At 45.2% G+C, this 121,896-nt stretch overlaps 1 protein-coding gene across 6 annotated transcripts; it reads right to left on the bottom strand.

Moving 5' to 3' along the window:
• Positions 1-3,215: 3,215 nt before the first annotated feature.
• On the bottom strand, positions 3,216-85,158 carry LOC139228971 (tumor necrosis factor receptor superfamily member 14-like). 6 transcript variants are annotated; one of them, XM_070860585.1, is made up of 14 exons: positions 84,774-84,930; positions 81,556-81,689; positions 79,047-79,137; positions 76,241-76,389; positions 63,783-63,808; positions 55,356-55,458; positions 34,386-34,511; positions 31,245-31,391; positions 28,677-28,770; positions 20,245-20,411; positions 18,841-18,866; positions 11,850-11,970; positions 10,256-11,760; positions 3,216-4,609 (listed from the first exon to the last, which is right to left on the bottom strand). In XM_070860585.1, the coding sequence occupies exons 2-13, from the start codon at positions 81,566-81,568 to the stop codon at positions 11,606-11,608; spliced, it is 1,218 nt and encodes a 405-aa protein (XP_070716686.1). In that variant the 5' UTR covers positions 81,569-81,689; positions 84,774-84,930; the 3' UTR covers positions 3,216-4,609; positions 10,256-11,605. The 6 variants fall into 6 exon arrangements, with proteins under 6 accessions (XP_070716686.1, XP_070716685.1, XP_070716687.1 ...); XM_070860584.1 differs by lacking the exon at positions 84,774-84,930 and adding an exon at positions 85,029-85,158 and having other exon boundaries at positions 3,217-4,609; positions 10,292-11,760; XM_070860586.1 differs by lacking the exons at positions 10,256-11,760; positions 84,774-84,930 and adding exons at positions 8,491-8,708; positions 85,029-85,158 and having other exon boundaries at positions 3,467-4,609; positions 11,845-11,970.
• Positions 85,159-121,896: the final 36,738 nt, after the last annotated feature.

Raw genomic sequence — 121,896 nt, 5'->3', positions numbered from 1 at the left:
TGGATAGGAAGCAGGGTAAGGGACGGCAGTCGAGGCATTTGCCTGACTTCGGATTGGCTACGGTTTGATTGCTATGACTAGTCACCGCGTGACCCTCTGAGGCTTGGCAATGGTTGGACCAAGACTCCTGCCCGACATGATACCTCCAGCTGTTGCTGCCAAGCCGACCAGCCGAGCCCTATGCTCCCGGCCGTCTCCTTACACTCAAAAGAGTTTAAACTTAAAGTCATTATCAGTTCACCCGTCCATGTCTATGTGCTCAGAGTGGCTGCACTATTGGTCTATATGTGTGTATATGGAGAAATGCTGAAAATACTTCTCATCCTTTGGGACCTTATAAACAGTTGCGTAGTGGGAATGCTAGAAGTGGGTACACTGGCTATATGGGATTTATTTTCTTGGGTGGAAGTTGAGGGGCATGCTTCCACCAGAAAAGTTGGAATTTAAAAAAATCTAAGTTGGTACACTTTTTCCATTTTATTAAAAATACACATGAAACTATATCCCTCTATGCTGGAGAGAGAGAACAAGTTTGAAGTTGAATTGTAGCATCCATTATTAACAGTCGTCACAGCCCGCTCGCTCCCGGCTCACCCCCTCCTGACATCTCTCCCGGTCCATTCCCTCCTGACATCTTTCCCGCTCCCTCCCGACATTTTTGAAGCAGCCCGCTCCCTCTATTTAAATTTTTCTCTTGTCTCCTGCAAAGCCATTATAATTTAATGAGTCTGGACTGACTACTGACAATACTAGGACACAAATGCTAAATTAATTTCTATGAAATTAACATATTCTTGGGTTACGTAATGGCCCAAAATTGCAGTCGGAGGAGTCCGATGAAATCTTTTTTTTACGAAAGTATCTGGTGGTCCCAGCAAGGCCTCAGACCGGATTTTTAAATATAAAAATAGGTAATAACATTTTTCTTTATCTATTGAAAGAAAATCATACTTGCTTTTACCAGCGTAAGAGTTTGAAAGACATTTGCTGGGCAGGAGTTGGGAAAATAGAAACATAGAAAATAGGTGCAGGAGTAGGCCATCCGGCCCTTCGAGCCTGCACCGCCATTCAATAGCCCAATCTCCACCCACGAAGGCCCTTCTCCCGGGAGCGCATCACGTGCCTAAACCCGGAACTTGCGGGGCCTCTTCGGGCGCGTGCAACATTGTACGCACCCAGAGAGGCCGCAATTTCAGGGCCAATATGTTGTTTTTGTGGGAGTTGGTTAACTTTTTATAATATGGGAGGGGGGGCCTCAAAAGCAAAAAGGTAAAGAACTGTGACCTGTTAGTGATTACATAAGCCACTTATGAGGTTTATAAACCAACTGTTAATCTATATTGCTTAATGTTTGAATAAAATAGCAACTCATGATTTTTAAGAGTTGGTCTCTTGATTTATGAGACGGTGGGGTTGGCAGGTCTGCATTTGTTTTGATAATCCTCTCGTCATCCCATGCTGACTGCAAATTTTGGTTTGACAAATCACATGCAATCTCCCTTCTCTCTTAGGCAGTCCCTCGGAGTCGAGGATGACTTGCTTTCTCATTAACATGAGTTCTGAGGTGGTTGATGAGTCCAATGCGGGATCTACAGACTCTGTCACATTAATGATTTAGACGAGGGGATTAAATGTAGTATCTCCAAATTTGCGGATGACACTAAGTTGGGTGCCAGTGTGAGCTGCAAGGAGGATTCTATGAGGCTGCAGAGCGACTTGGATAGGTTAGGTGAGTGGGCAAATGCATGGCAGATGAAGTATAATGTGGATAAATGTGAGGTTATCCACTTTGGTGGTAAAAACAGAGAGACAGACTATTATCTGAATGGTGACAGATTAGGAAAAGGGCAGGTGCAAAGAGACCTGGGTGTCATGGTACATCAGTCATTGAAGGTTGGCATGCAGGTACAGCAGGCGGTTAAGAAAGCAAATGGCATGTTGGCCTTCATAGCGAGGGGATTTGAGTACAAGGGCAGGGAGGTGTTGCTACAATTGTACAGGGCCTTGGTGAGGCCACACCTGGAGTATTGTGTACAGTTTTGGTCTCCTAACCTGAGGAAGGACATTCTTGCTATTGAGGGAGTGCAGCGAAGGTTCACCAGACTGATTCCCGGGATGGCGAGACTGACCTATCAAGAAAGACTGGATAAACTGGGCTTGTATTCACTGGAGTTCAGAAGAATGAGAGGGGACCTCATAGAAACGTTTAAAATTCTGACGGGGTTAGACAGGTTAGATGCAGGAAGAATGTTCCCAATGTTGGGGAAGTCCAGAACCAGGGGACACAGTCTAAGGATAAGGGGGAAGCCATTTAGGACCGAGATGAGGAGGAATTTCTTCACCCAGAGAGTAGTGAACCTGTGGAATTCTCTACCACAGAAAGTTGTTGAGGCCAATTCACTAAATATATTCAAAAAGGAGTTAGATGAAGTCCTTACTACTAGGGGAATCAAGGGGTATGGTGAGAAAGCAGGAATGGGGTACTGAAGTTGCATGTTCAGCCATGAACTCATTGAATGGCGGTGCAGGCTAGAAGGGCCGAATGGCCTACTCCTGCACCTATTTTCTATGTTTCTATGTTTCTATGTCACAGGTGGGGTGGGTGGTGGTTGAAGGGACGGGTGGGTGGAGTGCTTGGTTTATCGTACGCTCCTTCCGCTGTTTGTACTTGGCTTCCACGTACTCCTGACGAAGAGACTCAGCATCGACACTTTCCCGAATGCTTCTTCTCCACTATGAGCGGTCTTGGGCCATCGATTCTCCAAGAGTCGCAATACACACGCAATACAGCCAAAACAAACATAGGCCGAAGTGGTCGCCTATTTCTGGTATCGGTATTATCTTCGCCAGGTGGTGAATTAATTTCTGATTAACTTTCGCTCACTACTGAATCAGTGTTCTCTAAAAAAGAAAAATACAGAAATGTCATTTTAGAATGACTGTTCATCTTTGTGAAATGGTCATACAGACTAAGTGAAGAGTCTGAAGACCAATACGTGCAGAAAAGAAAAATAATGAAGTAGTGAAATGGGACAAATTTGGACGTGGCTGGACAGGCATGAAGCTATTGGTCATGTGACAAACCCACACGTACAATTGAAATGATAACACTTGAGTCATTCCAGGTGATTGGCAGCTGCACTTATGTTAATTCCTGGATTCTTTTACCTCAATCTGGTTCAGTAAAATTACTGAGTCGAATACCTCTTGTGCTTTGAACAAAGCAGTCTTTATTACCGGCCAGTAAGACCTATCAGACAGAAGATATACTCTCTGGATAGAGCGTACACACTCCCTACGGATAGGTGAAGTTACATCGTAAAGCGTTAACAGTTATACAGTTTTGAAATCAGATAACAAAATACAAATGGATTGACAGTCTAACTCAGTCACTCATTAGTCAATCTATATGAGATGTTCTTCTTGAAAGCTTAAGTATTGCCTCCAAATGTTTCAATCTAATGGTGTGACTATTTATTTACTGAGACCTTGCAATTCTGCAGATGTATTTCATGTTACAATTATATATTATTGGCAGGATTAGTGACTTGAAACCTTGAGACAGACTGTTAGCTAAGCTGATGTTGCACTATTTGCAATCTGACATTCTCCCAGCTATTCTTCCATGGCTTATACATTTTCATATATCCCGTTTACTTTACTGTCCTTAATTCCATATATTCCGTTCAGATATCCACATCCCCCCTTTTATCATTCTATGATAACATTTAGGATCATTCTATGAGTATTGCATTGTTGAGTAGTTCTCTAGTTTGTTGGATCATAACCCGGGAACCCTTGACCACAAGAGGGTCTGCTAACCTTGTCATTGCTTTACAGCAGAGGTTAAGGCAACCAACAATCAAACAGCAGGTAATTATTATGATGAGAACAATTGCGCCATGTATTAGATAGGATCTCCAAGATCCACCCAGAAACCAATCAAACCTGCTAAGTTCTTTTGCTGGTGTGGATAACTTTTTCACCTCCCTCCTTATGTGATCGGCAAGGTGGGTTATGTTTTCTGAACTATCAGGAATGTAAGTGCAACATTCAGATCCTATCAGGGCACACGTTCCCCCTTTCTCAGCTAACAGGTAATCGAGGGCCATTCGGTTTTGTAATGCTACGGTCCTTATCGCTACCATTTCAGCTGTGATGCCCTCCAGAGCCTCAGCAGTGCGGTGAGCTACCTGTTCCAATATCGTTTCTTTGAATCCATCTAACAGTCTCAGTTAGGGTCAGGGGAACGGTGCGCAAAGGAATTCCCCCTTTGGAATGTATAGGGATATGTGAACACACCCAGCATCTAGTGAAGTGCCCTTTTTCCGCATAAACGTAAGACATATACAAAAAGGTGTTTACATGGAGCTCTCGCCTTTGTCTTCCTTCCCGTGCACCAAAACTGTCATATATCAACACTATTATGCAGACAGTAGCATACAGACACAATCTCATCTTATAAATAGTCCAATTATTTAGCTGATAAAAAGAGTTCTGTTTTCACGTTTCCCTTCAGGTTTCCGTCAGTGTATTTGGCTGTCTGACAGGTAAGAGTTCAAACTGATCCTCCTTCAACTGCATTGTTCAGCTATAGGGAGGAGGAGATCTGGAACAGAAACAGGAATTAGACTAACCAGCAAGATTTGTTTAAATGGTGATGAGCTTGCAGTGGTGCAGGTGAACCCAGGCACTTTTCCCCTCAACCTTGGCTGCAGTGGGGGTAGTGAGTGACACCTAAAAAGGCCCCTCCTATTGTGGCTCTAATCCCTTCCGAATCCATACTTCCCTGGTGCCACGAGGGACTATTCGGGTAAGCATCTTGAACCTGGTTGTGAACTAGTCGCAGAGCCTGAGTCAGAGAAAGAACATAGGTGGTCATCAGTCTAGCTGAGATCTCATATCTAGGAACAATTTCCCTCATTAACACCTTAACAACAGTCTGAGTCTTATTGTCCAGGTTAGGGTAGGCTTCAATCCATCTGCTAAACACATCTACTATTACTAACACATATCTGTAACACTGAACTTTTTGCAACTCAATGTAGTCCAACTAAAATGTCTCAAAGGGACCTTCGGGTAGGGGCGTTTTACCCCAATCACAGGGGACTCCCTTCCCTGGATTATGTTGCTGGCCAACCAGGCAACGACTACTGATGTTCTGGGTGAGCGCCTGGAGTTTAGGGTGCCACCAAGTAGCCAAAAGTGTATCACTTGTTGCCTTGCTCCACAATGAGTAGCAAAATGCAGACATTCTATAACCCATGAGGCCAACTCGTCAGACATGCAAGTCTGTTCCGCGGGAGTGGTCCAGAGTTTAGAAACATTGTCATAAGTACATGCATAATATTTCCACAACAGTTTATCTTTTTCAGGAGCGTCCCCCTGTGCTTTTATAACATCTTGGATGGTTGGCATTGGTTTTTCCGAGGCTAACTTATCCTTCGCAGGATTTTTAGTCTGACTCATAATTTTGGACACTACCATCTGTTGGTCACGAGAGGCCTGTTTGGCCTCTTGGTCAGGACAACGATTCCCTATATCAACCAGAGAATTTCCCGTAGGTTGGGCGGTACATTTGACAATGGCAATGCGTTTGGGGAACATGAGGGCTTGCAACAAATCAGATACTAACTGTTTATGAGATATCTCATTCCCCTGTGAGGTTAGGAATCCCCTATTTTTCCATAATTGTCCGAAATCATGCGCCACCCCAAAGGCATACCTAGAGTCGGTATAGATATTGACTTTGAGATCTTTGGCCAAGATATAGGCTTGGGTGAGGGCGAATAGTTCAGCTTGTTGAGCAGAATAGGCGGTTTCAAAGCAGCAGATTCCAAGACCTGATTCTCCTGGTTTACTATGGCGTATCCTGAGATTTGTGTATCTTCTGGATTAATAGAAGTACTTCCGTCAACAAACATAAACAATCATGACTGGGTTCTTCCTCATCTTGGGGTGGCTCAGTAAGAAAACAGGCGGATTAATTGCAGTACTGTGCCGAAAAGTCAGTTTAGGATTGCCTGTGATTTCAGTGGGTTCTGTCGGATAGAGGGCCAGTCCACATTGCCCTGCACTGGGATCTCAATTAATGGGAGTATAACCCACTTGGGAGGGGTTCTCTGCCCACACATGAGGATCCACATAGTCAGGTATGCCGGAGCCAGTATGATGCTGTAGAGTCGTTAAGACCTTCTCGGGGTCCCCATGAAATTGGACTGTTCGGCCATGTTTTACAATTTGCACATCCCGGCTGGTAGGGTCAGCCTCATCTATGGCCTTGCGTACCATAACTCCCAAATCTTTAGCATGGTGAGGGGCTAATACTTCACGAGCAGTATGCGGTGCCATTGTTAGGGGCTGTTTCCACAGATTCTTATCCACTTCCACAAAATCTGCCTCTCTTTCCAGTCCAGTCACTCTAGCCCTTAATAGAATTCCCTTCACTTCCCCTTCGTGATCCTGATAAAAGTTCTGCAGGTCCTGATTCTTTCCACTGGGATCGTATGCTAGGGTCACGTGATTGGACCTGCCGCAGGCACCCTGAGACCACCACTGAGGGGTTCTAGTGGTATAATACTGCCGCTTAAGGGTTTCCTGTTTTACAATAATCTCCATACTCCAAATGCAACTGGAATTTGCAAAGGAGGTCTCTAGCCATCAAGTTACAGTCCAGATTGGTAGTGATGACAAATCGATGTTCTACCAATTCTTCTTGGTAACCCACTTTAACTAGTTCTGACACCAGGAATGTCGAGATTTGTCCCAGGAATCCTGAAAGTTCCTGTGTTTCAGTAGAAGCAGGGAGTTTAAGCTTTGATTGTACAGAAGACATGAAGGCTCCCGTATCTATCAAAAAGGGTTGCCACTCATTCAGAATGGGTTCGTCGTCCGGGGAGGATCCCTGCACAATCAAGCTGCGTAGTCAATCGGGGGACAATTGACCAAAGGGGTTGTTCTGGGAGAAGTTAGTGTAAGATCCTCCTCTCCCCCCGTGCCCCCCTCCTCTTCCTCCTCTTCCTTTTCCATGCTGACGGTAGGGGCAATTTTTATTCCAATGTCCTTCCTGCCCACAATTAAAACAGTCAATTCCTCTTACCCAGTCCCGGCCTCTTCCCATACCATGCCGGGGACAATAGGGAGGTTTATTAGCAGGGCTCGGGCCGTTTGGTTATTTAGTATAACCGTATCCTTGCTTATCCATCCAATCCTGTATGCAACACTGCGGTTCTATTGATCCTTCCTCCCGAGATGGCTCTTCCTTTCTAGTCACGTATTCAGTCTTGACCCGGGTTGGGGGCGCACCTCCCCCCTCCCCTTTCTTTTTCTGCCAATAATATCTAACTGCCCTTTCCATCTGTCCGGATAGCGTGAGCAATCAAATAGTTGTTTGAAGATCACAGACACCTATAGAGAGGTGGTCTGCAGCTTGTTGTGCATCAGGGTTTGGCATTGGTCTGACAGGGAATTGGTGTCGGGACTTTGGGATCTTGGAAATCATTTCTAGGCCGGTGGATGTTTCAGAGCTGTCTGACTGCTTGACAGTTCTGCGTCTCGATCGGCGGGGGTGTTTGCTATGTCTTTCACAACTTGGACTGGTAGGTTGACTAGAAGATTTACGGGACTGTTTGTGATGTTGAGATATAGTTCTGCCCTTTCGAGTGTGAGATCTGGTCCTTTCGGCTGTATTGCTTGTAAACTGGGGATCCGAATCGCTATCAGAGGATGAGGAGTCAGTTTGGGTTTGTTGCTTTGGTGATATGTGGTTGTTCCTAACTCTTTTTACCGGAGTGTTAGGTGGAGGGTGTTGGGAAGAGGACTGGAGCAAGAGGCCAGGGGGTGCGGGAGGCGCCGTTGGGCGCTGAGTCAGTGGCCACTCATCAATTTCATCATCAGCCTCGGTTAACACAAAGCCAGCCATTTTAACTTGTAGTTGATCAATACCTTTCTCAGAGGTCCCAGAGGATCTCTTAGCAAGTTTCTCGTGCACACATTCATTCTTCTTTTTTTTTAAAGACGTCTACAGTTTTAACATGTGTTCCCTCTGTCAATGCAAGTCCTAATTTAATAGCATTTGTTTGCCAACTCGATAGAAGTGATGCATCTTTTAATTTCTGACAATAATGTCGCCAGGTTGCAATTAAATTTTTTTATCCCCTTTTCCTCGTCCCCTTCTCCAAATTAATCCCTGTGCTTTTTTTTTACCTCTACGCTTCTAGTGTCACTTAGAGGCCACTGGTCATCCCCTAATAATTTGTTCAGGGCTCCTGATAATTTTCTAAAGTCTTCAGCTCTTTCAGGGAATTCCTCACATAACTTTTGTAGCGGACTATCCGCATCCGTGGTTTTATCTAACTGATTTCCCATTTTCACACTGCCCCTCGTATTACTGTGTCGCTACGCGTTCGTGTCGTCGTGCAATTTAAACAAATAGACACAGACTTTACAGAACTAACACGGACTTTAACTAACTCCAAATCTAACACTTACCCGCATCACCGCACGGTCCGCGTCGCCGCACGATCTTAATACTAAACTACCACGTTGCCTCGCAGTTCACGTCGCCGCGCAATCCGCGTTGCCTCGCAGTTCACGTCGCCGCGCAATCCGCGTCGACCCGTGGCTCGCGTCGCCGCGCGAGTTAAGATACTTTAACTTTACTTCAAACACTTACCCGCATCGCCGCACGGTCCGCATAGCCGCGCGATCTACAAAATAGACAAAGACTTCTAACACTTACCCGCATCACCGCACGGTCCGCATAGCCGCACGATCTACAAAATTACCCGCATCACCGCACGGTCCGCATAGCCGCGCGATCTTAATACTAAACTTAAAACTCTAAACACTTTAAGACTTACAGACTTACTGCCATTAGCACTGACTTTCGCGATTCGCGTTGCTGCGCCTCTGCGTCACTACGCGTCGGCGTCACTGCGCGTTTACGTCACCGCGCGTCTACGTCACTGCGCGTTGACGTCACTGCGCGTTCGCTTCACTGCGCGTTTACGTCGCTGCGCGTTCGCTTCGGCCCTTCTCTCGGCCGCGCGTTCGCGTCGGCCCTACCTTCCGAGTTGCTGCGGGGGTTTTTTTTTTAATTCAATCAGAGCCTAGACGGGCCAAGTGATATTCAAGGTCCCTTCGTCGTACCTGAGTTGAACACCTATCCTCTATTTAAATCCCCATTTTATTCCCTGTGAGCCTAATTTTCTAATTTTGATTTCTTATGAGCCTCAATTAATTTCTTTTAGTCTCCAAATTTCTCTATCCTTTCGCGTCACTGCGCAGTTTAAATTCAATCAGTCAATGAAAGCCCTAATTTAATGGAGTTTTTCTGCCAACTGGACAGGAGTGATTTTATATTTTTCATAATTTAAAATCTCAGAACATTTTTTTTTTCTTTCGGCACCTATTTAGTACGTTACTTTTTTTTTATAACTAGAGAGAAGTCTGGCACGTAGGCTGTGGACTGCTTTTCGTTATCTCAATTGTTCCAGCCTCAAGGTCGTGTTATTTAATATAATTTTTTTTAAATCCTTTTGAATCCATCTCAGTTGTTTTGCTGTGCCTTCTCTGAATGTTTTCTTTCAACAAATTTTTCTTTTTTTTTAAACCACCGGGACCATGTAATTTTTTCTCTTTTTAACAAATCTATCCTTTGGGCATTTCCTGGCTCCGCAACTTATCATCCGAATATACGTAATTCAATAAGGTTCACACTCTTAAACTTCCCACATACAGGACAACACTACGAAGGGTTAAAACAAACTTTCATTCTGTTTGAGATAAAACAAACCACAACTCCCCGGCTTTTTTTTTACAGTAAAAGTCACAGAAGCATTTCTCATTTAAACAGACATTCACAAGAGTCTCTTTTCTTTCCTATTAATTTTTTTTTTGGATCCATGATTGATCATCTATCCCTATCTAGCTCTAACTATCTTTCCAAGTCGCCGCTTGGTTTGCGTCATCGCGCAATTTCCCTATCTCTATCCCTATTCTAAGTTTGAAAGGTATTCACCAGATTGTCCTGGATCTCGTTCAGACACTACCTGAGAACCAGCGAGTGGCTAAACTTTCCTCAGACTTTTGAAACCGGGGGAAACTGGAGCAGTATTGAAATCATACTCACTCCAGTGGCCATTTTCCCCTCGTCTCGTCCAAGGCTAGTCTGGCTCTTAATTCGCAAGTTTTCGGCAGTCGTCCGTTGAGATCCCACTTCTGACACCAAATGTTAATTCCTGGATTCTTTTACCTCAATCTGGTTCAGTAAAATTACTGAGTCGAATACCTCTTGTGCTTTGAACAAAGCAGTCTTTATTACCGGCCAGTAAGACCTATCAGACAGAAGATATACTCTCTGGATAGAGCGTACACACTCCCTACGGATAGGTGAAGTTACATCGTAAAGCGTTAACAGTTATACAGTTTTGAAATCAGATAACAAAATACAAATGGATTGACAGTCTAACTCAGTCACTCATTAGTCAATCTATATGAGATGTTCTTCTTGAAAGCTTAAGTATTGCCTCCAAATGTTTCAATCTAATGGTGTGACTATTTATTTACTGAGACCTTGCAATTCTGCAGATGTATTTCATGTTACAATTATATATTATTGGCAGGATTAGTGACTTGAAACCTTGAGACAGACTGTTAGCTAAGCTGATGTTGCACTATTTGCAATCTGACATTCTCCCAGCTATTCTTCCATGGCTTATACATTTTCATATATCCCGTTTACTTTACTGTCCTTAATTCCATATATTCCGTTCAGATATCCACACTTATTGATCAATGAGTTGATCGTATTTCAGAGTCAACACAACCTTAAAATAAATTCTGTTAATATCTAATCATGATCGTTGGAGATAAAATATAATTTAAACGTTTTTATATTAACCTGTAAGTTGTTCTTGAGGACATGTAATATTGCTTGAAGGGGAAAGTGCACTGTTCTACTAACATACCATGCTGTTTAATGATGGGTAAGGGGCTCTGCCCCATGATTCCCAGTGAGGGAAGCCCCCAACTGAGGAAAAATGATGAACAGAGCTAGAGGATAGAGAGAGGAGAGCTGGAGGCACAATAAAACGTATGTCTCCACGTTTTCATGCAGAGGCCGAGGAATAGGACTGGGAAAGGTGCCATTGCATGGAGTGGGAGGGGAGGATAATGCAGGCAAGAAAAGTAACTTACTGAAACAGGCAAAATTTGCTGATTTTAAAATGTGAAGACATTTCAGTGTAAAAAAATAAGAATCATGTACCCAAGCAGAACACTGTGAATTCAACTAATTGTAAATATTCTAAAGAAAAGGTAAAGAATACAGGCCAACATATATTATTCCACCTCAGTGCCTATTATCTGAGTCATATCATCATAGGCAGTCCCTCGAAATCGAGGAAGACTTGCTTCCACCCTAAAATTAAGTTATCAGGTGGGAATTACAGTCTCTGTCACAGGTGGGGCAGACAGTGGTTGAAGGAAAGGGTGGGTGGGGAGCCTGGTTTGCCGCACGCTCCTTCCGCTGTCAGCGCTTGATTTCTGCATGCTCTCGTTGACGAAACTTGAGGTGCTCAACACCCTCCCGGATGTTCTTCCTTCAGTTTGGGCGGTCTCTGACCAGGGATTCCCAGGTGCCAGTGGGGATGTTGCACTTTATCAGGGAGGCTTTGAGGGCGTCCTTGAAACGTTTCCTCTGCCCACCTGGGGCTTGCTTGCCGTGTCGGAGTTCCGAGTAGAGCGCTTGCTTATGGTCTACGTAAGCAGAGAGGAGAGCAGAAAAGGAGGAAAGCTTGAGGGAAAACACAGAAATAGTACAAATATTGGTGAGAAATGTACCTTACCTGCTGTCAGAAATGGTTTGGTTGCACTGTTCTTCCCCTCTGCACTGGAAAAGCCTGCAGTTTCTGGCGTAGGTTTGTTTACAACACGTGGGTTATTTTGGTTTTTCTCATGTCGGAGACTCTACAGAGAAAAACAAGTTATTAAATTTGCAAGTTTAGGAAGTCACATTTTGAAAGTAACAGTTCCCTTGTCCTAGTTTGATATTGTGACTGTGACAATGAACATAACAGGATATTTGCTCTCCGATGCTCTGTATTGACCATCATTGTTAGCTTAGGTGTAAACACATGTAGCCATGAGAACTCTGATGTTTTCAGTATGGGCAGCACTCTCTCTGATCATTTCATCATCTTTCTCCTACATAGCAGCTGACTGGTAACCCCATTGCCGTTAATTTTCCCCGTAAGCTGTCGCATACATGACAAATGTTTGGCTAGCCATTGCCAAAAAAGACTTTATCAAGTCAAAAGTTTACCATTGCTCCATTAGCACAGTCAAGTCCTCTTATTACTTCTGGACAGTAAAAGAAAGACGGATTTATATAGCGCCTTTCACGACCACCGGACATCTCAAAGCGCTTTACAGCCAATGAAGTACTTTTGGAGTGTAGTCACTGTTGCAATGCAGGAACAACACCAACATCAGCAGAAACAACTTCAAGTTGCTCTTCTTCATAACAAGTTGTCTTCTCTAATCACCTTCCATGGCGGCCTCCATCCTCATCTAGACACCAAATGTTGCCCCAAAACTTTCACCATTCATATCAGGGTCTTAACACACCCACAACACCAAAACTATACTGGTAAATGTCACAAATGATGTCTTACATGAATGCAACCATGGCTTACTGTCCAAACTCTTCCTCATCGACCCCTCCACTGCTTCCACACCGTGGAATACTGCATCCTCCTCGAACTCCTCTCCCCCACAGTTCACCTCTGCGATACTGCTTTCTCCTGGTCCCACTCCTACCCATCACACCGTCTCAAATTGTTTCCCCTCCCGTTCCTTCAAGGTCACCTCTGGGATCTATCCTTGGCCTCTTCATTGTTTGCATCCTACCCCTTGTTGATGTTACCCTGAAGCACAGGGCCAACTTGTACATGTGTGCTGATAACACCCAGCTCTATCTGGTCACCCCTGCCATAGATTGCACTTGGCTGATAGGCATTGCCTATCTGATGCAAAACCCAGATGAGCCAAAATTCCTCCAGCTTTATGCCAGCAAAAGCAAAGCCATTTCCTTCAGTTCGCACAAGCATGTACCTCATTCTTTGACTCCACCTCCCTTCCCAGCTCCTACTTCATGCTTAACTCAGGGTGTGGAACTGCCATATTGTATCATATAGCCATATAGCTCAGCTTCCATCCCCACATCCAATCTTGTCACCAATTTCATTTCCTTTCATTTATGCGCACTGCCTGTCATTGCCTCTACTTCTCTTCTTGGCTGTTGAGATTTTAACCTACGCTTTTATTATTTTACACCTTGATTTCTCCAACATTCTCTTTACCGTCTCCCTGCTTTTACCATTCATACTTCAAGTCATCCAGAATACCATGACACCTACAACGAGTCCTGTCCTCACTGAGCTCCACTAGATTCCAGTGTCCCTGAGAATCAACTTTTGAAATTTTCATCCTCACCTGCAACTCCCTCCAAGATCTTATCCCTCATTCCCTCCGATTTTCAGCCCTATTTCCTGCGTGTGCCCTATGGTCCTTCCAACATCAGGCCTCACTCACTTCCTTTAATCATTAGCCACCTTCCCCCACTCTGTGGAACTCCCTCCCTCAGCATCGCCTTATGTCTGCTTTCAAAAATGATCTAAAACCCTTGATTGTGCTTTTACCCATTCGTGACCTCTCTGTCTTCCTTTTTCCTCCACTGCCTCTGCTTGATGCCCACTTGCTAACCACCGCCCTGTAAAGTGCTGTGAAAGATCTCGATATGTAATGAGTGTTATAGCAATGTAGGTTATTTTGATATATTGACTGGGAATAAAAGACAGCTCCATCGTTCCCACTTTCAAAATGAAATTGCAGTCTAATGAAAGGGAGTCGGTTAATTGATAATTTGATACATTATAGCCTCTGCATCTGTGAAAGAAAGTCACAGGGCAAGTTTGAGGAGATTTTGTTAAATTAGTCACAAAATGATGTCATCGCTATGAATGTATGTACAGATGGTAAGTTGAAATAAGTTATTCTGATCTTGTGTTGATCAATGGTAAAACCACAATTGGAATATTGTGCGAATTTTGGACACTTCACCCTCAAAAAGATATGAACATACTGGAGAAGGTTCATAGAATAGCAACCAGTGATTCTTGGACCTATAATTCTGAATGATGAAAGATTTCCTGGGGTCATTTTAAATTTTATTGCCAGGTGGACAATATCAGCCCGCTTGGTATAGCCCACTTGATTGGATGAGATGTAAAACAGGGAGCCGATTGCTATTGCCCATACACCACCACCACCCCCCCCCCCCTCCCCCCGAGTCATACGTATTTCTTTGGGGAAAAAACAGTTTGAGGGTGGTGACAGGTGTGGAAAATGGATATCTAAGCAGGCTATTTGATTCGGACAATGAGCACAGGAAACTAATATGTATCAAGCAAGATTATAAGTTAGAAGAAATTTATTTTTCTTCCCTGGTAACAGAAATGTGAAAAACCCCCATGAGAAGTAATTGATGATGTTAATGGAGTCTTTTAAAAAAAACAAAGAGCTGCACAAATATCTGAGTGGGACTGGATAGACTGGCGAGTGATATTTAAAGGGTTGACAGTGGATAGGCAATGGCAGACATTTAAAGATCACATGGATGAACTATAACAATTGTACATCCCTGTCTGGCGTAAAGATAAAAAGGGGAAGGTGGCTCAACCGTGGCTAACAAGGGAAATTAGGGATAATGTTAAATCCAAGGAAGAGGCATATAAATTGGCCAGAAAAAGCAGTAAACCCGAGGATTGGGGGAAATTTAGAATCCAGCAGAGGAGGACTAAGGTTTAATTAGGAGGGGGAAAATAGAGCACGAGAGTAAGCTTGTAGGGAATCTAAAAACTGACTGATGGCAGACCAATTGAACAAATACTTTGGTTCTGTCTTCACTAAGGAAGACATAAATAACCTCCTGAAAATAATAGGGCACGAGGGTCTAGCGAGAAGGAGGAACTGAAGGAAATCCTTATGAGTCAGGAAATTGTGTTAGGGAAATTGATGGGATTGAAGGCCAATAAATCCCCAGGACCTGATAGTCTGCATCCCAGAGTACTTAAGGAAGTGGCCTAGAAATAGTGGATGCACTGGTGGTCATTTTCCAACATTCTATAGACTCTGGATCAGTTCCTATGGATTGGAGGGTAACTAATGTAACCCCACTTTTTAAAAAAGGAGGGAGAGAAAACAGGGAATTATCTGACATCGGTAGTGGGGAAAATGTTGGAATCAATTATTAAAGATGTAATAGCAGCACATTTGGAAAGCAGTGACAGGACCGGTCCAAGTTTATGAAAGGGAGATCATATTTGACAAATCTTCTAGAATTTTTTTGAGGATGTAACTAGTAGAGTGGACAAGGGAGAACCAGTGGATGTGGTGTATTTGGACTTTCAAAAGGCTTTTGACAAGGTCCCACACAAGAGATTAGTGTGCAAAATTAAGGCACATGTTATTTGGGGTAATGCATTGACGTGGATAGAGAACTGGTTGGCAGACAGGAAGCAAAGAGTAGAAATAAACGGGTCCTTTTCAGAATGGCAGGCAGTGACTAGTGGGTACCGCAAGGTTCAGTGCTGGGACCCCAGCTATTTACAATATACATTAATGATTTAGACGAAGGAATTGAATGTAATATCTCCAAGTTTGCAGATGACACTAAGCTGCGTGGCAGTGTGAGCTGTGAGGAAGATGCTAAGAGGCTGCAGGTTAGGTGAGTGGGCAAATGCATGGCAGATGCAGTATAATGTAGTTAAATGTGAGGTTATCCACTTTGGTGGCAAAAACAGGAAGGCAGAATATTATCTGAATGGTGACAGATTAGGAAAAGGGGAGTTGTAACGAGACCTGGGTGTCATGGTACATCAGTCATTGAAAGTTGGCATGCAGGTACAGCAGGCGGTGAAGACGGCAAATGGCATGTTGGCCTGAATAGCGAGAGGATTTGAGTATAGGAGCAGGGAGGTCTTACTGCAGTTGTACAGGGCCTTGGTGAGGCCTCACCTTGAATATGGTGTACAGTTTTGGTCTCCTTACCTGAGGAAGGACATTCTTGCTATTGAGGGAGTGCAGTGAAGGTTCACCAGACTGATTCCTGGGGATAACAGGACTGACATATGAAGAAAGACTGGATTGACTCGCTTATATTCACTGCAATTTAGAAGAATAAGGGGGTGATCTCATAGAAGCAGATAAAATTCTGACGGGATTGGACAGGTTAGATGCAGGAAGAATGTTCCCAATATTGGGGAAGTCCAGAACCAGGGGTCACAGTCTAAGGATAAGGGGTAAGCCATTTAGGACCGAGATGAGGAGAAACTTCTTCACTCAGAAAATTGTGAACCTGTGGAATTCTCTAGTTCGTTAGATATATTCAAAAGGATGTTAGATGTGACCCTTACCGCTAAAGGGATCAAGGGGTATGGAGAGAAAACAGGAATGGGGTACTGAAGTTGCATGATCAGCCATGATCATATTGAATGGTGGCGCAGACTCGAAGGGCCGAATGGCCTACTCCTGCATCTATTTTCTATGTTTCTATGTTTACAGGTGGCGATAGGGACAGGAAGATGGTCAAATACTCCATGTGATACAATGGTTCTTGTGATGTGTGGTAAGTTGGGGGAATATTGTCCACAGTAGTAATGGAGATTAAAGACAATTCTGGAGATGTGTTTGATTATCGTTGAACATCTTACTTATGTAAGACTTTCACTTGAAATTAAAAATATGGCATTGAGTCCAACATAGGGTGGACTGTATATCGTCAATGAAGTGAGCAGGCTCATTGGACTGGTGGTCTTTTTTCTGTTATGTTTTTTGCCGATGTAACAAGTTCAGAATTTATCACAGGAGTAATATTTTTCGTTCTTTAAATGTTTTTCATATGACATGCTGATGAGTCTGAAGCCTGAAAACCCTTCAGGTTTTTTTTCCATGCTCTGCAATTCCACCTACAATGTCCTTTTCCTCTGCCTTAAACCCACACTGTCTCCCATCACCTCATTACTTCTAATACAGCCCAACTGCTGGTAAAAAAACCCCCAATGTTTTTAAATGAAACATGATTTCAACATTCTGTCTCACCTTCAATGTTGCTGAACTAGTCGGGGATTCTATGGATTCTTATTGATCTGGATTCCCTGACCAGAAATCACGCACATATAACGATCACGAGCCAGATGGCATTTGACAAGGTGCCACATAAAAGGTTACTGCACAAGATAAAAGTTCAAGGGGATGGGGTAATATATTAGCATGGATAGAGGATTGGCTAACGAACAGAAACCAGAGAGTTGGGATAAATGGTTCATTCTCGGGTTGGCAATCAGTAACTAGTGGGGTGCCGCAGGGATCAGTGCTGGGACCCCAACTATTTACAATCTACATTAACGACTCAGAAGACAGGACCGAGTGTAACGTAGCCAAGTTTGCGGACGATACAAAGATGGGAGGAAAAGCAATGTGTGAGGAGGACACAAAATCTGCAAAAGGACATAGACAGGCTAAGCAAGTGGGCAAACATTTGACAGATGGAGTATGTTGGAAAGTGTGAGGTCATGCACTTTGGCAGAAAAAAAATCAAAAAGCAAGTTATTATTTAAATGGAGAAAGATTGCAAAGTGCTGCAGTACAGCAGGACCTGGGGGTACTTGTGCATGAAACACAGAAGGATAGCGTGCAGGTACAGCAAGTGATCAGGAAGGCCAATGGAATCTTGGCTTTTATTGCAAAGGGGATGGAGTATAAAAGCAGGGAAGTTTTGCTACAGTTATACAGGGTATTGGTGAGGCCACACCTGGAATACTGCGTGCAGTTTTGGTTTCCATGTTTACGAAAGGATATACTTGCTTTGGAGGCAGTTCAGAGAAGGTTCACTAGGTTGATTCAGGAGATGAGAGGGTTGATTTATGAGGAAAGGTTGAGTAGATTGGGGCTCTACTCATTGGAATTCAGAAGAATGAGAGGTGATCTTATCGAAATGTACAATATTATGAGGGGGCTTGACAAGGTGGATGCAGAGAGAATGTTTCCACTGATGGGGGAGACTAGAACTAGAGGGCATAATCTTAGAATAAGGGGCCGCCCATTTAAAACTAAGATGAGGAGGAATTTCTTCTCTCAGAGGGTTGTAAATCTGTGGAATTCGCTGCCTCAGAAAGCTGTGGAAGCTGGGACATTGAATAAATTTAAGACAGAGATAGACAGTTTCTTAACCGATAAGGGATTAAGGGGTATGGGGAGCGGGCAGGAAAGTGGACCCGAGTCCATGATCGGATTAGCCAAGATCGTACTAAATGGCAGAGCAGACTTGAGGGGCCATACAGCCTATTCCTGCTCCTATTTCTTATGTTCTTATGTCTTATGAGACAAATATCAGATGCAGACTAATGAACAAATGAGGATCAGATTTATATTTCCCCTAATACCCAGCACTGGACATCAGTGACTGCACACTGTATAAGGTCCTCCTCTGTAAGAAAGATTATTTACGAGGGTTGCACCTGAAATACTTAAGGGATTTGCCACGCCTAGCTGTCGGGCTTTTGTCAGCTGTTTTCATCCTTTGTTTGTAACTGGTGAAATAATGCGTCAATGCAGGATAAAAAGAACCAGGATAAAAAATTATGATATAATGCTAAGTTTTTAATTATATTGCAATGTGTTTGTGGAATGTTTTGAACGGTTAAGTTTGCAGAAAATACAATTTTACACACATAACTGCATAACAACGGTGAAATATATATATATATATATATTTACCTCTGCATCGCTTGCTTTCACAGTGCCTGTCAATAAAAGAAAAATCTAAGTAAATTAATAGAAGATTTAAACTAGATTTACTCATGTTTTTGCTTTTAGGAAGGAAAATTAGTGGGACTCCCGCACTGTCTGCTGCCCGACAGCAGAACCACAGCGGGAGGCACAACTGGCCAAAAGAGGCTAAGGTAAGTTTAAAAAAAAATACGTTGTCAGAATTCTTTGTGTGTCAGGAGGATCAGGAGTGCTTCCCCAAGGGTCCGCAAAGAGTCCTTGGGCCTCCTAGGCCTGGCATCCCCCGATCGAAAGCTCACCCTCTTCTACACCCCACCCCGATCGCATCTGCACCCCCCGATCATATCTGCACCCACTGATCCTTGATCATATCTGCACTCCACCGATCCTCGATTGTATCTGCAACCCCCCCCCCGATCCCTGATCCTATCTGGTCCCCCCCCCCGATCCCTGATCCTATCTGGTCCCCCCCGATCCCCAATCGCACCAACAACCCTCGATCTCATCTGCACCTTTCAATCCCCAATCGCACCTACACCCCCCGATCCCCAATAGTACCTGCATCCCTCCGATGTCATCTGCACCCACCAATCCCTGATTGCACCTGCACGACCCCGATCTCCAATCTCATCTGCACCCCCTGATCCCTGATCCTATCTGCACCCCGCCAGATCATTGATCGCACCTGCACTCCTCCGATCACCGTCGTATCTGGACCTCCCCAAACCCCAATTGCGTCTGTAGCCCTCTGATCCCCGATTGCACCTGCAGCCCCCCATCACACCTGCATTCCCGATCCACAATCGTATCAGCACTGCCCCCCTGATCCTCGATCACACCGCCGCCCCCCCACCTTTTTCCAATTGCATCAGCGCTCCCACTAGCTGCTGGGTACTGTTCCCATGGTTTCCCTCTTGTGGCCTCCTGCCGCCAAATTTCCACTGCAGTCTGCTGGCCAGGTACTGGATCTCGCTGGGTATCGGGTGGGACTCCGGGAACTTTTATGTTAATGAGGCCCTACTGCCAAGATCGGCAGGCCCTCCACATCCTCGGACTCTCTGGGTGCGCTGCCCGCTTTGGGGCTCATGCTCACCATTGCCCCGTCCCTTTTAAAATGGGGGCCACTACTTCCATCTGCACTTTAAGTTGAACCCAATTAAACAGAACAACAATCGGACTGAGACCTCATGTACAGACAGGGCAATGGTCACATAACGCGCATGGCCCAAGTTTAATACAAGATTCTTAAAGCAACAGTGTCACAGTGGTTTGACAGCAGTAAACTGTTGGGAAAAAAAGGAAGATTATATGCAATCTGACTGAAAAAACACGAATATGGAAAACCATACTGGAGCAGAAAGATGCACGCAGTAAATCCAACGAATCACATACCTACACGTGTCCTACAATATTTCCACCAAATGAAAACACCAGCTCCAGCTATAATGATCACAAGCAATATAGGCACAAGTACAACTGCCACATTAGCCTTTTTTTCACACACCACATCAGAAGTAGGGCTCCCAGGTTTAACCTTGTTTTGTTTTTGTTTATCACATCTGGGCAAAATGCAGAAAAAATAATCAGCACAAACACTACAATAATTGCTACAAGTATAATTATAACAAATCTGTTACAATGTTATTGAAATCTTATTCTAAGCCCAGCAGAGTTTGCGTTAAACCCACTGTTAGTATTACAGGACATGAATGATAGCCGATCCATTTTATTTAACCAAAATAAATATTGGCTAGGACACTGGAAAGAACTCCCCTGCACCTCTTTGAAAGAGTGCCATGGGATCTTTACTTCCACCTCAGTTTAACAGCTCTCCCTCAGCACTTCACTGACGTGTCAGCCTAAATTTTTGTACTCAAGTTTCTGGAGTGGGACTTGAACCACAACCTTCTGACTCAGGTGAGAGATGCTTCCACGGAGCCACAGCTAACACTATTTTAAATAAACAATTTTTGTTTTCAAGTAGCTTCAGAAGGGATGAGGATAAGTTATTATTGAAACAAAACCGTAGAAATGAGCTCTGCTGAAAGATCAGACTGAAATGTTAACATTTCTTTTCCTCTCTGCTGATCAATCTGTTGTGCACTTCAGATATTTTCTGTTTCTAAACCTTAAAATACACGAGGTCAGAAATGCCTGCTGGTGATAATATCAGACAAGCACTAAATGATTTTGTATGGTATTCCTGTATCACCAGGATACAGGAATTTCTATTCCATAGAAAGAGATATCAGGAGAGATAACCAAAAGCTTGGTCAAAGCAGTAGGTTTTATGGAGTATCTTAAAAGGGAGAGAGAGAAACAGTGAGGCAGAGAAGCTTAGGGAGTGAATGCCAGCATTGGGGCCTAGGCAGCTGAAAATACGGCCATCAATGGTGGAATGATTAAAATCAGGGATGCGCAAGAGGCCAGCACTGGAGAAGCGCAGAGATCGCAAAGGCTTGTAAGACTGGAGGAAGTTACAGAGACAGGAAGGGGCAAGGCCATGGAGGGGTTTGAAAACAAGGATGAGAATTTTAAAATTGAGGTGTTGCTGGACTGGGAGCCAATGTAGATCAGCAAGCACAAGGGTGATGGGTGAACGGGACTTGGTGCGAATTCAGATACAGGCAGCAGAGTTTTGGATGAGCACAAGTTTATGGAGGCTGGAAGATGGAAGCCTGGCCAGAAGAGCATTGGAACAGTCAAGTCTAGAGCAACCAAAGACATTGATAAGGGTTTCAGCAGCAGATGAGCCCAGGCAGGGACTGAACCGGGCAATGTTACAGGGGTAGAAAGCAGGCAGTCTTGGTGATGGAGCGGATATGTGGTGTGAAACTCATCTCGGAGTCAAACACAACACCTAAGTTGTGAGCAGTCTGGACTCAGACAGTTGCCAGGGAGAGAGATGGAATCGGTGGCCAAGGAAAGGAGTTTGTGATGGGGACCGATGACAATGGCTTGAGAGGGGTGATAATGGCAGATTTGAATGGGAGGGGGACAGTACCTGAGGAGAGGGAAACCATTATCAGCTAACATGGGAGGAAGGAAAGTTGGATGATCAGCAGCTTAGTGGGATATGGTCGAGGGAGGAGGAGGAGGTGGGTCTCATGTACAAGATGAGCTCGGAGAGGGCATGAGGAGATTAGGAGAGAAACTAGAGAAAGATGCAAGTTCAGGGCTAGGGCAGGGGAAACCTTAGAGGAAACTTTGACCAGGTGGACTAAGGAAAGTGAGGGAAGCTGAATTTGGGATATAGGGCCCAAATTTCCCCGTGATTTGCACTGTTTTTTTGGGTGTAATTTGATTTTTCTGGTTTATCTTTTTAGTTGCAAAAATGGCCATTTAATTTGCGCTAGTGTAAGTGAGTTAGTTAGGTTTTTTGTTAGGTCAGTTTTTTTTTCCCCAAAAGGGGGCGTTCCCAGCCACTTACACCATTTATGCCAAGTTGGCCAGAAAAAAGTTTTACTAAACTTGTCATGTATCCTACATGGCTAATGTTTGTACTATCACAAGGCACAGAGGGCACAGTGGGAGACTTGTAGGTTACCTGTACAGGTGTGCCTGGCCTAGTATAAAGGCAGGCCACCAGGTGTGATCCTCACTCTGGAGTTATCAATAAAGGACTAAGGTCACTACAGTTCAAGTACAACACATGTACTTGTCTCATGGAGTCATTATCAGAGCATTCAAGGACATAACAATTGGCAACGAGATTACGGACTTTCACGCGAAAATGGCTACCCTTGGTATGTTGCAGCAGTTCGCCGATGATGATGATTGGGACGCCTTTGTGGAGAGGCTCGATCATTTCTTCACAGCAAACGACCTGGCAGGAGACAACCCGGCCACACTGGTTGGCAAGTGCAGAGCTATCCGGCTAACCAGTTGTGGGCCCACCGTCTAGGGCCTCATCAGGGACTTGCTGGCACCAGTGAAGAAACGACCAAAACATACGAGGAGCTCTTAACACTGATCCATGAGCAACTCAAGCCCAAGGAGAGCATCCTCACAGCCAGATACTGGTTCTACATCCACCGACGGCCCGAAGGCCATGAACTCATTGAATGGCGGTGCAGGCTCGAAGGGCCGAATGGCCTACTCCTGCACGAATTTTCTAAATCGGGAAATACGCTGCAGACCTCAGGAGGCTGGCGGCACCGTGTGATTTCGGCGACCATCTCACCAAAGCGCTGCGGGACATTTTTGTCATTGGAATTGGCCATGAAGGCCTTTTTCATAAGCTACTGTCGGCGGATACCACAGTCACACTGCAGAAGGCCACCTCTGGGAGCCAGGCATTCATGACCTCGATCTGCGGCTCTAGGCAGATGACTCACCCTTAGGACTCAAACCCGGCAAGTATTGTGCACAGAATGCCGCCTTTTAAAGGCTGGTCTGTAGAATGCGAACCTTCTCAGGGAAGAGAGAACAGGCCCCCTGAGTCCCTTAACTCAGAGTCCGCTGAGGGGGGCTAATCGAGTAGCTCCATGCTGGCGTTGTGGAGGGAATTACAGGGCTCACAAGTGCCATTTTAAAGACTATGTATGCAAAGGCTGCAGCACAAAGGGCCACCTCCAGCGAATGTGTAAGAGAAATATGACTCACTGTGTCGATGAAGAGTCTGCAGATGGCCATGAATCCAGTGCGGATTATGAAACGATAGGCAGAGAGGCAGCTCAGCCCCACTACGAGGTATATAGCATGTTTACCTGCACCACAGAGTGTTCCCCGTTGAGGATGGAAGTTGAGATAGATGGCATTCCAGTCTTCATGGAAGTGGACATGGCGGCGAGCCAGTCAGTAATGAATCAAGAAGCCTTTGAGAGGCTATGGGACAATCAAGCTGAATGACCCAAGTTGGTCATGGATCAGGCAAAGCTGCGTACCTACACCGATTAACTTATCCCAGTCGTTGGTAGTGCGGATGTTAAGGTACTCCATGATGGTGCGGTGCACAAGTTACCTCTGTGGATTGTTGCAGGTGATGGACCAACGCTACTCGGAAGTGGTGGATGGAGAAGATCCATTGGAAGGAGGAAGACGTCACCCTCCAGCAATCGACGTCCTTTGCGCTCAGAGGCAAAACAAGCCCTCACCTGAGGTTGGATCCGGCACCTGAGAGCAAACCAGCACAGCACCCGAGGCACAGATTGCCCAGCACGACTGCGAGGAGATGATCCAGCTGGGACGACCCAAGCGTACCTTCCAAGCTCCAGTGGCAGGACTCCTGAGAAAGAAAATCGGATCCAGAGGCGACTTCCCAGCTTCGGAGGTAGAACCCAGGGAGAAGAGGATCATAGCAGTTGACATCGTGGATGGAGAAAAGATGGCGCCCGAACCACGAGGTGATGCGCTGAAGAAAAAGATGGCGGCGGCCAGACCACGAGGTGCAGCGCTGATGGAGCAACACGTGGCATCAAACAGAGAAGAGGATTGGGGTAAAGAAAGCCAGGCTCTCTTAAAAGGAGGCCTGCAATCCACCACACTTAAAAAAGGGACAGTTCCACACACTCAAGCAATGTAATAGCAACTGTGAGTTAGAGATAAAATGTGTAACTGATGATCAGAATTGTGTACATGCAACAAGCAAGGAAAAATCGCGCGAGGGAGCTACAGGGTATTCACAATAAGTAATGAAACATTGTGCGATGTAGGATTTCAACTGCACACAGTCAATGCAGCGGGCAAACACCCATCGGGAGCACACAGGTCCAGCAAGCTACACAACGCTGTAGCCTGCGTCCCTGGGACCAGAGTTATGCACCATGGAGTGTGGCCACAAGCAGCCAATACATACGAGCTTCAGAGCAAGCGATCTCAGGAGGGCAAAGGCACCAGTATTGATACCCTGCCCCTGATCGGCTCCGCCTCTCAGGCACCCGATGTCACCAACAGTCGCAAACCTGAAAGAGCAAACTGCGCTAAGGCGCAGCCCCCATCGCCACCAAGGCTATATCCGGGAACGAAGGTTCACCCACAACAGTCCTCCCAAAGGGGACCGGGACCAGCCAGGATCCCAAACCAAACAATGCCCAGGCTAACGAGTCAGCAGTTCCCTGTGCACTGCTAGACGACAGCTCATCAGGGAGCAGTAGTGACTCAAGGCGCAAAGAAAGGACAGGGAGGTCACAGGCATCTGTGAACGTGCCTGACGCGAGGAGCAACGGCAACAGCCCCAAGAGCAGGCAACTTGAGCCAACCAGGTTCCCACTGCCAGCACTGGGCACCACGCTGCCACCAGACTGCCTGGACACCATCCAGCAGTTCTGGAACTAGCTTGTCCTTACGCACCGGTTATCGATCCCCAGTACGTATCGATAATGTATTTATGTACCTCACCAGTCTAACATACTTGTCTCACAACTGAACCACAAATGTAATGCAAATTTGTTTTTCTGGACTTGAATGTATATGAATACAATGAGCCTCCGGCATAATCTATATGTGGGGGTGGGGGGTGGAGAATGGAGTGGTCAGGGACACACACAAACAGCAACCACCAGCACTCTACTGCCAATAAAACACCAACCACTTACCCAAGATTAAAACATTGAAACAACCTGCCAAGGGTCAACCAGATAGAGCTAAGCCCAGAGCAGAGTCAATGCAGAGGCGATTTGCACTAAAGGCTTGGGGGAGAGTGATGTCATGTATCCAACATGGCTACTGTTTGTACTATCACAAGGTGTGCCACCAGAGGGCACAGCAGTGGGAGACTTGTAGGTTACCTCTACAGGTGTGCCTGGCCTAGTATAAAAGGCAGGCCACCAGGTGTGATCCTCACTCTGGAGTTATCAATAAAGGACTAAGGTCACTACAGTTCAAGTACAGCACATTGCCTTGTGGAGTCATTATCAGAGCATCCAAGGACATAACAAAACTAACTTAGGGCAGCGTATGTGTCCACTTTTGTCAGCATAGAAAGACCTTACTTACAGTTAAGGAATCGGTGCAAGTAACAACATTTCAAGCACCATCCAAGCATCAAACAAAGCACAAGCAGTAATAACCATTCAAGAATAAAGAAGTGAAGTAAAGAATTAAATTAACAAATAAAAGTACTGAATCAAATCCTATCTTAAACTGAACTATGCAGCAGCTGGCCGTGTGGGAGTCCGTTCAGCCAGGGCAAGGTGCGGGACACCGGCAAGTCCTTCGGCGAGGGCAAGAATCGGGAGGAGAACGCGGCATACTGGGGCTGCAGGAGGGAGGAGTATCAACGGAGAACGTGGTAGGCTGGTGGCGGGGGGGGAGGAGTATCAATGGAGAATGCGGCAGGCTGGTGGGGGTCACATGACTGAAGGGGCGAGGGGGAGAGAACAAAAGACCTTTGGGTTTCTTACTTTGTTTGGGGAGTGAGGAGAGCTGGGCTGTGCCAATTGCCAATGTTATTGCCCCACTGAGCATGCGCGAATGCTGCAACGCGCATGCGTGTGCTGCCGGCACTCCCACAGGCACTCGGATCAGACACCCCCACCCCCGTCGGCTCTTCGTGGCCAGCACGGACCTAGCTCCGCTTCCTCTCTGTGTTCTGTGCCACGCCACCTCGACAGACGGCGCGAGAATCGGCCATAATTGCAAGTCTTTTTTTTGGCGCGGCCTTTGCTGTACAATGTGGGCAGGGGCCCGGAGGTGCGCAGTTTGTGAGGAAATTTGGGCCCATAGGGAGGAAGTTTCAGAGGATAGGTCTCATGCTACTGAAAGCTCTGCCACCAAGGGCGAGGTAAAAGGAGGGAGATACTTTATGGACATACGAGTTGTCAGCATTCCCATTCCACCTGCGTTAAAACCAGAAGTGGGTGGGTTGGAGTCGGGAATCAGATTTTTAACACTTTAACCTCCCACGCAACCCTAACCCGTCCATTTTTGGGGGTTCAAAATTCCCCCCCAATTTAAACTGACATTTTTTCAAAATGTATACAAAATTGTTATGCAAGAAAAGTTGGTTAGTTATTCCTGCTACGCAGAGTGTGAATTACAGGAAGAACTTGGTGACGGCACCTCCTATACTGTGAAGACATAGAAACATAGAAATTAGGTGTAGGAGCAGGCCATTCAACCCTTCAAGCCTGCACCGCCATTCAATAAGATCATGGCTGATCATTCAACCTCGGTACCCCTTTCCTGCTTTCTCTCCATACCTCCTGATCCCTTTGGCCGTAACGACCATATCTAACTCCCTTTTGAATATATCTAACAAACTGGCCACAACAACTTTCTGCGGTAGAGAATTCCACAGGTTAACCACTCTGAGTGAAGAAGTTACTCTTCACCTCAGTCCTAAATGGCTTATACCTTATTCTTAGATTGTGACCCCTGGTTCTGGAACACCCCAGCAACGGGAACATTCTTCCTGCTTCTAACCTGTCCAATCCCGTCAGAATTTTATATGTTTCTATGAGATCCCCTTTCATTCTTCTAAACTCCAGTGGATACAAGCCCAGTTAATCCAGTCTCTCCTCATATGTCAGTCCTGCCATCCCGAGAATCAATCTAGTGAACCTTCGCTGTACTCCCTCAATAGCAAGAACGTCCTTGCTCAGATTAGGAGACCAAAACTGAACACAATATTCCAGGTATGGCCTCACCAAGGCTCTGTACAACTGCAGTAAGACCTCCCTGCTTCTATACTCAAATCTTCTAGCTATGAAGGCCAACATGCCATTTGCCTTCTTCACCGCCTGCTGTACCTGCATGCCAAACTTCAATGACTGATGTACCATGACACCCAGGTCTCGTTGCACCTCCCCTTTTCCTAATCTGTCATCATTCAGATAATATTCTGTCTTCCTGTTTTTGCCACCAAAGTGGATAACCTCACATTTAACTACATTATACTGCATCTGCCATGTATTTGCCCACTCACCTAACCTGTCCAAGTCACCCTGCAGCCTCTTAGCATCCTCCTCATAGCTCACACCGCCACCCAGTTTAGTGTCATCTGCAAACTTGGAGATATAACATTCAATTCCTTCATCTAAATCATTGATGTATATTGTAAATAGCTGGGATCCCAGCACTGAACCCTGTGGCACCCCATTGGTCACTGTGTCATTCTGAAAAGGATCTGTTTATTTCGACTCTCTGCTTCCTGTCTGCCAACCAGTTCTCTATCCACGTCAATACATTACCCCCAATACCATGTGCTTTAATTCTGCACACTAATCTCTTGTGTGGGACCTTGTCAAAAGCCTTTTGAAAGTCCAAATACACCACATCCACTGGTTCTCCCTTGTCCACGCTACTGGTTACATCCTCAAAAAATTCTAGAAGATTTGTCAAGCATGATTTCCCTTTCATAAATCCATGCTGATTTGGACTGATCCTGTCACTGCTTTCAAAATGCGCTGCTATTTCATCTTTAATAATTGATTCCAACATTTTCCCACCACCGATGTCAGGCTAACCGGTCTATAATTACCCGTTTTCTCTCTCCCTCCTTTCTTAAAAAGTGATGTTACATTAGCTACCCTCCAGTCCATAGGAACTGATCCAGAGTCAATAGAATGTTGGAAAATGACCACCATTGCATCCACTATTTCTAGGGCCGCTTCCTTAAGTGCTCTGGGATGCAGCCTATCAGGCTCTGGGGATTTATCGGCCTTCAATCCCATCAATTTCCCTAACACAATTTCCCCTGACTAATAAGGATTTCCTCCAGTTCCTCTTTTTCACTTAACAAGACATGCAGTTGATCAAAATTGATATAAGTCACTGTGCTACAACTCATTTAGATAAATAAGTTACAGTATGTTTGCCAATTATAGCATCTATTGACTGATAATTGCAAGTTGAAAATTCTGGATTGCTTTTGAGGTACTTACCTAGTCCAGTTCTTACATGATTCAGTTAATGAAGCCGTGCTTGAATATGTTCCAGAAGGACACACCTCACACACAGTATCTTTGAAACCTGTTCCTGAAAAAAATGCATCAATGTTAATACCAGATCATTGGAATTGAGTTTGCATTAATAAGGGGTGATTGAAACATTGCCACTGTTACTGTTTTATGCACTACAGTCTACTCCCTATAATGTTATTCTTTTGCACTAAAACCGTTCCTGTTTAAAATACGATAAAATAAGGTAACTATTTTGTATTCATAGGCGGTCCCTCGAAACGAGGATGACTTGCTTGCACGCCAAAAAAGGATGAGTTCACAGGTGTTTCAATGAAGGACCCGAACTACATGTTGAAGGGTGGAAGATGCCTGTGCGTGGATTTTTTTAACATGTGGTGGCCGTTGCACACCAGCCACCACATGGGCTTGACAGAGCTAGGTCTTGATCCAATGGCAAGGATATCCAAGACGACTGGAGACCAGCTCTACTGCATGGACGTAGTGCGCACACATATCCCACGTAGGCTGGCCCGTGCCGTCCCTGGCCCTGAACTCACGTCTCCCCTGGGCCCCGATCACGTCCCTCGACAGTCTCTCGCCGCTCCTACTGTATCTGCCATGCTCCAATCACCGACCTGGACCTTGATGATGTCACTCTTTGCTGCCGTCGCCCTCCTGCACCAGCTCGCGCTGCTTCCTGAAGTAGTATACCTCCACGCTGCTCCCGGGCCTCCGCTGCACCTCCGCTCCTTTTATGGCTCCGACCTACCGCTGGTGTTCTCACGCAGGTCGGGGCCTCCACGCTTCTCTCCAGATATTTTGTATTACCATTATTGTCAATTATAAAGTTGCCACTTGCAGCATGTTAAGCACCTGTGTTTTGGGAAGAAACAGGTGTTCACTCAGTAGTTCATACATTGTTTAGGTGCAATTACTTTGTATATGTCATTACCTCTAACCAGTGGTGGTTTACAGCTTGCACTACTCAGTAATGACTTAATAAGTAAATAGCATCTCATTGAAGTCCAATTAATCATCTCTAAGTTATGTGGACTTGCAGTTTGCACTGTTCAGCCCACCATGAGAGGTGGAGACTCTGAGGGGGGAAAATTGGCTTCCTTTGTGCCTCCTGTTAGCACCTAAGGACTTACCGACCGGGCGCGGTGAAATTACTGACACTTGCGAACTTCCATGGTGGGTTAGCGCTGGCGCTAAAACTTACCGCCTCGATCTCTTGTGCCCTGGAGATCGTGACGTCATCCGGTGCGCAGCGGCCCGTTATCGCCCCGGATATAAAATTCGTTTCCGCCCCCTGCAGCATCGCTGGGCGTTAATAACGGCAGCTGCAGGAGGCGTTATCATCTCGGCTGGCCGCATGGGGAGCGTTAATTAAAGGCAGTGGTGGTCAAGCAGGCCAAAATTTAATAATATTTCCAGTGTGCTATATTTTGATTTTTTTCCAGTCCGCAATTGATTAGCCCTGCACTCTCCGAGTGCTTGGTGCTGCTATGTGCTTATCGCAGGTGCCATTCCCAGCCTTAGCCTTCAATGATCGCAACATTGGCCCTTCCCTTTAAGGGAGAGAAGGAGCCTGTAAAACCGGCAGTGCTGCACAGAACATTGTGCAGCGCTCTGGTGCTACCGTCCCTTTAGCGCTCTAAGGGAAGTGGTAGCCCTTGATTTAGCACTCCATTATGCATTATGCAGTGCCTGCCGATACTTTTGCACTCCCACAAATGTTATCACCCCAAGTGGGGCGCTACACAATTTCTAGCCCTATTACTCCTACTATTATTACTGGAGAAATTTGGAATCTAGGAAGAGATATCCAGGCAGTAGGGCTGAGGCTACTAATGCCCTGCCATCGATAGCAGGGCACAAGGAGAGATGCCCAGTAGCCTAGAGTCGGACGATTGTTGGGTACAGGAGAGGATCTGTGGCTAGAGGAGGTTGCAGAAGTAGGAAAGTGTAAAGTCATGGAGGGATTTGAAGATAAGGCCAATGATTTTAAATTGGATGCATTATGTAACAGGGAACGAGTGTAGGTCAGTGAGCAGAGGAGATTATGGGACTTGGTGTGGACAGGAATGCGGGCAGCCATGCTTTGGCAAATTGGAGCTTTGGGCAATAAAAAGCAAACAATGAATTAGGCAATCGGAGGCAAAATGGTTGCCAGGATTAAATAGCGTGCTTGAAGAGAGAAGCCCAAAGCCCGTCTTAAATATGACCACAGACCTCATTGGAAAATATCCGGTGAGCTGCAGGTGCCATTTGGATAGCTTGCCGGTCCGGGAGCAACCTCACTCTAATCTTACCAAATTTGTTCACTTCCCTAGCCCTGCCCACAATTAAATATAGCAGGCCAGTCAAGGGTCAAGTGGCGCTTTAGGGGTGAGCATTTGGCAATCGGCCTTCGTGTCCCATTTTCCATCCTCTGCTGCTGGTACCCCGCCCAATTTTGAGGGGCATGGCAATGGAGAGTCAAGCCCATTATCTTTCCACTATAAGGAAGTATTTAGCTATGAAACGCATGGTAATCCAACACCATACCTTTTTCTTTAACCCCTTGACCTGGAAGGCACGTTTTGTGTTTTCTGCCCAAGTCACAGCTTCGGTCTCTGCAGTAATATCCATCTAGGGACTCACATATTGTATTTCGTATATTGGTACATTCATCTTTAATTTGAAGTCCCAGCTCTATAAGTAGAAAACATTAATGAGGTTTAACTTGAATCAATACGAACTACTTCCTATTTCACTTTATACATCCTTAAGAGGTAGAGGAAGAACACAAAACATGAAATAGCAGAGGCTTCTCTTTTAAGATTAGAATCTAGGCGGTTGATTTTGACCTTTGGGTGACGAACTGGTGAAGCGCACCAGCTGATCGTCCGTTCCCGTGAAGTACAGGCGGCTGCGATTTGGAGGTCCCGAACACATTCACATCGGGCAAGTTGTGATTGTGAAGGGGCGGGTCCCAGAGTGGCAAAGTTTTTTGTCCTTGTTTTTTCAATAACTAGTTCTCATTTATTCATGGTTTATTTTCATGTTTCATTTTCCCTTTTCCTTTCAAACTACTTTTCTTTCTTTCTCACAGTGATTCTCTGAATGGTTATTTCCTGGCTCACATTTTTCAGTTTATATTCTTAATGTTTCCCTCAGATTCTTGTGTGCTTTTACATTATTCATTTTTTAAATCATTTGTTCTGAGTGGCTTAGCTTTCACTTACAGAAGTAGAATACAAAAAGAATGGGAAAAATTCAATGTTCTAAAATTCGTTCCTGGGATGTGGGCATCGTTGGTAAGGCCATCCCTAATTGCCCTCGAGAAGGTGGTGGTGAGCCGCCTTCTTGAACCGCTGCAGTCCGTGTAGTGAAGGTGCTCCCACAGTGCTGTTAGGGAGGGAGTTCCAGGATTTTAACCCAGCAACGATGAAAGAACGGCGATATAGTTCCAAGTCAGGATGGTGTGTGACTTGGAGGGGAATTTGGAGGTGGTGGTGTTCCCGGGCGCCTGCTGCCTTTGTGCTTCTAGGTGGTAGAGGTTGCGGGTTTGGGAGGTGCTGCCGAAGAAGCCTTGGCGAGTTGCTGCGGTGCATCTTGTAGATGGTACACACTGCAGCTACAGAGGCGCAGGAAGTGAATGCTGAAGGTGGTGGATAGGGGGCCAATCAAGTGGGCTGCTTTGTCCTGGATGGTGTCGAGCTTCGAGTGTTGTTGGAGCTGCACTCATCCAAGCAAGTGGAGAGTTTTCCTGACTTGTGCCTTGTAGATGGCGGAAAGGCTTTGGGGAGTCAGGAGATGAGACACTTGCCGCAGAAGACACAGCCTCTGACCTGCTCTTGTAGCCACAATATTTATTTGGTTGGTCCAGTTAAGTTTCTGGTCAATGGTGACCCCCAGGATGATGGTAATGTTGTTGAATGTCAAGGGGCAGTGGTTAGACTCTCGCTTGTTGGGGATGGTCATTGTCATTTGGCTCATCTGTTGGCGTGCTTAACTCCTTTCATTTCTTGTTGGCATTTCTTCCTGACAAATTTGTTGACAACAACTGAAAATCTTACCCAGTTCTGAAGGAAGATAGAAACTGGAGTAGGCCAGTCTGCCCTTGAGCCTGTTCAATTAGATCATGGCTTATCTGTTTCTTCACACCATTTTCCCACCTTTGCTCCATATCCCTTGATACCCTGAGCCAACAAAAATCTATCAAATGCAATCTTGAAAATTTTCATTAACCCAGTTTCCACAGCATTTTGGGGGGACAGTTCCATATTTCCACCAGCCTTTATGTGAAAAAGTGCTTCCTGATTTCACTCTTAAATAGCTTAGCTCTAATTTTAAGATTATGCCCCTTGTTCTGGATTTCACCCATCAGATTACATTTACTCTATTAAATCCCTTTAACATTTTAAAGACCTTGATTAGTTCAGTCCACAACCTCTAAACTCAAGGGAATACTAACCAAATTTATGCAACTTGTGCTGCTAATTTAAGCCTTTAATCCCCGGTCTAATTCTGGTGAGTCTGCGCTGTACTCCCTCCAAGGACAATGTCCAAGGTCAACAACCTGAAATGTTAACCCTGCCTCTACTTCTCTCCATAAATGCTGCCTGACCTGCTGAGTGCTTCCAGCACTTTATATGTTTATATTAAATATACAGGTAGGTGTTTTTCATCCTCAATAGCTCAGTGAGTACATGCCCCAGGTGGTCTGGTACTGAGCCACAGATGTCCCAGGCACAATCTCTGGTTTATGTTGAATTAGCTCATCTCAACCAGAGTAGCTGTAGTGCTACTATAATGTCTTCAGCCAGAAGGCTCAACCATATACCAGCTGAAGTCAGCACCCGTGGGAAAGGAGGGGGGAGAAAAAATATTTTTGTTGTATCAAGAAATGTGATATCATCACTGACATTTAATTTGATCACACCCAACACCAAAACAAGATTTTGATGACAGGAAGTTCCATATCAGATTTGAATCTGACGTGCACGATTTCACCATTAATGCAGTCACAACATCATGGATCTGTAGCTCACCACCAAGGGGCACAAATATTACTTAGTAAATACTGTATGCTCAAGAGCAATAGAAGCAAACATATTTAAGGAAAACTTTCAACTATGATGTTTTGTTAAATCGGGGGGGCCAAAATTGCCCCCTACCCAAAACAGGGCGCACGCAATCCGTTTTGAGTGTTTTTACTGGGGGAGGGCACTGTACCCCAAGAGGTTGACCCGGCTGAACCCGGGTACATAATTGTCGGGCTGACATGGCAGTCGGCTGACAAAAAAAAAGCTTGTTTTGGCACCGCCGGGCTGGCCTAAGATTTTCATGGCGGGATTTCCCAGTCGGGGGGAAGGTGGAGGGGCTAGAATGGCGCCGTGCACTGTGATGATGCATTTAGCACAGATTGGCAGCAGCAGAGCGGTATGGGGGGAGGGCGGGTGTAGAGAGAGCGGGTCACCCCTGGGATAACATGGGAGCGGAATTTTGATAATGGCTGCCGTTACACGAAAAGTCGGCGGCCAATGCACTCCGCGACGTGGCCGTCGCTTTCCGATGTTAAGAGGCTTTCAGGAAAGGGACAATTTCAGCCCCAGTACAATTTCAAATAACGCTAACTGTTCCCGAGAAAATACTCGGGTCTCTAAAAAAAACAATTAAAATAAATATTACTGTGATACTTACCTTGATCACAAGCTTTACACTTCAGGCATTTGTCTAAACCATTGGGATGTTCAATATATTCTCCAGCTGTACATGGTTTACACGTTGTGCCAACTTCTCTAGTACAATGTTTATAAACGATACTGCCTGCGAGAAAATAAAATGTGTTTTGCAAAAGTCAGTCACTTGTGCTGCTCTTCGAAAACTGGTGTCAGACAGCATTTTACTGCAAAAAATCTATTGAAAATTAAAACTGGAACTCACATGAGAACCGTTATTATTCTTAGACAGGAATAACAGCAGTTCAGAAAGAATAGGAAGGCGTTATCAAGGAGCTTCCTCATCAGAAATCAGACTAAATATAGATCAGTTAGTAACAATCCTGGGAACGGTAGCACAATGGTTATGGTACTCAACCAATAATCCAGTAGGCCCGGACTAATAAGTTAGCGACATGAGTTTAAATCCCACCACAGCAGCTGGAGAATTTAAATTCAGTCAATTAAATAAATCTGGAATAAAAAGCTAGTATCAGTAATGGTGACCATGTAAATACCAGATTGCTGCAAAACTCCATCTGGCTCACTAATGTCCTTACCTGGCAGATGATTCCAGACCCAGAGCAATGTAGTAATGTAGTTGCCTGCACTCTGAAATGGCCGAGCAAGCCACTCAGTTATACCAACCAATGTATAATAACATGGACTGCAGAGGTTCAAGAAGACGGCACACCACTATTTTCTCAAGCGCAATTAGGGATGGCCATTAAATGCTGACCTTGCCAGCAACACACACATCCCATGAATAATAAAAAATGAAGCCTCAGATTGGACTGAAAATGCTATATTAGTGCTTGGTATCATATGTTTTCAATTAATAAATAACTTAGGGCTGGAATTTCATGAATTACCGCCCATTTCTCAGCGGTAAATGCGGATCGCATTTTAGTCCCGACAGAATACCGTTAAGACCGAAGGCCGCTAGTTTCATCAAAAATTGGCCGGCAGTGGCGGTATTCTTCGTCGTGGAAAACTGGAGTCCGGGAAAATGGGCCTTCTGCACATGCGCGCTTCCCCCCCACCAAAGTAATTTTTTGCCGCGATTCGGGGTCAAGGGTCGCCCGCACATGTGTAGAAGGTCCGTTTTCAGCGAGACAGTGAGAGGGAGGGAAAGAGAAAGAGAGAGGAAAAGAGAGAGAGGAAAGGATGTTGAAATCAAATGAACATAAAGAATAATAGAAGTCGCAGAAAGATGAATTTATATTTACATTGCTGTTTTGATTAGCAAAAAGGAAAAGGTAATGCAGAGTGAAGGAGAGGTGGAGCGAGAGGTAGGGGAGAGGAGATTTACCCTGGATGCCCACAAGGCACTGGTGCATGAAGTGGAGGCCAGATGGGGTCAATTGACCATGGGTGGGCGTGAGAAACCTGCCCCGGCCATTTATCAGGGGATCTGGAGAGAGATTTCGGAGGCAGTGTCCTCAGTGGCACAGATCCATTGGGGGGGGGGGGAGCCAACCTGTGCCGAAAACGATGGAACGACATCGTTTCAGCCGCGAAAGTAATATTTTTAATCATGCACTCCCTCATTACTTAAAATGTAAATCTGACACATGTTAATGTAGGTAAGCTTAGTGTCACGCCTTATTTGCCATGAATGATCTTATTACGCTAGTTTTGTGAGATCTTGTACTTATATGTGTTCATCAATGGACTACGTGCAGCTTAATGGTACATTAATGGGACATTGAAGAAAGGATTGGGGATGGCTAATTGGGGATGCTTATCTGTGTGTGCCGTAAGAGCAGATAGGCAATTCGGTTAAACATTGCTATTATCATCTTTGCAGAAGAAGATATCGAACAATTGAACTGAGCAGCGGCTCACGGGTGGAGGTCCACCAAACATTTTAGCGTTGACGGACCTGGAGGAGCGCGCCACAGCCCTGGTGGGTGCCCATGACTGGACAGCTACCCTTGGTGGTGCTAATCAGGTGACAGCAGAGTGTAAGTCCTGCATAATCCCCGGGCTGTGTTGCATTCATGTAACGCTATGCCAATATAATGTAATATAATGCTGGGGTCATATAATGTAATGTCATGCAATTTCTGTCCATTTGGGTTAGGTTAATTCATGTAGTGTCTCTCGGCGACATATAATGCAGTAGTGGTGGTTCTCTAAATAAGCCTGTGCTACGTGAGCATACTCATGTCACCCTGACCCCTCCCATGCTGCTCATATTTTGTTTTCTAGTTGCAGATGAGGAGTCGCATGCAGTCCTGCTCACCATGGGAGCCTCCGCCTCCATCAGGCACCATTGGATATCAGAGGACGAGGAGCTAGAGGAAGAGGGGCGCCCGGAGGACCCTGTCCAAGCTGTTGTGGCGGGGGGGAGTTTTCAGAAGAAGTTCAGGAGGTGGTGGAGAAGGGGGAGGATGTTATTTTTGGGTCTGAAATTTAACCTGCGGCCACCTCTTCCTTGGCGGGATCCATTTTTCTTGGTTTCCTCCTGGAGGAAGTAGCGGGACCAAACGGAAGCACACCTCGAGTGTTCAAGCCCATATGCCGAATCCGCGGAGATTGATCCGGCAGAGCAGGTATGCTCCAAGACAGGCAGGCGTCGACCTGGACATGGTGGGACTGTCTAGGGCGAGCGTCGACGTAGGTCGAGAGCTCCTCCAGGAACATCGCCGCACAATCCTCATGTCAATCAGAAGACATGGTGGAGCTGATTGCGGCGGTGCGGCAAAACACCGAGTCCATCAATGCCATGCGGTAATTGATGGTCTCGGCAGTTGGCACTGCACCCCACTGTGTCATACCACTCAGGCAGACAGCACCTCAGGGTTCAGGAGGAACATCTAACTTCCGACTCTGAAGCCAGGTCTTCCACACTCCAAGCCTCTCCAGTACCCCCACATATGGCGCTGCCATTGTCGATCCACCAACAGCAGGTGGCCTGCTGCACAACGTCCTGGTCCCAATGCGGGTAGGAGTAACGGGATGAAGTGGGGGTAAAGACTGGGGGCGGTGGGAGTGGTGGCTGCAGGTAAAATTGGTGCTGGGTGTATTGGTTGATTTTACTGTTTCTATTGTTATATTTATATCAAAAATTGGTGCTGGATGGGGCAGTTGGGTCTGTTAGTTATTTAGTTATTGATCTAGTTACTGTTGTCACTGTCAGTTATCTTTATTGTTTAAAAAATTTACTTTATACATTTTATTTTAAAAATATTTCTTATTTAATTTTACAAAGTTTCACAAAATATCAAATTTTATAAAAATCTTTTATTCAACTTCACCATTCTTGTGCAGTGTCTCGCTCATTTTATAAAATGAAGGGTAACAATCATTATAAGGGTTGCATACAATGGCCAGGCAAAGGTGAAACGTAACTCTCACCGATCAAGCAAAACATTAATTTATGAGCTGCTGACGTAGCAGTTTGTCAGTCGCGAAAGCTCCACGAGGCTTCCTCTGTGGTGTTGGGGGGGAGGGATGGTGGCATGGGTTCATCGCCAGGCTCCTCGTCCTCGTCCTCCTCCCCTCTTTCCTGAGGTGGTCCCACAGTCCCCTGTGGCAATTCCTGTCCCCTCATGATGGCTAAGTTGTGCAACATGCAACATTCCACAATGAATTCAGCAACCTGCTCAGGGTGATATTGCAGACTGCCACCAGAGTGGTCCAGGCTATTTGAGTACTCTAATTGTCTTTTCAACGATGTTGCGTGTGGCTTTATAGCTGTTATTGTCTGGATACTTGGCATCTGTCTGAGGGTTTCGGAGGGGGGTTATGAGCCAGATGGCGAGGCCATATTCCTTGTGCCAAGGCATCCAGCTGTGACCTTGTGGCTGAGTCTTAAATAGGTCAGAGACAGTGCTCTCATGCAAGATGTAAGCATCATCGATGCTCCCTGGAAGATTGGCATTTACTGCCATGGTGTGCTGTGTGTGGTCGACGACGAACTGCACTTTCAGGGAGTGGAATCCCTTACGGTTTCGGTACACCTCTGCCTCCTGTAAAGGTGCTCGCAGGATGATGTGCGTACAGTTTATAGCACCCTGAACCTTGGGGAAGTCCACAATTCTTGCAAATCCCAAAGCCCTCTCACTGTGACTCCCTGGTCATTGGGAAGTTTATAAAGTCCATCCTGCGTGCGTAAAGCACATCAGTTACCTGGTGAATGCAGCTATGTGTGGTGTGCTGAGAGATGCAGCATATATCTCCAGCTGATGCCTGAAAGGAGCCGGATGCATAGAAGGCAAGTGCCACAGTCACCTTCACCTTGACGGGCAGTGCGGTCCCGTTGTTGTTGGTTGGCTGCAGGTCTGCCTTTATGAGCTGGCATATCTCACTGATCACCTCTTTTCAGAAGCGCAGCCTTCTAACGCTCTGTGTATCGGATAGGTGCAGGTATGAGCGCTTCTCCCTGAAAATTCGTTGGGGGTAAGGCCTCCTCCTGCTCATAAATCTGTGACCTCATCGATTGGGCTCATAATGCTCTTCAATCAACCTTCTTCCAGCTCTATTCCGCTTCATATAAGTAGTCAGCAATATTGGCAAATAAATTACAAGCCCCATTCCTTTTAATGTCCTCAAGAATCCTCAACTGTCCTCAAATAACCACAAATGTCCTTTAAATTAACTATAACGTGCTCAGATTCTCTCAAATATCTTCAAACACCCTTTAAATCCTACTCAGAAAGAACTTTTAAGCTCTCACTAACTTCAAAAAGTCTTCCTTCAAGATCCTTCGATTTTCAAAATGGCGTCCCTATTGCTGGGTTACAATCAGGTAAGACCCGAGTTTTCTGGGCGGTATTTTAGTTCGGTGGTAACAATGGTGGATTTGATTAATTTACCGCAGGTGATATTTTGGGGCGGTATTTGGGCGTTGCACGGTGAATGACGTCAAAATAACGATGAAAAAAATGGGCAGGCGGTATCGTTTACTGCCGGCGGTAAATGACTAATGAATTTATCGCCGGTGATATTTGGGTGGTAATTTCTAGGGCTCAATTTTGCTCAAGCCCATTTTCTGGCGTATTGCCAGAGTTACACCCATTTTTCTTGGCCAGAAATGCGGCAGAAATATTTTGCCAAAGTTTCCCCGATGTATAATTCAAATTTTGCGCCGCGCAGCGGGAGATGGAGCCTGCTGTCTGCGCTGAAAATGATGCCGTGCCTTCTGTGCATGCGCAACAAAAAAAGTGACGTTTTTGACATTATTTCAATGGACATGCATGCACAGTACAGCCCTGGGTTGGCAATCGGACATTTTTAAAGAGCCAGTTGTGTGAGAAGGAGTGCTGCGTGAGAGCATTGCAAAAATTGGAGCTGCAGCAATACAAGATGCAACGCGGTGCAAGGACTAAGAATTTCTTACAGGATGACGTGGAGGCACTAGTTACTGTAATTGAGACCAGATGGCAGGAACTGGATACCAGCAAAGGTCACATAAATGTTCCATCCAAAGAAATGAAGAAACGGTAGAACCAACTTGCAGAAGATGTTTCCACTGATAAGGGAGACTGGAACTAGGGGACATAATCTTAGAATAAGGGGCCACCCCTTTAAAACTGAGATGAGGAGAAATTTCTTCTCTGAGGGTTGTAAATCTGTGGAATTCGCTGCCTCAGAGAGCTGTGGAAGCTGGGACATTGAATAAATTTAAGACAGAAATAGACAGTTTCTTAAATGATAATGGGATAAGGGGATAGAAACATAGAAAATAGGTGCAGGAGTAGGCCATTCGGCCCTTCTAGCCTGCACCGCCATTCAATGAGTTCATGGCTGAACATGCAACTTCAGTACCACATTCCTGCTTTCTCGCCATACCCCTTGATCCCCCTACTAGTAAGGACTACATCTAACTCCTTTTTGAATATATTTAGTGAATTGGCCTCAACAACTTTCTGTGGCAGAGAATTCCACAGGTTCACCACTCTCTGGGTGAAGAAGTTCCTCCTCATCTCGGTCCTAAATGGCTTACCCCTTATCCTTAGACTGTGTCCCCTGGTTCTGGACTTCCCCAACATTGGGAACATTCTTCCTGCATCCAACCTGTCTAACCCCGTCAGAATCTTAAACGTTTCTATGAGGTCCCCTCTCATTCTTCTGAACTCCAGTGAATACAAGCCCAGTTGATCCAGTCTTTCTTGATAGGTCAGTCCCGCCATCCCGGGAATCAGTCTGGTGAACCTACGCTGCACTCCCTCAATAGCAAGAATGTCCTTCCTCAGGTTAGGAGACCAAAACTGTACACAATACTCCAGGTGTGGCCTCACCAAGGCCCTGTACAACTGTAGCAACACGTCCCTGCCCCTGTACTCAAATCCCCTCGCTATGAAGGCCAACATGCCATTTGCTCTCTTAACCGCCTGCTGTACCTGCATGCCAACCTTCAATGACTGATGTACCATGACACCCAGGTCTCTTTGCACCTCCCCTTTTCCTAATCTGTCACCATTCAGATAATAGTCTGTCTCTCTGTTTTTACCACCAAAGTGGATAACCTCACATTTATCCACATTATACTTCATCTGCCATGCCTTTGCCCACTCACCTAGCCTATCCAAGTCGTTCTGCAGCCTCATAGCATCCTCCTCGCAGCTCACACTGCCACCCAACTTAGTGTCATCCGCAAATTTGGAGATACTACATTTAATCCCCTCGTCTAAATCATTAATGTACAGTGTAAACAGCTGGGGCCCCAGCACAGAACCTTGCGGTACCCCACTAGTCACTGCCTGCCATTCTGAAAAGTACCCATTTACTCCTACTCTTTGCTTCCTGTCTGACAACCAGTTCTCAATCCATGTCAGCATACTACCCCCAATCCCATGTGCTTTAACTTTGCACATCAATCTCTTGTGTGGGACCTTGTCGAAAGCCTTTTGAAAGTCCAAATATACCACATCAACTGGTTCTCCCTTGTCCACTCTACTGGAAACATCCTCAAAAAATTCCAAAAGATTTGTCAAGCATGATTTCCCTTTCACAAATCCATGCTGACTTGGACCTATCATGTCACCTCTTTCCAAATGCACTGCTATGACATCCTTAATAATTGATTCCATCATTTTACCCACTTCCAATGTCAGGCTGACCGGTCTATAATTCCCTGTTTTCTCTCTCCCTCCTTTTTTAAAAAGTGGGGTTACATTGGCTACCCTCCACTCCATAGGAACTGATCCAGAGTCAATGAAATGTTGGAAAATGACTGTCAATGCATCCACTATTTCCAAGGCCACCTCCTTAATGGGGAGCGGGCAGGGAAGTGGATCTGAGTCCATGATCGGATCAGCCACGATCGTATTAAATGGCGGAGCAGGCTCGAGGGGTCGTTAGACCTACTCCTGCTCCTATTTCTTATATTCTTATGTAAAATTACTGTGCAATGGTGACCACCCAGAGGTCTAGAGGCCAGTGTAAAAAGAAGTGGCAGGACATTGGTCAAGTAGTTAGTGTAAATAATATTTTCATTTATTCACTGGAATTGAAATTGCAAACGTGACCAACTGTATATGTCCCACCCAGCAGAAAGACACCCTCTCGAAAAAGTTGCATTTTCATCTTTGCAGAGAAAGGTAGCACATAATAAAAGGGAAAGAACTCGAACAGGAGGAGACCCGGCAAATCTGCAACCACTGGCACCCTTGGAAGAGAGGGTTGCTGCTTTGATGGGCCCTGCCTGGAGAAAAGCAACCACCACTGCACAAGAGCAAATCCTGCAAATTCCAGTCTGGCTTTGCTAAATGTTAAGTACTGCGCGGGCTAGCTATGCTTTGGTTCATGGGGATGTCTGTCAGCTACTTTTCGGTTGATGCAATTCATCCTGGTCCTTCAAATCAACCTGTTGCCTGTGCTGTGTGAGCCTACTCATGCCACACACTCTGCCCACTCCTCTGCTGCTAACCATTTGTCTGTGTTCTGTTATATTTTGCAGAACTTGAGGCCAACTCTGACGATGCAGAAGATTTAGACGAGGACAAGCCTGAAGAGGAGAATATCTTCCAATCCCACCCTCCAGACCAAGAGTATGGGGGTGAGGGGGAGGGGATGGAGATGGCTGAAGCCCCCACTGTTTTACTGACTTTGGTGGAGGTGCAGGTGCCGCCCATTGAGGTGCCAGCCCCTTCCGTGACTAGTGGTTTGAGTGTTGGTGGGACATTCCCTGGTTTCCTAACGTCCGAGGCTACGGGTCCCAGTGGTGGGGTGGTGCAGCGAGGCACAGCCAGAGCCCCACCTTCCAAGGCTGCTGGTTCCAGTGGTGTGGTGCAGCAAGGCACATCCAGGGCTCCACCTTCTGAGGCTGCGGGTCCCAGTGATGGGATGCGAGCCACACCCGTGAGGAGGAGGGAAAGGAGAGTTCGACCACGCTCTCCTGCGGTGCAGGATGCAACAGATATGGTTCAGATATGGCAAGAGTGGGGAGAGCATTGACCATACGCGATCACTCCTCCACGCCATCAGTGGGGTGGGTGATGAGGTAGCGGGACTGTCGGGAGAAGTAACAGCAATCTCACGAGAAGTGGGAACGATGTCTGGTACCATGAGTGAGGGAATATCTCAGTCAGTTGAAACCATGTCAGTGAACATCAGGGAGGGAATGTCAGGGATGGTGCAAACACTATCACTGAACATGAGGGAGTGAATGTCACAGGTCGTTGGGACAGTTTTGCTCCCATGAGGGTGGGAATGTTGCAGGTCGTTGAGATATTGTCAGGGCACATGAGGGACGGTATGTTGGAGTTAGCTGCTGCAATAAGGGAACCCGCCCAGACCCTGCGCCCATTGACAGAATCAACTGCCACTCCCACTCCAATCCCCACACCAGCCTCTGAAGAGCGCCAAGCCAGGCCCTCCACATTGCCGCCCCCCAACAGGTTCCGCACTACCTGAGATCTTAGAAAGAATAAGCTTGGTACCAACCCCAGAAATACTGCGCCACCACCTGCGGGCAGGGGTGGTCGAGTCACCAAGACCAAGCGCCGCGGGCGGTCTTAGAATAAGGTGGAGGAGAGATGGGTGCAGCCTTTCTTTGCTGCTGCTGCTGTTACTGTTGTACAAGATTTTTGTAAGTTACATAAATTTACAAGTTTAAAGGTTAGTAAGTGATCTTAAAGTTTGTAAGTGATCGTAATTATGCCCCCTAGTTCTAGTCTCCGCCATCAGAGGAAACATTTTCTCTGCATCCACCTTGTCAAGCCCCCTCATAATCTTATACGTTTCGATAAGATCACCTCTGAGTCTTCTGAATTCCAATGAGTAGATGCCCAACCTACTCAACCTTTCCTCATAAGTCAACCCAGCGAACCTTCTCTGAACTGCCTCCAAAGCAAGTATATCCTTTCGTAAATATGGAAACCAAAACTGCACGCAGTATTTCAGATGTGGCATCACCAATACCCTGTATAACTGTAGCAAGACTTCCCTGTTTTTATACTCCATTCCCTTTGCAATAAAGGCCAAAATTCCATTGGCCTTCCTGGTCACTTGCTGTACCTGCATACTAACCTTTTAGAACATAAGAAATAGGAGCAGGAGGCAGCCATACGGCCTCTCGAGCCTGCTCCGCCATTTAATACGATCATGGCTGATCTGATCATGGACTCAGGTCCACTTTACTGCCCGCGTTCCGTAACCCCTTATTCCCCTATTGTTCAAGAAACTGTCTATTTCGGTCTTAAATTCATTCAATGTCCCAACTTCCACAGCACTCTGAGGCAGCGAATTCCATAGATCCACAACCGTCAGAGAAGACATTTCTCATCTCAGTTTTAAATGGGCGGCCCCTTATTCTAAGATTATGTCCTCTAGTTCTAGTCTCCCCTATCAGTGGAAACATCCTCTCTGCATCCATCTGGTCAAGGCCCCTCATAATCTTATACGTTTCGATAAGATCACCTCACCTTTGTGTTTCATGCACAAGTACCCCCAGGTCCTGCTGTACTGCAGCACTTTGCAATTTTTCTCCATTCAAATAATAACTTGTTCTTAGATTTTTTTCTGCCAAAGTGCATGACCTCACACTTTCCAACATTATACTCCAGCTGCCAATTTTTGCCCACTCACTTAATCCTTTTGCAGATTTGTTGTGTCCTCCGCACACATTGCTTTCCCTCCCATCTTTGTATCGTCAGCAAACTTGGCTACATTACACTCAGTCCCTTCTTCCAAGTCGTTAATATAGATTGTAAATAGTTGGGGTCCCAGCACTGATCCCTGCGGCACCCCACTAGTTACTAATTGCCAACCAGAGAATTAACCATTTATCCCGACTCTCAGTTCTCTTTTGGTTAGCCAATCCTCGATAATATATTACCCCCAAACCCGTGAACTTTTATCTTGTGCAGTAACTTTTTATGTGGCACCTTGTCAAATGCCTTCTGGAAGTTCAAATACACCACATCCACGGGTTCCCCTTTATCCACCCTGTTCGTTACATCCTCAAAGAATTCCAGCAAATTTGTCAAACATGACTTCCCCTTCATAAATCCATGCTGACTCTGCCTGACTGAATTATGCTTTTCCAAATGTTCTGCTGTTTCTTTAATAATGGACTTCAACATTTTCCCAACCACAGATGTTTGGCTAACTGGTCTATAGTTTCTGCTTTTTGTCTGCCTCCTTTTTTAAATAGGGGCGTTACATTTGCAGTTTTCCAATCTGCTGGGACCTCCCCAGAATCCAGGGAATTTTGGTAAATTACAACCAATATGTCCACTATCCCTGCCGCTACTTCTCTTAAGACCCTAGGATGCAAGCCATCAGGTCCAGGGGATTTATCCGCCTTTAGTCCCATTATCTTACTGAGTACCACTTCCTTAATGATTATGATTGAAACATAGAAAATAGGTGCAGGAGTAGGCCATTCGGCCCTTCGAGCCTGCACCACCATTCTATAAGATCATGGCTGATCATTCACCTCAGTACCCCTTTCCTGCTTTCTCTCCATACCCCTTGATCCCTTTAGCTGTAAGGGCCATATCCAACTCCCTCTTGAATATATCCAATGAACTGGCATCAACAACTCTCTGCGGTAGGGAATTCCACAGGTTAACAACTCTCTAGAGTGAAGAAGTTTCTCCTCATCTCAGTCCTAAATGGCTTACCCCTTATCCTTAGACTATGTCCCCTGGTTCTGGACTTCCCAAACATTGGGAACATTCTTCCTGCATCTAACCTGTCCAGTCCCGTCAGAATTTTATATGTTTCTATGAGATCCCTTCTCATCCTTCTAAACTCCTGTGAATTCCCGCCTAATAAGGATTTCCTTCAGTTTCTTCTTCTCACTAGATCCTCGGTCCCCTAGTATTTCCAGAAGGATATTTGTGTCTTCCTTCGTGAAGACAGAACCAAAGTATTTGTTTAACTGGTCCACCATTTCTTTGTTCCCCATTATAAATTCACCTGAATCTGACTGCAAGGGACCTACGTTTGTCTTCACTAATCTTTTTTTCTTCACATAGCTATAGAAACTTTTGCAGTCAGTTTTTATGTTCCCAGCAAGCTTCCTCTCATACTCTATTTTCCCCCTCCTAATTAAACCCTTTGTCCTCCTCTGCTGTATTATAAAATTCTCCCAGTCCTCAGGTTTGCTGCTTTTTCTGGCCAATTTATATGCCTCTTCCTTGGATTTAACACTATCCTTAATTTCTCTTGTTAGCCACGGTTGAGACACCTTCCCCGTTTTATTTTTACTGCAGACAGGGATGTATAATTGTTGAAGTTCATCCATATGATCTTTAAATGTTTGCCATTGCCTATCCACCTTTAAGTATCACTCGCCAGTCTATTCTAGCCAATTCACTTCTCATTCCATCGAAGTTACCTTTCCTTAAGTTCAGGACCCTAGTCTCTGAATTAACTGTGTCACTCTCCATCTTAATAAAGAATTCTACCATGTGATGGTCACCCTTCCCCAAGGGGCCTCGTACAACAAGATTGGTAATTAGTCCTTTCTCATTACACATCACCCAGTCTAGGATGGCCAGCCCTTTAGTTGGTTCCTCGACATATTGGTCGAGAAAACCATCCCTAATACACTCCAGGAAATCCTCCTCCACCGCATTGCTACCAGTTTGGTCAGCCCAATCAATATATAGATTAAAGTCGCCCATGCTAACTGCTGTACCTTTATTGCACGCATCCCTAATTTCTTGTTTGATGCTGTCCCCAACCTCACTACTACTGTTTGGTAGTCTGTACACAACTCCCTCTAGCGATTTCTGCCTTTTGGTATTCCGTAGCTCCACCCATAGCGATTCCACATTATCCAAGCTAATGTCCTTCCTTACTATTGCGTTAATTTCCTCTTTAACCAGCAACTTGTATTAAGTTCCTCCCCCCCTGCAGCCCCTTGACTGTCCACTGTTGGTATATTGTTTGTATCCTCTACCGTAAAGACTGATACAAAATATTTGTTCAGAGTTTCTGCCATCTCCATGTTCCCCATTACTAATTCCCCAGTCTCATACGCTAAGGGATCAACATTTACTTTAGCCACTCTTTTCCTTTTTATAGAAACTCTTGCTATCTGTTTTTATATTTCGTGCTAGTTACTTTCATAGTCTATCTTCCCTTTCTTAATCATTTTTTTTAGGCATTCTTTGCTGGCTTTTAAAAGCTTCCCAATCTTCTGTCCTCCCACTAGTTTTGGCCACTTTGTATGCCCTTGCTTTTAATTGGATACCGTATTTTTATTTCTTTAGTTAGCCACGGATGGCTGCCTTTTCTTTTGCACCCTTTTCTCCTCACTGGAATATATTTTTCTTGAGAGTTGTGAAATATCTCCTTAAATGTACACCACTGTTCATCAACCATCCTACACTTCAATCTATTTTCCCAGTCCACTTTAGCCAACTCTGTCCTCATACCTTTATAGTCTCCTTTATTTAAGCTTAATACGCTGGTTTGAGAACCAACTTTCTCACCCTCAATCTCAATTTGAAATTCAACCATGCTATGATCACTCATTCCAAGGAGATTGTTTACTAGGAGATTGTTTATTAATCCTGTCTCATTACACAGGACCAGATCTAAGGAACCCATCCCTTATGCACTCTATGAACTCTTCCTCAAGGCTACCCTGACCAATTTGATTTGGCCAATGAATATGAAGGTTAAAATCACCCATGATTATTGCTGTTCCCTTTTTACAAGCCCTCACTATTTCCTGGTTTATACTCCGACCAACAGAGTTGCTACTGTTAGGGGGCCTATAGACTACACATACACCTCCTTTTCCTTTCTATCTGTCCTTCCGGATTGTCAAATACCCATAATATTTAATTCCCAGTCCTGGTCACCTTGAAACCATTTCTCTGTAATGGCTATCAGACCTTACCCATTTGTATCTATTTGTGCCATCAACTCATCTATTTTGTTACGAATGCTATGTGCATTTAGACAAAGTTTGATGCAAGAATAATTTTATTAAAGTTAAGTAAAAGGAATTGTTTGTTAAACTTTTGAATAAAAGATATTTTACATTAAATCTGAATCATTTTCATTATTTATTCCATTATTAACACAGCAGGCAGGACAGGTTCTTTGTTCTCTCTCCCCAAGGTCTGTATGGATGGACCTCACCGGATCTTGTGACTTCTTCCCTTCTCCACCCCCTCCCAACTCATTGCAGCTTGTGACTTCTCCCCTCTTCCCCCAAACTCATTGCAGTCTTGTGCTTAGTGCAACAGCCTTCCAATCGCCACCTCCTTCCCCGGACTCAGTGCAGCAGGCTTCCAATTGCCACCTACCTCCCCGGGCTCAGTGCAGAAGCCTTCTAATCGTCACCTCTCTTTGCGCCCCCCCCCCCACCCCGTCACCTCTCTTCGCGCCCCCCCCCCCCCGGGCTTGTTTTCCAGCAGAGCCCCAAGCCCATGTCCAGGCGCAGGGCCGATTCTGATGGCCGACGCTATGACCCCCCCTCTCCAGCCCTGCTTGAAGTTCGGTGGTGGCATGAGTAAAAAAAAATGACAACTTCAGAAATCCAAGAAACTTCCATGTACTCCGTTGAAAGGTAAAAAAAGTTGAACTTTATTATGGATATTTCAACTGTTAGAGACTCCCTCCAAAATCTTCAATAAAAAACAATGGTGTCCTTCAGCGCCAATATTTAAACGTACGCTACTTTTTGCCTCGGAAAAACCAATGCCAACCATCCAAGATGTTATTAAAGCACAGGAGGACGCTCCTGAAAAAGATAAACTGTTGTGGAAAGATGTCTCTAAACTCTGGACCACTCCCGCGGAACAGACTTGCATGTCTGACGAGTTGGCCTCATGGGTTATTGAATGTATGCATTTTGCTACTCATTGTGGAGCAAGGGCAACAAGTGATACGCTTTTGGCTACTTGGTGGTACTCTAGACTCCAGGCGTTGACCCAGAACATCAGTAGTCTTTGCCTTGTTTGCCAACAGTATAATCCAGGGAAGGGAGTCCCCTGTGATTGGGGTAAGACGCCCCTACCAGAAGGTCCCTTTGAGACCGTGCAGTTGGACTACATTGAGTTGCAAAGAGTTCAGTGTTACAAATATGTGTTAGTAATAGTAGATGTGTTTAGCAAATGGATTGAAGCCTACCCTACCCTGGACAATGGATTCGGAAGGGATTAGAGCCACGATGGGAGGGGCCTTTTCAGGTGTTACTCACTACCCCCACTACAGCCAAGGTTGAGGGGAAAAGTGCCTGTGTTCACCTGCACCACTGCAAGCTCACCACCCTCTAACAAATCTATTTTACTGGTTATTCTAATTCCTATTTCTGTTCCAGATTTCCTCTTCTCCATAGCTGAACAAGGCTATCTCTAGCGGCGTCCTGATTAAAAGAGTGGATCCCGAGGAGACCAGTTTGAACTTTTACCCGTAGTGATAGACAGCCAGCTACACCGACGGTGACCTAAGAAGAGAGACGGGAAAACTGAACTCTTTTAATCAGCAAAATAATTGGACTATTTATCTGAATCCTGAGCCGTAAGATGAAACCATGTCTGATTGTTGGTTGCCTTAACCTCTGCTGTAAAGTAATGATGGCAAGGTTAACAAACCCTCTTGTGGTCAAGGGCTCCCGGGTTATGATCCAACGAACTAAAGAACTACTCGACAATAACAACAATATGATTCAGGAAATAGAGTGTGAACGGATGAATGCAATACTCCTAGAATGATCCTAAATGTTATCATAGAATGATAAAAGGAGGGAATGTGGATATGTGAACGGGATATATGGAATTAAAGACAGTAAAGTGAACTGGATATATGAAAATGTATAAGCCATGGAAAAATAACTAAGAGAATGTCAGATTGCAAATAATACAACATCAGCACAATTAACAGGCTTTCTCAAGGTTTTAAGTTACTAATCCTGCCAATATAAATTGTAACATGAAATGGATATTAGCAGAATTGCAAGGTTTCAGTTAGTAGTCACGCCAGTAAAATTGTAACATTTAGAGGCAATGCCTGAGCTTTCGTAAAAACAGCCCATATAGAGTGGCTAATGAGTGGACAAAGGAAAGGAAGAATCAAAAGGGATAAGCTGAATTAGAATGTCAATCTAATTGTATCTTGTTATCTATTTTCAAAAATGTATAACTGTCGTCGCTTTACGATGTAACTTCGCTTATCCGTAGGAAGTGTGTACGCTCTATTGAGAGAGTATACCTTCTGTCTGATAAGTCTCGCCGGCCGGTGAATAAAGACTGCTTTGTTGAAAGCACAATCGGTATTCGACTCAGTAATTTCACTGAACCAGATTGAGAGAAAAGAACTCAGAAATCAACAAACTCACCAGAAGATTTTTCGGGAGTGGCCAGACACGCCGACCTAGGATAAAAATATTTGGGGCAAACTGCAAAAAATAGCGCATACATAACGTAGAAAAATCGCAACTAAAGCAGTGACCCCAGCGCAGATTCCAGGGGGAAACTTTCAATTAAATAATTACGCCAGAAAAAACAGCGCAACTGACCCGGGAAAATTGAGCCCCTAGTTTGGGCGGCATTTCAGGACTAAACTGTTTTCGGGCGGCAAATGGGCGGAATGGTGATGAATTTCCAGTCCTTAGATTTTTTCAAGTTAAAAATAAATGTATTTCCTTTTACTACTCTGCAGTTCAGTTTCCAGGATTAGGTAGAAGTTCTTTCTAACTATCCCCAGTGTTCATCAAAACAAAACTTACTTGAGATCAGCAAAAACATTTCTCTCTCCGATAATGCTAACAGGTAGCCTATTCCTGGGGAGACATTCAGCAGAGGGTGTTAGAAGTGAGGAAGTCAGAGGGTAGATGCCAACTGTAGGTTTGTTATGACATTCGGTGTCTCTGCTATCTTATGTTTTAGGACTAAAGGTAACCCATCAGCAAGCTATATCAGAAACCTTCATGTTATTCCTTCTACTAGAAGGCACATAACCAAATTTGCCGATGACAAAGATAGGTGGCATTGTAGACAATGTAAATTAAAGCATAAAATTACAAAGAGATAGCAATAGATTAAATGGATTTCAATTTAAGCAAATGTGAAATCATCCACTTTGGATCTAAAAAGAATGGAGCAAGATAGTTTCTTAATGGTGAAAAGCTAAAAACAGTGGAGTTCCAAAGAGACTTGGGGAGGATTCAGGTACATAGATCATTAAAATGTCATGAACAGGTACAGAAAATAATCAAAAAGGCTAAGAAAATGCTGACCTTTACATCTAGAGCACTAGAGTACAAGGGGGTAGAAGTTATGTTGCAGCTACACAAAGCCCTGGTTAGACCACACCTAGAGTACTATGAGCAGTTCTGGGCACCACACCTTAGGAAGAATATACTGACTTTGGAGGAAGGGTAGGTTTACCTCAATGATACCTGGACTCCAGGGGCTAAATTACGAGGAGAGATTACACAAATTAGGGTTTGTATTCCATGGAATTCAAAAGGTTAAGGGGTGATTTGATAAAGTTTTCAAGGGGAACAGATAGGATAGATAGAGAGAAACTATTTCCTCAGAAGAGAGGGCATAAACTAAAAATTGGAGCCAGAGCTTTCAGGAGTGAAATTAGGAAACACTTCTACACACAAGGGGTGGAAGACGTTTGGAACTCGCTTCTGCAAACGGCAATTGATATTAGATCAATTGCTAATTTTAAATCTGAGATTGATTGATTTTTGTTAGCCAAAGGTATTAAGGGATATGGGGCAAAGGCAGGTATATGGAGTTAGGTAGTAGATCAGCCATGATCCAATGGAATGGCGAAACAGACTAGACAGGCTAAATGGCCTACTCCTGTTCCTATATTCCTAAAAGTACTAACAGAATCTGAATTTTCAATTTTAACCTCTCCCCCTCTAGATAGTATAGAAGATCAGAGAAGAAAATTTGCCAGGCCATTCCACTTCAGTACCACACCGGACATGCCAATCAGTCATGACAAGAGACATAGAAACAGGTTGTTAAAAGCTTCTATAGGTATGTAATAAGGAAGAGAATAGCAAAAGTAAACGTGGGTCTCTTACAGGCAGAGCCAGGAGAAATTATAATGGGGAAGAAGCGAATGGCAGAGACATTAAATACTTTGTACAGGTTGAACCTCCCTTATCCAGAATTCTCTTATCCGGAACCACCCCTCGTCCAGAACCATTCCCGGCCACCAGGTGGTTCATGCGCAGAACTCCGACATGAACAAATTGAAGTCCTTCCTCGCTGCTGACTCCCGCAATCACAGACCTGACCCCGCGATCCACCGCACCCGCACCACCCATGATCTCCCTGCTGCACTCCCAGTCCCAATATCCCCTTGCTCAGTACTTGTACCATCCAATTTAACGTGATCACCCCTCGTCCGGAAAAATCCCTTATCCAGAACAGGCCAGGCCCCGAGGGTTCTGGATAAGGGAGTTTCACCCTGTATCTGTCTTCATGGAAGACACAAAAAACATTCTGGAAATAATGGGGAACCAAGGGTCTAGTGAGAATAAGGAACTTAAAGAAATTAGTATTAGTAAAGAAATAGTACTGGAGAAATTAATGGCACTAAAAGCCGACAAATTTCCTGGACTCGACGGCCTACATCCTAGGGTTTTAAAAGAGGTGGCTACAGAGATAGCGGATGCATTGGTTTTGATCTTCCAGAATTCTCTAGATTCTAGAACGGTCCCCGTCGATTGGAAGATAACCTTACTATTCAAGAAAGGAGAAAGAGAGAGAACAAGGAACTATAGACCAGTTAGCCTGACATCAATAGTAAGGAAAATTCTAGAATCCATTAATAGGGACGTGGGGCCCAAGTTTCCACATGATAAAAAATGGGCGCCCCTCCGAGCTGGGCGCCCGTTGTTTTTCGTGCCTAAAACGGCGCCGGAAAAAAAACGAGCGATTCTGGAGCGCTTTGCAGCTCCTTGTCTGCTTGGCGCGACGGCCAGGGGGGCGGAGCCTACACACGCGCCGATTTTGTAAGTGGGAGGGGGCGGGTACTATTTAAATTAGTTTTTTTCCTGCCGGCAACGCTGCACGTGCGCGTTGGAGCGTTCGCACATGCTCAGTGTGAAAAAAACATTGCCACTCGGCCATTTTTGTAGTTCTTTGTAGCCGTTTAGTTTTTTAACATTTTTTAATAAAAGTACATTGCCATCAGCACAGAGGCTTCTTGTAGCAGTGAGAAGGGTGCAGGAAGCCTCAGAAAGTTGAGGCAGCCGTTTCCCGACGACCTCCCCCTTTTGCCGTCGGGAAATGGCTCCTTAATTTCTGAGGCTTCCTGCAGCCTTCTCTCTTTCCCGCCAGCCGTCTGGAACAGCTCCATTCCCCCCCCTCCCCGCGTTCGGTCGGCTCCCCCCCCCCCGCGTTCGGTCGGCTCCCTCCTCTCCCGGCCCGCGTTCGGTCGGCTCCCTCGTTTTGTGAGGCTTGCTGCACCATTCTTCCTGGCTGAAGCACTTTCACACAGGTAGGAAGATGGTTTATTTAATCTTTTCTTTGCTTATAAATGTTTATTCATGTTGGATTTATTTGTATAATATTTGTATAAGTATAAATAAGGATTGATTGTAGAATTTAATGAGTTCCCTTCCCCCCCCCCCTCACCTCGTTCTGGACGCCTAATTTGTAACCTGTGCCTGATTTTTTAATGTGTAGAACAGGTTTTTTCAGTTCTACAAAAATCTTCACTTGCTCCATTCTACTTTAGTTTGGAGTACGTTTTCACTGTGGAAACTTTCAAATCAGGCGTCAGTGGCCGGACATGCCCCCTTTTGAAGAAAATATTCTGTTCGGTGCACTTAGAAAATTATAATGTGATTGGGCAGAGTCAACAGGGACTTATGAAAGGGAAATCACGTTTGACAAATCTAATAATTTTTTGAGGTTGTAACTACAGGGTAGATAAAGCAGGAACCAGTGGATATGGTGCATTTGGAATTTTAGAAAGTACTCTGTAAGGTGCCACGCAAAGGTTATTACACAAAATGAGGGCTAATGGGGTAATATATTGGCATCGATTGATGACTGGTTAACGGCCAGAAAACAGAGAGTAGGATTAAATGGCATACTGTAACTAGTGGGGTGTGGAAAGGATCAGTGCTCGGGCCTCAGCTATTTCCAATCTATATCAATGACTGAGATGAGGAGACTGAATGAATGTATCCAAGTTTGCTGACAACATAAAGCTAGGTGGAAAGGTAATGCCTAGCTAGTGCTACGTATTCCATCAGTTGCTTGCTGTGTCTCAGGCGTACCCATGACACAAAACACATTCATGATAATAACCACTTAAACAGCCTGCATGTTCACAAAGAACATTCAAATGATCCTAGCCCAGGGGTGTTATCCCACGTTGTACACAACTTCCCACCATTCATAATGACCTAGGGTGGATAGATTCTGCTCTAATCTAGCATTTTGTGTGCATGTGGACTAAATGTTTCTGAAAAGTACTAGAACGATGTATTACGGACTTTAAACTCAGTGACAAGGATGGTATAGGGTGTCCAGAATTAACTACAGCTGAGTGCTTGTAAGTCTCAATAAAACTGATAGACACATATTTGCTATTTTTTTCTCCACCCAGATACTTGCATATTGCTATGTTTGTGAGCCACGTGGTGACATTGGATGCTGCCCAAAAAGCAATTGACTTTCTATTTTTTCATGCATATTGTTGGACTGGCCTTATATCTCTACTGTGCTGATTTGTAGTGCAAGCTAGGCATTAGGAGGGAGTGAAACCTATTTCACACATGTTTCAAATGTAATTGATAATACAATTAATATGTTTCAGGATTTGATCCACCTTTACTTTCATTTTTTCATTTTCAGCCTGTTCAATCTCTGCAGCTTTTGTTGTAGAATCTACTCGCTCATGTTTTTGTAATATTACTTTGATAACATTATGGACCTTTACAGGTACCAAAATGTTATCCCCAAATTTAGCTATTTCAATTGGTGTAAAGCAAAATGTGCATTGCTGAATCAGACACTTGATTTTGCACTGGTCTTCATCTTTTCAGATACCTCACTTTAGTTTCCTTTGAGTTCCATCAATCAACCTGGGTTGAGGGTAATATATTAGCATGGATAGAGGATTGGCTAACCAACCGAAAACAGAGTCGGGATAAATGGTTCATTCTCTGGTTGGCAACCAGTAACTAGTGGGGTGCCGCAGGGATCAATGCTGGGACCCCAACTATTTACAATCTATATTAACGACTTGGAAGAAGGGACTGAGTGTAATGTAGCCAAGTTTGCTGACGATACAAAGATGGGAGGAAAAGCAATGTGTGAGGACACAAAAAAATCTGCAAAAGGACATAGACAGGCTTAGACCTTAAATAATACTAATGGAGAAGGGAGTCACACATCTCACACGAGAAGGCAACTGGAACTAATAAAAGAACATTCATGGTGCATTTTTTGTGAAGAAAAGCGCAATATTAGCACTTTTGAAAGTTAAAGAAAATGATTACATGTTTGTGTGGTGGTGACAATCATTCAAAATAGAATCCATTACTTACCTGATAGACAGAATGAGCAGCACTCTCCTTCATGCATATACTCTCCCAGGCCACAACAGGTCACAGCTTGTAGTTGAAAAACCAACAAGATGATGAAACAAATCTATATTGAAATAAGAGAACTGTCATGCACTTTCATGGTTATATTTTACTTCGTGTCCTATTTTCCCCTCCTAGCCAACTGTGCAACTCCATTCTGGCCTCTTTCAATAGAATGGGATATCCTGAACTGTGGAATTCTCTACCCCCAAAGCTGGCCGTCAGTCAGAACAACACACCCAGTCGCAGCATTCGGCACAGCTGATTTTTATAACAGGATTTATGTTTTACTTAGAACTTATAAATATGAAAGTGCACACTTAGTTCAAATAATCCTTAAATAAAATACTTTGTTTTCAAATATTACAGTACTGAAATATTAAGTGCTTGGAAGAAAAGCCTCATAGAAGATTCTACAATAAGAACATAAGAACTAGGAGCAGGAGTAGGCCATTTGGCCCCTCGATCCCTGATCCGCCATTCAATAAGATCATGGCTGATCTGATCATGGACTCAGCTCCACTTCCCTGCCCACTCCCTTATCGCTCAAAAATCGGTCTATCGCCACCTTAAATATATTCAATCACCCAGCCTCCACAGCTCTCTGGGGCAGAGAATTCCACAGATTTACAACCCTCTGGGAAGAAATTCCTCCTCATCTCAGTTTTAAATGGGCGGCCCCTTATTCTGAGACTATGCCCCCGAGTTTTAGTTACCCCTATGAGTGGAAGTATCCTCTGTGCATCCACCTTGTCATAGAAACATAGCAAATAGGTGCAGGAGTAGTCCATTTGACACTTCGAGCCTGCACCACCATTCAATATGGTCATGGTTGATCATTTTTGTAACTTTAGTACCCCATTCCTGCTTTCTCTCCATACCCCTTGAACCCTTTAGCCGTAAGGCCCACATCTAACTCCCTTTTGAATATATCTAACGAACTGGCCTCAACAACTTTCTGTGGTAGAGAATTCCACAGGTTCACAATTCTCTTGAGTGAAGAAGTTTCTCCTCATCTCGGTCCTAAATGGCTTACCCCTTACCCTTAGACTGTGACCCCTGGTTCTGAACTTCCCCAACATCGGGAACATTCTTTCTGCATCTAACCTGTCCAATCCCGTCAGAATTTTATATGTTTCGATGAGATCCCCTCTCATTCTTCTAAACTCCAATGAATATAAGCCTAGTCGATCCAGTCTTTCTTCATTGGTCAGTCCTGCCATCCCGGGAATCAGTCTGGTGAACCTTCGCTGCACTCCCTCAATAGCAAGAATGTCCTTCCTCAGATTAGGAGACCAAAACTGTACACAATACTCAAGGTGGGGCCTCATCAAGGTCCTGTACAACTGCAGTAAGACCTCCCTGACCATACACTCAAATTCTCTCGCTATGAAGGCCAACATGCCATTTGCCTTCTTCACCGCCCGCTGTACCTGCATGCCAACTTTCAATGACTAATGTATCATGACACCCAGGTCTCGTTGCACCTCCCCTTTTCCTAATCAGCCACCTTTCAGATAATATACTGCCTTCATGTTTTTGCCATCAAAGTGGAATAAACTCACATTTATCCACATTATACTGCATCTGCCATGCATTTGCCTACTGTCCAAGTCACCCTACAGCCTCTTAGCATCCTCCTCACAGCTCACACCGCCATCCAGCTTAGTGTCATCTGCAAACTTGGAGATATTACACTCAATTCCTTCATCTAAATCATTGATGTATATTGTAAACAGCTGGGGTCCCAGCACTGAACCCTGTGGCACCCCACTAGTCACTGCCTGCCATTCTGAAAAGGACCCGTTGATCCCAACACTCTACTTCCTGTCTGCCAACCAGTTCTCTATCCACGTCAATACATTACCCCCAATATCACATGCGTTAATGTTGCATGCCAATCTCTTGTGTGGGACCTTGTCAAAAGCCTTTTGAAAGTCCAAATACACCAACATCCACTGGTTCTCCCTTGTCCACTCTACTAGTTACATCCTCAAAAAATTCTAGAACCATAGAAACATAGAAAATAGGTGCAGGAGTAGGCCATTCGGCCCTTTTAGCCTGCACCGCCATTCAAATGAGTTCATGGCTGAACATGCAACTTCAGTACCCCATTCCTGCTTTCTCGCCATATCCCTTGACCCCCTAGTAGTAAGGACTTCATCTAACTCCTTTTTGAATATATTTAGTGAATTGGCCTCAACAACGTTCTGTGGTAGAGAACTCCACAGGTTCACCACTCTCTGGGTGAAGAAGTTTCTCCTTATCTCGGTCCTAAATGGCTTACCCCCTTATCCTTAGACTGTGACCCCTGGTTCTGGATTTCCCCAACATTGGGAACATTCTTCCTGCATCTAACCTGTCTAAACCCATCAGAATTTTAAACGTTTCTATGAGGTCCCCTCTCATTCTTCTGAACTCCAGTGAATACAAGCCCAGTTGATCCAGTCTTTCTTGATAGGTCAGTCCCGCCATCCCGGGAATCAGTCTGGTGAACCTTCGCTGCACTCCCTCAATAGCAAGAATGTCCTTCCTCAGGTTAGGAGACCAAAACTGTACACAATACTCCAGGTGTGGCCTCACCAAGGCCCTGTACAACTGTAGCAACACCTCTCTGCCCCTGTACTCAAATCCCCTCGCTATGAAGGCCAACATGCCATTTGCCTTCTTAACCGCCTGCTGTACCTGCATGCCAACCTTCAATAACTGATGAACCATGACACTCAGGTCTCGTTGCACCTCCCCTTTTCCTAATCTGTCACCATTCAGATAATAGTCTGTCTCTCTGTTTTTACCACCAAAGTGGATAACCTCACATTTATCCACATTATACTTCATCTGCCATGCATTTGCCCACTCACTTGTCGCTCTGCAACCTCATAGCATCCTCCTCGCAGCTCACTCTGCCACCCAACTTAGTGTCATCCGCAAATTTGGAGATACTACATTTAATCCCCTCGTCTAAATCATTAATGTACAGTGTAAACAGCTGGGGCCCCAGCACAGAACCTTGCGGTACCCCACTAGTCACTGCCTGCCATTCTGAAAAGTACCCATTTACTCCTACTCTTTGCTTCCTGTCTGACAACCAGTTCTCAATCCATGTCAGCACACTACCCCCAATCCCATGTGCTTTAACTTTGCACTTGTGTGGGACCTTGTCGAAAGCCTTCTGAAAGTCCAAATATACCACATCAACTGGTTCTCCCTTGTCCACTCTACTGGAAACATCCTCAAAAAATTCCAGAAGATTTGTCAAGCATGATTTCCCTTTCACAAATCCATGCTGACTTGGACCTATCATGTCACCTCTTTCCAAATGCGCTGCTATGACATCCTTAATAATTGATTCCATCATTTTACCCACTACTGATGTCAGGCTGACCGGTCTATAATTCCATGTTTTATCTCTCCCTCCTTTTTTAAAAAGTGGTGTTACATTAGCTACCCTCCAGTCCATAGGGACTGATCCAGAGTCAATAGACTGTTGGAAAATGACCACCAATGCATCCACTATTTCCAAGGCCACCTCCTTAAGTACTCTGGGATGCAGTCCATCAGGCCCTGGGGATTTATCGGCCTTCAATCCCATCAATTTCCCCAACACAATTTCCCAACTAATAAGGATTTCCCTCAGTTCCTCCTCCTTACTAGACCCTCTGACCCCTCGTATTTCCGTAAAGTTATTTGTGTCTTCCTTCGTGAAGACAGAACCAAAGTATTTGTTCAATTGGTCTGCCATTTCTTTGTTCCCCATTATAAATTCACCTGATTCTGACTGCACGGGACCTACGTTTGTTTTTACTAATCTTTTTCTCTTCGCATATCTATAGAAGCTTTTGCAGTCAGTTTTTATGTTCCCGGCAAGCTTACTCCCATACTGTATTTTCCCCCTCTTAATTCAACCCTTTGTCCTCCTTTGCAGAATTCTAAATTTCTCCCAGTCCTCAGGTTTGCTGCTTTTTCTGGCCAATTTATATGCCTCTTCCTTGGATTTAACACTATCCCTAATTTCCCTTGTTAGCCGTGGTTGAGCCACCTTCCCCCATTTTATTTTGACTCCAGACAGGGATGTACACTTGTTGAAGTTCATCCATGTGATCTTTAAATGTTTGCCATTGCCTATCCACTGTCAACCTTTTAAGTATCATTCACCAGTCTATTCTAGCCAATTCACGTCTCATACCATCGAAGTTACCTTTCTTTAAGTTCAGGATCCTTGTCTCTGAATTGTGTGTGTCACTCTCCATCTTAATGAAAAATTCTACCATATTATGGTCACTCTTCCCCAAGGGGCCTCGCACAAGATTGCTAATTAGTTCTTTCTTATTACACATCACCCAGTCTAGGATGGCCAGCCCTCTAGTTGGTTCCTTGACATATTGGTCTAGAAAATCATCCCTTTTGGACTTTCAAAAGGCTTTTGACAAGGTCCCACATAAGGGATTGGTGTGGAAAATTAAAGCACATGGTATTGGCGTAATGTACTGACGTGGATAGAGAACTGGTTGGCAGACAGGAAGCAGAGAGTCAGGATAAACGTGTGCTTTTCAGAATGGCAGGCAGTGACTAATGGGGTGCCGCAGGGCTCAGTGCTGGGATCTCAGCTATTTACAATATACATCAATGATTTAGATGAAGGAATTGAGTGTAATAACTCCAAGTTTGCAGATGACACTAAGCTGGGTGGCGGTGTGAGCTGTGAGGAGGACGCTAAGAGGCTGCAGGGTGACTTGGACAGGTTAGGTGAGTGGGTAAACGCATGGCAGATGCTGTATAATGTGGATAAATGTGAGGTTATCCACTCTGGTGGCAAAAACACAAAGGCAGATTATCTGAATGGCGGTAGATTAGGAAAAGGGGAGGTGCAATGAGACCTGGGTGTCATGGTACATCAGTCATTGAAAGTTGGCATGCAGGTACAGCAGGCGGTGAAGGTGGCAAATGGTATGTTGGCCTTCATTGCTAGGGGATTTGAGTATAGGAGCATGGAGGTCTTAGTGCATTTGTACAGGGCCTTAGTGAGGCCTCACCTGGAATAGTGTGTTCAGTTTTGGTCTCCTAATCTGAGGAAGGACCTTCTTGCTATTGAGGGAGTGCAGCGAAGGTTCACCAGACTGATTCCCGAGATGGCATATGAGGAGAGACTGGATCGACTGGGCCTGTTTTCACTGGACTTTAGAAAGATGAGGGGGGATCTCATACAAAAATTCTGACGGGACTGGACAGGTTAGATGCAGGAAAAATGTTCCCGATGTTGGGGAAGTCCAGACCCAGGGAACATAGTCTAAGGATAAGGGGTAAGCCATTTAGGACTGAGATGAGGATAAACTTCTTCACTCAGAATTGTTAACCTGTGGAATTCCCTACCGCAGAGAGTTGTTGATGCCAGTTCATTGGATATATTCAAGAGGGAGTTAGATATGGCCCTTACAGCTAAAGAGATCAAGGGGTATGGAGAGAAAGCAGGAAAGGGGAACTGAAGTGAATGATCAGCCATGATCTTATTGAATGGTAGTGCAGGTTCGAAGGGCCAAATGGCCTACTCCTGCACCTATTTTCTATGTTTCTATGTTTCTACACTCCAGGAAATCCTCCTCCAACATATTGCTACCAGTTTGGTTAGCCCAATCTATATGCAGATTAAAGTCGCCCATGATAACTGCTGTACCTTTATTATCGGCAATATTTACATACAATTAAAAAGTTTTATAAATTGAGGGTATAAGGTAACAATTATCTTGATAAGTAATGAAAATGCATTCCTGCAACTGGAAAAAGCTTTTTTAAAACAGTATCACTTGGCAGACAGCACTGCGTCGATTTTAAAAAAAACTTGTTTTACTTTGCTATGGTAGCTCTGTGCAGCCAGTTAAAAGGAGGCACAAGTTCAGGATTACAATTAAAAGAACAAAGATGGACAGCAAAACTTACTGCACAGATTTTCAACAGGATCTGGACTATTATATAAATATTTTTTCTGATTAATGCACTTTTGTGTTTGGTTATAAGTTGTATTTTCTAAGTGCACAGACTATTCTTGTTAATTCAAAGTAACTTTATTCAAATTAGTGTTTCTTTGAATTTTTTAAGCCCTAAATCAACTTTGAATTAACAGTAGACTTTATATAAATTGAATAATTTTAGGCATAAAAATTGGTTTGCTGAGAAAACATGAGCACTGAAAAATAAAAAATAAATGTTTGAGCGATTGTTTTGAAGAAAAAAAGTTAAGCAATTTGATTTGTGTGGCTACTAGTTCACGACTGGTAGGTTTTCCTTACTATATATACATATGCGAGTGAACCCGCATGGCTAATTTAACAGGTAGTGGTTACTTGAGACAGATATTTGTGGTTTGTACTTAGCATGTGTGATACTTTAAAGTGACTTTACCAGTGAATATAGCCATTGGCTATGGACATTTCTAGATGCTTATATTTTAATGATGAAGCTAGATATGACCTGAGTGTGTCCCTAGTCATCATCATCATCATCATCATAGGCAGTCCCTCGGAATCGAGGAAGACTTGCTTCCACTCTTAACATGAGTTCTTAGGTGGCTGTACAGTCCAATACAAGAACCACAGTCTGTCACGGTTGGGACAGAGAGTCATTGAGGGAAGGGGTGGGTGGGACTGGTTTGCCGCTGCTCTTTCCGCTGCCTGCGCTTGATTGCTAAATGCTCTCGGCGATGAGACCCGGTGGTCAGCGTCCTCCCGGATGCACTTCCTCCACTTAGGGCAGTCCTTGGCCAGAGACTCCCAAGTGTCAGTGGGGATGTTGCACTTTACCAGGGAGGCTTTGAGGGTGCCCTTGTAATGTTTCCGCTGCCCACCTTTGGCTCGTTTGCCGTGAAGGAGTTCCAAGTAGTGCACTTGCTTTGGGAGTCTCGTGTCTGGCATGCGAACTATGTGGCCTGCGGAGCTGATCAAGTGTGGTCAGTGCTTCAATGCTAGGGATGTTGGCCTGGTCGAGGACGCCAACGTTGGTGAGTCTGTCCTCCCAGGGGATTTGTAGGATTTGCGGAGACATCGTTGGTGGTATTTCTAAAGTGACTTGAGGTGTCTACTGTACATGATCCATGTTTCTGAGCCATACAGGAGGGCGGGTATTACTACATCCCTGTGGACCATAAGCTTGGTGACAGTTTTGAGGGCCTGGCCTTCAAACACTCTTTTTCTCAGGCGGCCGAAGACTACACTGGTACTGGAAGCGGTGTTGGATCTCATTGTCAATGCCTGCTCTTGTTGATAAGAAACTCCCGAGGTATGGGAAGTGGGCCACGGTGTCCAGGGTCGCGCCGTGGATCTTGATGACTGGAAGGCAATGCTGTGCGGCGAGGACAGGCTGGTGGAGGACCTTTGTCTTACTGATGTTTAGCCTAAGTTCCACGCTTTCGTACACCTCAGTAAATACGTCGACTATGTTCTGGAGTTCAGCCTCTTCATTGTTCCAATGAAGCTCAACACAAGCTCGAGGAACAGCACTTCCTCGTTCGTTTAGGCACTTTACAGCCTCCCGGATTTGACATCGAGTTCAACAATTTTAGACCATAACCTCTGCCCACATTGTGTTCCCTTTCCTCCCCTTTTTTTAAAAAAAAACAAAAACTACCCACCGTTTTTATTTTTTATCTTGTTTCTGTCTGTTTCCCATGGCAGCTGGTAATTATTCTGCCATTCACACCCTATCTAGATTCATCTTTTGTTTCCTAACTTATTACCATTTTAATTCGGCCCATCATCCCCTTTCTCTCAAATATCTTCTTCCTTCCACCCTATCACAGACCTTCCCTTTTGTTCTTTCCACGTCCTCTCCCCCTTTCAGGGACCCAATACTTCTTTAAAAATCTGTTACATTTCGAATTGTCAGTTCTGACGAAGGGTCATCGACTGAAACGTTAACTCGGTTTCTCTCTGCAGATGCTGCCTGACCCGCTGAGATTTCCAGCATTTCCTGTTTTTATTATAGGCCTAGGCTTTCTACCTCCCCCTACCCTGTAGAATTAGGTTGATCTGCAAAGGCTTCAATTTCCCTTTATTATGGAGCAGAGCTTTCTCTTCGTCTCTTTTGTCAATGAAGTATAGGCTGTCACCTGACTTTTCAGACACAAGATGGATCTGGGGGTGGGGGTTTAATTTGCACATAAAATTTTAAGGGAAATAACCTGATCTTAGTAATTGAAAGGATGTAAAACTCACCACCAGGGAGCTTTTGTCTGTTGACTAAATCTAGTCCTTTCATTTAATAAGAAGGAAAAAATTTTTAATAACAGAACAGGATCTTGTGGGGTATTATTGTCTGTTAACTTGAATTATTTGAACCATGGGTATAATGCTATATTCACTGGTAATGCAATGGTGATGAAGTATAATGCACTCTTACCTTGTTGATGTCTCCTTTTCGAGTACCTGATAATATAAGAAGAATATTAATACATTTCTGGAAGGAATCTGCAGGATTTATATACATGTGTTAATTTTTACTGATATTAGCTTTAAATTTGCTCCTTTTCCGTTTTGCCTACTCCTTCTAAAAGTTATGTATCCTGGAATATTTAGTTCCCAACTTTGGTCACTTTGCAACCGTGTTCCCCCCTCCCCCCCCCACCGCCAATTTAAGTGGAGTCTGTCCCAATGGAACAGCTTTCTTTCCCCAGTACCGATGCCAGTGCCCCACAAAGCAAAACTCCTGCCTCCCACATCACTCTGTGAGCCATGCATTTAATCATCTAATCTGCTTGCCCCTATGCCAATTGGCGTGTAACTCAGGTAACAATCCAGAGATTATTACCGTTGAGGATCTGATTTTTAATTTGGACCCCAACTCCTCAAACTCTCTCAGCAGAACCTCATTCCTAGTTCTACCTAGGTCGTTGGTTCCTACGTGGACCATGGCAACCAGATCCTCCCCTTCCCAGTCCACGTTCTTCTCCAGCCGCGGCGAGATGTCTTTAACCTTGGCACCATGCAGGTAGCACAACATTCGGAACTCCTGGTCGTGGCTGTAGAGAACAGTATCTATCCCTCTGACTATACTGCTCCCTACCACAACTACATTCCCTTTCACTCTCCCCACTTGAATGGCCTCCTACACCATGGTCAGCTTGTTCATCCATCCTGCAGGTTTTTCCCTTATCCACAGAGGCAGCAAGAACCTCACTTGGATAAAGACAATTGCCGAGGCTCCTCCAGTACTCTGCACCTGGGTCCCCTTACCTGTCTGAGATGCAGTCACACACCCCTGTCCCTGCCCATTAACCAGACCTGTACCACCTAAGGGGTATGACTGCCTCCTGGTTCAAAGTGTCCAGGTAACTCTCCCCCTCCCCAATGCCCCGCAATGTCTGCACCTCAGACTCCAAGCTCATCAACTCAGTGCTGTAGTTCCTCAGGATGCAGGCACTCACTGCAAACGTGGCTGTCCGGGATCACAATGCTCTCCACAAACTCCCACATGCTGCAGTTGCAGCACACCATCTATATGACCTTAATGACTGGGGGGGGGGGGGACAGTGCTATGTGGCGAGGACAGGCTGGTGACAGTGTCAAAGGCCTTTGTAAGGTCGAAGAAGGCCATGTATAAGAACTGGTGCTGCTCCCCGCATTTTTCCTGCAGCTATCGCGCTGCAAAGATCATGTCTGTTGTGCCCCATGGGGGATGAAATCTGCACTGTGACTCCGGGAGGAGCTCCTCCGCCACAGGGAGAAGATGGTGGATGAGGACTCTAGCGATAAGGAAAAGGAGGTGGGATAGCGTTACTGGTTAAAGAGGAAATTAACGCAATAGTAAGAAAGGACATTAGCTTGGATGAGGTGGAATCTGTATGGGTAGGGCTGCGGAATACCAAAGGGTAGAAAACGCTAGTGGGAGTTGTGTACAGACCACCAAACAGTAATAGTGAGGTTGGGGATGGCATCAAACAAGAAATTAGGGATGCGTGCAATAAAGGTACAGCAGTTATCATGGGCGACTTTAATCTACATATAGATTGGGCTAACCAAGCTGGTAGCAATGTGGTAGAGGAGGATTTCCTGGAATGTATTAGGGATGGCTTTCCAGACCAATATGTCGAGGAACCAACTAGAGAGCTGGCCATCCTAAACTGGGTATTGTGTAATGAGAGAGGACTAATTAGCAATCTTGTTGTGCGAGGCCCCCTAGGAAAGAGTGACCATAATATGGTAGAATTCTTTATTAAGATGGAGAGTGACAGTGTTCATTCAGAGACTAGGGTCCTGAACTTAAGAACGGTAACTTCAATGGTATGAGATGTGAATGGGCTAGGATAGAATGGCAAATGATACTTAAAGGGTTGACAGTGGATAGGCAATGGCAGACATTTATAGATCACATTGATGAACTTCAACAATTATACATCCCTGTCTGGAGTAAAAATAAAACGGGGAAGGTAGCTCAACCGTGGCTAACAAGGGAAATTAGGGACTCTGTTAAATCCAAGGAAGAGGCATATAAATTGGCATAAAAAAGCAGCAAACCTGAGGACGGGGAGAAATTTAGAATTCAGCAGGACAACGACAAAGGGTCTAATTAGGAGGGGGAACATAGAGTATGAGAGGAAGCTTGCAGAGAACATTAAAAAAGTGACTGCAAAAGCTTCTATAGATATGTGAAGACCAACGTAGGTCCCTTGCAGTCAGAATCAGGTGAATTTATAATGGGGAACAAAGAAATGGCAGACCAATTGAACAAATACTTTGGATTTGTCTTCACTAAGGAATACACAAATAACCTTCCGGAAATACTAGGGGTTCAAAGGTCTAGTGAAAAGTAGGAACTGAAGGAAATCCTTATTAGTCAGGAAATTGTGTTAGGGAAATTGATGGGATTGAAGGCCAATAAATCCCCAGGGCCTGATAGGCTACATCCCAGAGTATTTAAGGAAGTGGCCCTCGAAATAGTGGATGATTTGGTCATCATTTTCCAACATTCTATTGACTCTGGATCAGTTCCTATGGACTAGAGAGTAGCTAAGGTAATACCACTTTTTTTTTTTAAAAAAGGAGAGAGAAAACGGGGAATTATAGACTGGTTAGCCTGACTTCAGTAGTGGGGAAAATGTTGGAATCAATTCTTAAAGATAAATAGCAGCGCATTTGAAAAGCAGTGGCAGGATCGGTCCAAGTCAGCATGGATTTATGAAAGGGAAATCATGCTTGACAAATCTTCTAGAATTTTGTGAGGATGTAACTAGTAGAGTGGACAAGGGAGAACCAGTGGATGTGGTATATTTGGACTTTCAAAAGGCTTTTGACAAGGTCCCACACAAAAGATTAGTGTGCAAAATTAAAGCACATGGTATTGGGGGTAGTGTGCTGACGTGGATTGAAAACTGGTTGGCAGACAGGAAGCAGAGTCGGAATAAACGGGTCCTTTTCAGAATGGCAGGCAGTGACCAGCGGGATGCTGCAGGGTTCAGTGCTGGGACCCCAGCTATTTACAATATACATCAATGATTTATATGAAGGAATTGCATGTAATATCACCAAGTTTGCAGATGACACTAAGCTGGGTGGCGGTGTGAGCTGTGAGGAGGATGCTAAGAGGCTGCAGGGTGACTTGGAAAGGTTAGGTGAGTGGGCAAATGCATGGCAGATGCAGTATAATGTGGATAAATGTGAGGTTATCCACTTTGGTGACAAAAACAGGAAGACAGATTATCTGAATGGTGACAGATTAGGAAAAGGGAGGTGCAATGAGACCTGGGTGTCATGGTACATCAGTCATTGAAGGTTGGCATGCAGGTACAGCAGGTGGTAAAGGAGGCAAATGGCATGTTGGTCGTCATAGCTAGAGGATTTAAGTATAGGAGCAGGGAGATCTTACTGCAGTTGCACAGAGCCTTAGTGAGGACACACTTAGAATATTGTGTACAGTTTTGGTCTCCTAATCTGAGGAAGGACGTTCTTGCTATTGAGGGACTACAGCGAAGGTTCACCAGACTGATTCCCGGGATGGCAGGACTGACATATGAGGAGAGACTGTATCAACTGGGCTTGTATCCACTGGAGTTTAGAAGAACGAGAGGGGATCTCATAAAAACATATACAATTCTGACGGGATTGGACAGGTTAGAGGCAGGAAGAATATTCCCATTGCTGGGGAGTTCCAGAACCAGGGGTCACAGTCTAAGAATCAGGGGTAAGCTATTTAGGACCAAGATGAGGAGAAACTTCTTCACTCAGAGAGTGGTTAACCTGTGGAATTCTCTATCGCAGAAAGTTGTTGAGGCCAGTTCGTTAGATATATTCAAAAGGGAGCTAGATATGGCCCTTACGGCCAAAGGGATCAAGGGGTATGGAGAGAAAGCAGGAATAGAGTACTGAGGTTGAATGATCAGCCATGATCTCATTGAATGGCGGTGCAGGCTCGAAGGGCCAAATGCCTGCTCCTGCACCTAATTTCTATGTTTCTATGATAACTTTCCCAGTGGCTGATAGCAGGGAGATTCCTCTGTAGTTGCTGCAGTCGGACTTGTCCCCTTTTTTAAAGATGGTCATGATCACTGCATCTCAGATCTCCCGGCATGCTCTCCTCCCTCTAGATGAGAGAGATGAGGTCATGCATCCGCGCCAACAGCGCCTCTCCGCCATACTTTAGTGCCTCAGCAAGGATTCCATCCGCTCCCGTAGCCTTGTTGTTCTTGAGCTGCCTTATGGCCCTGGACAAATGAACCATTTCCCACACCTCGGGAGCCTTTTATCAACAAAAGCAGACAATGATGAGATTCAAAACCGCCTCCTGTGCTCCAGCGCAGCCTTTGGCCGCCTGAGAAAAAGTGTGTTCGAAGACCAGGCCCTCAAATCTACCACCAAGCTCATGGTCTACAGGGCTGTAGTAATACCTGCCTTCCTGTATGGCTCAGAGACATGCACCATGTACAGTAGACACCTCAAGTCGCTGGAGAAATACCACCAACGATGCCTCCGCAAGATTCTGCCAATCCCCTGGGAGGACAGACACACCAACGTCAGTGTCCTCGTCCAGGCCAACATCCTCAGCATTGAAGCACTGACCATCATCATAGGCAGTCCCTTGGAATCGAGGAAGACTTGCTTCCACTCCTAAAGTGAGTCCTTTGGTGGCTGATCAGCACTGACCACACTCGATCAGCTCCGCTGGGCAGGCCACATTGTCCGCATGCCAGACACGAGACTCCCAAAGCAAGCGCTCTACTCGGAACTCCTTCATGGCAAACGAGCCAAAGGTGGGCAGAGGAAACGTTACAAGGACACCCTCAAAGCCTCCCTGATAAAGTGCAATATCCCCACCAATACCTGGGAGTCCCTGGCCAAAGACCGTCTCAAGTGGAGGAAATGCATCGAGGAGGGCGCTGAGCACCTCGAATCTCATCGCCGATTGCATGCAGAAGACAAGCGCAGGCAGCGGAAAGAATGTGTGGAAAACCTGTCCCACCCACCCTTACCCTCAACAACTGTCTGTCCCACCTGTGGCAGGGACTGTGGCTCTCATACTGGACTGTTCAGTCACCAAAGGACTCATTCTAAGAGTGAAAGCAAGTCTTCCTCGATTCCGAGGGACTGCCTATGATGATGACCTTGTTTTATTTAATTAAATGTGTATTTAAATAACGTGGTTTACAGTTTATTTTCTTGACTAGTTAATGGATCTAGATTAAATTATGGGTAATGAAATTAAATATCTACCTGTAACACAAAGCACTACAAGTTGTGTAGGCGAAAGGCTGCAACTCCTTCCCCCTCTTCTCTGAATTCCCACTCTTTCCAAATTCCCTAATAAAACACTCTGTTTAAGTGCAGTCCGTTTAATGCCCCTCTGTGCAGACGTCACAACATAAGGACCCCTTTAATGATGAAACTTATGTTCCTGCAATGTCGCTCAACCTCTCCGGCCCAAACAGGGAACAATTGAAACTGGAGTCTCATTCCTGTAAGTAGTAAATTGTTCTTGGAGGTTTTTAGAATTTTTTTTCTTACTTTACCTTCCTGTCTCTTTTTCTCTCTCTCTCTCTTAATCCAATCTATCTTTCCCTCTCTTTATTCCACTTTCTGTATCTAATTTGAATAATTCATCCTTTTTCCTTCTATGTCATTCCTGTTTCTTTATCGATCCTTAAATCTCATTGGTTAAGGAGATAGACTGTTGGTTCTGTCGTTCACCAAGGCCCCAGGTGCCCCGTTGGCCTCACTGCACCGTTATCAGTTTGTATTTTTAAGCAAATTGCAGCAAAAACATTTTCCAAGCTGAAGGGTGAGGAGAAAATCTAACAGGGCATGCCACAAGGAGCCCTGCTCCAGCAAATTCCAAGGCATTATTTCTGTTGATCCCCAATGGAATTCATTCAAAAAGCCTTGTTTCCTCCTTCATGAGAAATATTTCTTTCCCCTGCAACAACCTGTAAACCTCAAGCGCACCAAGACTTGAATTATGCTCCCATCTGCACTGCAGCAACTAAGCTTGCTACGACAGCACTTTCCAACCCTGTGACCTCTCTCTTGACCTCAAGAAACGCAAGACCATCAATTCGAAGTTTCCCTCCAAGTTACATATTGTCTAGAACTGTACATATATTGACATTCCTTCATTATTGCTAGGTCAAAATCTTGGAATTTCATACCAAACATCATATTCCTCATTTAATAACAGCACCTAAAAAAATAGAAATCTACAAGACACATTCAACAAAAAATGAAATTACCCCATCATTAAAAAAAGTTCATGAAAGGAACAGAGTATAATAACTGCTCTTTCAGCCACACGATGACAACACTGGAAAAAAATGTTTCTGCTTTGCAGCAGGTATTTAACAGAATCTATAGATTGATATTTACCTGCTCATTGCTGACCTTTGCAAAGCAAAAACAGAAACATTTTGCTGAAAAACTCCATCATCATTAATTATGAGAAATATTTTAGAAATTTCTGGTATCTATTTTACTGGTCAGCAAAGCTGGGGGTGAATGCAACATTTTTCAAATCATTTAGCATCAGCTCCAATTTCAACTTAGGGCAGGAATCAGACGGCAGGGGGCCGAGGTGGGTGGTAAACCGTCCTGACCTCAGCAGCGTATGGCTCATCTACATGCCTCTGGACAGGTTCTTGCCTGAAACCAGTAGGGCTAGCATGCAGGGTGCAATGTCAGGAGGCTGGGGACCGAGGGAATGGTTCTTAGCAGTGAGTGAAGTCGAAGGGAAGGGGTTCGGAAGTGCCTCGCATTCAGGGGTGGGGAAGGAGGGAGAGGGAAGAGAAGCCCGGGGCAGGGAAGGCCTAAAATTTCCTTGTGGCGCCCAAAGGAGCACTTCTTTCCATCTGGCCCCACGAAGAAAGTTTAAAAAACGTAACTCTTTGGGCCTCAGTTACACTTCCCTTTAGGTCGATCTGACAGGAAAATCACAACCACTTCCATCTCAGGCCTATGGTTAAAATATTAGTGGGGCCCCGATGACATCATTTACATTTTTAAAGCAGGACCCCACCGGTTTCCAGTGGATGCCCTCTTGCCTGCTCAGAAGAGCAATTTAAACCTGAAGCCTGCGGGAGACAGCGGATCATCAGCGGGCAAGTTCCCCTGGACGATGGTGACTGCCTGCCCACCAGGTTTCTCTTTGGCGGGCAGGGTTAAAGTCATTCCAATGCATTGTGAAGCATGCCTTTTGCTAATTAAAATGGTTCTATGACAGCCTAACAGCCATATACCTTTCTATAATGAACATTGTACAAAATGAATTGTTAGTAAAGATGTCCATTATCATAAGCAGTCCCTCGAAATCAAGGAAAACTTGCTTCCACTCTAAAAGTGAGTTCTTAGGTGACTGTACAGTCCAATACGGGAATTACCGTCTCTGTCACAGTTGGGATAGTCATTGAAGGAAAGGGAGGGTGGGACTGGTTTGCCGGATGCTCCTTCTGCTGCCTGCACTTGTTTTCTGCATGCTCTCAGCGACGAGACTTGAGGTGCTCAGCGCCCTCCCGGAGGCTCTTCCTCCACTTAGGGCGGTCTTTGACCAGGGACTCCCAGGTGTCGGTGGGGATGTTGCATTTTTATCAAGGAGGCTTTGAGGGTGTCCTTGAAATGTTTCCTCTGCCCACCTGAGGCTCGCTTACCGTGTAGGAATTCAGAGTACAGCGCTTGCTTTGGGAGTCTTGTGTCAGGCATGCGACCAATGTGGCCCGCCCAATGGAGCTGGTCGAGTGTAGTCAGTGCTCCAAACATCTTCATGACCACACACTGTGTGTATAAGATTGTAATAGCATATAATGTTCTGAATTTATTTCAATTAGATACAACTTTCAACTTGTAATTAAATTCTTCAGTAAATACTTGAAAGATGTTATTTCTAATTTGATTGAAGTTCAAAAGTTTTATTGAAGTACAGCTACTAAATTCCCGTCCGTTAGTTCAGCAGTGACGGTAGGGCTGAATGAATTCTCTATTGTTGTTGGTTTTCAACTATCCTGGCCGCTTCAGTCATCTGTATCACTTTCTGTGACAAGTCACTCTTGAAATTATCCATCCAGTGCTTCCTTGATCTTCCTTGGCTTCTTATTCCGTGGACCTCTGTATGCAGGGTCGTGAAAGCTACTCCATGTAAGATACAGCCCTTGTGTTCCTTTTCTTTTGGCGTCAGCTTCGCTTTTTTTTTTTTTTACACAGGTTGTATATCCATTTGTTCTAGTCTCTTTTGGCTTTAAGTTTTATTTCATGTTGTATTCTGTCCTCATATTGGCATCTGCTTCACTGCTAACCTTAAGCTTTCTGAATTTCTTTTTGCTAAAAGTGAGTTTCACTATGATGCTTTTAGTGTCTGGTAGGGAAGATGGTATGCATCAGGAGGAAGTAGCGTTAGTGCTAAAACCAGCTGCAAGTCAAACATTTGTCTTTCGGTCCCCACATATGTTAAAAGCCAGGTTCAGTACTAAAACTGGAGTATTCACAATGGTTCAGGTATATAAGATCATAAGAAATAGGAGCAGGAGTAGGCCATACAGCCCCTCGAGCCTGCTTTGCCATTCAATAAGATCATGGCTGATCTGGTCATGGACTCAGCTCCACTTCCCCGCCCGCTCCCCAAAACCCTTTATTCCCATATCATTTAAGAAACTATCTATTTCTGTCTTAAATTTATTCAATGTCCCAGCTTCCACAGCTCTGAGGCAGCAAATTCCACAGATTTACAACCCTGAGAGAAGAAATTTCTCCTTGTCTCTTATCTCTCAATATGTCGAGGAACCAACTAGAGGGCTGGCCATCCTAGACTGGGTGATGTGTAATGAGAAAGGACTAATTAGCAATCTTTTTGTGCGAGGCCCCTTGGGGAAGAGTGACCATAATATGGTAGAATTCTTTATTAAGATGGAGTGTGACAGTTAATTCAGAGACTAGGGTCCTGAACTTAAGGAAAGGTAACTTCGATGGTATGAGACGTGAATTGGCTTGAATAGACTGGCAAATGATACTTAAAGGGTTGATGGTGGATAGGCAATGGCAAACATTTAAAGATCACATCGATGAACTTCAACAATTATACATCCCTGTCTGGAGTAAAAATAAAACGGGGAAGGTGGCTCAACCGTGGCTAACAAGGGAAATTAAGGACAGTGTTAAATCGAAGGAAGAGGCATATAAATTGGCCAGAAAAAGCAGCAAACCCGAGGACTGGGAGAAATTTAGAATTCAGCAGAGGAGGACAAAGGGTAAGAGGGGGGAAATAAACTATGAGAGGAAGCTTGCCAGGAACATAAAAACTGACTGCAAAAGTTTCTATAGATATGTGAAGAGAAAAAGATTAGTGAAGACGAACGTAGGTCCCTTGCAGTCAGATTCAAGTCAATTTATAATGGGGAACAAAGAAATGGCAGACCAGTTGAACAAATACTTTGGTTGTGTCTTCACGAAGGAGGACACAAATAACCTTCCGGAAGTACTCGGGCACTGAGGGTCTACTGAGAAGGAGGAACTGAAGGATATCCTTATTCGGCGGGAAATTTGTTAGGGAAATTGATGGTATTGAAGGCCGATAAATCCTCAGGGCCTAATCATCTGCATCCCAGAGTACTTAAGGAAGTGGCCCTAGAAATAGAAGATGCATTGGTGATCATTTTCCAACAGTCTATCGACTCTGGATCAGTTCCTATGGACTGGAGGGTAGCTAATCTAACACCACTTTTTAAAAAAGGAGGGAGAGAGAAAAAGGGTAATTATACACCGGTTAGCCTGACATCAGTAGTGGGGAAAATGTTGGAATGAATTATTAAAGATGAAATAATAGCGCATTTGGAAAGCAGTGACAGGATCGGTCCAAGTCAGCATGGATTTATGAAAGGGAAATCATGCTTGACAAATCTTCTGGAATTTTCTGAGGCTGCAACTAATAGAGTGGACAAGGGAGAACCAGTGGATGTGGTGTATTTGGACTTTCAAAAGGCTTTTGACAAGGTTCCACACAAGAGATTGGTGTGCAAAATTAAAGCACATGGTATTGGAGGTAATGTAGTGACATGGATCGAGAACTGGTTGGCAGACAGGAAGCAGAGAGTCAGGATAAACAGGTCCTTTTCAGAATGACAGGCAGTGACTAGTGGGGTGCCGCAGGACTCACTGCTGGGACCCCAGCTCTTTACAATATACATTAATGACTTGGATGAAGGAATTGAGTGTAATATCTCCAAGTTTGCAGATGACACTAAACTGGGTGGCGGTGAGTTGTGAGGAGGACACTAAGAAGTTGCAGAGTGACTTGGACAGGTTAGGTGAATGTGCAAATGCATGGCAAATGCAGTATAATGTGGATTATTGTGAGGTTATCCACTTTGGGGGCAAAAACACAAAGGCAGAATATTATCTGAATGGCAGTGGATTAGGAAAAGGGGAGGTGCAACGAGACCTGGGTGTCATGGTACATCAGTCATTGAAAGTTGGCATGCAGGTACAGCAGGCGGTGAAGGCGGCAAATGGTATGTTGGCCTTCATAGCTAGGAGATTTGAGCATAGGAGCAGGGAGGTCTTACTGTAGTTGTACAGGGCCTTGGTGAGGCCTCACCTGGAATATTGTGTTCAGTTTTGGTCTCCTAATCTGAGGAAGGACATTCTTGCTATTGAGGGAGTGCAGCGAAGGTTCACCAGACTGATTCCTGGGATGGCTGGACTGACATATGAGGAGAGACTGGATCGACTGGGCCTTTATTCACTGGAGTGTAGAAGAATGAGAGGGGATCTCATAGAAACATATAAAATGCTGACGGGACTGAACAGGTTAGATGCAGGAAGAATGTTTCCGATGTTGGGGAAGTCCAGAACCAGGGGACATAGTCTAAGGATAAGGGATAAGCCATTTAGGACTGAGATGAGGAGAAACTTCTTCACTCAGAGTTGTTAACCTGTGGAATTCCCTACTGCAGAAAGTTGTTGATGCCAGTTCATTGGATATATTCAAGAGGGAGTTAGATATGGCCCTTACGGCTAAAGGGATCAAGGGGTATGGAGAGAAAGCAGGAAAGGGGTACTGAGGTGGATGATCAGCCATGATCTTATTGAATGGTGCTGCAGGCCCGAAGGGCCGAATGGCCTACTCCTGCACCTATTTTCTATGTTTTCTATGTTTTAAATGGACAGCCCCTTATTCTAAGATTATGCCCCCTAGTTCTAGTCTCCCCTATCAATGGAAACATCCTCTCTGCAGCCACCTTGTCAAGCGCCCTCAATCTTATATGTTACGATAACATCACCTCTCAATCTTCTGAATTCCAATGAGTAGAGGCCCAACCTCCTCAACCTTTCCTCATCGGTAAACCCCCCTCATCTCTGGAATGAACCTAGTGAACCTTCTCTGATCTGCCTCCAAAGTATATCCTTTCGTAAATATGGAAACCAAAACTGCACGCATTATTCCAGGTATGGCCTCACCAATACCTTGTATAACTGTAGCAAGACTTCCCTGCTTTTATACTTCATCTCTTTGCAATAAAGGCCAAGATTCCATTGGCCTTCCTGATCACTTGCTACCTGCATGCTAACATACCACATGACTTCCCCTTCATAAATCCATGCTGACTCTGCCTGACTGAATTTTGCTTTTCCAAATGTCCTGCTACTGCTTCTTTAATAATGGACTCCAACATTTTCCCAACCATAGATGTTAGGCTAACTGGTCTATAGTTTCCTGCTTTTTGTCTGCCTCCTTTTTTTAAATACACCAACAGCAGTGTCTGATGAAGAGATAGATGACTTCTATAAAGTCCTCCAAATGGTAGCAGAAGAAGCTCCCAAGACATGTTGCTGATAATGGGAGACTTCAATGTGAAAGTGGGATCTAAGTGGAATGTATTGGATGGAGATATAGTAAAGTTTGGATTTGATGCGGAAAACGAAAGAGGAGAACAGTTACTTTCCTTCTGTCTAAATAACAATCTGATTGTGGCGAACACATTTTTCTATCAAAGAAAGCTACAACAGAAGTGACTTGGTTATCACCTGATGGGCAGACAAGAGATATGATTGATTTCATCATTGCAGATAGAAGATGGAAACCAGTGTTTTGCCGTGATATCAGTTCTGACCATGAATTAGTTTAGGCATTGGTAAGGTGGACAGTGAAAGCTGCTGGAAAGGCATTTAAAACAAAAATCTGGGATCTGGAGACATTGAAAGAACCTGGTGTCAGAAACAAGTACAAAGCCATTGTAGAGAGACACATCAGACCTGCAATAACTGACAAAATGTAGGAGGAACAGCATCAAAAATGGATTATTAATTTTATTCAACACATATATGCAAACACAACAGTGTAAAAACAGACTGGTCTAGCAAAATCTTTCTGAATGTACTGAATAAATGGCATACCTGAAAATGACAGTGTGCATTTTTCACAAAAACCCAATTTCCATCCTATAGAAATGCCAATCAATATTGTCACAAATGAAACTTGTTGCATTACAGCCACTGTATTCCCTTTTTCTGTACTGATTGGAACTTGGACCAACTCTTGATACCTGGGAAAAGTGATTAATACAAGAGAGTTACATAGGTCTACTACTCAGTCAGATACTCCAATGTTTACTGTGCAATCATAGAATCATAGAATAGTATAGCACAGGAAATGGCCATTTGGCCCATCAAGTCTGCACCGGCTCTTTCGAAGAACAATCCAGTTAGTCCCACTACACCACTCTTTCCCAACATCCCTGCAATTTATTCTCCTTCAAGTATTTATCCAATTCCCTTTTGAAAGTTATTATTGAATATGCTTCCACCGCCCTTTCAAACAGTGCATTCCAGTTCATAACAACTCACTGTGTAAAAAAAAAAATGTCCTCATATCGCCTCTGGTTCTTTTGCCAATCACCCTAAATCTGTCCCATGACCCTTCAGCCATTGGAAACAGTTTCTCTTTATTTACTCTATCTAAATCATTCATGATTTTGAACACCTCAATCAAATCTCTTCTTAGCTTTCTCTGCTCTAATGAGAAGAACCCCAACTTCTCCAGTTTATCTATGTAACTATAATCTGTCATCCCTGGAACCATTGTAGTAAATCTCTTCTGTACCCTCTCCAAAGCCTTTACGTCCTTCCTGAAGTGTGGTGCCCAAAATTGGACACAATGGGCCCAAGTTTCCACACGTAAAAAAACGGGCGCCCCTCCGAGCTGGGCGCCCGTTTTTCGTGCCTAAAACGGCGCCTAAAAAAAAAATCGCGATTCTGGAGCGTTCTGCAGCTCCTTGTCTGCCTGACGCGGCGTGCAGGGGGACGGAGCCTACACTCGCGCTGATTTTGTACGTGGGAGGGGGCGGGTACTATTTAAATTAGTTTTTTTCCTGCCAGCAACGCTGCGCGTGCGCGTTGGAGCGTTCGTGCATGCTCAGTGTGAAAAAAAACATTGGCACTTGGCCATTTTTGTAGTTCTTTGTAGCTGTTTAATTTTTGAACATTTTTTAATAAAACCACATTGCCATCAGCACATCAGCACTGAGGCTTCCCTTCTCACTGTCTCCTCCCCCTCCCCTCCCTCCACAGCAACAAGCCGCTGTCTCCTTCCCCTCCCTCCCCTCCACGGCAACAAGTCGCTGTCTCCTTCCCCTCCCTCCCCTCCACAACAACAAACGGCTGTCTCCTTCCCCTCCCTCCCCTGCAGGGCAACAAGCCGCTGTCTCCTTCCCCTCCCTCCCCTGCAGGGCAACAAGCCGCTGTCTCCTTCCCCTCCCTCCCCTGCACGGCAACAAGCCGCTGTCTCCTTCCCCTCCCTCCCCTGCACGGCAACAAGCCGCTGTCTCCTTCCCCTCCCTCCCCTCTCTCCACGGCAACAAGCCGCTGTCTCCTTCCCCTCCCACCACGGCAACAAGCCGCTGTCTCCTTCCCCTCCCTCCCCTGCGCGGCAACAAGCCGCTTTCTCCTTCCCCTCCCTCCCCTGCGCGGCAACAAGCCGCTGTCTCCTTCCCCTCCCTCCCCTCCCTCCACGGCAACAAGCCGCTGTCTCCTTCCCCTCCCTCCACGGCAACAAGCCGCTGTCTCCATCCCCTCCCTCCCCTGCGCGGCAACAAACGGCGGTTTCCTTCGAACGATGGCTGAAGCACTTTCACACAGGTAGGAAGATGGTTTATTTAATCTTTTCTTTGCTTATAAATGTTTATTCAGGTTGGATTTATTTGTATAATATTTGTAGAATTTTAAATAAGGATTGATTGTAGAATTTAATGACTTCCCTTTCTCCCCCCCCCCCTCGTTCTGGACGCCTAATTTGTAAGCTGCGCCTAATTTTTAATGTGTTCAGTTCTACAAAAATCTTCACTTGCTCCATTCTACTTTAGTTGGAGTATGTTTTCGCTGTGGAAACTTTGAAATCAGGCGTCAGTGGCCGGACACGCCCCCTTTTGAAGAAAAAATTCTGTTCTAAACTAGAACTGTTCTACCTGACTAGAACTGCAGAAAAAAAAATGTGGAGAATTGCGATTTCTAAGATAGTCCGTTCTCCACCAGTTGCTCCTAAAAATCAGGCGCAAATCATGTGGAAACTTGGGCCCATAACTCCAGCTGGGGCCGAACTAGTGATTTATATAGGTTTAGTATAACTTCCTGGCTTTTGTACTCCATGCCTCTATTTATAAAGCTCAGGATCCCATATGCTTTTTTAACTGCTTTGTTAACCTGCCCTGCTATCTTCAAAGATTTCTGCACAAACACCCCCAGGTCTCTGTTTGTGTACCCGCTTTAAAATTGTACCATTTACCTTGTATTGATTCTCCTCATTCTTCCTACCAAAATGTTATCACCTCACACTTTTCTGTATTGAATTTCATCTGCCATGTGTCCACCTGTTCCACCTGCACATGTCCTCTTGAAATCTATTGCTATCTTGCTCACTGTTTACTACACTTCTAAGTTTCGTGTCATCTGAAAATTTTGAAATCCCTGTATCAAGTTATAATCAGCGTTGTTAGCATCACAGAAAGTTTCGTTTTGAAAATTAGATTTGTGCGTTGCACTGTACACAGATACATTGTGATAACATATTTTCCACAAATTTTGATTCGAAATGCTTTTCAGAGGGGAAAAAATAAACTCGGTATTGCATTAGAACTTGGGCAACTCAGTTATTTAGTTAGCACTTAAAAACATCAGCCAATTGCAGAGTAACTTTTGAAGTACTTACTTAATGCTTTGTCTCGGCACTGCTGTATGCGAGTAAATGCTGGAATCTGATCCATGCCATCTCCCCTTCAAAACAGGAGTTTTGAGATTTGCTGCAGGGAAATAACAGAGACAAGAACAAGAAAATGCCATTTGGCCCACTGAAACTTCCTGCTCTGATATCCTTTATAGCATTTAGCGGAGAATGTTTCTAATATTTTTACCGTACTACCCTACCTGGCAAATTATTCAAAGTGTACAAATTTTGTTTGATATCACTCCTGTGAAGTGTCTTTGGACATTGTACCATGTTAAAGGTGCTATGTAAATGCAAGTTGTTGTTGATATTATTTAACACTATGAATTTAAAAAATGGGAGTGATTATTTGCACCGCGGTCTTTGACTCCCTCTGCGCATGCGCATCTTTCGCGTACTGCGCATGCGCACTCGATCTGGTTGTGCATGCGAAGTATGATAAAATGAGGGAGTCATAAGAGGGGCCGAAACCCATTGCTGAGCCTGGAGCTGCTGCCATTGCTGCTCGAACCAGAGCCTGCTACTAGAGCTTTTGGGTTATGTTTCGAAAATCAATGATTGTACTAAAGGAGCCTACAGGACTTTTGCCTAGAATGTCACTTATTATCCACACGGACATTTTTATGGCGTGCGGGGTGGGGGGGGAGCTGGGATGGAGAGAGAGGGGGAAGAGGGGGAGAGAGAGGGAGGAGGGAGGGGTGGTCAGGAACTTGCGGGGGTGGTGGTAGTAAAGAGCACGGAGGACAGAGTGGGAATGGGGATGGGAGATCTTTGGGGGTGGGGGGGGGCGGGGTGCAGGGATGGGAGTGAGAACTTGGGCAGGGAAGATCAGGAATCCGAGGGAGGTCAGGAACCTGGGGGTAAGGGAAGGTCAGGAGCTTGGGCAGGGGGAGAAGGGAGGTCAGAACGCGAGGGTGAGCCCTGTCTGTTCCAAGTGAGCTCTGTTCTGTCTGGAGTAGGCAGTCAGGGTTACTTTGCAAAGTAATTGATTTTGTAGACCGGGATGATCTAATTACACATTCCAAAGAAACTGTTGGGTGTGTCTTGACCTCCAAAGAGACCAATCAGCAATCGGGTCTTGTCATCCAAGGGGGCTCATCAGAACTTTGGTGTTACGAATAGACACATCCTTTTAAAAAAAGGTCTCCCTCATATCAATTTTAAATTCAGTTTTCATGTCCTCTTGTGTTCCTTTATCTTTAAATTACTTTCAAATATTTTGGGATTATGTAGTCTGTACCATTAGTATTCTATTCGTGGGCCGCTCCGACCTGTGTGAGAACACCACCGCAGGTCGGGGCTATAAATAGAGCTGTAGCGCCGGGCCCTGGAACATCGTGGGTGAAAGTGGGTATGGGGCCCAGAAGAGCAGAAGGTCCAGAGGCAGCATGGGTCTGCCCACACTGCGATATGTGTGCACACTAGATCTGTGCAGCAGAGCAGGTCTCTAGTCGTCCTGGTTCAACCCTTGCCACTGGATAAAGGCCTAGCTCTGTCAAGCCTGTGTGGTGGCTGATGTGGTCACCACACGTTAAAAAAATCCACGCACAGGCATCTTCCACCCCCTCAATTGGAGTTCAGGCCTCGAACATCAGGCCCTTCATTGAAACATCTGTGAACTCTTGTGGAAACAAGTCATCCTCATTCGAGGGACCACCTATGATGATGATTCTATATATACCCCATTTAGATCCCCTCCTAACAATGTTCTTTTCACTCTGTAGACCTGCAGTTGCTCGAATCGAATCATTACAGTTCAGATGATCCTTGCTGTTCTTTTTTTCCACGTCCCAAAGCATGAATATTTTTTGCGGTATGGCGACTAGGAATGAATACACTATTCCAAATGGGATCTGACTAATTCATTGTAAAGCAATAACATCAGGTCTGGAAATGTAAAAGTTTTGATTTTAACTCCCAGGCCTCAGTAATATTTGAAGGATGGCTGTCCTCCAAATCGCCTGCAGAATCAGCACAGAACCGCACAGTTTCTGGGGCAGTTCACAACTATAGTTAAAGCGGGGATGCATGTCTTAAAGCAAAGTTGCATCCCTACTTTCATCTTTCTTGGAAGAACGTTGGAAAAATTTGCAGCTGCATAGATGTCGCAGGGTTGCCCTGCTTTTATGATGCCTCCCTGGAAGTCTTAGTGGAGGAAATGAGGACCAGGTGGGATGTCCACTTCCCAGCACTCACAGGAGCATCCCAAGGCCTGGTCAGAGGTGGCTGATGGTGTCAGTGCCAACAGCATCACCCCAGGACCTGGAGTCAATACAGAAAGGGACATTTACTACATCAATGGCGCTATATAAATGCATGTTATTGTTTAATGATCTTTCGAGAGCAACAATGGCAAGTGCACCTCTTCACTCCTCTTACCCCTTCCCCTACCATGCTCAGCAATTACCTCCCCTCCAAGACATCCTTCAACATGCAATCACAATGGCAGATTGAAACAGCTCTGTTGCTCATGCATGTACAAAAATATACTCACATGTGTATAACATTTTTCAAAGAGAAATTTGTGTTTCGCAGTCCTTTTCCTAATCGTAAAGTAGTAGTACTTTATAAAATATAATAATTTTGTATACAATCTTGTCCAGTTCTTCAACTAATGAAATCCAGTTTCTAAAATAAAAGTTAAAAAATACATCAGATCTTAACCCTGAGAATATGAACATACAAAAATATTGGGACAGGAAACTACCAGCTGGTTCATCTAGCCTGTCCCATGCAGCAGGTCAAGAAACTCCCTAGCTCCTAGGTGCCATGTCGGTTCCTGGGAGAGACATAAAACCAAATCAAAAACCCAAGGACAATTGTTGGGGGGAAATTGGAAAATTCCTCTCTGATCCCTCCAGCTGCCTGAAACTAGTCTAGGAAACCACATTGACCATGAGCTATTAATTGGTACTTAACTCTTGTATGATGCAATTTATGCCCCAGCCAGGAATCTGTCCAGTTCTCTCTCCAGCTTCTTGAGCATTGTTGCAGCTGCACCCATCCAGGCGAGTGGATATTCCATCACACTCCTGACTTGGGCTTTGTAGATAATGGAAAGATTTTGAGGATGTGGAGGTGAGTCACTCATCTCAGAATACCCATTCGCCGCCTGCTTTTTAAGGTGTTAGCCTTGGCTCAATGACAGCACTCTTGCCTCTTAGTCAAATCATGGGTCAAGCTCCACTCCAAAGAATTGAGCACATAATCTAGGCTGGCACTTCAGTGTAATACTAAGGGAGTGTTGCACTGTGGGAGGTGGCATCTTTCAGATGAGGTGTTAAAGTGATACCCCGTCTACCCTCTCACTTGGGTGTAAAAGATCTCATGGCACTATTCGAAGAGCAGGAGAATTCTCCTGGAGTCCTGGCCAATATTTATTCCTCCATCAACACCTAAAAATAGATGATCTGGTCATTTGTTTCACTGTTTGTGGGATCTTGCTATGTGCCTTGGTTGCTGCGTTACCTACATTTCATCAAACTCCATGAGATTAACTCCCTTTCTAAGGGCAAGATTGTACAGCACACAGCAAGCCACAATAGTCATGGAGACCCTCAAAGGATTATATTGGAGGATGCAGTCCAATTGGTCCAAGCACCTGAATCTTCTCTTTTAGGATGTCAATGATCTGTTCCACATCCGTTGTTGGAGGCCAATCATCTCAGCCCAAGGACATCGCTGCAGGAGTTCCTCAGGGCAGTGACCGAGGCCCAAGCATCTTCATCAATGACGCAAACTACGAACTCAAAGAATGAAACCCATTGCTATTGATGTAGATAATGGAATTCTGCAAGGGGGCATATATGCCACATATTCACTGGAATTTAGAAGAATGTACGTGGACGATGTGGCCATCTTTTGCTCAGATCCGCAGTCGGTCCGCAGATTGCTCACAATCTGCGACCAGTTTGCACTGGCCTCGGGAGCGAAGGTCAATCGCAGCAAAAGCGAGGCCATGTTCTTTGGCAACTGGGCCAACCGATCCTTTATTCCCTTCACCATTAAGCCAGATTACCTAAAGGTGTTGGGAATATGGTTCGGAGCAGACGGGGCTTGCGCCAAAAACTGGGAAGAGCGTATCGCCAAAGTGAAGAAAAAACTGGGATGGTGGAAGCTGCGCTTCCTCTCCATGGCAGGAAAGAACCTGGTCATCAGGAGTGAGGTGCTCTCGGGGTTGCTGCACGTGGCACAGGTCTGGCCCATCCCTCGCTCCTGTGCCGTGGCAGTCACCCGGGCCGTCTTCCACTTTGTCTGGAGGTCCAAAATGGAACGTGTCCGCAGGGACACAATGCACAAATCTTTGGACAGTGGTGGAAAGGATGTTCCGAACGTGGCCCTCATCCTGATGGTCACCTTTGTGTGCAGCTGCATCAAGCTGTGCACAGACCCCCGGTACGCAAACACCAAGTGTCACTACGTGCTGAGGTTCTACCTGTCCCTGGCGTTGCGAAGGATGGGCCTGGCCATGCTGCCTCGAAACGGCCCCACCAGTTGGACCATGCCTGTCCACCTGTCCTTCGTGGAAAAGTTTTTCACAAAAAACCCCTTTGACCACAAGGCCATAAAACAGTGGTCAGCACGTAAGGTCCTGGACGCCCTACGAAAGAAGGAGAGGGTGGACCCTGTTGGGTGGTTCCCTGAGCAGACTGTCGAACTCGTTTGGCAGAACGTCTCATCGCCAGAGCTTTCACACAAGCACCAAGATGTAGCTTGGTTGGCGGTGAGGAGGGCCTTACCTGTCAGAGCGTTCATGCACAGCTGACGTCTCATCAATACGGCACGGTGCCCCCGAGTTGGCTGCGGGGCGGACGAGACTGTCACCCATCTCCTTCAGGATTGCGCCTTCGCAAGGCAGGTTTGGAAAGAGATGCAGTGGTTGCTGTCAAGGTTCATCCCAAGCAGCTCTGTAACACAGGACTCTGTGCTCTACGGGCTGTTCCCAGGGACACACACCGAGACAGACATCACCTGCTGCTGGAGGGCCATCAACTCGGTCAAAGACGCTCTTTGGTCTTGCCGAAACTTGCTGGTTCTCCAGAGCGAGGAGATGTCCACGGCTGCGTGTTGCAGACTGGCGCAATCCAAGATCCAGGATTACGTGCTGAGGGACGCACTTAAAATTGGTGCAGTCGCCACAAAGGCACGGTGGGGAAGGGCCACAGTTTAAAGCCCTTCTGCCACGGTAAACCCGGGGGCAGGAATCAGTACAAAACCCCCCTCGGGCCGTACTTGTAACTTCTTTTTTGTGTACATGGAGCACCATAATCTGTAAACACCTATGTAGTGCCATGTACAATGCAAGCTCTGTTGCGAAATGCATGTTGAAAAGAAAAAATGTAAATGTACCGTCACCCATTGCGTGTACTGTATAGTGACACGTGTAATGTAATTTGTTTGAATGTACTACAGTGTATCCTGTATTGGACTGAATTGCACTTGAACTGGAAAACAAGGGAATGTAACGAACGGAACTGCAGTCAGCACCCAAATAATAGTGTATGGGATTGCTGACCGCAGCTAAATGTATTGAAATGCCTTTGAATGTACTGTACAAATTTTTTATGAATAAAGTATATTTTGAAAAAAAAAACTAAACGAGCCACAGCTGACGAACAACATGGAAAGCGGCCAAAGGTGAAATGTTTGTGATTTCCCAATCCCTTCCACCGCCATTTAGGAAACAAAAGACAACGGCTGTTTTTCAAATACCTGCTTTCTAAACTCCGCGTTAGTTAGACTCGCAGCAGCAGCAACAACAATAATACTGCCTTCTGACTCTCTCCGGTCACGCTCGCCTCCTTCTCTTCACAGGATTGAACAATGAAAATTCGCACAGCTCTTTTGTGGCGCGGAGGGTGAGCGCGCGGCTCGGGGGGACGCCGCTCTCCCGCCCAGGCCCCGCTCGCGCTCCGACCGTTAATGGCCGTTGGTCCGCGCGGCAACCGCGCGCCCCGAGTTACTCACCCGCGAGATGACCCGCCCCGCAGGGACGGGAAAACCCGGTCCGAGCCCGCGGCGAAGACACCACTTTACTGTCCTCACTCCGGACTCGACGTTAATGGCGCAGCACAGAAAGTCGAGTTTTACTTTCGGATTGACGCATTGCACGCCTGCAGTGAGCCTGCAGAGGAGCTAGCGGGTTACTATCGGGGACTGAAAAAGAAAGACTTGGATTTATAAAAACATCTTTCAAAGAAACATATAAAATAGGTGCAGGAGTAGGCCATTCGGCCCTTCGAGCCTGCACCGCCATTCAATAAGATCATGGCTGATCATTCACCTCAGTACCCCTTTCCTGCTTTCTCTCCATACCCCTTGATCCCCTTAGCCGTAAGGGCCATATCTAACTCCCTCTTGAATATATTCAATGAACTGGCATCAACAACTCACTGCAGCAGGGAATTCCACAGGTTAACAACTCTCTGAGTGAAGAAGTTTCTCCTCATCTCAGTCCTAAAAGGCTTACCCCTTATCCTAAGACTGTGTCCCCTGGTTCTGGACATCCCCAACATCGAGAACAGTCTACCCGCATCTAACCTGTCCAGTCCCGTCAAAATCTTATATGTTTCTATGGGATCCGCTCTCATCCTTCTAAACTCCAATATATAAAGGCCCAGTTGATGCAGTCTCCTCATATGTCAGTCCAGCCATCCTGGGAATCAGTCTGGTGAACCTTCGCTGCACTCCCTCAATAGCAAGAGGGAGATTAGGAGACTAAAACTGAACACAATATTCCAGGTGAGGCCTCACCAAGGCCCTGTACAACTGCAGTAAGACCTCCCTGCTTCTATACTCAATCCCCTCGCTATGAAGGCCAACATACCATTTGCCTTTTCACCACCTGCTGCACCTGTATGCCAACTTTCAATGACTGATGAACCATGACACCCAGGTCTTGTTGCACCTCCCCTTTTCCTAATCTGCCACCATTCAGATAATATTCTGTCTTCGCATTTTTGCCCCCAAAGTGGATAACCTCACATTTATCCACATTATACTGCATCTGCCATGCATTTGCCCACTCACCTAACCTGTCCAAGTCACCCTGCAGCCTCCTAGCGTCCCCCTCACAGCTCACACTGCCACCCAGTTTAGTGTCATCTGCAAACTTGGCGATATTACACTCAATTCCTTCATCCAAATCATTAATGTCTATTGTAAAGAGCTGGGTCCCAGCACTGAGCCCTGCGGCACTCCACTAGTCACTGCCTGCCATTTCGAAAAGGACCCATTTATCCCGACTCTCTGCTTCCTGTCTGCCAACCAGTTCTCTATCCACGTCAGTATATTACCCCCAATACCATGTGCTTTGATTTTGCACACCAATCTCTTGTGTGAGACCTTGTCAAAAGCATTTTGAAAATCCAAATACACCACATCCACTGGTTCTTCCTTGTCCACTCTACTAGTTACATCCTCAAAAAATTCTCGAAGATTTGTCAAGCATGATTTCCCCTTCATGAATCCATGCTGACTTGGACCGATCCTATCACTGCTTTCCAAATGCGCTGCTATTTCATCCTTAATAATTGATTCCAACATTTTCCCCACGGCTGATGTCAGGCTGACCGGTCTATAAATACCCGCTTTCTCTTTCCCTCCCTTTTTAAAAAGTGATGTTACATTAGCTACCCTCCAGTCCATAGGAACTGATCCAGAGTCGATAGACTGTTGGAAAATGATCACCAATGCATCCACTATTTCTAGGGCCACTTCCTTAAGTACTCTGAGATGCAGGCTATCAGGTCCCGGGGATTTATCGGCCTTCAATCCCATCAATTTCCCTGACACAATTTCCTGCCTAATCAGGATATCCTTCAGTTCCTCCTTCTCACTCGGTTCCCTAGTATTTCCGGAAGGTTATTTGTGTCTTCCTTCGTGAAGACAGAACCAAGTATTTGTTCAATTGGTCTGCCATTTCTTTGTTCCGCATTATAAATTCACCTGAATCCGACTGCAAGGGACTTACATTTGCCTTCACTAATCTTTTTCTCTTCACCTATCTATAGAAGCTTTTGCAGTCAGTTTTTATGTTCCCAGCAAGCTTCTTCTCGTACTCTATTTTGCCCCTCTTAATTAAACCCTTTGTCCTCCTCTGTTGAATTCTAAATTTCTCCCAGTCCTCAGGGTTGCTGCTTTTTCTGGCCAATTTATATGCCTCTTCCTTGGATTTAACACTATCCTTAATTTCCCTTGTTAGCCAGAGGGAATGAAGATGCCGTTGTTGTCCCAAGGGGATTGACGCCGCCGCCGACCATAGCGCCCACCACCTGGTGTCCAATGAGTCGCAGCACTCGCTCCTCCAGGTCTGTAAGGTGCTGGATCTGCGCATCACCCCCGCCTGTTATTTGCTGCTCCCTCCTATTGTGGGCCATCTTGGCCTGCAAGAGAAACACAACAACTGGACGTCTCAAAGCGCTTTAAAGCCAATCAAGTACTTTTGGAGTGTAGTCACTGTTGTAATGTAGAACACGCAACAATCAATTTGCGCACAAGCAAGCTTCCACAAACAGCAATATGATAATGACCAGATAATCTGTTTTTTTTTGTTATGTTGATTGAGGGATAAATATTGGCCAGGACACCGGGGATAACTCCCCTGCTCTTCTTCGAAATAGTGCCATGGGATCTTTTACATCCACTTGAGAGAGCAGACAGCGCCTCGGTTTAACGTCTCATCTGAAAGACGCAACCTCCGACAGTGCAGTGCTCCCTCAGCAGTCAGACTAATGTGTCAATTTGTTTGTCAGGAGCAAAATAGATTGGCTTTGGTTTTAGTGAGTTGAAGTAGGTTCCTGCTCATTCAGGACTTAAATGCTAGACCAGCGGTTGAACTGTACAATGGAGGTTGACGAATTCAGGTTGTTAGAAAGTAGAGTTAGGTTTTGTCAACAAGGGAAAGCTGACCTCATGCCTATGAATTATGTACACAAAGAAAAGAAGGGGACCAGGAAAGTAGCCTTGGAGACACATAATGACTGAGCAAGAGGGGTCCAAAGAGTAATTGCAGGAGATCTTCTAACTTTGTGAGGACAAGTAGGAGTAGAACCAAACTAGGGCAGTGCCACGGAGGTGGACCACACAGGAGCTAGGAGGAGAATGGAGTGGTTGACTGGGTCAAACACCAAGACTTGGACCACAATATTTCAGTGCTGTATAGAGGCAGAAACTATTGAAGGAATTCAAAAAGGGAGTGATGAGAGGTGGGCAAATAGCTGAATGCCGATGACCCATTCAAGGACTTCAGAAAGAAGGGGGTGGCAAAGTAGTCGCGTGCACAAGAGGTGGGTCTCATGGAGGTGATGAACTTTGTAAGGGTGGAACTGAGGGTAGAAGCTTCAGAGTAATGTGGTCAGGGGAAGGATATGGGCTGTGGGGCTGGGGGACGGTGGTCAGGGATGGGGAAGATGCAGCTGAGGCAACAGAGCTATGGTCTTAATCTTTGACGGGAAGAATTATTTCAGCTTCGCACAGTTGGTATTGGGAGACAAGATGAGGGGCACAAAGAAAGGAAATTGAAGAAGTCATTTTGCCATCAAGAGGAGCCTGGCATTGTCTTTGCCCTCCATAGTGAATCTAAGTGAGTTCTTAACTCACCATGGCAAATTATGAAATTGAATTCACTAAATCTGGGAATTGTGGGCTAGTGGGTGATTTATTTTTCCCTTTTATTTAGTGCAAGTTCATGTCGATGTCATGTATTAATGTGTTAGATTATGTAAACTCATTTTGAAAAGTGGTTTTGAACTGTTACTATGGGCTCAATTTTTCCCAATGCCGTTTTTTGGTGTATCTCAAGAGTTACGCCCGTTTTTGGGGACCTGACTACGCCAAAAAAGTGAAAGTTTCCCCTTCTAATTTTTGAAATTGGTGCCGTGCAGCCTGTCCTTTAGCTTCGGGGGGTGGAGCTTAATGTCTGCGCTGAGAAAAGGATACCCCCCGCCAGATATAGTAAAAGCTTTTACAGATATAGTAAAAGCTTTTACAGATATAAGTAAAAGGTTTTACAGATATAGTAAAATCTTTTACAGATATATAAAACGGAAAAGAGTGACTAAAGTAAATATTGGTCCCTTAGAAGATGAGAAGGGGGATTTAATAATGGGATATGTGGAAATGGCTGAGACCTTAAACAATTATTTTGCTTCGGTCTTCACAGTGGAAGACACAAAAACCATGCCAAAAATTGCTGGTCACAGGAATGTGGGAAGGGAGGACCTTGAGACAATCACTATCACTAGGGGGGTAGTGCTGGACAGGCTAATGGGACTCAAGGTAGACAAGTCCCCTGGTCCTGATGAAATGCATCCCAGGGTATTAAAAGAGATGGCAGAAGTTATAGCAGATGCATTCGTTATAATCTACCAAAATTCTCTGGACTCTGGGGAGGTACCAGCGGATTGGAAAGCAGCTAATGTAACGCCTCTGTTTACAAAAGGCAGGCAACTATAGGCCGGTTAGTTTAACATCTGTAGTGGGGAAAATGCTTGAAACTATCATTAAGGAAGAAATAGCAGGACATCTAGATAGGAATAGTGCAATCAAGCAGACGCAGCATGGATTCATGAAGAGGAAATCATGTTTAACTAATTTACTAGAATTCTTTGAGGATATAACGATCATGGTGGATAGAGGTGTACCGATGGATGTGGTGTATTTAGATTTCCAAAAGGCATTCGATAAGGTGCCACACAAAAGGTTACTGCAGAAGATAGAGGTATGCGGAGTCAGAGGAAATATATTAGCATGGATAGAGAATTGGCTGGCGAACAGAAAGCAGAGAGTCGGGATAAATGGGTCCTTTTCGGGTTGGAAATCGGTGGTTAGTGGTGTGCCACAGGGATCGGTGCTGGGACCACAACTATTTATACATAGATGACCTGGAAGAGGGGACAGAGTGTAGTGTAACAAAATTTGCAGATGACACTAAGATTAGTGGGAAAGCGGGTTGTGTAGAGGACACAGAGAGGCTGCAAAGAGATTTGGATAGATTAAGCGAATGGGCTAAGGTTTGGCAGATGGAATACAATGTCGGAAAGTGTGAGGTCATCCACCTTGGGGAAAAAAAACAGTAAAAGGGAATATTATTTGAATGGGGAGAAATTACAACATGCTGAGGTGCAGAGGGACCTGGGGGTCCTTGTGCATGAATCCCAAAAAGTTAGTTTGCAGGTGCAGCAGGTAATCAGGAAGGCGAATGGAATGTTGGCCTTCATTGCGAGGGGGATGGAGTACAAAAGCAGAGAGGTCCTGCTGCAACTGTATAGGGTATTGGTAAGGCCGCACCTGGAGTACTGCGTGCAGTTTTGGTCACCTTACTTAAGGAAGGATATACTAGCTTTGGAGGGGGTACAGAGACGATTCACTAGGCTGATTCCGGAGATGAGGGGGTTACCTTATGATGATAGGTTGAGTAGACTGGGTCTTTACTCGTTGGAGTTCAGAAGGATGAGGGGTGATCTTATAGAAATATTTAAAATAATGCAACGGATAGACAAGATAGAGGCAGAGAGGTTGTTTCCACTGGTAGGGGAGACTAGAACTAGGGGGCACAGCCTCAAAATACGGGGGAGCCAATTTAAAACAGAGTTAAGAAGGAATTTCTTCTCTCAGAGGGTTGTGAATCTGTGGAATTCTGTGCCCAAGGAAGCAGTTGAGGCTAGCTCATTGAATGTATTCAAATCACAGATAGATAGATTTTTAACCAATAAGGGAATTAAGGGTTATGGGGAGCGGGCGGGTAAGTGGAGCTGGGTCCACGGCCAGATCAGCCATGATCTTATTGAATGGCGGAGCAGGCTCGAGGGGCTAGATGGCCTACTCCTGTTCCTAATTCTTATGTTCTTATGTTCTTATGAGTGCACTCCCAGCGCTTGAGGCCTGCCTCTGTGGAGGGTGCTGTCGGCTCATTGCTCGCCAGACCCACCGCCTTTACTTGAAATGGGAGCTATAGAGGCCAGTTTTAAAGTGTTTTTTTGGTGGTTCTCTCCTCCACTTCGGGTTACCTTCTATTGGCTGTACGGTCTATAACTCTTTTGATGAGAACAAAAATAAACATTAAATCAACTGCCCCCATATTAAAGGAAGGGGACACTCCAAACAGTTTACGTGCCCTTTTTTTTTAGGAGGGGGGGCACTAAAAGCACAAATTATACAAGTGCCCCCTGGCTAAAAGGGAGGGGACACTAAAACCCGGCACAATAAACCAATTAAACTTTAGACATAAAAATCAAATTAAAATTTGGTTGCCGGGGCTGATGATGCATTCCAGTCCCTCCGGCGCCCAGTACAGTCTACAAACCCCGATCTGCGAATCGCACCAATAAAACAAAAAGGCTGGGGGAGAAATTGGCCTCGTAGCGCCCGTTTAGTAAGCGCTACGTGACCTCCTACTGAAGGAAAATGGGGTCCAAGATGCGCTTCTGATGGGAAGGGCACTAGGCGCCATCTTGGTAAAGGGGTTTGTGAGCGCGCGCCTAACAGTAGCCTGCCCAGCAGGCAGATTTATGGCATCAATAAATGTTCAATCCTAATTTGACACCGACGCTGCCACTTTTGAATGCCATGCTCCGGCCTGTGTCCTGCCTTAACCTTGCACAGCTGAACATGACATTAAATGGCATGAAGGACCACCCCACCAGTGCTACTTAAAGGGATCATAAACTACTTACAGGTTCGTTGCTGGATTATTTCTTCTGGGGCAATTGGCTGAAGAGTCTAGAACTAGTGGTCATAGTCTCAGGATAAGGGACTGTTGATATGGGGGTAAGGGCAGGAAATTGGAGTTGATGTAGGAGTTGCGTCATGATCTAATGAAAGGTCATTGAGCTGAAACATTGGCCCAGAAATTCCTCTGGGGGTCTTCCCACGGGCAATTGTCTCCTCGCTGGATATTTTTTACGAATTTACTTGGTGGTCTGGAAGGCGCCCTGATTTCCGTTGGGGAGGCCTTCTCCTCCCGCGCTGCAAAGCGTGCTCCCGTCCCACGCAGAAGACGCAGTCAGGTAAGTATTTCACAGGTTCCCATTAATAGCACTGAGACTCGCATAACTACGAGTTCTCAGTGCTATTAATGGGGACAAAAGCAATCACACAAAATAATAAAAAATAAAAAACAGACCACACATATTTAAAACTAATTGAAATTAAAGTTATTATGTCTTAATAAAAATAAAATACTTTCCCGATTTAAAAAAAGATTTTTTAATTATGGTTAAAAATAAACTTACCGTAGTGGGGAGGGTTTTTAATAATAAACTATGTGTTTATATTTTATTTTACAATTGTTTTTGTATGTTTTAAAACACTTGCGCCTGTAAAAGTAGGCGATGCGCCTGCTTTTTCAGGCGCAAGATTTTTGAGGACATTTGCTGGGCAAGATATGGGTAAATGGGAATGCAGAACTTTTGAAAGCCTTGATTAAAGCAGGCCATAGTCTTGAAATTGCAGATAACTGCGGTTGGTGTCCAATCCATGAAGCCGTAACTCACAAATCTTTGAGATGCTTGAGGCTTTTAATACATGCAGCTTCAGCGACTCCATGCATAGAATTGAAGACATTTGAAGGTGAAACAGCACTTCACCTTGCTGCCAAATCAAGGGGAATTCCAGCGCCGGGTGAAAAGTTTCCTCCAAACACAGGCTCCAGCTTGACTGATTGGAAAAGCCCGTTTTCAGCGCATGCACATTGCGCGCTGAAAACCGGCTTTTCCGATGCCTTCCCGGGTCCGTAGAAACTTCATATGGGCCTGGGATGTCGGAATTTACATGCCAATAACTCTGTTTTTCTCTCCACAGATGCTGCCTGACCTGCTGAGTATTTCCAGCATTTTCTGTTTTTATTTCAGATTTCCAGCATCTGCAATATTTTTGCTTTTGTATCAGGGATGATCTTATTGAATAGCGGAGCAGGCTCGATGGGCCATATGGCCTACTCCTGCTCTTATTTCTTATGTTCTTATGTACGTGTTTTTGGAGCCTAGTTTCAATAGCCGACAGGGATTTGTCTGGCTCGTGCTGAAGTACTTTTTTGTTGATTTAAAATCTTGGGCTGAAACAAGTGCTTCCAGACATGGGTGGCCTGGTAGATCTTCCTCTTGGAATTGAGCATGATGGGGAGAATGAAGAAAGGCCATGCAGAGCACAACATGCTGCTAGAAGAAGGCGACTGAAAACCTCTCGATTTGGTTTAAGTCGGTCTGTGCTGGATGGTTGCAACATATAAAGTAAGTCCAAGTATAGATCAGCTGACTGGGATTCCCAGTTCAGAATTGTCATCTTCACAGACAATTTGAGTCCAAACCAGAGTCCAATAAGATGGGGAGAAAGATTGAGCCTGTTAAAAGTGGCATCGACTGGTGAGCTTGACCACACTGTGTGCAGTGCATGTGAATTCCAGCTGTAGTTACAAGGTGAATATCAGCGGGTTGTAGGATTACTACAAGTTACAGGTAGGATATTACTGGGTATTACTCTATATGTAACTTATAGTAATAGATGTACATGGTATCAGTGAGTTATTGTATTACTGTTGCCTATGAGGGGAATCTGAGTGTTACCAATATTACTATTAGTTATCAATGCAATTTCAGTAAGTTTCTATTCGTTACTGGTGGTTTCAAAGCTCCTCCCACTTCTGCGAATTCCTTTCCAATTCTCAGTTTATCCTTTTCCCCGCCCTCGGTTTCTCTTCCTCGCCTTCTTGTTTCTGAAAACATCTCTCACATTAATGACTGGTGCGAAACCACGAACCAATCACCACTTGATAGACTTGTTAGCAGTATTGAAGCCTATGCGATTAAAGGGACAGTGGTATCACGGTTACAACATTGACTGAGGGACAGAAAGCAGAGAGTAGTGCTGAATGTTTTTCAGACTGGAGTTCCCCAGGGGTCAGTCCTTTTTTGATAAATATTAATGACCTGGACTTGGATAAACAGGGCACAATTTCAAAGTTTGCAGATTCTATGAAACTCAGCATTGTAGTAACATATTTCAGGAGGACATAGACTGGTGAAATGGACAGACACATGGCAGTTGAAATTTAACGCAGAGAAGTATAAAATTATACATTTTCATTGGAAGAATGAGGAGAGACAATATGAACTAAATGATACAATTTTAAAGCGGGTGCAGGAACAGAGACCTGCGGGTATATGTGCTCAAATCTTTGAAAGTGACAGGAAAAGTTGAGAAGGCTGTTAATAAACCATGTGGGTCCCTTTGCTTTATTAATAGAGGCATAGAGTATAAAAGCATGGAAGTTATGCTGAACCTTTATAGAAACACTGGTTAGGCTTCAGCTAGAGTATTGTGTTCAATTCTGGGCACCACGCATTAGGCAGGATATCAAGGCTGAGAGAGGGAGTAGAAGAGATTTACTAGAATGGTACTAGGGATGAAGGACTTCAGTTCTGTGGAAAGACTGGAGAAGCTGTGGTTATTCTCCTTAGAACGGAGAAGGTTAAGAGGAGATTTGATAGAGGTGTTCAAAATCATGAAGGGTTTTGATCAGGTAAATAAGGAGAAACTGTTTTCAGCGGTAGAGGGGCAGACAGATTTTTGAGCGATAAGGGAGTAAAGGGTTATGGGGAGCGGGCGGGGAAGTGGAGCTGAGTCCATGAACAGATCAGCCATGATCGTATTGAATGGCTCGAGGGACCAAATGGCCGACTCCTGCTCCTATTTCTTATGTTCTTATGTTCTTAAGAGTCGGTAACCAGAGGACACAGATTTAAGGTGATTGGCAAAAGAACCAGAGGCGACATGAGGAAATATTATTTTACACAGCAAGTTGTTATTATCTGGAATGGCACTGTCTGAAAGGGTGGTGGAAGCATATTCAGTAGTAACTTTCAAAAGGGAATTGGATAAATATTTGAAGGGAAACATTTTACAGGGCTTTGGGGGGAAAAGCAGGGGAGTGGAATTAACTGGATAGCTCTACCAAAGAGCCGCACAGGCATGATGGGCCAAATGGCCTCCTTCTATGCTGTATCATTCTATGGTTCTGTGATAACTACAGAGGACCCAACCTTTATAAAGTATATGCAATAACATTTGCAGACGCTACGTGATCAGATGTGATGTTGTTAGATGTGATGTGTAGTCCCTTTGGACTTTCTGTTCGATTGTTCGATGCTGACACCATATTGGTTATAGTTCTGACTTTATTTAGCACAATCAAGAATAAATACATTACAGTATTTAAGCAGTAGTTTACAATGTACAATTGAGAATTACAATACCCCTTCACCCTTTGGGGAGAAGGCGTGACCCATTCCCCATACCGTCTATTCACCTATGCTCGCTCACCTGCCTGGTGCTCTCCATGGATTTTCTACACTGAGAGAGATCCAAATCCCCTAGGTTATACCCTAAGAAATGGAACTGCGGCAAAATAAAAAGTCCCAGTTATCTGGAATCCACAATTAAAAAAAAAACACCTGAGACAAATCAACTTTGAACTGAAAAATAATTTAAATGCCATTGCTGTACAGACACAGGAAGGCTCCTTTCTAATTTTAAATGTTTTGTGGATTTTTTTATTTTCAGTTTCTCGAAATGGACAACTAATAGTGTTAGGGAATGGACTATGGTTCTTCAGCTTCCAGTATTCAGAGACCAGATACACAGGAGATCCAACCATTGCTAGACACCAACTTGGAACTTTCTCTTCAGCTCCACAAGATAGTTACAAATTTACAGATAGTTCAAATTAAAAAATCATAAAATCTCTGAATTTAATAAATATACGCTGTAAAAGGAAAATATATCTGAGTTGTAACAAAAATATTTTCCGGTCTCTCTTCCTTGTTCATGATAAAAGTCCCTCCACAATTCCTCTATTTAACAAAGGGGGAATTTAATTAGTTTTATTGTCATATGCCACTCAAATTAATTTGATAATATAAACAGAATTGTGATTAGTAATCACTGACTGCAATTTACAGATAGCAGATGCAAGTGGCATTAAGGCGATTTTCAGTCAATGAAATCCCATTTAAAAAAAAATTCTTCCATCTCCAAAATGGATGGCAGGACCATGAAGGCAGGAGATGTTTTATATTGAAAAACCAAGGTGAAAGGTCAAGACTCATAGTTGAGGTCACCACAAAAAGAGCAAGAAAAGTCATTTCATTGTTTCAATTTTTTTAGGATAAAGGCATTAGAAAAAAAAACAGAACTGTGTTAGCTAGAAATAAGTTAATGTAGAAATTATAGTGAAGAAATTTGGGAAAATTAGAGGAGATAAAAAGAATGTTAGTGCAAGCAAAGTATTTTTTACCATAACATTTTGTTTCAGGTATTCAGCAGGTTGAATGAATATTACACTAATAAAGCTGTTCCTAATTTTGAGGTATTTTATTTTAATAAGTTTTATTTCAGATTCCAGCAACATGAGCTGAAAACAAAACCAGCTACCTGTGGGTGACAGGTCTATCCATGATTTTTAGGCAATCTGGAGTTAAAAAATAACATTTAAACACTTGCCTAACCATCATTGTTTTCCACCATTTTCTCTCTGTTCATTAAACTTTCTTTTTCTTTTACCTAATTTAACCTATTCTTTTCTAACTCTTTAATCCCTTTTCAGAGTTTACATAAGAACATAACAAATAGGAGCAGGAGTAGGCCATACGGCCCCTCAAGCCTGTTCCGCCATTCATTAAGATCATGGCTGATCTGATCATGGACTCAGCTCCACTTCCCTGCCCGCTCCTTATAACCCCTTATCCCCTTATCGTTTAAGAAACTGTCTATTTCTGTCTTAAATTTATTCAATGTCCCAGCTTCCACAGCTCTCTGAGGCAGCGAATTCCACAGATTTACAACCCTCAGAGAAGAAATTTCTCCTCATCTCTGTTTTAAATGGGCAGCCCCTTATACTAAGATCATGCCCTCTAGTTCTAGTCTCCCCCATCAGTGGAAACATCCTCTCTGCATCCACCTTGTCAAGCCCCCTCATAATCTTATACGTTTCGATAAGATCGCCTCTCAATCTTCTGAACCTACTCAATCTTTCCTCATAAGTCAACCCCCTCATCTCTGGAATCAACCTAGTGAACCTTCTCTGAACTGCCTCCAAAGCAAGTATATCCTTTCATAAATATGGAAACCAAAACTGCATGCAGTATTCCAGGTGTGGCCTCAACAATACCCTGTATAACTGTAGCAAGACTTCCCTGCTTTTATATTCCATCCCCTTTGCAATAAAGACCAAGATTCCATTGGCCTTCCTAATCACTTGCTGTACCTGCATACTAACCTTTTGTGTTTCATGCACAAGTACCCCCAGGTCCCGCTGTACTACTGCACTTTGCAATCTTTCTCCATTTAAATAATAACTTGCTCTTTGATTTTTTTCTGCCAAAGTGCATGACCTCACACTTTCCAACATTATACTCCATCTGCCAAAGTTTTGCCCACTCACTTAGCCTGTCTATGTCCTTTTGCAGATTTTGTGTCCTCCTCACACATTGCTTTTCCTCCCATCTTTGTATCGTCAGCAAACTTGACTATGTTACACTCGGTCCTTTCTTCCAAGTCGTTAATGTAGATTGTAAGTTGGGGTCCCAGCACTGATCCCTGCGGCACCCCACTAGTTACTGATTGCCAACCCGAGAATGAACCATTTATCCCGTTTATCTCTGTTTTCTGTTCGTTAGCCAATCCTCTATCCATGCTAATATATTACCCCAACCCCTTTTATCTTGTGTAGTAATCTTTTATGTGGCACCTTGCCAAATGCCTTCTGGAAGTCCAAATGCACCACATCCACTGGTTCTCCTTTATCCACCCCATTCGTTACATCCTCAAAGAATTCCAGCAAATTTGTCAAACAAGACTTCCCCTTCATAAATCCATGCTGACTCTGCCTGACCGAATTATGCTTTTCCAAATGTCCTGCTACTGCTGCTTTAATAATGGACTCCAACATTTTCCCAACCACAGATGTTAGGCGAACTGGTCTATAGTTTCCTGCTTTTTGTCTGCCTCCTTTTTTAAATTGGGCCGTTACATTTACAGTTTTCCAATCTTCTGGCACCTCCCCAGAATCCAGGGAATTTTGGTCAATTACAACCAATGCATCCACTATCCTTGCCGCTACTTCTCTTAAGACCCTAGGATGCAAGCCATCAGGTCCAGGGGATTTATCTGCCTTTAGTCCCATTATCTTACTGAGTACCACCTCCTTTGTGAATGTGTTAAGTTCTTCCTCCCCTATAGCCCCTTGACTATCCACTGTTGGGATATTGTTAGTATCCTCTACCGTAAAAACTGATACTAAATATTTTCTCTCAGTTTCTGCCATCTCCATGTTCCCTATTACTAATTTCCCGGTCTCGTCCTCTAAGGGACCAACATTTACTTTAGTCACTCTTTTCCTTTTTATATATCTATAGAAACCTTTGCTATCTGTTTTTATATTTTGTGCTAGATTACTTTCATAGTCTATCTTCCCTTTCTTAATCATTTTTTTAGTCATTCTTTGCTGGCTTTTAAAAGGTTCTCAATCTTCTGTCCTCTCACTAGTTTTGGCCACTTTGTATGCCTTTGTTTTTAATTGGATACCATCCTTTATTTCTTTAGTTAACCACGGATGGCTATCCTCTCTCTTACACCTTTTCCTCCTCACTGGAATATATTTTTCTTGAAAGTTGTGAAATATCTCCTTAAATGTAAGCCACTGTTCATCAACCGTCCTACACTTTAATCTATTTTCCCAGTCCACTTTAGCCAACTTTGCCCTCATACCTTCATAGTCTCCTTTATTTAAGCTTAGTACGCTGGTTAGAGATCCAACTTTCTCACTCTCCATCTGAATTTGAAATTCAATCATGCTATGATCACTCATTCCAAGGGGATCCTTTACTAGGACATTGTTTATTAATCCTGTCTCATTACACAGGACCAGATCTAAGATCCTGGTTGGTTCCGTTACATACTGAACCCGTCCCTTACGCACTCTATGAACTCTTCCTCAAGGCTACCCTGACCAATTTGATTTGTCCAATCAATATGGAGGTTAAAATCACCCATGATTATTGCTGTTCCCTTTTTGCAAGCCCCCACTATTTCCTGGTTTATGCTTCGATCAACAGAGTTGCTACTGTTAGGGTTCGGGTTAGGGTTAGCGACTTTTTCCCCTTATTATTCCTTATCTACACCCAAACTGTTTCAACATCCTGATCATTTGAGCCGATATCGTTTCTCACTATTGCAGTGATTCCATCCTTTATCAACAGAGCTACCCCACCTCTTTTTCCTTTCTGTCTGTCCTTCCGGATTGTCAAATACCCCAGAATATTTAATTCCCAGTCCTGGTCACCTTGCAACCACGTCTCTGTAATGGCTATCAGATCATACCCATTTGGCTCAATTTGTGCCGTGAACTCATCAATTTTGTAACAAATGCTATGTGCATTTAGACAAAGTGCCTTTAAATTTGAGTTTTTACCTTTTCTTCGTGCTTGTTTCCTCTCTCCTTCAAGCTCACTTTCTTTATTTTTGCTTTCTATTTCCAACTTTACTCCCCTCCCTACTGAATCTATTTTCAGGTTCCCATCCCCCTAACAAGCTAGTTTAAACCCTCCCCAACAGCACTAGCAACCTCCCCAGCGAGGATATTGATCCTGGCTCTGTTGAGGTGCAACCCATCCAGCTTGTACAGGTCCCGCCTCCCCCAGAAGCGGTCCCAATGCCTCAGGAAACTAAAGCCCTTCCACCTGCACCATCTCTCCAGCCACGTATTCATCTGCTCTATCCTCCTATTTCTGTACTCACTAGTTCGTGGCACTGGGAGTAGTTTGGAGATTACTACCTTTGAGGTCCTGCTTTTTAATCTCTCTCCTAGCTCCCTAAACTCTGCCTGTAGGACCTCATCCCTCTTTCTACCTATGTCCTTGGTACCGATATGGACCAAGACCTCTGGCTGTTCACCTCTCCCCCCAGAATGCCCTGCAGCCGCTCAGTGACATCCTTGACCCTGGTACCAGGGAGGCAACATACCATCCTGGAGTCACGTCTGTGGCCGCAGAAACGCCTGTCTGCTCCTCTGACTATTGAATCCCCTATCACTATAGCTCTTCCATTCTTCTTCCTCCCCCCCCGTGCAGCTGAGCCACCTGTGGTGCCATGGATTTGGCTCTGGCTGCACTTCCCAGAGCCACCATCGCCCTCACCGGTACTCAGAACAGCCCATGTGCCACTGTACCTCTACCTGAAACAAGCGCAAAGTTGGCAAAGCGGTTGTGCTGCATGCTCAAAGTCGGCGTCGGGAGGTCTGTACCATTTTTAGTTCAGGCCTCATTTATTTGCCACGGATGAGCTGCGGGCGCCAAACAGGCAAGACCCGGGCACTCCAGCTTGCTGGTTGTGGCAGGGCAGGAAATGGGCTGACTTCCACGCTGAGCCAGCCAGCCAGCAGGTTGTGCCTGAGGGGGTGGGTGGGGGGGAAGGGAAGGTAATCCAGGGTGGGGGGAAGGGGAGGTAATCCAGGTAGGGGATTGGGGGATCATTAGGACTGGCAGTAGGCTGGAGCTTTTGTGGACCTAAGAACAGCACTCCTCATCCTGGCCCCATAAAAATTAAAATAAAACATTTATTTTGCCTTTCTTTGAGTAACCTCCAATGTCCCTTTTAAGGACTGCGGGTTAGGCCAATTGTCACCTGTTACAAATGCTTGTAAATTGCAATTGGGGTCCTACAACTGGTGTAGGACCTCAATTTACATATTTAAACTATCTTTTGTGGGAAGCAGGTGGGTGAAATGCTCACCTATTTACATCCTTGCCTGCAGATTGCATAAAGAAGGCCTTGGGTCAATGGGGCAGCCGGGATTCCCTCCTCTCTGATTTTCAACTGCTACCGCCCGTTTTTCAGATGAATGATGGGTGGCCGTCCGTTGAAATTCGCCCCCAATAACTCCGAGAGGGAATAGTCCGTAATCACTCACTGTCTAGACTTGCACGTGAAGAACAGGCTCACCGCTCCTGAAGAGCCATGACCCAGCATGAGTCAACACCTGCAGGTGGCGAGGCAAGAAAATTGGCAAAAAACAGGTTTTTTAAAAACTAATTTAAAAAAGTTAATACAATGTATCAGCTGCATACATTAAGTCACATGTAGATCATTTTTCTGCAATCTTATCTTCTCTGTAGTCTCGGTGGATACACATTGAGTAATTTCTTAAATGTAGCAACTAAGCCTATCATCAGTCTCAATTGGACCGTGTATACGTATTGCTAAAAATGCTCACAAGGGTATATGTGTGTGTATATATATATATATATATATCACGACTAATGTTTCATAATGTTGGACTTTTCTATACTCAGTATCTGTCATTCAGCAAACAGCATTGGTTACTGCTTTGGAAAATGGGAAAAATATTTATGTGAAAAAATTATCCAGGTCTGCAAGATGTGACTTTTCATTGTAGCACCAGTCCCACCAACTGTGATGCTACTTATCACTTCATGCAATAAAATATGTTTATATCATATCTCAACGAGTAAATAGTTTACAGATCATGTTATTTTAGAATGGCAATTTAGACTACAGATTGAATTTTTAAACCCATTCGAACTCTAAAAGCTTACAGAATTGACATAAACATCTTGTTTTGATTTTTGGCAGTAGTCACAAGTAAATCATGTGTAAATCACAAGGATTTAGCTGATCCGTTCGTCACACATGCAGGGCAAAAAAAAGTAACCATACACGATATAGTTTAAAAAAGTGAAGTTCATGGTTAAAAATATATTTTTGTTTAATAAAATGTTACAAAATGTTTGGAAGCAAAACCATATGCACACAAATGTGATAATATCAATATATCACTGATTGTGTCTGAACCAAAAAACTAGTGAAACAATAAATTCAAACTAGTTAATTAGCAGGGTGGGGAGAAGTAATCGATTTCCTTTGAAAAGGCAGATATTAATTATACTCTTTGTTTAAACACCATGGCTTGTAGGTATTTATCCATATAGTTCCTCCCTGTGTTCATAATTTTTGTTTATTCATTTCCAAAAAGTATCCTAAATGCCTATCTGAAAATGTCCTAACGTAATGACAGTTCCCCTTTAACTTTCAGCCTTCGCCTGGTGTCAAATGATATTGTAGAAATTAGGAAGATAGGGACAATAGTGTAAAACAAAAGAGAGTACAGATAAGGAATAATATAACAGTTAAAATGTGGGTTGTAGAAGAAATAGATGAAGAAAGCGCCTCTTCAATGACTCATGGGTGAATGCATCACTGACACCCAGTTTCGGCCTGAGTTGCTCCTATTTTTTTGGAGCAACTAGTTTAGAATGGAGTCTCTTAGAAATTGCAATTCTCGGCATTTAGTTTGCTCCAGTTCTTGTCAGTTCGAATAGCTTCATTTTGGAACAGATTTTTTTTTGCGTGCCCAGCCACTTACGCCTGTTTTGCAAGTTTAGGCAGTGAAAACTTTCTCCAAAGTAACTTAAAATGGAGTAAGTATAGATTTTTGTACGCTCAGAAAAACCTTGCCTACACTTTAGAAATCAGGCGTAGGTTACAAATCAGGCATAGGGAATGGCGGTGGTGAAGGAAGTAATTAAATTCTACAAGCATTCAACAGTGTCACTTATACAAATAAAGGGCCATCCTGAATAAAAAATTATAAATAAAGCAAATAAAAAATATTGAATATTCCTACCTGTGTGAAGCAGCAGCAGCCTTCGAGCTGCGGTACATCAGGCAGGCCTTACATGTAGGAGACGGGTGGCGTCAGTGGCTCGACGGCAGGCGAAGAGACAGCAAGCAGCCTTCGAGCTGCAGAGGAGGCTGAGGCCATTCGGCCAGGGGATGGGAGGGGCACAGTTGGGGCCACACACAGAGGCAACGCAGCAGCCTCCACAGCTGTGAATTTATTTTTATAGGCTGCAGGCCGTTCGGCCAGGAGACAGGGTAGGCGTGCAAAGCCAGCTAGCCAGTTTAAAAGTTAAATTTGTAATTCAAGTATGGGTGCTGCATTGCCAACAGCACGGATTATGCAATGGTTCGCCAGCAATTCACTGCATAGGAGAGAATTGATTAGAGCTCACCGCACCAGGAACGTCATAGCCCGTAGGCCAATGGGCAGGAGACTTTACCCACGTCGGCAATATCGAGCCAGGCGCTTATACCTGGACATGAGCGAGGCTGATTGTATCAAAAGGCTGCGCTTCCGCAGAGACGTTGTCATTGAGATCTGTGATATGCTGAGAGCAGATTTGCAACCCAGAAGCAGAACGCCAACTGCCTTGTCTATTGAAGCGAAGGTAACAGCTGCACTTGCCTTCTACATCTCGGGATTGTTTCAGGCTACAACTGAAGCTTTGTGCGCCATCTCTCAACGTGCAATACATGCCTGTGTTTACCAGGTCACGGCTGCACTGTATGCACGGAGGAATGACCGCACAAGCGATCCATGACAGGGCTGTGGGCTTCTTCAGGATAGCTGGCTTCCCAAAGGTACAGGGCTGCATTGATTGTACCCACATCGCCTTGCGGGCACCTGTGGAGGATTCTGAGCAGTACAGGAATAGAAAAGGTTTCCACTCCATCAATGTGCAGCTCGTGTGTGATGACAAGCAGCGCATCATGTCAGTTGATGCGAGATACCCTGGCAGCACTTATGATGCGTTCATCGACAGCATTATATCTGACATGTTTGAGCAGCAGCCAGAAGGGCAGAGCTGGCTACTGGGAGCCAAAGGGTACAGCCTGGCCACCTGACTCATGACGCCCCTACGCGTGACACGGATGGAAGCTGACCGTCAATACAACATGGTGCACATTGCGACACGCAACATCATAGAGAGGATATTGGCATCTTGAAACAGCGTTTCTGATGCCTGGACCGTTCCGGAGGCCACTTGCAATACTCTCCTCAGATTGTCGGTCACTTCACTGTTGTGTGCTGCATGCTGCATAACTTAGCCATCATGAGGCAGCAGGAGCTGGTAGTGGAACCAGAAGACCCACATGAGGGGCCAGTGCCTGATGATAGTAATTTCGAAGAGCAGGATGAGGATGATGACGACGATCAGGAAAGCATGCAAGTGCCTGATGCTGGAGCACGAGGTCGGAGAAGGGCCGTCCATCGTGCTCCTTTAACGATTGCTTGAGCCCTGTGCCAGCAGCTCATCCGTGAATGCTTCAATTACTGATCCCTGAGGGCTCTGCGACAACTGTTGCGCATGGACATGTTTATTTTTTGGAGTTGTTCCTATGTTGTGTTGTGTTAATGGAACATGATTCAGTTTTAATGAAAAAATACTTTATTGAAAAGTTAACGTCACTGTAATAAAATATTTGTTGTATCAAACTTTACTTTTTAATATGACTCTTGAAGATCATTTAAAAACTTTAAGATCACTTATAAACTTGTAAAGTTACAAAAGTTACAAAACAATTTCAATGGGAAAAATCTTACACTCTTAAGATCACTTAAACTTCAAGATCACTTTTAGGTGCAAAATTAAATAAGTTACAAAATGTGAGAGCATTTACACTGTAACATCACTTAAAAACCCTAAGATCACTTATAAGTTGTAAGGTTACAAAACTTACAAAACAATTTCAATTTGAAAAACTCTACTACAGCTACATCAAGCAGGCTCGAAGAGCTGAATGGCCGACTCCTGCACCTATTTTTCTATGTTTCTAAGAACAAAAGCAGCAAAGAAAGGTTGCAACCATCTCTCATCCACATCGCAGTGAATGTTCACTTCTTCATGGGGGTGTCATTTGATTGGCAGGGCTATGTGCCCTTATTGCAGCAGCTATCTCCATGTGCCGTCGCTTGCATGGCCTCCCTGACAGCCTCCCCGCACTCCCCCCACCTCCCCCTCCCTGCACTCCCTCTCACCTCCCCCTCCCTGTATTCCCCTCCCCCTCCCCGCACTCCCCTCACCTCCCCCTCCCTGCACTCCCCCTCTCCTCTCCCTCCCTTTGCCTCTCCTCTCCCTCCGTCCCCCACCTCCTTACCCCTCCCCACCACCTCTCCCTCCACAGCAGGCACCCAAGATAACAAAGTGGCCGCTATAAGAGGTGGATGTGAAACACATGTCGGGATGTGCACCAGGGCTACAAACACTGGGACGAATTTCCCCCCAGGACGTGGATACAGATTTACCTGCAGTATTCTCTGCTATTTGAGAAGGCCATTCTCTCCTCTGTGAGCCGATGGGCAGGTCTTGAGCTGGAGGCACCAGCAGCTTGATCAAGTAGGCCTGAAACCCTAGACAAAAGGTTTTAAAAATTAACTTGTGGCAATAAGGTCAGTTCAAGGGGGAAGATTGATTGTTGGTTGTCTTTTTCTTCCACCCTCGGTAAACTTGAGCTCATCCAAAACTGCTGCCTGTGTCCTAACTCGCACCAAGACCCGTTCACCTTGTGCTCGATGATCTACATTGGCTTCCAGTCCAGCCACGCCTCGATTTTAAAGTTATCCTTATGTTCACATTTTTTCATGGCCTCACCACTCGCTATCTCTGTAACCTCCTCCAGCCCTACATCCCTCTGAGAACTCCATGTTCCTTTTGAGCATCCCCATAGTTCCCCCCGCCATTAATGGCCATGCCTTCTGGTGCCTGAGCTCTGGAATTCCCTCCATAAACCTCTCTACCTCGCCTCCTTTGACACTCCTCAAAACCTACCTCTTTGGCCAAGCTTTTGGTCATTTGCCCTAATATCTCATTATGCAGCTTGGTGTCAAATTTTGTCAGATAACGTTCCTGTGAAGCACCTTGGGATGTTTTATTCCATTAAAGGCACTGTACAAATACAAGTTGTTATTGTACTGATCCTATTGCTCTTGACATTAATAGGCTCATTAAAAGAGGGCAGAGATATTTATTTTGGGGTCTCTGATAATAAAAGTAATTTAATATGCAGAATTACTACCACCATTCTCCCATAAGGATGAAGAAATCATTTGGATGTGACCTTTGTTTGCCAATCCCTTCCCCATTTCCTGATCTTTCCTTTCCCCTCTCCCGGGTGTGCGAGAGTGCAATCCCACGGGTTCCACTCGGTCCCTCAAGTGGCCATTCCATGAGGCTAGAGAATGAATAGTTCCATCCGACATAAATGGAACTTTGGCCAAACCCCCCGACAACCACTCCCCGATCACCCCGTCCTTGCCAACCTCCACTGACTTCATCTCCCCCAGCGAAGTGAATTCAAAATCAGTGTGCTTGTTTACAAGTTCCTGCATGTCTTTGGCACTCAAAACATCTGCAATCTCCACCCATTGTACATGTCAGCACAGGCCCTCTGCTCATTCATCTCCTCGCCGCACGACTCAAACCTTCAGATCCTCAGATACCTCGGTCCCACATTCTGGAACTCTCTCCCTAACCCCTCTGCTATATCAATGCAAGATGTTCTTGTTCTGTTGGTAGGGGACACAATATAGTGTACAGTAGTGTTGGTCAGGGGCTGAGTTGGGACAGGAAGGCATTCCTGGGCTACCCTGGGAATTTGGCCCAGCTCTCCCTGATTGACCCTGGGGGACCTTCGCCCATTGAGAGCAGCCATGGATTCTGTTGTGAGCCTCTTGAGGACCGTCACCCCCTTCCCATCCACCACCAAGGGGAAAATAAAACAAAGGCAATTGATCCCAGAGGCATTGATTACCTTGCAAAGCTCAGCTCTGTTTCAGCTTCAAATGGCTCCCACACAAACATGTTCAAAGCATGTTAACATAAAAACATAAGAATTAGGAACAGGAGTAGGCCATCTAGCCCCTCGAGCCTGCTCCGGCATTCAACAAGATCATGGCTGATCTGGCCGTGGACACAGCTCCACTTATCCGCCCGCTCCCCGTAACCCTTAATTCCCTTATTGGTTAAAAATCTATGTATCTGTGATTTGAATACATTCAATGAGCTAGCCTCAGCTGCTTCCTTGGGCAGAGAATTCCACAGATTCACAACTCTCTGGGAGAAGAAATTCCTTCTCAACTCAATTTTAAATTGACTCCCCCGTATTTTGAGGCTGTGCCCCCTAGTTCTAGCCTCCCCGACCAGTGGAAACAACCTCTCTGCCTTTATCTTGTCTATCCCTTTCATTATTTTAAATGTTTCTATAAGATCACCCCTCATCCTTCTGAACTCCAACGCTTAAAGACCCAGTCTACTCAATCTATCATCATAAGGTAACCCCCTCATCTCCGGAATCAGCCTAGTGAATCGTCTCTGTACCCCCTCCAAAGCTAGTATATCCTTCCTTAAGTAAGGTGACCAAAACTTGTAGGGGAGGACGAAAAACCCCTCATTTTATCCAGAAGGAAAAGGGCTGTGGGATCAGTCTGTGCTGTGAATTGAAACCGATGGAAGGAAAACTTTGGGACACAAATGAATGGAGACCCCCCGCAGTGTTTGGACTCATAGGAAAGGGAATTTAATTTGGAACTATCTACCAGAAAGTTTGAAATCCTAAAGTGCACATGGAAGAAACTACGAACTTTAATCGAATTTGGGATTTTTTAAAAAGGTGTATGTTGGGTCTGCAAGAAAAGGGGTGGAGTCAATATCAAAAGGGCCAGTTTGGACATTGGAACTAATCAAATTGTCTGGGAACTGTATACCCTCGAAATTTGCCCCTTGAAAACATTAGCATTTAAACAATGCCACATACATATTCCAACACCTTTTTCATCAGGCATAGAAATATCTGGCTCAGGCCAGACTAGCACAATGCCTACAGGAGGCCAATGCAATCAACACCCACTCAAACCTTGAGTAGGTTAAGATCAGTGGAAAAAAAACCTAAAAATCTAAAACTGCTGCATTTTTGAAAATCAAAAAGTCCACCAATGAGAAGAATCGACTTCAGCAGGAGAGGCGGACTGGATAATCTGGCTATAAAAAAGGGGTTTCTGACGCAGTGAAAAAGAAGTGATGATTTTCCCTGCCCTCGTCATCCAACAATCACAACCAGCAAGCCTCTCGACACTGAAGGAAAACCAGTGTCCGAAGACACCGAAGATAGAAGAAACAAACCACCAGACTGCAGAAGGCACAGTAGTGAGTATAACCTCTGGTCCCCAGAACTCCCAACTCAGTTAGGCCAGGAAAGGTGGGAGGTTGGGCATTGTACTGCTAAACTGGTGTAAAGATTTTCGTTGGGTCCGTTTTAGTGGGATTTAGGGGGATTGTTTTGTTGGTGTATTGCTGTTTGTTGAGTTACACCTTGTCAAATAAATTGGAAGCCTAAAGTTCCTCTTGGAATCACCTTGTCTCAGTTCTATTGTATTACATCTCCTGATCGTGAGTCTTATGTCAGAACCGTGTAAGGGAAGCTAGGAGCGCCTCGAAAACGCTCAACTGTGTGTCACAGGCTAGGGAAGAAGGGGTTAGGAGTGTTTGACACTCACAGGTGCCTCACAGGCTAGGCATAAGCTGTGGGGACGCACGAGTCTCAAAACCCCCTTCATAAGTTGTGGACACAGTCTCTCCAGGGGTGCTCTTGCAGCACTCAGGGTACCTCACAGGCCAGGCATAAGCTGTGAGGGCAGAAGCCCAGAGAGAGACACCTAAGGCACAACAACCCCGAAAGAAAACCCCTTACAAACTGCATGCAGTACTCCAGGTGCGGCCTCACCAATACCCTATACAGTTGCAGCAGGACCCCCCTGCTTTTGTACTCCATCCCTCTCGCAATGAAGGCCAACATTCCATTCAGCTTCCTGATTACCTGCTGCACCTGCAAACTAACTTTTTGGGATTCATGCACAAGGACCCCCAGGTCCCTCTGCACCGCAGCATGCTGTAATTTCTCCCCATTCAAATAATATTCCCTTTTACTGTTTTTTTTTCCAAGGTGGATGACCTCACATTTTCCGACATTGTATTCCATCTGCCAAACCTTAGCCCATTCACTTAACCTATCTAAATCTCTTTGCAGCCTCTCTGTGTCCTCTACACAACCCGCTTTCCCACTAATCTTTGTGTCATCTGCAAATTTTGTTACACTACACTCTGTCCCCTCTTCCAGGTCATCTATGTATATTGTAAACAGTTATGGTCCCAGCACCGATCCCTGTGGCATACCACTAACCACCGATTTCCAACCCGAAAAGGACTCATTTATCCCGACTCTATGCTGTCTGTTAGCCAGCCAATTCTCGATCCATGCTAATATATTTCCTCTGACTCCGCGTACCTTTATCTTCTGCAGTAACCTTTTGTGTGGCACCTTATCGAATGCCTTTTGGAAATCTAAATACACCACATCCATCGGTACACCTCTATCCACCATGCCCGTTATATCCTCAAAGAATTCCAGTAAATTAGTTAAACATGATTTCCCCTTCATGAATCCATGTTGCATCTGCTTGATTGCACTATTCCTATCTAGATGTCCCGCTATTTCTTCCTTAATGATAGCATCAAGCATTTTCCCCTCTACAGATGTTAAACTAACCGGCCTATAGTTACCTGCCTTTTGTCTGCCCCCTTTTTTAAACAGAGGCGTTACATTAGCTGCTTTCCAATCCGCTGGTACCTCCCCAGAGTCCAGAGAATTTTGGTAGATTATAACGAATGCATCTGCTATAACTTCCGGCATCTCTTTTAATACCCTGGAATGCATTTCATCAGGACCAGCGGACTTGTCTACCTTGAGTCCCATTAGCCTGTCCAGCACTACCCCCGTAGTGATAGTGATTATCTCAAGGTCCTCCCTTCCCACATTCCCGTGACTAGCAATTTTTGGCGTGGTTTTTGTGTCTTCCACTGTGAAGACCGAAGCAAAATAATTGTTTAAAGTCTCAGCCATTTCCACATTTCCCATTATTAAATCCCCATTCTCATCTTCTAAGGGACCAACATTTACTTTAGCCACTCTTTTCCGTTTTATATATCGGTAAAAGCTTTTACTACCTGTTTTTATGTTTTGCGCAAGTTTACTTTCGTAATCTATCTTTCCTTTCTTTATTGCTTTCTTAGTCATTCTTTGCTGTCGTTTAAAATTTTCCCAATCTTCTAGTTTCCCACTAACCTTGGCCACCTTATACACATTGGTTTTTAATTTGATACTCTCCTTTATTTCCTTGGTTATATACAGCTGGTTATCACTTCTCTTACCTTTTTTTTAATTTCAAAATATACTTTATTCGTATAAAAATTTGTACAGTACATTCAAAAGCTTTCAGTACATTTAGCTGCAGTCAGCAATCCCATACACTACATTTGGGTGCTGACGGCAGTTCCGTTCGATACATTTCCTTGCTTTTCAGTTCAAGTACAATTCGGTACAATACGGGATACATTGTAGTACATCCAACAAATTACATTACACGTGTCACTATACAGTACACGGAATGGGTGACGGTACATTTACATTTTTCTTTTCAATGTGCATTACGAAACAGACCTTGCATTGTACTTGGCACTACATCGGTGTTTACAGATCATGGTGCTCCATGTACACAAAAAAGAAGTTGCAAGTACGGCCCGAGGGGGGTTTTGTACTGATTCCTGCCCCCGGGTTTACCGTGGCAGAAGGGCTTTAAACTGTGGCCCTTCCCCACCGTGCCTTTGTGGCGACTGCACCAATTTTAAGTGTGTCCCTCAGCACGTAATCCTGGATCTTGGATTGCGCCAGTCTGCAACACGCAGACGTGGACATCTTGCTCTGGAAGACAGCAAGTTTCAGCAAGACCAAAGAGCGTCTTTGACCGAGTTGATGGCCCTCCAGCAGCAGGTGATGTCAGTCTCGGTGTGTCCCTGGGAACAGCCCGTAGAGCACAGAGTCCTGTGTTACAGAGCTGCTTGGGATGAACCTAGACAGCAACCACTGCATCTCTTTCCAAACCTGCCTTGCGAAGGCGCAATCCTGAAGGAGATGGGTGACAGTCTCGTCTGCCCTGCAGCCGACTTGGGGGCACCGTGCCGTGCTGCTGAGATGTCAGCTGTGCATGAACGCTCTGACAGGTAAGGCCCTTCTCACCGCCAACCAAGCTACATCTTGGTGCTTGTTTTTTTAAATTTCAAAATATACTTTATTCATATAAAAAATTTGTACAGTACATTCAAAAGCAGTTCAGTACGTTTAGCGTGTGACAGCTCAAGCGATGAGACATTCTGCCAAACGAGTTCGACAGTCCGCTCAGGGAACCACCCGACAGGGTCCACCCTCTCCTTTCGTAGGGTGTCCAGGACGTTACGTGCTGACCACTGTTTTATGGCCTTGTGGTCAAAGGGGTTTTTTGTGAAAAACTTTTCCACGAAGGACAGGTGGACAGGCATGGTCCAGCTGGTGGGGGCGTTTCGCAGCAGCGTGGCCAGACCCATCCTTCGCAACAAAGGATCTGATGGGTAGGGCCCTCCTCACCGCCAACCAAGCTACGTCTTAGTGCTTGTTTTTTTTTATTTCAAAATATACTTTAGTCATATAAAAATTTTCACAATACATTCGAAAGCAGTTCAGTACATTTGTATCCTGTCAGCAATTCCACACATTACATTTAGATGCTGACTGCAGTTCCGTTCAATACATTTGTTTACTTTACATTTCAAGGTACGATTCATACAATCCAGGATACATTGTGGTACGTTCATCAAGTTACATTACATGTGTCACCATACGTTACACAGTGAGGGTACAGTTACATTTCTTTCCAACATGCATTACGCAACAGAACTTGCATTATACATGGCACGACATAGGTGTTTGAAGATCATGGTGCTCTATGTATACAAAAGGTTTACCATTGGGAGTTTTATACTGATACCAGCCCCTGTGTTTACCGTGGCAGAAGGGCTTTAAACTGTGGCCCTTCCCCACCGTGCCTTTGTGGCGACTGCACCAATTTTAAGTGCGTCCCTCAGCACGTATTCCTGGATCTTGGATTGCGCCAGTCTGCAACACGCAGACGTGGACATCTCCTCGCTCTGGAGGACCAGCAAGTTTCGGCATGACCAAAGTGCGTCTTTCACCGAGTTGATGGCCCTCCAGCAGCAGGTGATGTCTGTCTCGGTGTGTGTCCCTGGGAACAGCCCGTAGAGCACAGAGTCCTGTGTTACGGAGCTGCTTGGGATGAACCTCGACAGCAACCACTGCATCTCTTTCCAAACCTGCCTTGCAAAGGCGCAGGCTTGAAGGAGGTGGGTGACAGTCTCATCCGCCCCGCAGCCGACTCGGGGGCACCGTGCCGTGCTGCTGAGACGCCGGCTGTGCATGAACGCTCTGACGGGTAGTGCCCTCCTCACCGCCAACCAAGCTACGTCTTGGTGCTTGTGTGAAAGCTCTGGCGATGAGACATTCTGCCAAACGAGTTCGACAGTCTGCTCGGGGAACCACCCGACAGGGTCCACCCTCTCCTTCTTTCGTAGGGCGTCCAGGACGTTACGTGCTGACCACTGTTTTATGGCCTTGTGGTCAAAGGGGTTTTTTCTGAAAAACTTTTCCACGAAGGACAGGTGGACAGGCATGGTCCAACTGGTGGGGGCGTTTCGCGGCAGCATGGCCAGGCCCATCCTTCGCAACACCGGGGACAGGTAGAACCTCAGCACGTAGTGACACTTGGTGTTTGTGTACCGGGGGTCTGTGCATAGCTTGATGCAGCCGCACACAAAGGTGGCCATCAGGATGAGGGCCACGTTCGGAACATCCTTTCCTCCACTGACTAAAGATTTGTACATCGTGTCTCTGCGGACATGGTCCATTTTGGACCTCCAGACAAAGTGGAAGACGGCCCGGGTGACTGCCGCGGCACAGGAGCGAGGAATGGGCCAGACCTGTGCCACGTGCAGCAACCCCGAGAGCACCTCACTCCTGATGACCAGGTTTTTTCCTGCCATGGAGAGGAAGCGCAGCTTCCACCATCCCAGTTTTTGCTTCACTTTGGCGATACGCTCCTCCCAGTTTTTGGCGCACACCCCGTCCGCTCCGAACCATATTCCCAACACCTTCAGGAAATCTGGCTTAACGGTGAAGGGAATAAAGGATCGGTCGGCCCAGTTGCCAAAGAGCATGGCCTCGCTTTTGCAGCGATTGACCTTTGCTCCCGAGGCCAGTTCAAACTGGTCGCAGATTGTGAGCAATCTGCGGACCGACTGCGGATCCGAGCAAAAGGTGGCGACGTCGTCCACGTACAGGGAGGTCTTGACCTGAGCGCCTCCACTGGCTGGGATCGTCACCCCTCTAATGCCCGCATCCTTCCTGATGGACTCGGCAAAGGGCTCGGTACAACACACAAACAAGACAGAGGAGAGGAGACAGCCTTGCCTGACTCCAGACCTGATCGGAAAGCTTTCAGTTTCCCACCCGTTGATTAGAACTGCACTACTGATGTCTGTGTAGAGCAGTTGGATCCAATTGCGGATACCCTCCCCAAACCCCATCTTGGAGAGCATGTCCATCAGGTACGTGTGCGATATCCTGTCAATGGCCTTCTCCTGGTCCAAGCTGATTAAGCAGATGTCCACCCTCATGTCCCGCACGTAGGCGATCGTATCCCTGAGTAGCGCGAGGCTATCAGAGATCTTCCTGCCGGGGACAGCGCAGGTCTGGTCCGGGTGGATCACCAGCTCCAGAGCAGACTTGACCCTGTTTGCAATGACCTTTGACAGGATCTTGTCGTCCACATTGAGCAGCGAGATGGTCCGCCAGTTTTTGATTTCCTCCCTATCTCCCTTCTGCTTATAGATGAGGGTGATGATGCCTTTCCTCATTTATTCTGACATACTGCCGGCGAGAAGCATACCCCTGTACACCTCTAGCAGGTCGGGGCCCATCCAGTCCCACAGAGCCGAATACAACTTGAACATTAAGCCGTCGCTTCCAGGAGTTTTACTCGTCGCAAGGGACCGGACGGCCGTTGTCGTCTCATCCAGAGTTAGCGGGTGGTCCAGACTCTCCCGCTCGCTGTCGTCGAAGACCTCTGACGTCATACAGCCCGGCATAGAAGGATTTGCTGATCATCATCATGTCGGGCTGTGAAGACGTCTACTGACGGAGTCTTACAGAGGGTGCTGCTTGTTTCCTGTGACAAATCATAAAGAGCTAGCAGCTTCACACCCAGCTAAGCATATCACCCTTCACTCTGTCAACGATTCAGTCAGCTACAATTTGCACAAGTGGTCAGTATCGCTTTTCATTTACTTCATACGGCTTCTCTTGCAGTAAGCAGCAGCATTTCTTACCGAAAATGTCTCTGTGGTTAAACTGGACACTTAACAGAACGTTTAAAATTCAAGATCAGTCAGAAGTATAACTTCTGAGAAGCACAGCCACAATGTTCCACACCCCACGGTCATTGGGAAATGTTTCAACCACTGATCATGGGACACATCTCCATAGCAGCAACCACGTGACTGTGCTTTCTGGCCTATGTCCCACAGCAAGCCACTTGCTCTTCAGTAAGTTTAACATCTCCAGACTTTGCATTTCTGTACAGCCATTTTAAAATCTGACGGAAAACATGTTTTATAAAGTCTCGGTACATCAAGTTGACATGTGTGCAGCTATTTTTAAATTCATTTTCTCCACCATTTCCTCTAATTGTCAAAGGGCCAGAAAAGAAAGGTGGTTTCCATGAGACTGGTTAAACCTGTTGATACGTCCTTACTGCACAGTATAAATGCACACGAGGCCCATGCTTGAGAGAAGGTCAGTCTGTGACCTGTCCTTTATTCCTTAGCACTCAAGTGATGAAGGTGGGTGGAGCTTCCCCTTTTATACCTGAAGGTCCAGGTTAGGAACACTGAAGGTCAGTGTTCTCACGGTGTACAACTTAGGTCAGTTTATACATGGGTTACAATGCTGGTTGAATACATGACATCACCTCCCCCCCCAAAGTCTAATTGGGATCACAGGTTGAGTCTCTCTGGTGGTTTACGCTCCCTTGTAGAGCGCCTGAGTTGGGGCTCCGGTTGTTGGGCGCTGGCCTGAGTGTCTGCTGTTTGCAGTGCCTCAGTCCTGTCCGGACTGCCCACAGTGACTGGGCTCTCCTCCCTTTGGTTCCGGTGTTCGGTCACCTGTGGTGGAATGAACTCTATGTTATGTTCTTCCTCTGCTTCTTCTATGGGGTTGCTGAACCTCCTTTTTGTTTGATCCACATGTTTGCGGCAGATTTGTCCATTGGTAAGTTTAACTACCAGAATCCTATTTCCCTCTTTGGCAACCACAGTGCCTGCGAGCCATTTGGGCCCTGCAGCGTAGTTGAGGACAAAAACAGGATAATTTACATCAATACATCGCGCCCTCGCATTCCTGTCATGGTAGTGATATTGTGACTGGCGCCTGCTCTCGACAATTTCTTTCATGGTGGGGTGTATAAGGGATAATCGGGTTTTGAGCGTCCTTTTCATTAGTAGCTCTGCGGGTGGAACCCCTGTGAGCGAGTGTGGTCAGGATCTATAGGCCAACAGGAGTGATGATAAGCGGGTTTGTAGGGAACCCCCTTGGAATCTGAGCATCCCCTGTTTGATTATCTGCACTGCTCATTCTGCCTGGTCGTTTGAGGCCGGCTTGAACGGTGCCGTTCTAATATGGTTAATTCCATTGCCTGCCATGAAGTCCTGGAATTCAGTGCTTGTGAAGCACGGGCCATTGTCGCTGACCAAGATGTCCGGTAGACCGTGGGCGGCGAACATTGCCCGTAGACTTTCTACCGTGGCAGAGGATGTGCTTGAATTTAAAATGTCACACTCGATCCATTTCGAGTCTACTACAACCAAAACCATTTTCCCCATGAAAGGACCTGCGTAGTCCACATGGATGCGTCACCAAGGCTTGGCGGGCCGTGGCCAGGGGCTAAGGGGGGCTTCCCTGGGCACATGGCCCAGCTGGGCACACGTGTTGCACCTGCGAACACAAAGTTCCAGATCTGCGTCTATCCCTGGCCACCAAACGTGTGACCTGGCAATTGCCTTCATCGTGACAATGCCCGGGTGCCCATTGTGGAGTTCTCTGATGAACACCTCTCTGCCCATCTGGAGCATGACTACGCGGTTTCATAGAAACATAGAAACATAGAAACATGGAAACATAGAAACATAGAAACATAGAAAATAGGTGCAGGAGTAGGCCATTCGGCCCTTCTAGCCTGCACCGCCATTCAATGAGTTCATGGCTGAACATTCAACTTCAGTACCCCATTCCTGCTTTCTCGCCATACCCCTTGATCCCCCTAGCAGTAAGGACCTCATCTAACTCCTTTTTGAATATATTTAGTGAATTGGCCTCAACAACTTTCTGTGGTAGAGAATTCCACAGGTTCACCACTCTCTGGGTGAAGAAGTTCCTCCGCATCTCGGTCCTAAATGGCTTACCCCTTATCCTTAGACTGTGACCCCTGGTTCTGGACTTCCCCAACATTGGGAACATTCTTCCTGCATCTAACCTGTCTAACCCTGTCAGAATTTTATATGTTTCTATGAGGTCCCCTCTCATTCTTCTGAACTCCAGTGAATACAAGCCCAGTTGATCCAGTCTTTCTTGATAGGTCAGTCCCGCCATCCCGGGAATCAGTCTGGTGAACCTTCGCTGCACTCCCTCAATAGCAAGAATGTCCTTCCTCAGGTTAGGAGACCAAAACTGTACACAATACTCCAGGTGTGGCCTCACCAATGCCCTGTACAACTGTAGCAACACCTCCCTGCCCCTGTACTCAAATCCCCTTGCTATGAAGGCCAACATGCCATTTGCTTTCTTAACCGCCTGCTGCACCTGCATGCCAACCTTCAATGACTGATGTACCATGACACCCAGGTCTCTTTGCACCTCCCCTTTTCCTAATCTGTCACCATTCAGATAATAGTCTGTCTCTCTGTTTTTACCACCAAAGTGGATAACCTCACATTTATCCACATTATACTTCATCTGCCATGCATTTGCCCACTCACCTAACCTATCCAAGTCGCTCTGCAGCCTCACAGCATCCTCCTCGCAGCTCACACTGCCACCCAACTTAGTGTCATCCGCAAATTTGGAGATACTACATTTAATCCCCTCATCTAAATCATTAATGTACAGTGTAAACAGCTGGGGCCCCAGCACAGAACCTTGCGGTACCCCACTAGTCACTGCCTGCCATTCTGAAAAGTACCCATTTACTCCTACTCTTTGCTTCCTGTCTGACAACCAGTTCTCAATCCATGTCAGTACACTACCCCCAATCCCATGTGCTCTAACTTTGCACATCAATCCCTTGTGTGGGACCTTGTCGAACGCCTTCTGAAAGTCCAAATATACCACATCAACTGGTTCTCCCTTATCCACTCTACTGGAAACATCCTCAAAAAATTCCAGAAGATTTGTCAAGCATGATTTCCCTTTCACAAATCCATGCTGACTTGGACCTATCATGTCACCTCTTTCCAAATGCACTGCTATGACATCCTTAATAATTGATTCCATCATTTTACCCACTACCGATGTTAGGCTGACCGGTCTATAATTCCCTGTTTTCTCTCTCCCTCCTTTTTTAAAAAGTGGGGTTACATTGGCTACCCTCCACTCCATAGGAACTGATCCAGAGTCAATGGAATGTTGGAAAATGACTGTCAACGCATCCACTATTTCCAAGGCCACCTCCTTAAGTACTCTGGGATGCAGTCCATCAGGCCCTGGGGATTTATCGGCCTTCAATCCCATCAATTTCCCCAACACAATTTCCCGGCTAATAAGGATTTCCCTCAGTTCCTCCTCCTTACTAGACCCCCCGACCCCTTTTATAACCGGAAGGTTGTTCGTGTCCTCCTTCGTGAATACCGAACCAAAGTACTTGTTCAATTGGTCCGCCATTTCTTTGTTCCCCGTTATGACTTCCACTGATTCTGACTGCAGGGGACCTACATTTGTCTTTACTAACCTTTTTCTCTTTACATATCTATAGAAACTTTTGCAATCCGTCTTAATGTTCCCTGCAAGCTTCTTCTCATACTCCATTTTCCCTGCCCTAATCAAACCCTTTGTCCTCCTCTGCTGAGTTCTAAATTTCTCCCAGTCCCCAGGTTCGCTGCTATTTCTGGCCAATTTGTATGCCACTTCCTTGGCTTTAATACTATCCCTGATTTCCCTTGATAGCCACGGTTGAGCCACCTTCCCTTTTTTATTTCTATGCCAGACAGGAATGTACAATTGTTGTCGTTCATCCATGCGGTCTCTAAATATCTGCCATTGCCCATCCACAGTCAACCCCTTAAGTATCATTCGCCAATCCATCTCAGCCAATTCACGCCTCATACCTTCAAAGTTAGCCTTCTTTAAGTTCTGTTTCCCCACAGTAGGCAATCGGCCTGAATCGAGAGTTCATCCTTGCGCCTGTGAAATGGTTTAAATTTCTCAGGGCATACCCTGTACGTGGCTGCTCAGTCCCCATTCAGGACACATTTCTTGACTAGAGACAATAGCGGGTCTCTATTTGTCCAGACTTTAATCTGACGGGCTGTCACAGGTGAGCCTTCGTGTCGGAAAGCTTCAACAGCCATGACCATCTCAGCACCATGCTCGGTAGCCCCCTCAGTGGTGGCTAGTGGGAGCCTGCTGAGTGCATCAGCGCAGTTTTCGGTGCCCGGTCTGTGCCGAATTGTGTAGTCATAGACGGCTAACGTGAGTGCCCACCTCTGTATGCGGGCCGATGCGTTTGCATTTATGGCCTTGTTGTCGGCCAAAAGGGACGTTAGGGGTTTGTGATCTGTCTCCAGCTCAAATTTCCTGCCAAACAGGTACTGGTGCATTTTCTTTACCGCATATACACATGCGAGCGCCTCCTTTTCTACCATCCCGTAGCCCCTTTCTGCCTGGGACAGACTCCTGGAGGCATAAGCTACCGGCTGTAACTGACCCTTGGCATTGACATGCTGCAACACACACCCGACACCATAGGACGACGCATCGCATGTTAACACAAGTTTCTTACATGGGTCATATTGCGTTAACAGATTGTTGGAACATAACAAATTGCGTGCTCTATTAAAAGCCCTTTCCTGGCTGTCCCCCCAGACCCATTCGCGACCTTTGCGTAGGAGCACGTTTAGCGGCTATAGCAGCGTGCTCAATTTGGGAAGAAAGTTACCAAAATAGTTCAGGAACCCCAGGAACGAACACAGCTCCGTTGTGTTACGGGGTCTGGGTGCTCTCTGGATCGCTTCCGTCTTGGATGCAGTAGGGCTGATCCCGTCTGCTGCTACCCTCATCCCCAGGAATTCTACCTCTGGAGCTAGGAAGACGCACTTCGCCTTTTTCAGTCGCAGACCTACCCGGTCCAGTCTGCATAGCACCTCCTCCAGGTTGTGAAGGTGTTCTTCAGTATTGTAACCCGTAATGAGGATGTCGTCCTGAAAAACCACCGTCCCTGGAATCGACTTGAGGAGGCTTTCCATATTTCATTGGAAGATCGCGGCGGCCGAGCGAATCCCGAACGGACATCTGTTGCACTCAAACAACCCCTTGTGTGTCGTGATGGTGGTCAGCTTCTTCGACTCACTCGCCAGCTCCTGGGTCATGTAAGCTGAGGTCAGGTCAAATATTTGAAAAATGTTTGCCACCGGATAGCGTCGCAAAGAGGTCCTCCGCTCTCGGTAGCGGGTACTGGTCTTGGAGTGACACCCGATTGATGGTGGCCTTGTAATCGCCACATATCCTGACCGACCCATCCGCCTTGAGCATCGGCACAATCGGGCTCACCCAGTCACTGAATTCGACTGGCGAGATGATGCCTTCCCTCAACAGGCGGTCCAATTCGCCTTCTATCTTTTCCCGCATCACGTACGGCACCGCTCTGGCCTTGTGGTGTACTGGTCTGGCGTCCGGGTTTATGTGAATCACCACCTTGGCCCCCATGAAAGTGCCAATGCTGGGTTGAAATAATGAGTCAAATTTGTCCAGGACCTGTGAGCATGATACTCGCTCCACAGAGGAAATTACATTGACATCGCCCCATTTCCAGTTCATGACAGCAAGCCAACTCCTCCCCAGTAGTGCGGGACCGTCCCCTGGGACAATCCAGAGTGGCAACCTGTTCTCCGAATCTTTGTGGGTCACGACTACCGTGGCGCTGCCTAGCACCGGAATGATCTGCTTTGTGTAAGTCCGTAGCTGTGCGTCAATCGGCGATAATTTTGGCCTCCTGGCCTTGGATGCCCACAACTTTTCGAACTGTTTGATACCCATCAGGGACTGGCTGGCACCCGTGTCTAACTCCATTGATACTGGGATGCCATTGAGGAGCACTTTCATCATTATCGGTGGCGTCTTGGTGTATGAACTGTATACGTGCTCCACATGAACTCGCTGGACTTCAGCTTCCAGCGATTTCCCCCAGTGTCCATTTCTGCAATTTCTGCAGGTATTTTGCTCATCTCTGCAAACTCCGGCTGAATGTATGCCTCCACGCCTCCAGCATGAGTTGCGGTTGAAACAAAAGGTCCCTTGCCAGTCGATCGTCCCTGACTGCCCCTGTTATTGTCCTTGAGTGCACCATTAACAGGTGTTGATGGCCCCATTACTGGCCGCATTGTCCCTTGCAATGGCGTGAATCACTGTTCAGCTTGCCATTGTCTCTGTCGAACTCCCCCTCTGGGTTCGACTACATGTTGGGGCATGCCGGACTGCCCTTGTCTGCCTGGAGAACTGTGTGCTGCTTTAACAATGTTGAATCTCTGTCCCAACCATTCCTTAACACAGTACCTCTCATCTGTTCTGCTAGTGGCCATGCTCGCGTGGTTTAAATCCCAGTTTCTTGTCGCCATTGATACATCCTTACTGCACAGTATAAATGCACACGCAGCCCATGCTTGAGAGAAGGTCAGTCTGCGACTTGTCCTTTATTCCTTAGCACTCAAGTGATGAAGGTGGGTGGAGCTTCCCCTTTTATACCTGAAGGTCCAGGTTAGGAGTGTCTCCCACCTAGTGGTCAGTGTTCTCACGGTGTACAACTTAGGTCAGTTTATCCATGGGTTACAATGCTGGTTGAATACATGACAGCACTGGTGGTCTGTACACAACTCCCACTCGCGTTTTCTGCCCTTGGGTATTCCGTAGCTCCACCCATACCGATTCCACATCATCCAGGCTCATGTCCTTTCTGACTATTGCATTAACTTCCTTTTTAAGCAGCAATGCCACCCGCCTCCTTTTCCTTTCTCTCTATCCTTCCTAAATGTTGAATACCCTTGGATGTTGAGTTTCCAGCCTTGGTCACCCTGGAGCCATGTCTCCGTGATGCCAATTGCAGCATAACCGTTAACTGCTATCTGCACAGTTAATTCGTCCACCTTATTCCGAATACTCCTCGCATTGAGGCACAGAGCCTTCAGGCTTTCTTGTTGTGTTCCTAACAGATGAGACTGCACACAGGGAGGTTAAAGTAACAGTGACCTCAGTCTTTATTGAGACACTCCAGAGTGAGTAACAGGCCTTAGGATGCTGGGATCCCTTGGGACTTCAGGGGATGCGCTCCCTGGTGGCGGAACATGGGAGAGTATGCTTTACAGGTACACAACATCACTCCCCCCCAAAGTCAAAGTGAAAACTATTTACAAGGTGAGGCGGTCGGGAGCCTTTCTTTCCCTAGTGGACCGTCTCAGTACAAATGTCTGTTCTGGTGTGTTGGCTGTGCCCTCGCTGGGCTGGCATGTTGTTGGCCCTGCAGGGCTGCTGGGTGAGCCTGGCCTTGCTGGGCTGTTGGGCGTGGTGGGTTTGATTTCCTGGTCCGGCGTGGTGTTGTTGAGCCTTTAGGTGTGTGTTGTGGGCTCGAAAAAGGAAGTGTCTGCTGTGAGTTGTTCAGCGCAGTCTGTGAACCGCAGCCTCGTTTGGTCCAGGTGCTTTCTGCAAATTTGTCCATTGTCTAGTTTGA

Source organism: Pristiophorus japonicus, chromosome 18, assembly GCF_044704955.1.
Source record: "Pristiophorus japonicus isolate sPriJap1 chromosome 18, sPriJap1.hap1, whole genome shotgun sequence".
Taxonomy (NCBI): Eukaryota; Metazoa; Chordata; class Chondrichthyes; family Pristiophoridae; genus Pristiophorus; species Pristiophorus japonicus.
Note: the sequence above shows the minus strand (reverse complement) of the source record. Positions and strands in the feature narration are given on the sequence as shown.

Bases quoted from the DNA above. Each gene is read 5' to 3' on its own strand.
- LOC139228971 (XM_070860584.1), bottom strand. The intron at 34,512-55,355 runs GTAAGTAATGGA...ATTTTCTCGCAG, and splicing joins CTGCTCATTCTGTCTATCAG to GCAGTATCGTTTATAAACAT. The intron at 31,392-34,385 runs GTAAGTATCACA...TTCTACTTATAG, and splicing joins GTGTAAAGCTTGTGATCAAG to AGCTGGGACTTCAAATTAAA.